Below are 144,179 nucleotides of genomic sequence, written 5' to 3' on the forward strand. Positions count from 1 at the left end.
TTGTTCTGTTCCTCAGGCTGGAGTGCAGTGATGAGATTTAGGTCTGGCTAATTTTTTGTAAAATATATTTAGTAGAGAAGGGGTTTCACCATGTTGGCAAGGCTGGTCTCGAACTCCTTGCCTCAAGTGATCTGCTCACCTCAGCCTCCCAACGTGCTGAGATTGCAGGTGTAAACCACCATGCTCAGCCTATTATTAAATTTTAATCACTTGTCTCAAGTCAGTCTTTCTGTTCTTAATCATTTGTCAGCAATTCTTCCTTTAGTGGCTTACAAATCGGTTTCCAAAAGTATTGACTTCTATAAAGGCCTTTTATTTTTCTCAGCTTTCCTGAGTTTGGCCATCTCATTTCTCATCTGTTTCTACTATTTTATCATTTATATCTCAAGCCCTTATAGGTCTGTTTTGAGTTCATTCTCTGCTTAATCTCTTGGAACAGTTGACTAAGTGTGTATAGTTACTAATGCCTTGTTCCCTTGAGGCAACCTTCTCATGGATCACACTGCTTGAGAACGCCTACCACAAGATGCAGTTGTCTTGATTTCCCACTCAGGGAATGGGGAGTTGGCAGGATTTGAATAGAAATAACATGCTCAATGACACAATCATGCCTGTCATTGGCCAAGATATGTACTAGAGCCTTCCTGAATGGGTACACCTAGACCAGCAGCATCAACACTACCTGAGAGTTGTTAGAAATGCAGATTCCCAGGTTTAACCCCCACCACGCCCCCACCCCGCCCAGACCCACAATATCCAAGTCTGCATTTTAACAAGATCGACAGGTGATTTAGGTGCACATTAAGGTCTGTGAAACCCTGTCCTAGGACACTACCACAGCAAAGATATTGCTTTAGAGATCATTCACTCCTTTCCTAATGTCCTTAAAAAAGGGTTTTTACCTACAGTCTGTGAAGAATGTCTTAGAAAGACAGCTCTCAGCTGAAAGAGAAGGCTCGTGACTGTATTTGAAGCTCCAGAGTTTGTTGGTATTTTTCAAAGTGTGAACACTTGTCAGCTGAGATTTACTGCCTATTTGAAGGGGAAAAGGTCTGCCTGAGTGAAGATGCTGATCAATAATTCAAATTAAGAAATCCCATTTTTAACACTCACACCACACCAAAATGATGGCAGGGCCCATGTTGTAATTATTACAAACTTCAGCTATTAGAGATTCCACTCTGATTCCTGTAGCCAAGAAAAGTGAAAGATGAGAAAAACCACTCTGCTTCTCTTAAGAGATTGTGCTACTTTAAGACATGACCAATGGTTGGTATTATCCCTGCAGAAATCTTTCACTGTGGGCTGCATCATATTTTTAAAAAGTATGTACTGGGTCTCCTTTAATGAAGATGGAGGCACTGGGTTGAGAGTAGAATATGAAGCTCACAAACACAAGGGACTGTTTCCTGAAGATCCAAATATATCTAACATCCTAAATGTGGTTTTGAGGTGCTCAACTCTCTTGGGCTGTGATTTGTCTTCTGAAAGGGGAGTTCAAGAGAACATGGTTTTGCAGGGCACCATGAGAAATGTGAGTTATATAGAAGAAAGCGCTTCCTCACAGCCTAAGGCAGAAATCAATGAGAGGTTTGTCTATGAGCGCCTCAGCTTCAGGAATGTCTTTATACACCTAATGGATGGCTAGGTGCATCAGAAGGATATTCTCACTGGAGGCTGAAGGATACAGTTGATGACCTTCAGAGGTATTTACCGATTTTTCTGAATTGTAGCTATGTGACAAAACCAAAATATTTTCTGATTTTAAGAAAACATAAATCTGTGGTTCAATGCTTGTAACACAAAATTCAGAATGTTGATTCCACTGACTTCAGTACCCTTTTCAGAGGAAGTGGAGAAATTGTCCATGAAAACAGAGTGTCCTGTTGGTATCTTACAGTTCACTGCTTCCCAACCTTCAATCCAATTTCTCTTTCTTGATTCACACTAGATCCTCATACTAGATTAGGGTCCAAGTAGTGCCCACATTCTTAAAAGTGAGATGATATAAAAGTGGGAACATTATATAACTGAGGACCTAGTATGCTTCAATACAATTAAAATGAAATTAGACCATCCTCTAGGATGGTTCTCTGATCAATTAAAAATAAATGGGATTGAAGGTTGGGAAGCATACTAGATCCTCAATTATACAATGTTCCCATTTTTATATCACCTCACTTTTAAAAATGTAGGCACTGCTTGGATGAAAACCTTTAATTCTCTTAAAGGACTTGGATGCAGATACTATTATTATCGTGTTTTATAGATAAGATAAATGAGGCTCAGAGAAACTAAGTCACTTCATCAAGTTAATTTGCCTCAACTTCTAAAAGTCAGAATTTGAACCCAAGTAATTTAACTCCAGATTCAGAGCTTTCAGTCGCTATATGAAGCTGCCCCTCAGCTAACAGTATTGAGTACAAGGCACTGTCCTATGTTTTTACATAGATAAGAACAGAATATACAGGTGCTGAGAAGGTCTAGAGTGGAGCTGGAGGAAATGTCTTGAGAGTAGCCCTTGAAGAAAGTTAGGAGCCCAGATAGGCATAAAAGGTAGAAAGCACCATTATCCAATATCCTGTCATAGTAGTAGTTAGATGGAGTTAGATACTACACATACGCTGGCCATATTCATGTTCTGTATATCATGAGGAATGCTTTCGTCTGCAAATAACAGAACACTTGATTCCAGAGGTGCACACAGATGAAGATTTAGTGTTTCCTTGTTGCATAAAGTCCAGTAGTAGGTAGTATCGAGTATTAGTCTAATATAATGGTTCTCAACCAGGGATAACCACCTCATCCCTATGGAACATTTGGCAATGCCTGCATGCATTTTTGGTTATCACAACTGGGGGATACATGTTTTGCTTGTTGCTAAATGCTACTGGCATCTAGTGGGTAAATTTCAGGGATGCTACTAAACATTCCACAAGGAACAGGAATGCTCTCCAGAAGAAGAATCATCTGGCCTAAATCTCAATAGTGCTAAGGCTGAGAAATCTGGATCCAGTAGTAAATATCATCAAGGCCCATCCCTCTGCATTTCTCTTGGCCTTTGCCTCATGGCCTCAGATGGGCTGCTGAATCACATCCTCATTCCAGAACAGAAGATAGCGGATGGGAGAAAAGGTGCCTACCATGTCTTTGTCTTTTCCATTTTTCAGAAAAAAAGTGCCGTCTCAGAACCCTGAGAAGACTCCACTTCTAAATGATGGCCAAAACTCTGCCCCCCCGCCCCACGACCCACCATAGAGAATTTGGGATGGGCAATGTCCTGGACAGGATCTTGCTGTCCCAAACAAACTCAAGGTCTCTTAGCAAGGAGGAAGAGTCCTGAGCATCCCACAATTAGTGTGTGCCATATCAGGCCAATGTGTTAACTGCTATTCTTCATGAATGCAGGTGGTTCTTTTTCTGATCATTCCTGCAGAAGCCACACAAAGTGCAGTGACCACACCCACTTTAATGGTGTCAAAGCAGGCTCCTAAGTCTGCCAGCACCTCTTTACCCACATCCCCACAAAGAAAATGTTTTTAAAGTGTCTTTTCCCATTGATAAATCATCTGAGCAGAGACAGATTTAATTATTTATCTGGACTCTGAAAATTAGGATGGTTTATTCTCAATGCGGCTGCGGTCCAATTTTAGAAAATGTATTTGTGGAGCAATAAATAACAATATTACTCCCAGCCTCCTTTTATTGCTGTTTAAGTCATTCATTCAACAAATAAGTAGTGGGCTCTGATCATGAGCACTAGGCTTGAGTACAAATTATAGATATGGTAAAACTTCTAGAGTATAAGCTTTTTGAGAGTAGGAATTGTATTATCCTAATATCCATCATGATATCCCCATAGCCTAGCATACCAAATGGCTCATGGTCACATTGAAATATATTTATTAAATGAATGCATGCATGCAGCATTATCTTCATGAGGATTATATTCTAGTTAAGTTGGTGGTGCATACAGAAAGTATATATTACAACAAAGTACTTCTTTTTTTTTTTTTTTTTTTTTTTTTTTTTTTTTTTTTTTTCAGACGGAGTCTTGCTCTGTCACCAGGCTAAAGTGCGGTGGTGTGATCTCGGCTCACTGCAACCTCTGCCTCCTGGGTTCAAGCGATTCTCCTGCCTCAGCCTCCCAAGCAGCTGAGACTACAGGTTTGCACCACCACACCCAGCTAATTTATGTGTTTTTAGTAGAGATGGGGTTTCACCATGTTGGCCCGGATGGTCTCCATCTCCTGACCTCGCGATCCACCCACCTTGGCCTCCCAAAGTGTTGTGTTTACAGGCGTGAGCCACGGCACCCGCCCATATTGCATCAATATTTTAAGAACATATGTATAATTTCATTTAAAAAGATAAACAGTTCACTGTAAGATTTTCACATTTCCTCCAAGTTCTACCAACTTGTGAGCCTAAGATTTGGGTTCATTATCTCTGACTTGAATAAATATCAAGATATGCTTTTTTTGGAGGTTTCACCACATACCAGAGACAGAGGAGAAAAGAAATGGTCGATATTCAGACTGCCCTCAGAGTATTTTACAGAGGTTACCTCTGTGGGTAGATCAGAGGAGCTTCTTGCTGCCAGCAAATGTGCTTCCATTTCTTCTACTTCCTGCCCTCCCACCTCACCCTTTTCGGCCTCCACATTCTGGCATGGCATTATCCAGGAAGCTGTAACCTTCTCACTGACAGCTGAAGGTGGGAGACCGCCTGAATTTCTCACACAAAGCTTTCCCCTGGGGATGCTTTTATGACGTCCTTGGTTGGGGCAGCTTCTGTGGAGGAGGGAACCATAATTCTCTCCAGATTAAGAAGCAACATGCAGGTGTGAGGAAGGCTCCATTGCCAGGGATGAATTCACCAAGTGAATGACTCATGACTTAGATCCAGCCTGGTCACTTCACGAAATTCTTTGTGGACCACATGGCCTAGAGAAGAACTGCTGTCACTCCCCACCCCTGTATATGCTTCTGTCAGCACACTGATGAGACTGTGGTGCTGGGGTTTATCAGGTCCATCTCTTGCTGTTATTTGTGAGCTCTTTTGTTCATGTGTTCATTCAGCCCATATTTATTGAGCATCTACAATTTGTTTGGTGTGCACGAGGTGGAACGAGACAAACACAGGAGTCCCTGTCCTGATGAGTGTTATATGCAGGAAGGAAAGACAGTGAATGAAATACTAGATTGTACTAAAGGGCAACTGGAAACACAGTTGCACACTTGGATGACAATGTGCTCTGGGGACACTTAACAATAGGTCTGGCTTACGGACCAACTCAGGGTAGGCTCCACAAGAAATCTGTGAGCCAAGGACAGAGAAATCATGACAAAGGCTGTCTTATTATCTGTCTTGTGTCTCTATAGCCTAGTAGGATACCTGGAACAAAAAAATAGGTGAGTGTTAACAGGACTAAATAAATGACTCTCCCGCCGAGGTGTCTTCTGGATCCTGCTCCAGAAAGTGGAGCTGAGACCTTCACCATTCCCTTTTCTACATCTAGAGGCCTCCTCACTCACCTTGTCATGCACACCATTCCCCACCCTCTGCAGTGATGATATTTTGCAATCACAAAGTGAATCTTGTCACCCCTGCGCAAATCTCCCTGTGCTTCCCCATGGCAGGTAGGGAAAGCCACCTCTGTTGAGCTCTCTATTTCCATAACACAGGTATTCTTCTGGATTCCTGAATTCGTCACACATTCTTTCTATTGCAACTTTGAACATGCTGTTCTCTTTGCCCTATGCCCTTTCCATTTTTCTTCATCCAGTGAACACTCTTGCATTCTTTCAGAGCCCAAACACAGAAATCCTTTTGGTTATGCTTTTCCCAACTCATCTCATCATAGGTAGGCTCCCTGAGGACCGCATCATGACTGTTTCTGAACCTTGCATTTCCACTAGACTCTGGGAGCCTTCTTCGAGAATGCAGGCATTATTTTAACAACTTTTGTTTCCCCAGCACTCTGTCTAAAACGCCAGAGGGACTCAATGCATATTTCTAAAATAAATTGGGCATTTTTCACTGCCTTCCAGGAATATTCACTGTAAGACACAAAATAGTAACCTTTTCGTTTTCTAAAAGTGATAGCTACCATTACAAGCAAATCTTACTGTTATTTATGAAATGTAGAAAATGCTTTTTATGAGCAGCATTTGGCTTTTGTTTATACTTTATATGCTTTACTTCAAAATGAATAATCATCGTGGCAGTGCCCATATCAAGGCTTCCTGCCTAGAGAAGATCTTCCAGGTGTCTTTGGGGATCACCAAGGCAAACAAACACATTTCAAGAGCACCTTATAGACAGTTACCCTTCGCATCCCAAGGAAGTTCTTGCCAAAGGCTTTATTCTCCAACATTCTGCTAGAAAACTGAAGTAGGAGCAATTGGATTGCCCCTCTGAATGACTTTCTCAAGAAGATAAGTCCATAGTAATAAGCAAGCCCCAACCTCACTACTGAACTAGTTTGAGACAGCCCTAGAGAAAAGATCCCCAGAGAATGCATCAATTAATTTGGATATTTTCTTTATTGGTTATCAAGAAATGATATGCAGTGTATATGTACTGTACTGCATATCACTGTGATCACTTTGCAAGGCCGATTTATCATTGCCATTTGCACCTTCAGTGGAAGGATGCTGTCACTGCCGAGCCCAAAGTTCTAATGAACTTAAACTTTACAATAGCTACAGGAAATTAAGCAGTGTCATTTCAGAATACGCTATCCCATTCATCAAGTTAATACCAGGGTTCCATGGACAGGATGTTCAGGGATTGATACATCTTTTGAAGCATGTAGTGACTAAACAAAAATAACTTTGATAATTTATATAACTGACCATGTATGACACGTATTTGGCTGAAGTTTCCAGCAAGGTAGCAAAGAAGTTGTTTTTGTTTCTGATTTTAAAGCCACTCCAGCTTCATCAGACAGTTATTTGCAAACAGAACTGTTGCCTATTTCAAGTGGCAATTCAGAATGTTTTCAAAATGTTTTCCAATGAAATTGGAAAGAAAGAATTATTATTTGATGCTAAGATCACTTTTTTTTCTTAGGTTTAGACAAGAGCCTTAAGAAAACTTAAGAAGATAGGTGAATTGGGATTAGGAGAATGAGAGACTCTCTCTCACTAGTGTTATTGTGTCTTAGTCATTTTTAATGCCCCAGATCTCAGGATCATCATCCATAAAATGAAAAGATCAGATTGGAAGGTCTTAGAGTCTCACTTCAACTCTATCTGATTATATTTCAAATGAGGGTAGTGACAAGATAAAAAGTTACAAGTTGAATAACATAACTTCCATCCACACCATGCTTTCATCCCTTGTGAGGAAGGGTGGATAAAAGTCGAGCCTGGTTAACTCAACATAGGACTCCCACTACTATAAGAAAGAGTGACAAATGTCTATCCGGCTCTTTTGTCCATTTTTTTATTGGATAATTACATTTTTTTCCTATAGAGTTGTTTGAGCTCCTTATATATTCTGGTTATTAATCCCTTGTCAGATGAGCAGTTTGCAAATATTTTTTCCGATTCTGTGGGCTATCTCTTAATTTTGTTGGTTGTTTGCTTTGAAGGGATGGATACCCGATTCTCCATGATGTGTTTGTTTCACATTGCATGCCTGTGTCAAAACACCTCATGTACCCCATAAATATATATATACCTACTATGTACCTATACACATTTAAAAAAATTAAAACAAAAAAGAGCTTGTAAAAAATGAGTGAGAGGTGCAGGAGATGAAGAGGGAGAAGAGCTGTCTCTAGTTTGAAAGCACTAGGCTGGAGCTAGAAGGCTTGAATTTGAGTTTTGAGGTCCCCTTAACTCTTTCTATCAGCTTTGGTTGCTTCATCCATCAAAAGGGGATCTATCACCTCCATCCTCCTTGTCTTGAAATGGAGGCGGTGCTATGAGCATTAAATGATGTAACAGACCCGAGAGAGTTAAACCAAAAATGATAATCAATTGTACACATGTTAAGCATTATCACATTTATTAAGCTACAAGCTCCACTGACTATTTATGCCAGAGTTTACCACGGTGGGGTTTTTTTTTTTTTTGGTAGATATTTGCTGAATGAAATAATAAGCATATTTATTCCAAAATCCTATCACTATTTGGTGAAGAAGACTATTGGTTGTGATTTGGGGATGAGTTCCTCTGAGGATGGTGAGAAAAAAAACTGCACGTAAGAGTCAACCCTCATGCAGGGGTGGCACCCCATGGTGATTTGGGGAGTATAGTCTTTCAATCCTCCAGAAAGGTGATTCTTCCCAAGCTACCCCCAATAAACATGCTAGCTATGTAAAACCAGTGTGCTTGTTATGCAAGCACTGCTTCTTGGTTTTTCTATGCTTCTACAATAATAGCTATATGAGCCCCGAGTTGCTCCTGCAAAATTCTGAAGCTGCCAGTCCTCAAAGGGTAGTAGTCCCCTTCCTATTACTCAGTGATGGATCAAGGAGCCTGCCATGAAATCTTCCTGGTATTCTTTCAAGAAAGTAGAGATGGGGGTATATAGTGGAGGCCCCCTAGGATCTGAACTGAAGAAGCTCTGTGATAAGAAACAGAAGGGTGAGGAACTCCTCATTCACCTATAAGGTTGAAGTCAAAACTCTAGGGGCATTCTCTTGACTTAAACAGTACTTCCGCCTTATGCTGGGCAGCCTGTAGCATTCTTTTTGTGGCTATTGTCCTAGATAGCGGGGAGGAATTATTTTGAGTGTAAGGAAGGAGGTGGCATCACACAGATACCACCAGACCAGAACTCCTATTTCATAAAAGGCTTGGGCGTTCCCTGAGGGAGCTCCCTCTGGACTGTGATCTTGTGTGAGGAGAGACCTCACTTCCTCATCATGGTAAAGACCCAAGAGCAAAGCCAAAGAAGAGGAAATGACTGTGGGTCATATTCAGAGTGGAGTACAAAAAAACAAGCTGCCCTTACCCAAAATGCTACACATTCCAAAGACAAACACTGTGTTGTACCTTTTTAGAACTTTAGTTTAAAACCGCACTTGTTTTGCTGTTGAAAGACTAATTACATGGTGACCAGAAGGCATTTCTGTGCCTACTTCTTTGAGACTTGGTCCAATCCAGCTAAGAAATGAAATAATATTTGTCACCGTCGTGTTCACAAGAGAATACCTCCTTTGAGTGCTTGGTGCAAGCCAGGCCGTTATAGGTACTTTACTGGCATTGTCAATGAGCCTTGCAACAATCCTGAAAAGTAGATATCACTATATCGTTTTACAGATGAGAAAACTGAGGCTTATTTTGAAACACGGTTTCTCAGCCTTAGCATGACTAATATTCTAGGCTGGTTAATTCTTCCTGTTGGAGGCTGTGTTCATTGTAGGATGTTTAGCAGCATTCCTGGCCTCCATCCAAGACTCTGGGAATGAATTTCTACTTTTGCTGTTGATGTAAACACCAACCATTTTGTATAAAAATTACAGTTTAATAAAGATATTAAACAAAGAAGCAAACAAACAAACAAAAAGTCACTAACCAGGTAGCACTCTTGATCTTTGACAGACAAAGAGGGTTGCATCTAAATTGTGTTGAAAAAATGTAGCAATCAGCATTACATAATTAACCCACTGACCAGTTTTTTTTTGTAAATTTTGAGCCAAATTTTGCCTTATTATGTTAGTCTCTTGCTGAGATTTATATACTTAAACACTTAAAGAGAATCTCAAATACTACAGTGATCATTTTCATCAAATTCTAAGAATTCGTCCAGTCTGATTCTGCTGTGATAATGTTAACAGTATATCTTTTAAGAGTTCCAAGCATGAATTATTTGCAACAGAAGTTTGATGGTAATAGCACACATTATACATTAGTTCTTAAAGCTGAATAATGCAAGGCTTGTACACTACGGGTCGATAGAATTTGGATTTCTTCAAATCATTTTCCCTTTGCTCTCCCACTAAGCAGACGGGCCTTCTGTGAGGTCAGTCCACTGCTGTGACAGCAGGTTAGTGCCCTTACCTTCAGCAATGCAAAAGAAACAGTGATACACCCTTATTTCAAGATCATGCCTTCTGTGTTCCAGGCACCACCCCCAGAGCTCCAGAGAATAGTTAGCAATTAATTGATGAGAGTTGGTTTTCCAGACACGTTAGAACATGTGTTCCTATTGCTGCATGGGTAGGAAGAGTTGAAGTGGAAAAGAGGATGTCAGATAACACTCTCTTTGCCTAAAGAAAAGAAAAGCAAAAATATACCAGGGCAGTAAGGCTGAGAGGGTGATAGTCACTTCTGGAGTTCCCCCAAATGATCATGACTTTCCCGCCCTTTAATTTTTACGTATTTTCCCTCCTTCTCTGTCCACCTCTGCATCATCTTACTCTCCATCTACATTAACAGACTTTTCCCTTGGGCTTCCAACAGGTTTTTTTCACTGCTAAATGCCTAGCACCTGGAATAGTACCCAATATATAGTAAGTGCTCAGTAAATACTTTGGAATGACCTGAATGTATATATCTTAGATATGATGAAAGGTCTGTAAGTTGATACAACATGTCTCCACTTCTGCATTAGAAGAATGATGACATCCATTTCCCCAAAGAAGGATTGGAGTGGTTCAGTTGGATATTGCTTTCTCCTCTGGACCAAGCCCTATACCAGGTCATCCCATATGCCACTGGCTTGTCCATAGCTTGGGCACCTTGGGATGAGGGGCTCTGCCCTTGTGTAATAATCTGTGTTCTAATGGGTGAGATGCAGGCCATCAAATGGCACCTTCTGCATAAGGACCAACCTTGGGGCATTGTTATATGGACATGACAAGCATTCAGATATTCTGGACACTTCTTTAGAACTCCAACAAATATGTATAAATCATCTATTTTGTGCTCAGCACTGTGCTAGTTGCTACATATGTCATTAGAATAGAAAGAGGGATTTAAAAATGTTTCCTAGCCTGGGTGCAGTGGCTCACGCCTGTAATCCCAGCACTTTGGGAGGCCAAGGTGGGTGGATCATGAGGTCAAGAGATCAAGACCATCCTAGCCAACATGGTGAAACCCCGTCTCTACTAAAAATACAAAAATTAACTGGGTGTGGTGGCACGCACTTGTAGTCCCAGCTACTCAGGAGGCTGAGGCAGGAGAATCGCTTGAACCCGGGAGGCAGAGGTTGCAGTGAGCCAAAAGCACACCACTGCACTCCAGCCTGGGAGACAGAGAGAGAGTCTTTAAAAAAAGTAATAAATAAATAACAAAAAATGTCTCCTAGGCAAGAAGGGAGGATCAGAAAGGAACACAAGGAAACTTTTGGGAGTGACAGATATGTTCATGGTCTTAATTTTGGTCACGGTTCCATGGGTGTATTCAAAAGTCCACACATAAAAGTTGTACCCTTTAAATATATTCAGTTTATTGTACATTAATTACATATTAATTCAGCTGTTAAAAAATGAAATAAAAAAGATGCCTTCCAAAATGGTGAGACCATTGTTTGTTGGGATGAATGCTTTCATACCTCTCCCATTCCATAGTGTTTGTTTGGATGTTGGATGAGAACAACCTTGGTCTGAATTATAACTGGTGGGAAGAATGGGCCAAGTCAAACAGATGCTCTTTAATAAGGAACAATGTGAAACTTCTTTTATTTGTGACTGAAAAGCTAATGACACAAGTATGGGATTGGAGAAAAATGTCTAAATACAGAAAAATACATAGAAGAGAGGGAGAATGTTTAATTGACAGTAAATTCAACAGTGCACTCTGATTGCGAGAAAAGAAAAAAAAAGTCAGAATTTCGGATGCATTACCTAGAAGAAGGAAGGAGATCATTTTGTTCTCTTGGGTTCTGTATTCAGCTGCAAGATTGTTTGTTTCTGGTGGATCACAGATTAATAGGGACATTTGGGTAGAATTTTTAGAGGAGACGAACCAGGATGGTAAAAATGAAAAGATTTAAGATAATGTAGCATGAGGAACAGTGGAAGGAGCTAAGAATGTCTAAACCAGAGAGTGCCTTCAAGGATCTGCCAACTCCTGGGGGAAGAATACTTGGCAGGTGCCAGGTACTCTGTGAACCATACATCACATGGCTTAAATCATTAACCCTGCAAAACAAGCCTGTGAGGGAAAGTGGACTCAGTGTAGTCATCAAATATTTCTGGCTCTTCACCTTCTGCGTCATGTTAGGATTGCAGTTTAAAATCAGGCATAGCTGAGTAACTTTCTTTGGCCAGGAAATGTGAGTGCACAATTTCTGGGTGAAGTGCTATCAATACAGAGTCACCATTACCGAGATGGCTAAGTGAAGGTAACAGAGGTCAGGGCCTCACCCTAGCCAAACTAATTTAAGACTTTTCTTCTTCGTCACTTTGCAAGCCAGGGATCCCTTGACAGTAATCCTCCACCTAGGCCTCACTCAGCTAGTGCTGGCATGTCCCCAATTGCCTGTGTTATAACTTGTACCCACCTTCAGTGGTTCCTGTGCTCTTGTACCACACCCAAGAAGAATGAGGATAAGCTGGACATTGAAAGGTGAGGAAGGCACAGAAGAATTTTATTGAACAACAAAAAGAGCTTTTGGTGGAGAGGGGACATGTTGGGGCTGGCCCCCCTACCCGAAGATGGGAAAGTTCCCCTGTGTGGCTAGATCCAGAGCCTTTCATGGACTCAGAATGGGGGGGGCATGCTGACCGGTTTGTGAATATGCAGAAAAGGTTAAAGCAAAGACCACTCAAAGGTGGGCATGACAGTATAGAAAACCAATTAGAAAAGGTTAGATGTATATGAAATAGGTGAATGGTGGGCTCCAATCAGAGAAAAGCACATCAGACAGGAAGACAAGTTCTCAATCCAGTCCAAGGATTTAAGTTGGAGCTTGGCTTTCAGGCTGTAAACTGTCTTTGGCTTGGAGATGGAGTTTCACGGGGAAGCTGCCCCTATCTGCCTAGGCATTTGGCTGCCTCCTATCGCTATCAAAACTACAAAGATCAGGTGTTATTTAAATTGGTCATTTAAGAGCTACTAACAGTTGCGATTGTCTGTTACTGCAGCAGAACAAAGCCCACCATGATTGACAACTGATTGTAACTTATATCTTCATATTTTGAGTGAGTAAGTAACTTGCCTAAAACCTGACATTTGTTATTCCGCATTTGTTAACCCTGGGTGGGATTGATTGGTTGGCAGGTGACACTATAATGACCACAACCAAGTAGGATTTAACAAGTGTATTCTATTACTTGCAAAAAGTTTAGAGGACACTGTGAACGTTCCCAAAGCAGCACCTCCCCCAGCAAAGGTGAAAACAGGGCTTTTATTCAGCAGGTTAACTGAGTCATTGTATGCAGAGATAGGGTAAAGGCAGCATGCATGCTGTTGTAGATCATGCTTCTACACACATTGCATGAATAGAAAATGGTGAATAAGCTCTTCTCTGAGCAGGGTTTTTAGTGTGGCAGTGAGAAGAGTTGGCCAAAATTCATCTCCACTTCTGGATTCAACCAATTTTTGTTTTTTCCAAGGCTAAGCTTCTTCTTGGAAGTTTCTAAAACAACAACAACAACTCAGGGTGTAACAGTTACAAGTAGATACTTTTGCACAGTGCATTCCCAAAAACTCAGAGACCCTGGGTTACACATTCAGTCTGTGATGAGAATTCCCATGAATCAAGCTCCAAACTGCATGCACTTCATCGAAGGCTTCATTTAATCAGTAGTCCTGAGTGTAGAAGAAGGAGCAAAACCAGAAGTTAGAAGAGGCCCAATTTTTGGTTCAATGTTAAGAGATCACTTTCTTAACAACTGCAGTTATCTGAAACAGAAAAGGCTGATTGGAAGGTCTGTATCTTTCCATCCCTGGATGTGTTGAAGAAGCTTTCTAGCTTCTTTTCTGCGATGTGGTGGTGAAAATCGAAGCATTGATAAGGTTTTTGGGCTGAAAGCCTTTTTAGTTTCCTTCCAGCCCTGATGTCCTAGAAGACTGTACCTCTTAAATGGGAGAGATTCCCAGAGGGCATTTCATAAACAGGTGCTGACTGCAATAAAACATTCCAACTAGAGAGGAGAGAAAGGCAGCTCTCTGCAGCATCTAAGTAACTGGTAAATTGAATCAATGCTGATTTCCCATACACCCTACATAAGTTCAGCAGAACCCAGCTGAGTCCTCAAATATTAATTGTCAGGAATGACTTGTCTGCTCTAAGTGGTGATGCATAGCTTTGGGTCCATCTTTATTCCGTAAGATCTCCCACAAGCAAAGTACATTTGTTTCTTTTTTTTTCCCCTGACCCCCCCCCCACCCCGCCCCTGCCTCACACACACACTACCCCTCCTCATGCCAGTTTAATAAATGTCAATTTTTTTTGTGACAGGCAATTCTCTCTGCATTTTAGATTCCATATTCTTTTGGTGGGATACTAAGACCCATGCTCCCCCAGACTAAAACTCTTAGCTACATAAATCATAGAGCAAGGGGATTTTTATGCAAAATAAAGCACTTTCCATGCTTTTTCCCTTGCAATGGTTATATGATTTTCCCCTGAAACCGAACAATGTATGTTTCATAAACAGATCTCTCTCTCTGTAAGCAAACCTTGGAAATGGATTGTTTGGTTTGCATTTTGTTTCCCAGTGTTGCAGCAACCAGAAGCCAGTTCTCATAGACACACCACAAAGAGGAGGAATGAGAAGTGCTGCAAGTCATCAAAGAGCCCATCCTTTACTTAGGGACTTGCTGTCTCTGAATGGCATATTGCTTATTATAACTCGGATCATAAGACAGTCAGAGAGTATTGAAAAGGGTCCATTTCTAATCCTGGGGTGGGGGGTAGTTCTCAAATTATTGGTGAGAAAAATAGCAGGAAAAATGTGTATTTTAACATCTGAAAGTTCATAGCATTTCTAAGCAGATGTTTATTTTTAATAACCTCACGTCATTTTTGAGAAAAACTAAGGAAGTTTGACATTTGAGAGGTATTACCAATCTCTGCAGAAGGTACCAAACTATAAGAAGTCTGTGGCATTCTTCACATAGTAGCACGTGTTAGATACACAGTCTGTTGAACAAAAAAGACAATGGGTATCCCTTTGAAAGAAATGATACATTTAATACCACGGTTGCAGGTGGTGTTCAATAGCAAAATACTTCTAAAAGGTATTTATCCTCCATTTCAGAGAACACCTGTGGTGCAGAAGTCCCCTCCCACTGTCAGAGATGGAGATGTAGATTACATCTCCTGGCTGTCTGACTTAGCACGGCCAACGGCCATGTGAGAGCCAGGGCTCCATGCCCAACTTCTGTAAAGAGACTAAGTCATTTGATTCCCAGGACAAAGGAGCTCCAACAGAGTGGACACAGCCCAGCAGGGAAATCCTGACATCACACAAAACAGAGACAACCTCATTATTCTGGAATGTGAGGGGTTTAAAGGATAGCAGAGTTGAAATATGCCTTTGTACTTTACCTAAATCTGAACTAAGCCTATGAGTTTTCAAGTATCACTGAGAATATGGTAAATAATCTCATCGCCTGCAGTATGTGAAACATTTTATGTGAATCACAGGTTGGTTCATTTGAAAGGATCCTCTACGTCTCAGGAAGGTAAAATAGCCCCTTGGCTTCAGACCCTGGAGCTCTGAATGTCAGACCTCTTGAACTCAAATTGCACTTCTCCTACATGTTACCTACAAGATAACTTTACAACAAAATGCTTCCCTGAACCTCAGTTAATTCATCTGTAAAATAGAATAAGAATGGATGATTGTCAGAATGTACACAATTCTTATCTGATAGTATACATATTATCGTCATACCATCAACACTCTCATCAGTGCAAAAATAGATTTCCTAAATATTTTGACTGGCCATCCTTTGCTATTGCAGTGACACTAAGTTGAGAACTCATACACATTCAAAATTACAAAATTTTAGACGTGGGAATAAAAAGCATCCAGGGTTTAAAGCCTGAGTTCTAGAGTGCTCTACATGCAAATGCATTAGAATGTGTTTTGACACGGATGTTAATTTTAATGCCTGTAATTGAGTAAAAGACCAAAAAGCAGGGCAACCAATGTATATGGCAAGTCCAATCCCTGGCACACAGCATGGTTAGCATGGCTTTGCCTTTCCATCAACTCAAAGCCAAGTGCCTGTGCTTGACAAGCCTTTGAGAATGTAGGGAGGGATTCCAGGACCAAGACATGCTGTCCGGTTGTTCTTGATAAAGGGTCTCTTGGAATGGGGTGTAACTCTAGCATCTGCTATCTGAACCCTCCTCATTCCTTGTGCCATGCTTCAGCTACATCTGGCCATAACATTCAGGCTACTTTCCCTTCACTTCCTGGACTACAAGCTTTTAGTTGCAGCTGAAGGGTCTAGGCATCTTTCTCATCCCCGGTGTACAGAACACGAGCAATATATGGGCGTGAGTGTCAATCGTTAGGTGCGTAATGGATGAATGAATAATGAAACATTGCCTTTCCCTATTGTTGAACACAGCAAGCCATATTACCTGTGTTGACTTAATTATGTCTTTTTAGGCAGCACCTATATGCTGGTTTTACTTGGTGTCATATCCTCAGGCTGAACACAGTGCCTGGCCCATGCTGGATGCTTAATAAACGTTCCTGTTGTGAATGAATGAAGGAGTGAATAAATGAGTAAACCATGGACTGGCTCAACAAATATTTAATGTTCTAGGCTAAATAAAACATTTGCCATCTGATGACTTGGGTAACTTTGCGTATATGCATCAGCTCATTAAGTATATGGCAAAGAATCAGTCATTAAGCTTGTCTTGTTATAAAATATGATTTGAGGGCTGCAATAAACCCAGAATTATGCATGCATGAAATAAAACTTTGGTTGCAGGCTTTCTGTAGCAATTCCATTCATCTAAGTTCCATCCTGACTTGAATGTCCTTCTTTCAAAGCCTGTTTTGATTGTTTGTTTGTTTGTTTGTTTTGTTTTTTCCATTCCCCATCTCAGGGGCAGACCTGTAAATGCCAGTATGCGTTTTTCGTAAACTCTTTCTCACAAAAATATAAAAATAAAGGATGATTGGGTGTGTGATTCTTTTCAAAGACACAATTCATGCTTTATTTTATAAAGCAGAGAATGTACAAAGGGCTTATCAAACACAAATGTCAGGACATCCCAAGTGTTGGCAAAGATGTGAGAAGAACCGTCATACATTACTGCTAAGAATATAAAACGGTAAAACTACCTTAGAAATCTGTTTGTAGTTTCTATTAAAACGAACCTTACAACTGCACTATAACCCGGCAATTCTATTCATAGGAATACACGCCCACATATTTGCATAAGTCCAAAAATACATACATAAGAATGGTTTATAAATGACTTATTTATCTTGGCCAAAACATAAATAGATGCAGTGTCTCCAGTCAATGGAATATCATATAGCAATTAAAAAGAACAAACTACTGGTACAACAGTATTGTCCATGTATAACTTAGTCTGGAAGAATCCCACAGATATTTTGTTGAGTTAAAGATGGCGTGAACCCGGGAGGCGGAGCTTACAGTGGGCCGAGATTGTGCCACTGCACTACAGCCTGGGCGACACAGCGAGACTCCGTCTCAAAAAAAAAAAAAAGAAAGCAGACAAAAAGAGTGTGTGTGTATGTGCGTGTGTCTCTGTATATATATATATACACACATATATACTTACATATATATGTGTGTATATATATATACATATATACACTTAAATATATATGTGTATATATACACACATATATATATACTTATATATACACATATATATGTAAGTATATATATATACTTATATATACACATATATATGTAAGTATATATATATATATATACACTCTGTTTTATATATATACACACATATAAAACATTCAAAGACAGGCAAAACAAATCGATGATGATGGACATTTGAATAGTGGTAGAGGGAAGAGTACAGTGGTGGAGGGAGGCACATGGTAGCCCTCTAGAGAGTGGAAATGTTTTCTATCTTGCTCTCAGGGGTATGTACATGGGTAACCTGTCTCATTAAGCTGTATACTTCAGATTAGCACAGTTTATGTACACCTGGCTACAGGTATATTACTCCTCATTTAAAAAACTAAATACATAATGGCACCTGGACCAGTGGCTCACACCTGAAACCCCAGCACTTTGGGAAGCTGATGCAGGTGAACTGCTTGAGGTCAGGAGTTCAAGATCAGCCTGGCCAACATGGCAAAACCCCATCTCTACTAAAAATATGAAAATTAGCTGGATGTGATGGTGCGCGCCTGTGATCCCAGCTACTCCAAAGGCTGGGGCAGGAGAATCCCTTGAACCTGGGAGGTAGAGGTTGCAGTGAGCCGAGATCACACCACTGCACTCCAGCCTGGGTGAATAAATAAATAAATAATGGCAACAAATGTCAGGATACTCTCGCTATACCAAAATTCCTTAATTTCTTCATTCATAACTTCAATCTTCTTCTTGGTTCAATTTAAATAACAACAAATGGACTTGGTTAGATTTCCTAGGTGTTACGTTAACAAAATCAGTTCAGCTACCCTTCGGAGTAGCTGGGATCACAGGTGCGCACAATCACATCCAGCTAATTTTCATATTTTTAGTAGAGATGGGGTTTTGCCATGTTGGCCAGGCTGATCCTGAACTCCTGACCTCAAGCAGTTCACCTGCATCAGCTTCCCAAAGTGCTGGGGTTACAGGTGTGAGCCACTGGTCCAGGTGGCATTATGTATTTAGTTTTTTAAACGAGGAGTAATATACCTATAGCCAGGTGTACATAAATCTGAATTAGCATAGGCGTATGCTAATCTGAAGTATACAGCTTAACGACACAGGTTACCCATGTACATACCCCTGAGAGCAAGATAGAAAACATTTCCACTCTCTAGAGGGCTACCATGTGCCTCCCTCCACCACTGTACTCTTCCCTCTACCAGGTAACATGGACCTGTTACTGCAAAGGACAGTTTTCATATGCTGCATGTAGCTTCGACCCAGTAGCCATGTGAGCTGGGTTGGTATTCTGGCTTTGCTGTATACTATCTACAGGACCTTGGGCATGTCACCTTACCCCATTCAACTCTCAGTCCATTTATCTAGGAAGTGAGAGTAATATCAGTATAATCTCATAGGGATGAAATGAGAAAATATATGTGAAAGTGGTTAGCTCAGTGCTTGGCACAGAATAAAGGTTGCCTAGCCATGGTATCGAGAGAATTAATACCAGTGTTTGTGTTAGCATAAAGAGCAATTGCAAAGGTAGTAACAGAATTACTAGAGTCACATTGACCTGTGCAGACCATAACCTAGATAGCTGTGTTTTGAGCTACAGAGATCACAGTGAGGGAAATATAAGTGCTGGTAGTTCTAATGATATTGTGGCCATATCACGTCAGAATGGAAACCTCCATTCTGGCTGGGAAAAAGGGGAATGTGGCCTGTAAGATATTTGCTCCTGGATCTGGAACGGCCTATACTTAAGGTAGGGCATTTATCCATGTTCCTGGTGTCACCAAACCCCAAAATAAAGCCAGATGTGCCGTGCTCCTGCCTGCACCCCTGCCTGTGGTTCAGTGGGCAGACGGATCACATAATTCTCCACAATGATTTTCCCCTAGTGGCTGCCACAGGACAGTGTGTGATTGCTGTGTAGAAAAGGAAACCAGGGGTTAAACCTTAGTGGAACCCATGTCTGGTTAGATCATTTACGTTCGTAATTACTTTCCGTCACCACAATGGAGTGTGTCTGGTTGTTCATTATGGGAAAAGTGATTTGCTGTGGTGTCCACATGGAGAAGGCTGTATGACTCATAGGTTGGGGCCCAGATCAGGGAAAGCCAAGTCCTGGATAGGGCTGATTCAGCCTGAGATGTTGCCACTTTTCCTGACAAAGCTTTAACACTCAGAGGTAAGAAAGGTGTGCACTCAATTAGCATGTAGAAGATAGCTGGATGATTCTCCCAGCAAGTCGTACCCTTACCAATAGCAATGGAAGCTGCCTTTTGTGTAGTACTCACTATATGACAAGCACTTATGTGCAGTGTGGCATGATGACCTCACATGGTCATCTATTCTGTCTGTCTAGGCACAATTCATCCCCACTTTAAAGATGATGAATGGAGGATTATAGGAATGAAGTCAAGCTTGCAGGCAACAGAGCCAGATGTTAAACTCTGTCATGCGGGATTCTCAAGTAGGGGCTTTCCAAGAGGACCTGGCTGACTCTTTGAGAGTCTAAACTTTCACTGGCTCTGACTAGGCTCTATACTGAGGCTCTCCTTAAGGATGATCATATTGCTTTACTCAAAGGAACTTTGTCTGTATTGGGCCAGTTATCCTTGTCCTATATATCAGCTCTCAATCTCCAAATGAAATATTACATTTATTCATGAAGGGTTGTAAGTTCATGGCGGCCTCTGGATTTTTCCAAGAAAGTTGACCACACAAAGATAAATCTTTAGGAAAATGCAGACTCAGAATAACTCAGCTTTTACAGGTGAAATCTAACACACACATTTATAGATTCCTGGAAGATCCTAAGATGAAAAGAAGAGATACGAAACCCTACCTTGGCACCACTGAAACACAAGCTCACATCTCAATGCACTAAAGTACCATAATGGTTTGACACTAAGACAGTATCCAAAAGCTTTGACAATAGAGCCCAATAAATAAAAGTAGTTACAATTGGCTCTGATGCCTAGTATACAAGAAGTGTTCAGTGAAGTATAGTAATTGTTTGTCATTCTGTAAAAGATAGATAGGTATTAGCTTTTATCTTCTGCAGGTGAGCCAAGAGCCTTCTTAAAATAATTCAGCTTCCAAACAAGACTCTAATCCCCAAGAGAGTACCACACACCATTTTGCCTGGAGGGTAGATTCCACCTTTGCCCACAGGCATCAAGTTCTCCTGGACCAAGCTGAAACCCATTTCTTCTACAGAATCATGGGAGCAATGTGTCTTCCAACCAGAGGATAGAATCAAGCTCTTGGTAATGATATGGAAGACTGGAGGAAAAAAACAAATGCACAAGCATTTGGATGAGAGAAACTTATGCCTAACCTGCAATGGAATTTATTTATTCCCATCCACTCTGGGGCTTCTAGGAGCCACAGTGGCTGGCTGGTGTAGGGATATTCTCCACCAAGCCATCTCCAGGGACCTCAGACATGCACTCACAGAAACAAGTTGCATGTACACAGAGGGTGCTATGGTGGCCTGAGATTGTAGCAACTGTGCATTGAGAGACACTAGAAGTCGAAAAAATGGCAGGCAGGGGTGTGTTGCAGTCACATGTCCCAGATTCACATCTGCTTAGAATATTTTTAGCTCAACACATTTCTTGTCACTTAAACTGGGCATGAGCTGTCACATACATTTCAGATAGGGCCAGACTTGACTCTGTTTCCTATTTTTCAGCAGCTAAAGGCCCATACTTCAGAACTCATTTGGGTGATTATAGGAACGATGAAGTCATGACAATTTCATCATCGGGAAGGCCTGCCATGTCTTGTAAGTGATTTGATATTTACATAGATCGGGCTTGGAAAATAATAAACTCTCAGGAAAGATATGGACACACCTCCCTAAGGCACAGAGAAGAAAATGCTAATTGCAAGTAAGAAACCAAAGTAATGTGTCCCCAAAGTTGCTCTGTGGAAGCCCAAATGTAGCTACCTTTCGTGAAAAGATAATGGATGCCTATCATAGCATCTTTTTAGAGATCCTCAAACTACATCCGCAAACAAAAGGCTCTGAGGTCCAGGAGTTACAAAACCTTCATGGCAGGATTTCCTACAAGCCTTTGCTCATGAAAACATTTTTTTGTCCAAAGAACACCTATTACCTGGAATGACTTCTAGGAAATGCTGGCCGAGAAAATGGCTTGTGTTGTTGCAGATGTTGAGAAAAACATTTTCTCCTAATTTGCAAGTCCTTAGAGATGCCTCCCAAACAAAAGTCCTGCTGAATAGATTCTATCTGGCAATAATTAGTTCACACTGATTTTCAGAGAAAGAACCAAGAGGCTGGAGTTAAATCACACTCAAAAATAAAAGAGATCCCACTTCTGGGTATATCCCAAAGGAATTGAAATCAGTATATCAAAGAGATAGCTGCACATTAATGTTCATTGCAGCATTATTCACATTAGCTGAGACATGGAATCAACCTAAGTGCCCATCAACAAATAAATGGATAAAAGATATGTGGTCTATATAAACAAAGGAATACTATCAGCCTTTTAGAAACAACAAATTCTGTAATTTGCAATAACATGGATGAACTTGGAGGATATTATGCTAAGTGAAATAAGCTAGGTAAAGAAAGACAAATACTGCATAATCCCACTTGTATGTGGAATCTAAGAAAATTGAGTCCAAAGAAGCAGAAAGTAGAATGTTGGTGACCAGAGACTGGGGAGGGGTGTGGGTGGGGAAAAGGGAGATATTGATCAATGGGTACAAAGTTTCAGTTAGACAAGAGGAATAAGCTTTAGTGATCTATTGCACAGAATGGTGACTATTATTTTTAAAAATGCATTGTATGTTTCAAAATTGCTAAAAGGATAGATTTTCAATGTTTTACCAAACAAAAAAATACATATGTGAGGTGCCAGACTTGGTAATGAGACTCATTTAATTATTTCACAAGGTAGCCATATCAAAATATCATATCATACCTTATACATACATACAATTAGCATTTGTAAATTAAATTTTAAAAATAAATGAATGCTTAAAATATGAAAGAGAAGTTCTGAACTTTATTGTGATTGCCATTCAAGTTGCTATCTCAGAAAGGAAGTCAAAACTCCAGGTAGAAGGCCAGCTGCGACCTTCAGAAAGTTCTAAGCAGGACCTTGGTCATTGATCGTGGTTCAAAAGTTGGAACAATAAGTTTCAAAGTCCTTTTTCCTTTCTTAACTTCTGTGTAACCTCTAACAACTTCCTTAACCTCCTCAGCCCCCCCCATCCTGACCTTTAAAATGAGAAAAATACAGTAATACCAGCAGCGCCTACTTGTTTGATTCTTATGTGGTTAAAAGGACGCAACAGATGGAGAGCCCTGAGCCTGTTGTTAGCATCCATCCAATCCATGGTAGCTATTAGGACAATTGGCCATTTGTGTTACTCTCCAGTGTTCCCATAGCAAGCTGCACTGAAACCCTTTAAATGGTGAAACTCCATTATTTTTTTGCAGGGCAATGAAGAAGGTGGCAGCCAGACTGAAGGGGAGAGGGGCTGCAAGACATGGAGTTGCTGGTGGCGACCCTGGAGAGGAAAGGAACATGGCCAAGAGGTTGGGATTTGTACTAGATCAAGAAGGAAGAACCCAGAAGCAGCCCCAAGGCTTCACAGCTACATAAGAAAAAAAAAGGGGGCCAGGCACGATGCCTCATGCCTGTAATCCAGAACTTTGGGAGGCTGAAGCGGGTGGATCACGAGGTCAGGAGTTCAAGAGCAGCATGACCAACACAGTGAAACCCTGTCTCCACTGAGAATACAAAAATTGGCCAGGCATGGTGGTGCACGCCTGTAATCCCAGCTACTCGGGAGGCTGAGGCAGGAGAATCCAGGAGGCGGAGGTTGCAGTGGGCAGAGATCATGCCACTTTACTCCATTCTGCGTGACAGAGTGAGACTCCAACTCAAAAAAAAAAAAAAAAAACGTGACTGTTGCCAAAACCAACTTGTAAAACATCACCATGAAATGTCACCAAGCTACCTACGAGATGCTGGGCATACCTTCGGGGGAAGGAAGAAACAGCTATACAACTTTGGTTTGCTTCATTTTTGTCTTGCATTTCTAGTTCAGGTTTGGTTTTGGTTTTCTGTTATTGTTGTTTTGCATTCCAAAAAAAATAAAAAAATAAAAAAAATTGCTATCATCTGGGCCTACAGGTTTTTCAAGAATATGTAGCCTGCTCATTACTTACATTACATGGGGCCTGGGCATGCAAGCCTGAATGAAAGGAGTACTCACCCCTGCTCAGAGTCCCCGGGCGGTGCTCAGATGGGCACTTGGGGGGTAGGTCAGGGCTTCACTTGTGTGTGAGTTTTCCAGGCTGCTGTAACAAATGATGAGAAACTGGGTGCCTTTAAACAAGAGATGGAACCAAAGTGTCAAGACTCTGTGCTCCCACTGAAGCCTCCAGGGGAGAATCCACCCTGGCCTCCTTCAGCTTCTGGTGCTTCTGGCCTCCTTCACCTTCAGGCAGCACCACTCAAGAACACTATGAAAATAGTACTATGAGACCCATTTTACAAATAAGGAAATTAGAGTCCATACTGATTGAGCAATTTGTAAAAAATGTGCATAGATGTTTAATGGTGAGAGTGGAATTTGAATCCACGCCTGAGTGGCTTTAAAGTTCGTACCCTTAAGCACTAACTAGTTCAGCTGTTCTCAAACATAAATATGCATAATAATAGCTTACGGGAATTGATTCAACATAGGTTTCCAGCCTGAGGATTTGGAATCACTGGTATGGACTGGAGCCTGAGAATGTTCATTTTAGCAAGGAAGGTGATCTTGGCGTGATTCTTAAGAATTACACTCTGTACAGAAAGTTACACTCCATGCTAAGCTCACGCCCAAAGTATGGCGACCAGCTGTCTTAGTTTGCACACAGAAAGTCTCTCATGCCAGGGAAACTTGGATAGCTGTTCACCCCACAGGCCTCACTCAAGCCTACACAAACCACTTTTAGCACAATGCCTGGCACATGGTGGACGCTTGAAAAATATTTGGGGAATGAATTAAGGAAGGAAGGAATATAGCTCCCAGTGGAAGCCTAGCGTTGACTGGCTTGGCTTCCCTGCAGCAAGAGATTTGAGGAAAACTTCAAAGGCTAACTCAGAGGGACAGCTTCGCCTGCTGCCCTGAGGAGCTGGTCACAGCCCTGGAAAAAGTGGTACCTCATCATGTTCCCATTTGTGCTGACGTGTGCAGGCGACACTTGTCCTTAATGCAAAAAGAAAGGAGAAGAAGGCCAGAGTAAATCTCTTCTGTCATGATTACTCTTCCTGCCTTTTCACTGTGCTTTCTCTAAACCCTCAACGCCCCCCTTCCCCTTCTGCAGAGAGACCTGTCTACTGAGGAGTGGGAGGTGAGGGAGTGACCCTGGCGTTGGGAGACCGAATTCCGTTCACGCTCTGCCTCTGACCCATTGGTGCTTCTTCTTGGCAAATCAGTGAACTTGTTGGGACCTGAGAAATGGCACTGAAAAGCTATGGGGACTGAGCTCCTGTGGTATGTGCATGTGGACAGGACTATGCTAAACCAGCAAGGCTCAGATAATAAAATGCAGTTCTCTTAAACATCCATTCATTCATCATTCTCCTATGCAATGGGTGGCTTGAAGGCCCTATTCAGAGCTAAGGCCAGCACTAGGCTTTTGGAATCTTACTAATTCAGAACTTTTGATCCTCGAGGAAGACTAGCATGTAACAGATAATCACATAGACCAGGTTACATAATTATAATCATTACATCATGACATGACGTGTGCTACAAAAAAAAAAAAAAAAAAAAAAAAGAGTTTCATCAGACCACATAATATGGGGACCTGACCCAGTCTTGTGGCTTATGGAAGATTTCCCTGAGGAAATAACATTAAGGTGAGGTCACACGTTGAGTTGGAGTTCACCAGGTGAAGAAAGGGTGGAATGGCATTCTAAGATAAGGGAACAGCAGGCGCAAACATGTTGTTACAAGGGATAGCAAAGTTTTTCAATCCATCCATTTTTTTCTCTTTCCCCTCTTGCTCCCTCTCTCCCTCCTTGTCTTTTTCTCTCCTTCTCCTCCATATCATTCTAACATCTTTCTCATTTTACTTCTAATGTAATCAATATACATTCATCTGCTTGCTGTTGGTGTTGTTAAATAGATGTTACTGCTGGATCCCCAATTGGCATAAATGCTGTGGTGGACTTCCCTTCCAAATTTCCATCTCTAAGCAATCCCCAAGATAAACACTGGCATTCAGTGGTGTGAAAGAAAATACGAGGCCACAAAAAAAACTCCTCATTCCATTGAGTTTTGCATTACATTGCAAATCACTCAAAAACACGATTTCTGGTACTGACCTTGCACCAGCTTCCGAGGTGTCTTGGGCTGCTGGTGGATCCTGAGGTCTTCAGGTGGGCAAGGCAGCCACAGTTGAGTTGGTTCAGCTTGCAGATTTGCTAAAGAGCTTGGAAGACATTTCCCCGGGAGTAGAAACAAGTGGCATCCTTCCAGGAGAAACAGAACTCTTTTCACATCGTTCACTCTGATTTGTGCTGCATTAAAATAAACCTTCAGTGTCAGCTTCTGGTGCGAGCCTTAGGACTCTTCTAAATGTATCGTCTTCACAAAGACGTTTTTGGTGTTAATCAACAGAGTGCCATGGATTTGACGCTCTGGTATTGGAGTACAGGTTTTGCAGCTATTTATTTACTGAGAGGGAAACAGAACAGTGGTTTCATTTGCCACTCCTAAATTTATTGTCAGTCCTTCTGTGTGGTGTAAAATTGTTAGTCGTCTTCAACAGCTCTCAGAAATAAGCATTCCAAATATATTCCCCTACTGTACAAAGATGTGCTGATGCCACTCCTTGCAATTCTGCCAGAGAGGATGGGAAATAGTAGATGTAACTGGTAGGAAATGAATCTTGGGAAGAAAACAAAAACCTAGGACTTTTGCAAAGGCTATGAAACAGCAGGAATCGCAAAGGTGCTTCCTGGCTCAGCCTACTTAAAAATGCCCAGGTTAATCACTACAGGCATAAAAGAGAAGAGAAGGAGCGTTCCCATATTAACACAGTGGGAAACGGCAAGAGGATGAACTTTCTGTGTAAGATGGTCCCAACCAATGATCAACCAATGGGCCTACCAGCTCTTCCATCTACATCCACTATCTGGCAACTCATACATTTCTCTCTTCTCTGCCAAAAGAAAGAAAAATGGTCTGATATTGTCCAGAGAATTAGAATTGTGTAAACTCAAGCAATCTGGAAGTCCCCAAACCTTTCTGCCTGAGGGAGAAACTTCCCCAAAACAAACAGGAAGTGGAACAGGGATTTGCAACTATTTTACCACCCAAGTCAAAGGTGTGCTGGAGCACGAGTGCCCCAGGTCACGGGAGCTGATTGGAAAGATCTCTTCCCAACTCAGCATTCAGTAACCTCTTCATGGCAGCGTGAAATCAGCCATGATTACCAATCAGGACTAAGCTAATTTATCAGCACACTTCTGCCTAACATCTACAGTTACCCACTTCCTACCCCTAGATTGTATATCTATTTATTCATTCATTTAATTCATATATATTGAGCCCTTATTATATGCCAGCCCTCTGGAATAGGAAATCCAGTCCCCATTTTATACATGTAAAAGCTGAAGTTCAGAGAAGTGAGTTGACTTGTCCAGAAACAGTTAGTGCCAGCCCTCTCCCGGGCACTAGGAATACAGGATGAAAAAGACAGATTAGATCGCTGCCTACATGGAGTTTAGATACCGTCCCCTTTAAAATCTGTATTTATTATATAATTATTCATTTATTTTTCATTTTTAAGAAATGGCATGAAGGCATGTAAAAACTGTCCAGGGGAACTTCCGATCAGTTGAAAGACGCAATGTGGTCACAATGAACTAAAGTTCTGTCACAAAAAGTAAAGGCATTTTTTATGACTTTGTAGGTGTTGAAGATGTCTAAGTGTGTGTCTGATTTTCGTTCATATTGCCAGTCACCAAAAAGAGTCATAGATAAGTCCTCGGGGTAGAATTCCCAGTTCCCACTTTATACGTGTGAAATGGGAGCGGTTACACCTTTAAGAAGTGGGAAGCGCCAATATCACATCTTTAGGAAGTGGAATAGGAATAGTGATCGACACCAGAGACCCCCAAAATGAGGCTACATATTCCCAGGTGCTTTGTAAATAAAAGAGTGCTTTAAATTGTCACCACCGATTGCCATAATTATTAGCGGCTGGCATTGTTATTACTACCACCTACAAGCATAAGGTCTTCTAATACCAAACCTGATCCTGAGCTTAGCTTTCTAGAAGAAAGAACCAATGTTAAATTTTTAGGTGTTGTTGCCTCCATAGCAGCCCTCCATAGAATTTCCTGGAGTGGTAGGGAGGGGATGGGGGAGAAGGGGGGTTAGACAGCCAGGATTTTCTAAGGGCCAATGCTCTGCAGTGTCTGAGATGATAAGCAGACGGAGATTCCATTAGCTCCACTGATTCAACATTGGGCTTTAGCCAACAGCAGACCCATCACGAGACCCCGGGCCAAAGATGAGCAACAGCTGCTAGAAACCGACGCTTCTCTCCCCATCCACACAGTAAACCACTCTTCCTAGTGAAACAAAATGTTCTCATTTAAAATTATTTATTTATTTTTTTAAAGAAAGCCATGAGAGGCATTAAAGTTGTGCTGAAGCTGGTTGTGTTCAAAACTCCACAAATGATAACAAATGTTTTTATTTTGTTTCATTTTATTTTCCAAACCATACGGATGTGCCAGCTCAATGCATCACCGTTTGTTTATGCCAGAGCAGCTGTCGGCACCCTGATAATGCTATATAGCATCACTCAAGTGCAAATTGCCAAAGCAATGGAAATCATCTCACAAATTGAAAAAAAATACAAATGAAAATAAAACTCCACTTCAAATAAGATTCCAACTGTAAACTTCTGCAAGAAAGAGGGTCGGATGGGGGGAGGGGTGTGGAATCCTATAAGTAGTCTTAAAATTCAGTATTGTTTTAACCAGGATAAAGTGTGACTCGTCTGGTTAATCACAACTAGTATTTGACCTTTAGAAAGGTACAATTTATGTTTCATGGCCAAGTGCAATTTCGTGTTTTCTTGTTTTAATTATAACACTATGATTCAGAAGTCAGCCACAAGAACAGAGTTTGGAAACTTGATTCCCTATAGGTTTTAGGCACTTTTTATGTATTTATTTGTTTTGACCATGAAAAAGTAACCACTCATGACAGGGGTAAACAGCCAAAGACACACATCTCCGCCTGGTGTCCTAGAATCACCCGAAACCTTTATTAAAGTCAGTTCACATGCCCAGCCCCTACGTCCTACATAGATGGGAGTAAGTTAAGCAGAGGATTACACTACAAAGAAAAGTCCTCCAGCTGGAAGGAAGCGAGCTCTGAAAGAACACATAGAACGTTGTGCTTCTGTTTGGCCTCTGTGAGCCAGAATTCTACCTGCTGGAACTTCTTTTATTGTCAATATTTCATGCTTTCACGCTGCAAACAGCTAGAAAGAAAGAGGAAGATAAGTCATAGGCACAGCCCTCCAACGCAGGAAGCACTATGCATGATCTCAGTCCATCCCTGACTTCAGCAAGGTAGGCAAGATTATGCCCATTTTACAGATGCAGGAATGGAGGCCTGGAGTGGAGAAGTCACTTGTCCAGGGTTGTTGTGAGTTGAACTGTGTCACTCAAAATATGTGTTGAAGTCCTAATCACTAATACCTGTGAATGTGAACTTATTTGGAAATAGGGTCTTCGCAGATATAATTATGACCCTAGTTAAGATAAGATTGTACTGGAATAACGTGGGCCCTCAACCCAACGTGGCTGGTGTCCTTATAAGAAAAGGAGAAGAGACACACACACAGAGGCAAATGTCATGAGAGATACGGACACGTACAGAAAGAAGAAGACAGAAGGACACATGTGAACACCATGTGACAATAGAGGCAGAGGTTGGAGCAATGTGTCTAGAAGCCAAGGAAAGCCAAAGATTGTTAGCAACCACCAGAAGCTAAGAGAAAGGCAGGAATCAGACCCTCCTCTAGAGTCCTCAGTGAGACTGAGGCCCTGCCGGCACCTTGATTTCAGACTTCTGGCCTCTAAGCTGTGAGAGAATAAATTCCTGCTGTTTTAAGCCACCTCATTGGTGGTAATTTGTTATGGCAGCCCTAGGAGATTAATACAAAGGTTAATATGGTTCAGACATCTTACAATGGCCGGATATCTTTTACTCAAAATGAGACAGAGAAACACACTCGGCTAGGAGCAGTGGCTCACACCTGTGATCTTAACACTTTAGTAGGCCGAGGCAGGAGAACCGCTTGAGCCCAGGAGTTCAAGACCAGTCTGGGCAGCATAGTGAGACCCAGCCTCTACAATTTTTTTTAATCAGCTGGACATGGTGGTACACTACTATAGTCCCAGCTACTCAGGAGGCTGAGGCAGAAGGACACTTTGAGCTTAGAAGTTTGAGGCTGCTGTGAGCCATGATCCAACCGCTGCACTCCAGCCTGAACGACAGAGTGTGACCCTGTCTCGAATAAATAAATAAATAAATAAATAAATAAATAAAGAGAGAGAAGCAATTTCTATGCAGAAATTTTGGTGTATTTCAAAGAATTTCAAAGATAAAGGAGAAATATATGACAGGGAATGGGAGAATTAGGGAGCATTCTCCATAGCTGTATTCATGACTCAGTATTGAATGCCTTCTCCATGCCACATGTCTCACCAGGTGTTGAAGATTCAGAGCTGAGTCCATGGGCCCTGCCTTGGAGAGCTTAGCATTCGGTCTATAAGGCTGGGTAGTACTGGAAATGCCAGTGATGGATTTTATAATGCAGCGAGGCACTCGAGGCATTCTCACTAGAGAACTCACCTTTGCATTAGACTTAAAAGGATGAACAAGATAGTGCATGATGGAGAAGGCATAGAAAATTGCCAAGCAGATGGAGCTCTTTGAGCAAAGGCCTAAAAAGCAGAAGTTTGCCGGGTTAGTAACAAAAGAAAACCAAATTACAGAATTCCGAGCTAAGTTTGAATTTCAGATAAATAATGAGTTTTTTTTTTAGTATAAATATTTGTTATGCAATAGTTGGGACATGACTTATACTAAAACAGTATTCATTGTTTATCTGAAGTTCAAATTTAATTTGGCATGCTATATTTTCTCTGGCAATCTGATTGAAGCATGAACAGGAGAATTGTGCCCAGAGAACCATTAAGGCTTCCATATAACAGGGGCAAAGAACAAAATTGAGCAAAGGGCTGGCAGGAAAATAATCTGAAACAGCAGGGGGAGACCAGGTCTTGAAAGGGTTTCCATGCCATGCTATGGTAGTGGAGAGACAACATTGTGGTTAAGAACCCGAACTCTGGTGCCAGAATGCTTGGGTTTGAACATCGCCTTCACTGTTTACTCATGATATAAGTTGGATCCTCAGTTTACCCATCTGAAAATGAGTGATAAAATAGCATCCAATCCACAGCACTGCTGTGGCAAGTAAATGAGTGGGTACATAGTAAGCATTCGGCCATGTTAAACTGCTTTTGTTGACACTGGACACACGCTCATGTATAAAAGCAAGAAAGAAATGCTACTATCCAAATCCAGTTGTTATCAGAAGTTGATAGACAAATATTGAGAGCATATACTGTGTACTTGGGATACAAATGTTTATGATGAATTCTTTGTTCTCCAGAGGTATGCATGTGTTTGGATACAAATTACCTAGAATATCAACAATGACAGTAGGTTCAACTATTTTTAAAGTACTTGTTGCCAGCTATTATTTGTTGGGCACTTCCTACATACCATCTCCACAGTCAAATGCAGTGGAGTCTATCGACTCTGACAAGCTCTTTACAAAATTATCTGGTTTAATTCTCATAAAAATCCAGTGATGTTGGCATCATTATCCCAAATTTATGGATGAGCTATCTGAGAATAGAGATGGAATCATAACAATAGGAGTTTGGATGCCAAACGTCAGTGCAGGCAGGAGCTGAAGACATCTTCTTCTTAATAGAATGGGGGATGTTTAAGGCAGTATTTGATGGATATGTGGAATTAGATTAGGTGATAGGAAGGGTGGTGATTGAGGAACAACTGCAAGTAAAGATCCCTGGCAGTGATTCACGCACTGGGGTGGTGAGACAGCACTGAGGAGGAAAGTGAATTGATGCAGAAGCCATGTATTAGCAAAGAGAAGCCTGACATCTTCACAGGAGGGCCTGCATTGGCAGGGTGAGTGGTTTTCTGTGGCTCTGGTGATCTGCTGCAGGTTTTACAGAAAGGACAGACAGACAGGATGCCTGAGCTAGTTCTAAATGACAATCTGGAAGGAGGGTGGGAGCCAGAAAAGTCAACCTCTTGCCCAGACTCATCCCTGGCCAACGGCTTGCTCAGGTTGATTTATTTCTCTGGAACCAGTCTAGCCAGTGTGGGAGCTCTGGATGCCCTAGCAGTGAGCCAAACCTGTGGGTGCCCAAGGCCTGATATATCTACTTGCCCTCCTCTCAAGGGACGTGACATCATCCAAGCACCAGAATGGGTCATTTTGATAATGCGCTACCTGGCCTCATTTGGCAAGAAAAATCCTACCAAGGAGAAACTGCACCCCAGTCCGGGGACCTCTGAGTAGTGGGTTTAAGGCATGAAGAACCATTTTGCTCCCATGAGAAATATGTGCGTCTCTTCAAAGGCAAAATGCTTTTAGAGGAGGAGAGTGTTCTTTGAAATCTTAACATTTACTTAGCAAACAAGGTTTACTCCTCATTGCATGTTGCAGTTCAGATTTTTTCCTGGGTTTAAGACTTAAACCAATTACTGTGAACACATAAATCTCCATATTTTTCAACATGTTTACTGAGTGTCTATTTTGTGTTAGTTTATTGAGTATCAATTTTATGTCAGGCACTATGTTCGACTTTCACATACTCTTTCAACATTAGTACATTCTCGCTTAATCCTAATGGCACCAAGTGTTACCCCTATTTTATAGATAAGAAAACTAAGATTCAGAGAAGTTAAGGGACTCATCCATGATTAACTAGCCTGTAAGTGACAGAGCACAGACCTTGAATACAGGTCTCTTGACCCTAACCCTTACCTTTTTATCCACTTTTTATCTTTCCAAAAGATTAAAAGACAAATAACATTCTTTATTTTCTAGATGATGAAAGGAGAGAACCACAGCCTGATTTTTTATTGACTCAGAGAGAAAGAACACCCTCTCAGAACATCCTGCTCTTCTGAACTCTATCAGCTTAGAGCTTCTTCCTGAAATATTCCTATTGCCAAACACACAACACACATACACAAACACACACACACACACACACACAACTGAAGCTATAAAAACATCTTTACTCTTCAAAGGGGTCCCGGAAACAGCTTGAAATCAAAGATGCCAATCTTTTAACACTTTGTCCTAAGAAAATGTCATGGGTAAAAATCATGGCAATGGGTTTCGGGTAGTGAAGTTAACAGGTATCTCTTACTCTACATAGTAATTTCTTTGCTAGAAGTTACATGTAAATTGATTCTTGCTTAATTCAGTGTGATTTAAAATTCACTTGCAAAACTTCAATTGAAATTAGTTCTACAGCATCTTGGTTTATAACATGAATAGTCCTTTTGTAATCTGTGCATTTACAAACTGTGATTCCTTTAAATTGTGTTATAGGAAGGCTGTGACTATCTATCTGCTAGAGAGGTTGATCATTTCTTTATTTTTTCCTCTTCTTGGAAACAACTCTAACTTCAGATTGGTCAATCTCAAAACATTAAGAGATGTAAGTCTTCTAAGTCTCCATGAGGCACTTAATATAAACTCTTTTAAAAAATTCACTGCAGTTAGGTATAGACATTCCAACTTCTTGGGTCTCAGTGTTCCCATCTAAAAAATTAGATTAAATACTCTTTTCATTAACTTATATTTCTGTCAAATGCTCTCACATCTCCCAGGCTCTCTAAGTCAGAGTTTCTGGAAACAGAAGTATAGCATAGCCTAGAAACGATGAAGAGACTCCTTTTCACACACACGAAAAATGATAAATTCTAACTAGGAAAGAGAAATGATAATAAACAGATTACTGGAGCCACTTGGTTTGCAGAACTTTCATTTTTCAGACAAGAATGTCAAGCTATATAGAATTTACTCATTAGAGTCCTTACTGAAGACTTAAGCTGCACCCAGAGAGGGCCAAAGAGTCCACGAAAATAGCAGCCATTCAAAGATTATCTCCTTTCATGACAAAAGCTCTCACCAAATCAGGTGCAACAGCAATGTATGTCGACATAATAAAGGCCATATATGACAAGCCACACCTAGCATCACGTTCAATGGTGCAAAGCTAGAAGCTTTTCCCCTCTAAGATCAGGACAAGACAAAGATGCCCATGGTCACCACTGCTATTCAGTGTAGTACTGGAGGTCGTAGCCAGAACAGTTACACAGGAGAAAGAAATAAAAGGCATTCAAATCAGAAAGAAAGTAGTACAATTGTCTCTGTCTGCAAAGGAGCAATAATTTGGGGGTGGTAGTGCTAATGGTGATGATGGTGATAATACTGATGATGGCAATAGTGGTCATGGTGATGGTGATGGTGGTAGTAATAGTAGTCGTGGCAATGATGATGTTAATAGTGGTGGTCGTGGTGATGGTGATGGTGGTAGTAATAGTAGTTATGGCAGTGATGGTGGTGATGATAATGGTGGCGATGATGATGGTGATAGTTGTTATTGTGGTGGTGATGACAGTGGTGATGGTAGTGGTGGAGGAAATGGCATGGAAACTGTTATTTTAATAGCCTTGGAACTAATACATACTCTCATTCACTGCCCTTGATTCAGCTTCCACCCTCCCAACACTCAACATCTAACCAGCATCCTTCTCTTGGAGTCTCCATACAACTACCCAGCTGATATAAGTCTATCTTATCACCTCCTTTTCTCGTTACTCCTCTTTTCAAATCTAATTCTCCAACCAGAGACCTGTCTCCTCTGCTCCCACTGAATCGAAATACTTTATTAGTGCCCCTGTATTTCTATTTCTGCCATGTGCCCTATTTTTTTCTTCTCCTTTTGCTCTTTTGAAATGACTTCATTGATTCTACCATCTTTTATTTACTTTCAGACCTGTCTTCTGTGGATACCATCATATTGGAACAGTCCTCTTCTTTTAAATGGCCTCCAAAATTATTTGGCTATATGGTGTTTCTTTGGAATAAGTCCTAAAATGGTGAAATGTTTTCTCTTTCTGAAACTTAATGTCTGCCATAAAGGCCTTTAGGCACTCCTAAAAGCTCCCCTCTCCAGTTCCAGAAGGCATCTGGACTGGCTTAGTCTACCTGTCCTGATATTGTGCTAAGAAACTATTACTGCATTACACACTCTCTTTCATGTTTTCTTTTCTAAACAAATAGCTGAACCAGTTAGAGAATCCTAGCTTCTCCAGTACATGCAAAATGCCCTTTCTACTCTCTTCTATTAACTGAAGTTTCTTTGGCCTTGGGTCTTCTCTTATGTCATGAGTTTATACCAATACTCTGTGAATCTAGGTTTAGCATATACAGTTGTTGTCTATGCTGCACTGTGATCTTGCATATATTAGATTCTCCTCATCTAAAAATCACTTTTAAGGATGCCTGTTGGAATAAGAAGTCAATGGGTGACTGAATGAGCAAACACTGATTCAGTGCTGTAGACCTAGCACAATGGTCAGCATCTATTGGGCACTCAGTATTTGCTGACAGACTGACTGATTGACTGAATGAATGAATGAAAATGAGGAACTCAGAAAGAATGAGAAGACATATTCCAACGATTCTCCTTGAGATGATCAGAAAAATAGTTACAAAGGAGGTGAGACGATTTGCTTTTGGTGGCTGGAATTTGGATTGACAAAGAAGAAATGGATAAGGTGATAGAGTCCCTAGGAAGAATAGGATATAAGGGTGGAGGTAAGAAGCAAGTCTCATCTCTTCCCATGAGAATATTTCCAAATACAATCTCCTTCTCCTCCTGCTCTTTCTTCTTCTTCTTGGATAATGGCTCTTTTCACTTCGTTTTTTTTTTTTTTTTTTTGCCTTTTATGTATTTATTTATGATTGTTTTAACTTTTATTTTAGGTTTAGGTGTTTATGTGCAGGTTTGTTATATAGGTAAACTGCTGGTGGTTGGGTTTGGTGTACATATTATGTTGTCACTCAGGTGATAAGCATAGCACCCAATAGGCAGCTTTTTAATCCTCACCCTCCTCCCCCTTCCACCCTCAAGTAGGGACTGGTGTCTGTTGTTCCCTTCTTAGGTCCATGTGTACTCATTGTCTAGCACCCACTTTTAAGTGAGAATGTGAAGAATTTGGTTTTCTGTTCCTGTGTTAGTTTGTTTAGAATAATGGTCTCCAGCTCCATCCATGTTACCACAAAGGACATAATCTTGTTCTTTTTTTATGGTTGCGTAGTATTTCATGGGATATATGTGCCACATTTTCTTTATCCTGTAATCAAATCATGCCAAGGCCACTGACTCCTAGGAGGTGCCTGAAGTGAGTGAGGTGGCTCTAGCCATTTTCCCATGGTTTCTCACAATCCACCAGGACTCAGCCCTCACTTGCCCAGCCACATGCACAGTGGTTTTCAGTGGCCACTGTCAGTGTTTTATATTCCCACAGCCTCTGGCCCCATTAGAATGGTGACAAAACCTCCACTGCTAGTTCCAGGTGGTGACCCCTTTTTGGTTTCTATCACATTGCTAAGCTCCTGAAGAACACGGAACCCCTGACAGAGAACTCTTCTCTTCACAGGCTAAGGGAGCAGAAGTTGGGGAGCAGATTAGCTCATCACTCAGCAAGGCGACAAGGAAAGAGCTTTGCTGTCTGTTCAGACCAAACGCACCCAACTCATACTGTCACATTGCAAGTTTATCTCCCCAGCTAGTTGTACATTCCTTAGAAGCAAGGACTGTGTTTCATTCAACTCTGTACTCCCTCAATGCCTAACACATGGTTTGAAAACAGTAAATATTTATAAGAACAAATTGGTGAAAGCTTATCCCTTAAGCCGTCCTGAAATGAGTCATCATCAATGGTGCTTAGGATGATATGGTATTTGAGACTACAAGCTTTGGACCCAGAGGGACCAGGGGTTATGTCCTGATTCTGATCCCGTTGAATGACCTTGACCTTGACAAGTGATTACAATTTTAAGTGTCACCTCCCTCATCCATGCAGTAAACACACAAGAACCTACCTCACAGGGTCAGATGAGGATTAGAGAAGACGATATACTTAAAACGCCAGATAGCACCTAACATATATCAAATGTTTAGTAAATATGGCCCACAGTTATTCCTTATGTTATGGCTTAAATATGTAGAGTATAATCCAGAAATACCCATAATAAGGCCATTCCCCTGTTCAACTTCACAAAGATGCTCAAGATCAAGGCGATTTAAGACGACAGACCCAGCAGAAATGGAGGTCCCAAATTATGATCTTGAGACCTCTCAGACAAGCAGAGGTGCAGGGAAAGGTAAAGTACATGGAGATGAGATCTGAAAAAATAAGAAAATTAGGCCCCTCTTAAATTACCTTTACCCAGCATTAATCGCAATGGATGCAGCACAAAGTCTATTTTTACACCAACACTAGAGGTCATTGCCAGTGGACATTTTAGACTTTTTTTCTCTACTTCTCAAATTACGCAGGACTCAAAGTGGAAAAGACGACTTGTTGGTTTGCTGACGGGATATTTCAGGCAAAGTCATGGGGCACTGACTTTTCTCTCCTCAGGACAAAGTAAAGTGATGCTTTGTCAACCACCTGGTCAATTTTGTTGCTGTCGACAGTGGATCCTAATAACATGGTTGGCAAAGTAGGCTGGGGGCTCCTGTGTGATCTATTTTAGCTCCTGGATTCCCTATATAAGCTGTCTCCATTGATCAGATATAATCGAGTAATGGCTGAAATTCTGCATCTCCATGGGCCCTATAGGCCATTTCTTTATGACATGACCAAATTGGCCACAGAGCATTCAATTTGCTTTAATGGCCAACACAGAGGCAATTAAGCGGATTGACTGTGCAGCGATCCAAATTATCCATTAAGAAGGTGGCCGAAATAACTGGACCAAAAGCATGTACCCCCCATCCACTTATTTTGGGATGCCTAGACTTAGCCGCACCTTTAATTTTCTTAAAACCCCTCTTAACTAGCTCTGGTTAATATTGATGCTACAGTGTTTTTGAGAATGAAATGAAGCAGGTTTGAAAAAACAAAAAGATATTTTTAGGATTATTCTAAACCTTCTGATCTGAGTGAAGTAATAGGAAGTAAGCACCTCATTCGAGCTCTGAAGATTTACAAGGATATGAGAAATTAAATGCATTGGTGCAGATTGCTACTAACACTCGTTTTATGAGGAGGGATTTATCTTCTCACATTAGCAGCCCCCAAGGTTGTGATCTGTCTCTATAATATGTACCTCCATTTGAACAATTGACAATTGACTTCATCTGTTCCTAGTTTGCTAATTCAATCTGTGAAGAATAACCTCTCTTGCAGGAATTTTAAAGATGAAAAACACATCCATTATATTATTGAATACAATTGATCTTTGAGTACCTGCGTATGGTTAGATATATGCATTTGATTCCTTTGTACAACTATCAGACAGTTCATATAGGCAGTCTCATTTATTAGGTACAGGTAGAATGTGTCTGCTAAGATATTTTCAACTAGATATTTAGCAGTACAGGACCAGTTATTGCTAACAGAAATAGGCAAAAAAATGAATAAAATCAATCTGATGTATCTTGAACTTTCATGTTTAAAGTCTCTATTTTCCATTTCAATGAGCATTTTTCTTTTATATATGTGTCATCAATAGTCATGCGCAAAATCAAAAAAGAGACGCATCAAAATAGAGTAACTAGCAAATAAATAAATGCATCTCAGCTGCCTTCCAAGCAATATATTTCTCCCATCATTTGCTATAACTACTAGTATCTTAGATCAATACTGTGTTTTTTGACTTTGAAAATACATTTTCACTACAATCTCATTTTATTCTCCAGGACTTCTTCTAAGTCAGGCGTGGCTATCCCCATTTGGCTGATGAGGGAAGCACAGCAAAACTGAGTGACTTACCAAGGTTACATGGTAATTAGTGGCAAATGGAGGAACTAGGGCTGCTGCCTCAGAGCCTTGGTCCCCCTCCTGAGAAGGCAAGCAATGGTCTGCAGTCACACTGACTATCTAGGCCCAATTATCTTACAGACTAGGAGGAGGATGGCTCATCTCAACCATACCATCCCCAGTGTCTCAATTCTCTTGATCCCAAGCACTTTTCTCAGAGGCAATACGGTGTCATGGTTAAAAGTGAAGTATTTGGATTTGAATCTTATCTTCATTTTTCTTGGGCATAAACTAAAGATAACAAAAGCACCTACCTCATAGTGTTGTTCTATACTATCTCCTGACTGGGTTTGTGAGTTCTCTCCTGTTGACCAGTCCATACTGATTGGGCCACTATGAATACCTAGCATTCAGTAAATATTTGTTGAATGATGAGAAATAAACAGGATGAAAACGTCAACTGCCTGTCATATAGTCATAAATACTCTATAAATGTTCACTATTACTACTAAAAGTCTTTGTAATAGATTATATCAGAAAGACGGAGGCTTAGTTTCTATATCTCTAAAATGGACTAAATAATATTGCTCTTTTAAGGTTGTCAGAACTATTTTAGAAAGATCAATACGGGGTGCCTGATATGGTATTTAGTCTTAGTGCTGCTGAGCTGTTATTATTATTGTTGGTGCTGGTGGTATTTGAAAACTTTGGGACCCCCTCTAAGACTTTACAGATGTAAAGAAAGTGGAGGTGGAAAAGAAGCAGTTGAAAAGGGCTATTAGTCATTGGGCAAAATCAAAAGAGAGAGGCATCAAAACAGAGTAGCTACCAAATAAATAAATATATCTCAACTGCCTTCCAAGCAATATATTTCTCCCACCATCTGCTAAAATTATTAGTATCTTAAATTGATACTCTATTTTTTTTTTGACTTTCAAAATACATTTTCACTGCAGTCTCATTTTATTCTCCAGGACTTCTAAGTGTTCACCATATACCAGATATTTTATGTACAACACAATAACTAGCTTGTGTGGAAAATATCTGTTTTGCAGGTTATAGAAGCTGAGGCTGAGCCCTGTGCAAGGTCATGGCTGATGGAACTTGGGTGCCATTGTGCTTTTCTCCAAAATCTTTGATTTTTTTGAACTATATGTCCCTCGACTAGTGATCCTGCCCTTCCCCACACTGAAGCATATTCTTCTCTAGGAATTTAATGCAGAGGCAAACTCTGAGAGCAGAGGCCATGTGAGGCTATTGTAGCTGCTCCCCCATTGGTTTGCAGGTAAGGCAAGGACTAGCATCAAATATCTGACATACAGCAGAGGCACAGTAAATACCTGCTGGATGATTAATAAATTCCTCCTTATCTGGGGAGAAGATCAGAGGGGTAGAAGTCTCAGGGCCTCCTCATCTGCCTTGGGTCTCAGGCAAACCCCAGAGGCTCCATGAGAACTCAATACCACAGTGGATCTCTGTCATGCTATTGCTACTGCAAACACTTTTCAGGATATATCTCATATTTTCTCTCAATTTAGAAAGAGAGATTTGTTTAGTAGCCCTACATTAATACCTTCGCTTCTGCTCTGCCCCACAGCTCCTGTGTTCATCAGGCCCCCAGTAGACCCCATTTGTAACACACGGAAAATTTAATGATACTTACAAAACATGAACCACCTCCTCAACTCTTCTATTTTTTTTATGGTGACACAATTAGCCAGATGACGAAGCTCTTTAAAATGAAAGGAAACACTAAAAAAAATTGATTTTTCTACAGAGCCATAATATTAAATGTATCATTCCAAACTGAAGTGGGGACTAATTTAGAAGCGATGCATAAATCTAAAACTATCTGAGTATGGTGACAATTTTTTTAAAAAGCCTAACAAAAAAATTATATATATGGAAACTTGTCTATCATTAAATTACTTGGTTTGGATTTCCACTAATAAAATATAAGGACTTGTTACTGTATTAGGCAAGTCACTCCCATTATTAATTTGTTAGATAAATGGCTCCTCTATCTTGGAACTTTAAATGAAATGGAATTCACTAATCCTAATTGCTTTGCCTTCTAGTGGAATTTTTTCCCATTAGTTCAGCATGTTTTTTTTCTTCTTCTCTTTTCCACTTGAAGAGGGGAGCCTTTTCAACTTAAAGCCTTAGGGTATACTTTATGGGTTTATTAATTATAAGGTATTCATTCAAAGGGGTTAATTAAGCAATAACTTTCTATTGACTGCAGTATACAAAGAATTAAAGGCTTGAATTCACCTGCTGATTAAACACCTAGTGACCGTGCCTTCATGTTCCCCCCTGTGGTTGGGTGAAATAAAAATCTTTGACCAGTTCTGGCATGGGTTGCAAGGCCACTCAGGAGGACAGTTAAAACCAGTTTGTATTTACAACTCAAGCTACCTTGAGATTGCCCAGAAAGAGAAAGGACTTCTGCTTCTCAGGGTTTCCGAGGAGAAATTTAGTCCCTAGCATCTTTGCTAAGCATCACCATTTTTTTTCTGCAGCATGCTTTTCGGCAAAAGAAGGTGAAGGATGATTTCCTTCCCTGTATCTGAGGAGTTTTATAAAATTAAAACAAGTCAACATAATGACCCCACAGGGGTGATAGTAGTTTACACACCAATCTTGGAATTTTTTGAGATCATTTCATGTTCAAGGTACATCTAAGCTTCATACCCAGTCGTTGCAATTCTCCAAATCAAACTAGTCACAGAGGCATATCATACTTTCAAGGAAGATGGGCTCTTTGAAGGCCGACCAACAACTCATCAAACAAGGGAAGAAGGAGATGAGTGCTCACTCAGAAGATTCCACAAATTCAGGTTTTAGGAGAGTATAAAATAAAGCAGCTTTAAAGTCATGGTCTTGGGATGTGCTAGGATGTTCTTCTGAGAAGAGAAAATAAAAGGACAGTTCGTGAAAAACCCATTCAACAGATGCTTCTGATTCATGGCCAACCCTACCCCAAAATTATGTGGTGATAGGAAAAAACAGAAAACTGAAACCTTGGGTCCCCAGTATCATCCTTTCCTACTCCTTCCTTTTCCAGAATAACTCAAATGAGATGGTACTTTATTCAGGAGGACATACAGCACACAGTAGGGTGTTCACAAAGATGGATATGGAACGATTTGCACTTGGATTTGAGCCACAGTTCTCCCATTTATTAACTGAGTGGCCTTGGGCTGTTTATTAAGTTATCTGAGACTCACACACATACGATCCCATTCATTCCACATAAAAATTTCGTAAGGTAGATATTTCTCTAGTTTCCATAAAATTGATGAGGAAATGGAAGAACAGAGCAGTTAAGTGGATGATCCAAAGCCACTCAGCTATCTCAAAAGTTGATATAAGATCAAATAAGATGCATGTAAAATCTTTGGCACAGGACTGGTCCTACTAAGCACCTGATAAACGTCAGAGTTTGCTATTATTATTACATCACTCTTGTCAACTTAGCCAGCATTTTCTTAGCTAAATATACTCTAAAATAAATAGGTACATACAGTGTAACCATACCTTTTTTTTCTAAAAATGTAACAGAAATAAATCTGTTAAGTTTTTGCATGTAATTTTGACCTCAGTACACACATACATACACACACACACACACACACACAAACGATCACATACCCATGCAACTAATCTTGCTTATAACTCTGTATTTTATAAAATTTGCAAAGCATTGCTTTTAATGGCAAAAAACTGCAATTACTTTTGCACCAACCCAATATCAAAACACATAGATAATCCATTCTCTGTATAGGGAGACATACATATATAAGACCACATAAAACTATTGCAATACACACCCTCGAGAAATGACACCATGGTACTCACAGTGGAGAACAAAAATTCATATGCTATAGTGACTTTCTTCCAAAAAGTACAGTATAGAAAGTAGGGGAGAAGAGTTACTGTATGGTGGGAAAACCTGGCAAACAATACTTCAGCCAGGTAATCAAGGTAATCAAGGTCAATGGCAACAATTCCAAATCATGTTGATAGTATGTGCCCTTGATGTGGTGTGATGAGAAGCGCACTTTACCTCTGGAGTCTTTCTCCCAAGATCCCTTAAATGCAGTCCAATCATGAGAAAGTCATCAGAAAAAATTCCACGGTGGGATATTTAGAAAGTAACTGGCCAGTATTTCTCAAAACTGTCAATGTTATCAAAACCAAGGAAAGTCTGAGAACCTGTCCCAGCTCATATTTGTTAGGCAACAGGGGTACCTTAATGGTGCCGGTTCCGGGTTCTTCTCCCCTCCTTGACCTGGCACTGTCTGAACCCGCCAAAGGAGGGCCAATCAGAAAGAAGCATCTCCCGCCTTCCCTTGGGCCCGCCCCACGTAGGCCCAAGGGATATGAAACCCAGCACACCAGCAGCTCTCTCTCTTCTCTTCTCTTCCTTCTCTGCTCGATACCTCCAATAAAGATCTCTTGACTGCGACTGGTGTACTCTGATCCTTGCCCAGCCCCTTTCATTGGTGCCGTGACTCGGATCGGGAACACCCCACCCTTCCATGGGATCCCGATCCCTCTTCGGGCTCGGTCCAGACCCTGGCCGGTCTTCGCCCATTTTCCTGTTCACCGACCTCTCCACCCAACACCGGCCTCATCTCGGTAAGTCTCCCCTCCTGGTGTCCAACACCAGCTGACCAACTCCCGTCTCAGCCGCCCGCTCTCGGCTGCCGTAAATCTTACTCTAGACTCAGCCTGCAGGGAATGGCGTTTTCTCCCTCTCCTCCTCGCGACTCCACCCTGGGCCCCTCTCCTTCTCTCGTTAAAATCCTGGTACCAGGTGACCCACGGCCTCCCGCCTCTAAAGAGGCTCCTCAGTCCTTCCGTTTCGGTGACGATCGATCCGGAGGCTCTGACTCGCTCCACGGCAAGCAGCTAGCAGGGAACGCCCTGCCTAGCTCGTCACCGTCTATTCCTTCCTCTCATTATGGGAGGCTCCGCATCCCTGCTGGCCGACTCCCCCCTACAATGTCTTTTAAATAATTTGTCGGCCCTTGGCCTCGCCTCAGACATCAAACCAAAACACCTAATTAAATTTTTGCACTCAAAACTGGCCCACCTATCCCCTAGACAACCAAAACAAATGGCCTCCTTATGGCTCTCTCGATCCTGATCTTCGGGATCTCTACAACTATTGCGTGCGAACAAGAAAATGGGTAAAGATCCCATACCTTCATGGCTTCTTCCTCTTATGGGACAGACCGGACCTTTGCCTCCCTTGCAAGCCCCAACAACTTCTTGCCACCCTTAAACTGTCAATCCCTCCCTCTGCCCCCGACCTTGATCCCGCCAATGAACCTCCACCATACCACCACCCCCCACCCCCCACCCCGCCTTCTGGCCGCCACCCAACCCCAACACCCAAAAGCTTCCCCTCCTCCCATTTCCTCCTCATCCTCCTGACCGCCCGCCCTCTCCTCGTCATTCAGCCCTCCCACTACTTGCTCAAAATCTTCCCACGCTGTTCTCGCCCCCCCAGAGAAGTGGCCGGGGCAGAGGGCATCATTCGCATCCACATCCCTTTCTCCATAGCTGACCTATTTCAAATCGAAAAATGTTTAGGTTCTTACAACTCTAACTCTTCTTCATACATCAAAGAATTTCAGTACCTTTGCCAAGCTTATAGCCTCACCTTCCATGACATCTACACAGTCCTTTCTAACACCCTTCTTCCTGAAGAGTGTAGGCGAGTTTGGGAACATGCTCGCGCTCATGCAGGTGAGGTCCACCAAACAGCCCCAGCCCTGCCACTGGGGGCACAGGCGGTGCCAGAACAGGAGCCCAACTGGGACTATAACACACAAAACGGCACAGCAGCCCAAGACCATTTTGCCACTTGCCTAATAGCTGGACTGCATAAAGCAGCTCAGAAGGCAGTCAATTTTGAAAAACTTCATGAGGTAATACAGGACAAACATGAAAATCCCTCCACTTTCCTTGACCACCTTACAAAGGCACTTCAACAATATAACGCTATAGATCCCGAAACCCCCGACGGTAGCTGAAACAAATTTAAAAAGCTAGACAGAGGCCCCTTCACTCCCCAATCCAAGATACTAACCAATGGCGTTCAAGGTCTATCATAACCGGGACGAGAAGGCAAGAAAACAAAAATACCAATTATTAGCACAGGCCCTCCAGGCCCCTTCTCAGCCCATAATAAAATCACACAGCCACAAGGCGTCGTCTGGCCATCGGCCCATACACGAGTCCCCTGGGCCCTGCTTTAACTGTGGAAAGGAGGGACATTGGGCCCGGCAGTGCCCAAATCCAAAGCCCCCCAACAACCCGTGCCCCAAATGCCACCTGTCTGGCCACTGGGCCGTAGACTGCCCCGGCCCCCAAAGGGGAGCCGGGCCAGTCTCAAGCTCTACACTCGACCTCCTAGGTCTGGCCACCGAAGATTGATGGGGCCTTGGGACTTCTCTCCCGACACAGATCATCACCGCTCAGGGGCCCAGGGTCTCGTTAATAGTACACGGACGCTCTATCACATTTCTCCTTGACACCGGAGCTACCTTCTCGGTTTTAAGGGAATTCTGGGGTGCCACTTCCCCTTTTGGATCTCCTACAGTCGGGGTTGGAGGCCAAACCATACGTTTGGCCTCCCCTCTCCTGCACCTTCTCCGGTCACATGATCTCTCATTGGTTCCTAGTCATGCCCCAGTGCCCTCTCCCCCTATTAGGAAAGGACATCCTCTTGAAATTCAAAACCTCTATCACCTTTAATCCAGCCACCGCCCCAAATCCACCTCACTCATTGCCCTAGTTGCTGATTCCATATACCAGGCTCCTGCTCCTCCTCCACCTTCGCTCCCAACAGGCATCAATCCTGCAGTTTGGGATACTACCACCCCTTCGTTAGCACTATGCACCCCCATACAAATCTCCCTCAAAAATCCACATCACTTTCCCAGCCAACCCCAATATCCTCTCCCCACCTCTAGTCTGAGGGGATTACAACCAGTTATCTCTGATCTCCTCAGGAAGGCGTTCCTTAGACCAACCCACTCGCCATTCAACACCCCCATTCTTGCAGTAAAAAAATCCAGTGGCCCATTCCGCCTCGTTCAGGACCTCAGGCTCATTAATGAAGCCGTTAAACCCATTCACCCCCTAGTCCCCAACCCCTATACTCTCTTGTCCTCAATTCCTCCAAGCGCCACACACTTCTCAGTAGTCGACCTCAACGATGCTTTCTTCACCATTCCTCTCTCCCCCCAATCACAAGATCTCTTTGCTTTCACCTGGACTGACCCAGACACCAAACAGTCACAACAACTGACATGGAACGTTCTTCCCCAAGGGTTCAGAGATAGCCCTTACAATTTTGGCCAAACCCTAGCTTCAGACCTAAAAACACTGAGACTTCCCCATTCCGTCCTCTTGCAATATGTAGATGATCTCCTTTTGTGCAGCCCTTCTCTAGCCGTCTCCCAGGCCAACACTACTTCCCTTCTCAATTTCCTCGCAGACAAACGCTACCGAGTATCCCCTCAAAAGGTCCAACTCTCATCAACACAAGTCACCTATCTCAAAGGCCATCTTCTCTCCCATAACTCAAAGGCCATCACCCTAGACCGAAAGTGCTTCATTAGGGGTCTTCCCATCCCTAAAACAAAACAAGAAGTACTCTCACTCTTAGGACTTGCCGGATATTTTAGAACCTGGATCCCCAATTATTCCCTATTAGCAAAGCCTCTTTATGACCTCTCCCAAGGAGCTCTGTCTGAGCCTTTAGATGCCACAGTAAAACGGCCCTTCCTACTACTTCAGCAGGCCCTCATAAAAGCTCCAGCTCTACATCTCCCAGACCTACAAAAACTCTTTATTATATATGTACATGAACACAATGGCTTAGCCCTAGGAGTCTTGGGTCAAATGCAAGGTCCCACTTTTGCTGCAGTCGCATACTTGTCCAAACAGCTCGATCCCACCATACAGGGATGGGCCCCTTGCCTTTGGGCCCTGGCAGCAGCTTATTTACTCCTTCTAGAGTCAAAGAAGCTCACATTAGAGGCATCTGTCATCATCACGTCCCCTCAACTTAAAGACCTCCTCACATACAAAAGTCTCCAAACTCTCCCTCCTTGCCATATACTCTCTCTCTTAGTCTCCTTCTTACATGACCCTACTGTATCCTTCCAGACATATGCACCCCTCAATCCCACTACCCTTTTGCCTCTCTCTCAACACTCCCCTTCACACAATTGTATTGAAATTCTAGAGTCCCTCCTGCCCTGCCCAACCCACATCACTGAAGGCCCCTTAGACCGTCCCGAACATACATGGTTCACAGATGGCAGTTGTTTTACATACAATGGACAGCGCCTCGCAGGATACGCTATAGTGTCCCTCACCAAAACCATTGAAGCAAAGCCTTTGCCGCCAAACACCACAAATCAACAAGCTGAACTCAGTGTGGCCACTCGGGCATTCGAATTAGCGGCAGACACCTCACTCACATAATATACAGACTCCAAATACCTTTTCCACATCCTTCTCTCTCATTCAGCAATTTGGAAAGAAAGGGGGCTCCTAACGACAAAAGGAACATCTATCACTAATGCCACCCTCATCACTCGCCTCCTTCAAGCCTCCCTACTTCCCTCTAAAATAGGCATCACACACTGTAAGTCACACCAAATTGACTCGCCCCCACTAATGCAAGGCAACAACAAAGCAGATCAAGAAGCCAGGCAGGCAGCTTTGTCAACCTTAACCCCCGCTATAATGTTAGCCCTACACCAACCATCCAACCCAACACGACTCACACAATCATCACTAACAAAATCGCCAAATCTCTCCAAACATGCCCTCTTCTCATACCTTCATTCTATCTTCCATACATATCCTCTGACATTAAAAACCTTCCTTGACTCCTTCACTCTGGACTCCTCTGACTTGCAATTCCTTGAACAGCTCACATCCACCTGCTTCATCTGTCAACGAAACAATCCCCAAACTCCACTAAAGCCAGGACCCTTCCTAACCCATCAGGCCAGAGGAAACATTCCAGGCGGTAATTGGCAGCTTGACTTTACCCACATGCCCTCTGTAAAAAAATTTAAACACCTCTTAGTCCTACTTGACACCTTCTCTGGATGGGTCGAAGCCTTCCCAACCACCAATAAAAAGGCAAGTACCACTGCCTCAACCCTTCTGTCAGAAATCATCTCAAGATTCGGGGTCCCCACGTCCCTCCAGACTGATAATGGCCCTGAATTCACATCCCAGATCTCCCAAAACGTTGCAGCCACCCTCAATATCCCATGGCATTTCCACATTCCCTATCACCCACAATCTTCCGGAAAGGTCGAGCGGACCAACCGCACACTCAAAGAGACCCTCACCAAGCTATCCTTAGAACTGCATCTAGACCGGGTGAAATTACTCCCCACAGCCTTATTCAGGCTTCGAGTTCTCCCAAAGAAACCCACCCTCATGTCTCCTTTTGAAGTCATGTATGGTCGTCCAGCACTTCCTCCTGGCATTAATCCCACCTCCCCACTGATCCCATCACACATTAATTATCCCCTCTTGTCCTTCACCCATTGCGAGCTTTGGAAAAGGCAGGAAGGCCTCCAACCAGACACTAATAACATACAGACTACCTTCCCCCTCATGCCCGGTGGCTGGGTATTTTATTCACCACCTGGGCACACTGATTCAATAACTCTGGCCCCAAAATGGAAAGGGCCCCTCCAAATCGTACTATGCACCCCCACTGCTGCTAGACTCCAGGAATCTCGAGGACAACTAACCCCCTGGCTTCATATTTCCAGGTTAAAGCCAGCCACCAATCCGGATCAGACAAGAAGCCCACCGGCCCCACACCATCCTACAAAATATATTTGCACACCAGTGCCAAACAGCCCACTCAAAATCCGCATCTCTAAAACACCTTCTCTTTCCCCCATTCCAGAAACATAGACTCTCCCCACAAACCTACTACCTGTTCACCATCAAAGAAACCTACACTACAAACAGGAGAACACACAAACCCCCTTCATATACTACACCACCAAAAACAATGCCTCGTCCCAGACCATTCACATCTCCAACCCATCCAGTTCCATTTGGGGCCAGTCAGCCAAAGGAGGTTTATACCCAAGCAATGCCTGGTCCTACCCAGTGCAAACCCTAACCATCACCCACACACTCAACACCATCTCCATACACTACTTCTCCACTTCTATGTGCAAACCTTAACAGACCTCCTCTTACCGCCTCCCACATCTTTTCACCTTCCTCCGCCAGCGAACCCCCTTCACAGCCCTATTACCTTTTCACAGTCAAAGCCCCCCCTTGCTGCCATCCCCTTATCCGAGTCAATGCCTGCCAATAACTCCTCTGCCCCCACTACTAACTTCATCATTTCCATCTCTAACCAAACATTTAACCAGCTTCTCCTCAGAAATTACCAACTTTTAGCAACCTGTGAAGACGCAGAGGACTCCAGAGACGGCCTCACACCCTTCTAATACATCAACGACCAATAGGCCAGTCAGCCGACACCAGTCAGATAAGATCTACCATAACAACCCCTCATCCAACATCCCTCATCCAGCCATTTCCAGGGTTGAGTCTGCCAAACACCCTAAGTAACTATCATTCTCTTTTCCTTCTGGGCTAAACCTAGGTCCAACACCCAATGTCTTGGTTCCACCAGTTCCTAGACGACCTCCACAAGGACAGCTGGCTCATCACAGACCCCTCCCTGCCCCTTGGCTGGCTCACGGCTTTGGACGACCTATACCTACAAGGAACATTCATAGACTTCACACCCGAGGAGGTGTTCATATATAGCACCCTACTACTTGGCCTTATACTCCTACTGTGCCCTGTCCACAACCCTCACAGTCCTCCCATCCCCCTCCCCCACAACGCCCCTGTTCGGCAGGAAGTAGCCAAACTACAACGCCCATTTCCCCACTTCTTAAAAAACAAAAAAGGGAGGAATGTTAGGCAACAGGGGTACCTTAATGGCGCCGGTTCCGGGTTCTTCTCCCCTCCTTGACCGGGCACTGTCTGAACCAGCCAAAGGAGGGCCAATCAGAAAGAAGCATCTCCTGCCTTCCCTTGGGCCCACCCCATCTAGGCCCAAGGGATATGAAACCCAGCACACCAGCAGCATTCTCTTCTCTTCTCTTCTCTTCTCTTCTCTTCCTTCTCTGCTCGATACCTCCAATAAAGATCTCTTGACCGTGACCCCTGTAGTCTGATCCTTGCCCGGCCCCTTTCAATAGTAGTCTAAGGAGACACAGCAACTAACTGGAATGTAGAATCTTGGATTGGATCCTGGAATAGAGAAAGGATATTAGGGGAAAAAACATGGAAATCTGAATAAATTAGGGACTTTAGTTAATAATAATGTATTGATATTAGTTTGCTGATTGTAACAGATGCGCCCCACTAATATATTAATAATGAAAACTGCATGCAGGGGGCGGGAAAGAGGTAATATGAGAACTCACTACTATCTGCCCAATTTTTCTGTAAATGTAAAACTGTTCTTAGTTTATTAATAAAAAATATAAAAATAAATTCTTAATAAACTTTAAGAATGTGTATAGCAAACAGAGGCCTGCCTTACTGCCCACATGCCAAGCTCTCACTACCATGACCAGGTTAAAGGGGGACCCCAGCCAGGCAAATGTTCAGGAGGAGAGTTCTTTTGCATGTTCACTTCCTGAGACTGGAGCCCATCTGGCCAGTAGAAGCATCCATAACCTAAATGTACCTTTGATACTGGAAGTCCCCAGAGCAAATCTTGGTACCTTCTGAAGAAGGGGGTCCTTTAAGGACAATGCTGGGGACATAGTGAATCCATGACTTCCAAAATCAGGTCTGCGTCCTTTGGTCAAACCTCCCTTCTCCACTTCTAAGTAGGTTGGAGAGGCTGAGAAAAGAGGCAACACTCACGTATGCATTGAAGCATGCTAAAAATATGTATTAAGTGGTAACCCTGTGTCAGGCTCTGATCAGAGCAAGTGTCTGGCTTCAGGAAGCTTAAAGTCTCCTGAAAAAGAACAGTGAGGTGGCCCTACTACAAGGTAACACCAAAGCTCTCCCTTATAAAAGGCCCCAAGACAATGATCTGTGAAGGGCAGGATGGGGATTATAAATCCCCATGTGCTCTACGGGGAAGGGTCTAGAAAGTCACTGTTTAGATATGAGGTCGCAGTGGTGCACAGACCTGGAGTCTCTCCCGTGAGCTTGCAGCCCTCTTTCTATTTGCCTTGTCCCATCCTTCTGGGATAAAGGCAAGCCTAAATTCAACATTTAAGAGAACAAAAGAGAATCAGTGTGACCCAGAGACTACAGACGTTTTTCTTAAGCAACCACAAGGGACAGGCTGTTTGGTGAGCACACTCACCAGAAGGCTGGGGCTCATCAGCTGCTTCCAATCAAATCTTGCACCACTGAGTTGGTGCATCCCACACAGTCAGCAAAATTCTGCTGAAGTTGGGGGGGAAAACATCCTATTTTCTCCATACCTAGAAAGTGTGCTCTTGGGGTTTGCAGGGCAGAATCCAAAACTAACAAGAAAGTATCAGGAGAAGGCAAAAGGAAACTGAAGACAGCACCCTATTCTGGGCCATGTGTTTTGTTTTAAGTTTATGACTTTGGAGTAAAGGCAAGGAGAGAAACTGGTTCTTCAAGTCTGTGTGGGCAGAGAGAGGCAGGAAAGGGCTGGAAGAGGAGATGGAGGGAGCTCGCTGGGAAGAGATGAATGAGAAAGAGGGAACAAGAAAGAAATAAGAACATCTAAAGATAATTTGCAAAGATCACAAGGTGCAGAAGCTCAATTTACGACGATTAATATTATTTTGTAAATTAGATCTTCTTTACTTAATTTCAGAAATGGAGAAAATCAAAGGCTGAATTTATTCATTTATATATAAATATGAATGTTGTACATATGGATATATATTCATATGTGTGCATATAAATATGCACACATACACGTATACACACACATATATATAAAATAGGAATTCTGGAAAATGCACCTTAGTGGAAATTTTAAAATATATATTCAATACCCTACCTCCTTAAATACTGGAATGTTTCGTTTTAAAGAAATGACTGTTAGAACAAATGTTCTTCCATGAAGGGGTTTCAGTGAGGAATGAGATGCAATTCTAATCATCGAATATGATGATGTTTGACTTTTAGCACCTCCCTGTCCATGCATCCACAATAAAATATAGCTCCCGAGTTTAACCTATAACCTAGATAGCACATTGGGCTTTGGACCACAGAACTCCAACAAAGATCCCAGTAGAAACAAGTGGGCATTAGAAATGCTGCCTCCAACAGACCCTCCCTCTCAATCTGTCTCCTTCTCAATCTGAATGATGAGTTTTTCAGCTTTTTCCTAGAAACAGAGCATCTTTTCGGGCACTGGAACGATGCTTGCTGAATTGGACACCCCTACATAGTTCATAGGCTCCAAAACACAGGGAATTGCAAAAATACCCAGGTTTGCTGAGGACATTCAGTGTCATGTAGGTATGCACACCTTGCCATGTCCTGGGGCCACTAGGCTTGTTCATACCTGCTTATCATTCCAAGATGCAGAGCAGGCAGATCTGTCCCTATGAGACACTTACATAAAAGAAAACGCCAGACTCTACCTGTAACAGAACACATGCCTCATCCCAAGCTATTCCAGACAGCAGGGATGGAAGAGGCCTTATTGGAGTTCAATAAAAGGCTTAGTTTTTGCCTTGTTCTCCTTTCCCTCCACTAAATCACGGGAATATAAAAATTAAGCCCAGCAATCTCTTACAAATGCAAATAAAAATTATCACTTAGATTATATACCTCCTGCTATCCAATGCTTCTTCCAAGCCCAGTATAAAAGCACCACCAGACAGGATTTGAGCATTGGACATGCTAAGGTTTAAAGTGTCTTAGTATGGCCAGGCACAGTGACTCACACCAGTAATTCCAACACTTTGGGAGGCCGAGGCGGGCGGATGACCCGAGGTCAGGAGTTCGAGACCAGCTTCGTCAACATGGTGAAACTCCAACTCTACTAAAAATACAAAAATTAGCCAGGTGTGGTGGCAGGCTCCTGGTAATCCCAGCTACTCGGGAGGCTGAGGCCCAAGAATCGCTTGAACCCAGGAGGAGGAGGTTGCACTGAGCAGAGATGGCATCACTGCACTCTAGCCTGGACAACAAGAGCAAAACTCCATCTCGAAAAAAAAAGTTGTGTTAGTGTGAACTGGACACTTACATGTATGAACTGGAATATGAAACCTCTCAGGGAAAAAAGAAGAGTGGAAAAGAAGGGAGGAAGAAAAGCGCTGCTCTTTCCTTTACTCAGGATGGAATACTGCCTTCCAAATTGGTCAACTTCTCTCTGCCCAGGGGTGGCTGGAATCTGTGTACTTTTACCGCCTATGGTTTGATGGTTAGAAATCTGTCCCAAAGACTTGATCAGTAAGCTATAATTTTCCCTCTCCAAGATTGCTCCATTGTGTAGAGATTTTGCTTGTTTGTTTGTTTGTTTATTTGTTTTAATTCTGATGAGATGCTAAAAATATCATGGGACTCATTGTTGACAAGGGTTGCTAAGTGTTTCTAAATCAAGATTTCAATGGATTTTGCTGCCATTATATGTGAGCTTTCTCTGAGAAAGAAGAAGTATGATGAAAAGGGCCAGATGCAAATATACTATCCTGTTTGTTTTATTTTAATTCGGTCAAGACTCTCCTCAGTCATTTAAGCCAGCCAAAAGCATTTTAAACATTACAAGATCCCAGGTATCTATATTATTATTCATCATTGGGTTACTAGCCCTTCACTAAAGTGATTCATCGTATATAATAGACGACCAATAAATATAGACTTGGAGGATAAAGGGGTAACTGCGTAAGAGGATGACGGAATTAATGGTAAGTGGTTTCAAGGTTCTGGCTAGTTTTTTCTCTCTTCAATTCATCACTCAAAACTCTATTTCCTAGAAAAATGCACAAATTATGCCAGGTGAGCCTGATTGTAGGCAATCTCTAGGCTGTCTCTGGCTTCTCTCCCACAAACTTTTCTTAAATAACCTGTCAGAGTGCTTGCTCCTGGTTTGTACAGAGCATGTAAGTTGCAGGAGTGTTTTCAAACTCCTCTGATCAGAACCATCACCTGGGATGCTTACTAAACACACAGCTTCCCAAGTTTCTCCTATGGATTGCAACTTCGGTTGCACATTAGATTCAACTGGGGAGCTTTTAACACTCCTGATGACCAAGCTGTCTTTCAGACCAACTCCATCAGAAATTCAGGGTGTGGGTATCAAACATCAGGAGTTTTAATGCTCCCCAGGTGATTCCCGTGTGCAGCCCAGTGTGAGTACCACCGTACAGACTGTGAATCAGCAGATCTGCTTTGAGACCTCGGAGAATGTGCAACAAACCCCAGGTAATATTTGCCAGTTTCACCTAGAACCAAATGGTTTAATCAACGAAGCCATTTGGTAATAATTGTTTTATTTTTTTATTTTTTCTGAAACACCAAGCAAATCATTAGACTGTATTTTGGCTAGACTAAGATTTTTCGTCCACATCAAATAAACTTTAAATTGGTCCGCAATGTCAAAGGGAAGTAACACATCATCACCATAAAGCCTCAAAAAACTTGAGACAAAAGTGAATTCAGAGCAATTAATGACCCAAAGTTAGCTTAATGATGACCATAATAGTTAACTTCTGTTTGGTAGGACGAGACTCATTTCTTTAATTTATATTGTCATTAAAATGGGCTACCATGGTGCCATGATAATTTGAACGGTTTAATATTGTTATTTAGGAATGAAGAATAACAGAGTTTACATCTTGGCTAATCCATTAACAAGTTGAGGGACCCTATGCAAGTTACTCCATGACTTTGTGCCTCACTTTCCTCATCTGTTAAGTGGAAATAATGCTGCCTACGTTCTCTCAATATTATCCACAAGATTCTCTTAAATGAGATGATATAGACAAAACAGGAGCAAACGGCAACCACTAATACATACTGGTAACCTTCCCTTGTGACCCCATATGGTTATTTATTAAGTCAATAACCTCTCTTCGCAGGAACTGATTACGTAATGTTTTATGGTATTTTTCTGTTCATACAGAAAAGCAAGAAAGAGACCTGGGTCAGAGGCAAAGTGCATTCTAACCTACATATCACTACCACCTAGCTGTGTAACCTGTAGTAACTTAGCCTATTTCTCAGCGCCTCAGTTTCCCTCAACACCAAATAAAGTGCTCCAAAATATGGAGATGGTTTCAAAGCCATGTCAGAGTCCCTTACAACTGCCACAGAGTGTGATTATCTTTGTTAGTAAACTAAGTGTCAGGGAAACACTCAGGCTTTCTTCTCATTTATTTCAGACTTTCACGCCATTGGTGATTTACTGATCATTTCATCTCTTAACTAAGAGAATTAGATCAACACAATCCAGAGAATAAAACTAGGCCTATCTTTACTAGAAAAGAAGATTCAGATTTCAGGGTAACACAGATGCAAGAATATGTGGCTTTTCTGCCAGGCCCAATGGAAGTGTATTCAAGGTTTGTTTCCTCCAGGGACAGCCAGCATCACACCAACCTCACTCACAGTCCAGTGTTTACAGGCACTCCAAAACCTCCTAAGAGTGTATTTCATAAAAGCAGAGCCTGTCCAAAGCCCCTGTAATGGGATAGGATAGAGTCCTATCCAAAGGGAAAGGATAGAGTCAATAATCAGGGTTGTATCTGTGTGTTGTAAATGCCCCAAACCTCTATTCCCTCTCTGAGTTCTCACACGCACGTGTGCATGCACACACACACATAAACACAGCCATAAATATATACACTCCCATTTAATAGACTGGGGATTCAAATTACAGTTATAGTGTCATAAAACTGACTATCTGCAGGGTGTGTGCAGAAGTCTAAGTGTGTGTTGTGATGTGGGTTGGGGCGGCCAGCTTACAACCTTCCTCCGTTCCTTGAGGTCCTACATTCTCAAAACGTGAGATTCCTCTGGGACATTTAAATAAGCTGTATTCACAGGGGCGGCTACATAATTTGCAGGCCCAGTGCAAAATGAAAACACGCGGCCTCTTCTTCAAATCGTATTAATAATTTCAAAACAGCAACAGCAGAGCAGTAAACCAAGTGTAAGACCTTCAAAGTACAGAATGTGCGCATTTGGGCTGGTCACACACCCACAAAGCAAGCTGAGGCTTGAGGATAACACATAGAGAGTCTGGATTCGATTTTTGCAATATGCACCATTTCTTTAGGAAAGTTCCAACTTTCCCCCCGAAGGCTCTAATCTGAGTCTGCTGAATGAATTGACAAGAAATTAACAGGAGAAAAGCCATAACAAATCTATTTAATCATAGTTTCATGTGACATGGGAGCCCTCAAAATGAAGACCCAAAGTCCCAGATAAAAATAGATACCCTGGGTATCTATTTTTACCCGGGCTTAAGTTTGATGAAGCATGGATACCCAGGTAGAAATAGGGTTGGACAAAGAAGAGTCTGATCTAACAGCAAGAGACTGACTGACGCAGAAAACCCAGGACGGCCTGTCTGTTCAAATTTTTCTTAGCTTCTCTCTGTAGCACGTCTTCCTCTCCAGTACGGGGCAGGAACTACAACCAACAAGGTAGGTCAGAGAACTTCTTTATGGCCAGTTCTGAAAAGTGCTTGCAGAGGTGCCTGGCATCATGAAACCAGCGTCTTGGGAATCAGACTGGCTTGGGTTTGAATCCTGTCGAACCATGTACGAACAGAATTTCTCTGACACTTCCACTCACCATTTTGAACTTCAACTTTCCATCTATTAAATGGAGACAGGGCAACCCACTCTCCGAATTACAATTAATTAGAGGATTAAATGCAGTAAGGCATAGAAAGCAAACAAAAATCGAGGTCAAAGCTCGGTGCATAATAAGTGTTTCAAACTGCCCTTCCTTTTGGGCACAAATCTTGCAGATCAGTTCAAACAGAAACACACTATATATTAAAAGTGAAGCTATTGTAATTGAAGACCAAGACAGATTCGGAAACCTGACAAATTGTTTTCAACCTGTCGGTTCTTTTACCTCTAACGAGACTTCCCCCTTGGGTGGGAAGAGATGACCTTCTGAAAAGGCCCTCCGTCGGCGTCAGAATTTGGCGACTAAAGCATGCATCAGCTGGGAATGGTGACAAGTTGCAAAGGGAAAGGGGGAGCGTAGGCAGGGTAAGAAAGAAAACTTAGGGCTGGGGGGTGAAGGATCTCCTGGTTTGTTTTCCTGGCTGGGACAGCGAACGTTTCCGCAGCCAAGTTTCTGGAGCGAGGCCGGCCGCTTCGCGGCTCCCATTGGTCCGGCCGCGGCTGTTGCTGGGCGGATGGACCAATGGCGCGCGAGGGACGTCTGGGCTCCTCCTCTTCTGGGCCGCGGCTGGAGCCCGGGAAGCGGCGGCTTCCGCTCTTCTTCCCGCGGCTTTTTCTGTTCTTCTTCTTCTTCCTTTTTTTTTTTTTTTTTTTTAAGGCAGCGCGGGGCTAGGGGCGCAGAGCCCCGGAGCTCGGGCCAGTGGAAGGTTCACCTGCTAGGCTCGTCCCACCTGTCTCGCGCTCCCATCGTCCTCCAGCGTTGCGCAGCCTGGAGGGACAGGACGGACACGCGGGTTTTTGTTTTTTTCCCCCGATGCAAATGTGTATTTTGTGTTTTAATAACTTTATCAACTCGGTGAACTCTCGCGAGAGCACTCGGGGCGTGTCTTGCCTCTGTCGTCCTTCCCAGTCTCTAACCGGCCTCTGGGCCGCCTCACACAGTTGGGCCCCCAGACCCTGAACACACACACACCAGCACACGCACACACATTGAGCTACCGCCAGTGCTTCAGCCCCCAGCCCTTACACACCCATACGCGTGCACAAACACACACACACACGCTGAACCACCTTCAACACTTGAGCCCCCATCCCCTGGACACACACACACACACAGACACACACACACACACGTTGGACCACCTGCAACACTTAAGCCCCCAGCCCGTGCACACACACACACACACACACACACACACACACACACTGGGCCCCCTCCAACACGTGAGCCTGTTGCCCCCACACACACACAGACACACACACACACACACACACACACACACGCTGGTGCGGGAGCATTTAGCACAGTTTCCTTGCTGAAAAAGCAGGACCTCGGTGTAGAAAATGGAAATTGCCCAGGAGGAAAAGAGAACTGAGATATGTGCAGCCCCAGGTACTTCGGGTTAGTAATGATATTGTTAATAATACTATCGTTTCTGAGGGCTTTCTACCAGATACTGTGTTGAGTAGTTGCCATGCTTCATCCTATTTAGAGCTTGGTGTGCCCATGGGTAAGCAGAGGCTCTGAGCAGGGGAGGCAGAAGCAGGACTGGAAACCGTCTGTGTAACATTGGAGCTCTTGCTTCTACCCACTTACTGGTGTGGTTGCATGGCTATACAACTGCCCATGTGGTTATGGCCGCCATCTGGGGATAGGTCTCAGTAGAACCTACGTCGCCAGGGCTATGCCAGCCCCATGCAGTCCTATGCATAACTACCAGTTCTCAGAATGAGCATGTTTGTCACCCTTGGCCCATCCTGCCCCATTACTGTATTTAACACTTGCATCTTAGGTGGATCTTCCTCAAGAATCCAGGAATGAGTAGAAAAAACACATGTTCTGTGTGTTTGGGGAACATCTCATCTTCATCCTGCAGCACACATCCACCTCTGCAGCTTCCCCTCAACTAATGTGGGAACTACAACTCAGAGAGGAAAGTGACTGGATCAAGGCTACTCTCATCAAAGGTGGTCACTTCCCACATCTGTGAGACGGTAGAGCCAGTTCTCTGCCTGGTGAAGGCAGTCTGTAAAAACATTTCTCTAACAAGTGACTGCAGACTTCACGTAAACTCACCTGCATACTGGAAGTCACTGTGATTCTAATTTTATGAAGAATTATCAAGCTGAGCATATTTAACAAACTGTGTGAGGTTTTTTTTCTTATACAGTTTCCTTTTTTCTGTTTTTCAAGGTGCCTCCTTCTAATTCATCTTGTATGGCTTCACCATTGTGGTTGTCAATATGGCATGCAGAATTATCCCTCTTTCCAGGTGAGGACGCGGAGACATGGAGACACATGTAGCCCAGTCACATAACAACACAGTAGGCAGGCCCAGTCCTGGAGCACAGATTCCCCCTCCCCCTCCCCACACCTTAGCTAGCTTCTCTGCTCTCCCTGAGTGCCTGTGGCTTACAAGTTATCCATTTACAGCAAGAGGTTGTTTATTCAGAATGTAGGGACTGGGAATGCAGAAGCCAAAAAAAAAAAAATGAAGTGAGCAATGAAATCTTTTTTTTTGTTTGGAAACTGCCTGGGAAGTGGCCTGCCAGCTAGGAGCAGGGTTGGCCGGTGAAGAAGCCCCTGCTGGCATGACATTTTTCTGCTTAGCAGATGCCTGTGTGCCGCCCTCGCCCTTGCTCTGAGCCTGGCACTCGAGGGAAACGTGTCTGTACTCACTGCGCTGTTGTCTAACAGGCTCAGCAGAAAGGCCCCAGCTAGCTTCCTTCTTCCCTTCGCAGCAGGAGAAGACCTAGGCATGCCCACCTCCTACCCTAACAGACAGCACCTAAGAGATGGTTCTTTTGATAACTCAAAGGAGATGTTTTTGAACGTCAACACAAGACAGTATTGCCCAGTCAGTGAGAGGTTTTCTGCTCCACCCATCCCCAGAGGCTCACTTGGTCTCAGAGAGATAGTACTGTCTCCTTTCCTTAAATCCCCCTAGCTTAAAACGCCTAGCCAGAACCCTGCTTATAATCTTTCGCCATAAAGTTTATCTTCTAACTTTTCTTTAAAACCTATGGAAAATAAAAATTGGGATTGGAGCAAAGCAGATTATTCTGTTTGCAGAGGCTGATATAATTGCTGGCTGTTTTCCCTGGGATCCCACTGTAACTCTTTAGGCAGCCCTGAATTTTAAAGGATGTTTGCAAAGCAGCTTTCTTCCTGAACACTGTCCTAAATCCCTCCTGTTGTAACCCTCCACTCCCTCTGTTTGCCCGGCTTTGCCCGGTGCAGTGAGACACCTATCCACACAATGTTTGTCTCTCCTGCTTTCAGTTTTCTTTTCAGCCAACAGCCTCCAAGCATTCTCCCTTCTGCAAGTATTCCTGTGGCATCTGTTCTGCCTCTCTGCTAGATGCTGGGATATAGGGAGCCAACACAGACAGGGCTTACAGTCAAGTGGGAGAAATAATATTACCCAAACCTTCACAAATCCAAACTTAACACCACTACAAAGATGTATGTTCATGACACAGTGACAACGTACGCTAAAGGGACTTAAACCCGATTAGAGCAATCAAGACAGGCTTCATAGAGGAACAGACCTGTGACGTCTCACAGGTAGACAGAGGGTAGAAGTTGGAGATGAGAGTGGATAGAAGTAGAGCTAGCACAGGCGAATGCCCTCTGCTGGGCTTGGCATCTGCCCTGAGAACAGTTAACAGAGCCTGTTCAGGCCAATCCACTTTCCATGGATGAGAAATTACTTTTTACGGAGACTGGTAAAAATTAGCTTCTCTAAGAACACCGGTCTTTCCCTTGAGACAAGAAATTGGGACCATATGTTTAGGCCTGGTCTTGCTAGGTGGGTGTACAGCTCACCAAAAGGATAAAATCAACACATTTTTCACTGCTTCCATAATCAGGGAGTGGGAACGTTGGAGTCCTACTTATTTTTGCCTTGGCTCAGGGTAGCTTATATTATTGAGAAAGGCTAAACTTTCAGTGCCCCAGTATTGAAAGAGTTCAGATTCAAATTTAACCGAGATTTATTAAGTGCTGACTAGGAACCTGGTATTTCCTAAGTATTACCCCTTGGAAGCCTTACAACAATTCTAGGAGATAGAATTTTTCAACCCCTTTTCACAGACGAGAAAACCAAGGACTAGAAGAACCCCTGGATCCTCATCCCAAGTATTTGTCATGGATGCATAAGAGGATAAAGTCTTCTTTGACAGCTCACCAAATGAATGTTTTATGTCACAGGCTCACAAAATGTCAGGTTCAGACAGCATTTCATACAAACATTTTTTTTCAATTATTTGCCAGTGTTTGATCTTTAACATCCTTGACACGTCCAGCCTCAAGTTGAATCTCTCTTCTCTTAGGAAATTCACTGCCCTTTTGATGAAGCCAGTTTGACTTTCAGATCTTTGATTGTTCAAAAAAGCTTTTAGCCTTCAGACTTCCAACTGGCTTAAATAGGAAACATAACCATTTTAGGAATGATGTGGATGTAATGTTAAAGCAAAGGTAATGGGCATAAACAGAATCAGGGTACTAACAGCAAAGCTCATTACTTGGTGATTATGCCAATTCTGCAAATAAAGGAAGAACTCAGAGTAGCTTCATAAACACCATAATCTAAGTGTTTAAGAATCCCTGAGGGCTAGGCTCATCTCCTCTTGACCCTACAACCTCTCCTGCGTTCTTGGGATTCTAAATTGCAATATTAAGTCGTTGAACTGACCGTTTTTCTCAATGGCCTAACAATGGAAATCCTTCTAGTCCTAATACCACCAAATTGCTGCTCTGAGGTTTACCTTTCTACACTTCTATGCCGGGGTTGGAGCACAAAGGGCCATGAAGTTGACATATTCGCAGCCAATGATGAGCCAAACCTAGAGTCAGTTTCCTAACTCCAGCGGCAACCTATGTTCTGCTTCATGTTGCTTCGCCAGTTGGCTGCTCCCTTGATAGACACCAAATGGATTGCACCTGTCTTAAGTATCAATCACAGCAGTCCCCTCCACCACTACCAAATAGAACCTCTCTTAATTCATCCATCCATCCAACAAATATTTACTGAGCTCCCACTATGTGCAACAGTGAGGGGGTGAAGTGAAAAAGCAGCCCTGTCTCCACTTTCATGACATGTGCAGTTTCGTGGAGGAAAAAAAAGATAATATTTGAAGGGCCAGTAATGAAATGCCACAGTCCAATATTATGCATAATCACATTTTCCCTTCAAAAATTTATCTTTGATTCCTAAGAATGGAATGGAAGACAGAGAAGCAGACTTTAATCTCAGTCCATTGCTAACAACATTGACATTTTATGACCTTTACTAATTTTTTTCAAGTACCTATCAGGCTGTGAGCTTATTGTGTCTGTTGGCTTGTTTACCAGTTGACGATCTTCCTTTACTCCATTAGAATGAAAGTTCCATGAAACGAGGAACTTTCTCTAGCTTACTCACCTCGTAACCTCTAGCCCCTATCAGAATTTCTGGAACCAAGTGAGAACATCATCAGATTTTTTGAGCTAACACATGATTTTCTCCTTAAAGCTGTCTGAGGCAGGAGTGCTAGAAGCAGCTCAACATCCAGGTGAGCAGGAGTTTCAGCAGGCAGCTTTCCCAGCCCGTACCTATCTGGAGCTTCCTGCTGCCATTTTGTATTATTGTCATTCCAAGAGCTCTAGTTTACTCTTTAGCAATTGCTTGGGGATTTGGAGAGAAGGCTACTTTTGTTTTAATAATTTAATTACCGGTTAATTATTACATCGAAGTTCAGAGATAACTTCTTGAGTTTGCAACTGACAACCTTTTTTTTTCTACTTTCTCTCCCTGACCATCCACCCATCTCTTCCCAGAAATAGGTGCCTAACATAAAACCCATGTACTTGGCATCTGGTCATGGAAGCATGTGAACCTTATCGCATCCTAATCAAGGAAGGGAGAAATGAAAAACTTGATCCCCAGGTGGCTTCATAGGAACCAAAAAAAAAAAAAAAAAAATAGAGGGGATGCTGGCATTGTCCAGTGCTGATAACATTTTCCTTTTTTAAAACAATCATTATGTTTGTGCTTGCAGCGTGCTTTGTAATCACTTCTGATCACCATTCTTTACATCAGCACAGCATTTTATCCATTTTGAGGAAGCCGCAGTTGAGGTCAAGAGTGGATGAGGGCCTTCTCCTTGAGACAGGACAAACAGCTCTAACCCTGGAACAGATCCACATCCACAAAAGTCTCTGCTGTCCCTGCTACCATTTCCTCCAAGGGTTAAATCTCCCACATGATCAAGTGTAAAGGGGAACATCCACTTTCTGAGTAGGATTTGCACATGAAGGAAAAAGCAGCATCTCCAGGAAGTTGTTGTCAGGGCTGGAAGCGGGGGCTATGCTCAGAGCCCAACATCCACCCCGTCTCTGTAGTGTGGCACTGGCAATTAGGGATGTTGTCTGTCATCCCCAAATCCCAGACTAGGAGCGGGGCAGTTGGATGTCACTGGAGCAGACAGAAGATGGATGGTCCTGGGAGGTTCCTCTGTCCTATCGATGCAGACACACCCGTCTCTCTGTCTCATTGCTTACATCACATTCAATTTGACCAGATGGACATCATGGGAGGATTTTCGTCTGGATCAGGATTCTTAAAACACTAGCAAAAAGAGCTGGCTCTTGGGAGAAATGAGGATGGGGCCATTAGAAGTTGGGAGCTGGGGCCATTAGGAAGCAGCCAGGCTGTGTGGAGGCACAAGGGGATTTCTGCTCAATAATGGGAAATGTGAACACAGGGTAGTGCTGTGATTACAGCATCCTGGAGGGGGGCCCTGAGAGGCCAGGAATAGATTATGACTCACTCAAGCAAAACGTAGGGGAAGGGACTAAGGTTGCCCCTCCAGACTCTGGGAAAGGCACCCCTGTGGAAAGAGATATTCCACTCCAGGGTGTGGATGGGAAGGGTCATTTCAGAGCATCACACTGGGAAGTGGAACATAAGTATTTGTGGATCTGAGAGAACTAGACCAGATTGGATCAGTTCAATGAAAGCCCAAAACAGAACTCTTTAGAGGGCTTGTAAAAGCATCTGCTAGCCCCGGAGTGGCAAGATCACTGAATTGTGGAGTTTTCACCCTGTTTCTGGGGGGTAATTTGGCAACATACATCAAGACCCTGGGGGAACAGACTCAAAAACACAGATTTATTCCAAGAAAATGTTTAGATATACACATAAAGATTTATATGTAAGAAAGTACATCCATGGGATATTTATGTGGGTGAAAAAATGAGAAATAATCTAAATGTCCCACAACAGAGGAAATGACTTAATCAATTTCAGTGCCTTCCTACAATGGTACTTAGCAAACCTTTAAATATAAAATGATGTTTTCAAAGCAATGTTAATGACATGGAAGAATGATTATGACATGCTAAGTAAAAAATGCAGCTTACCTTATGAAAGCGAATGGGACATAATCCCAATTTAATATAGAGAAAAAAAACCCAAAAGGAAATAGGCCAAACTGTTAACAGTGGTTATCTGTATGTAGCAGAATTAGCGGTAATATTTTTAAACGGTGTTCAATGTTTTCCAAAGTATCTGCATATTCATATGGATTGATACGTATGTGTGTATAACTAATATATATATTACATACACATTAGTTTTTCTCTCCTCCTTATCTTTCTTGCCCTGCTTATTCCTCTCCACACCAATGTTCACCACTTGACATAGTATGTATTTAGTGGTTTATTTGCTATATTTTGCTGTTTGCTGTTTTTGTCATCATAAAAATTAAATATTCTTAAAATATTTTAGAAGAATAATTATAATTGCAGAAAGGCTAAGCTTTCCCCATTTTTATAACCATGACAAGTCAAGACCAGGATACAGGATATATTAAGCTTATCCTTTGTCATGGGGGCTGGTCAATGACAGCCATTAGTTTCAGTCCCAAATGGGAAAGTAGAGTAAGGGGCTACCCCAGCAGTAGAAAGATAGCATCAATGACCCCAGAGTAGAGGCTCTGAACCCTGTGATTCCACTAGGAAAAAGACTAAGTCCTTAGGATATAAATTCCCAATGGAAGCCCAGAGGGTACCAAGGGCTGACTGCGGCAATGTGAATTTAGTCAATTCATCCATAATGTCCAAGTTCTCCCCTGAATCACTGTTGCTCCAATCACAATCGACCCGTGACACATTTTGGTTGAAGACAGGAGTTTAGATGTTGCGTGGTATACTGAAAAGGGTCAAATATATATGTTGATTTAGAATCCTGATTTCAGTACTTCTTAGCCATGTGACCTCATTGAAGGTATTTAAACTGCTGTCCTAGTCCTTAGTTCCCTCACCTGCAAAGTAACACTAATCTCCCTAAGTTATTTTAAGTATGAAATGAGACTATAGATAAAAGTTCTTGCACAGGGCTGGGTATAGGGTCTGCCTCAAATTCACCCTGGCCACTGTTCTGAAAGTCTAGTTTTCTAAGAACAAACCCAATCAGTAATAGCTTCATACAACACATATCAATCTCCACATTGGCTTAATCATGATTTAATGATTCTATAATCTCATTGCAGACTGTAATCGGGACATAAAGGGGTCTTTGAGCAGGGAATTCGTCTATTTCAGTATGGTGTGCAGACCCCCAACATCCCAACTCCAAGCAGGGCTTGTTAAAATAGGGCACAGGTTAACAGTGAGGAGTTCCTGGCCTCACTGGACATCTGAGTCACAAGGTCTAGGGGTGAAACCAGAGAATCTAGACTTTTGGAGGGTCACCAGGTCATTCTTTTGCACCGTAGAATTTGAGATCCACTGCAACTAATGTTTCCAAGAATCAGTAGAGGTGCTCGTGACCTTTTTTAGGTCAAGGCCCAAACTGCATCCTTTCTCCTCTTCCAACCCATAATTCTTTTTGTTAGGGTGATGTCTAAGAGAGTGGCCTTGCAGAAAGAATAAGTCATTTTCCATGTAGTGTTTGCGATCCTTCCGAAGATTCATGTTCAGTGGCAAAACTGTGACATGCTGAGCCTGGCCTTGCAGGGCTGTGGTTAGCCACACAGTAGTCCTGAAAGTCCAGGGTTCAACATGGATTCATACAGTCTGTGCTTTGGTTTCAAGATTTGTACAAATGATCTCTTTGAAATCAGAATCAAAGAAAGAAAAGATTTATCTTCATTTTCATAGCTCCCCGCAAACTAATCGTTTTCCCTGTTTCACCATATTTCTTCCTTGCAGGCCTTGAATACTTAAGTTTTATAAATTCATAATCATTACACTGATACTCTTCTGAGATACGGGTCTTTTAATTTCATGATCAATATTCTTTCCACTTTCCCTTTTCTGGTGTTCCTCCCACGCTATAGAATTTCCTTGTAATAATTAATTCTTAACCTTTATGAGATTTTGCAGTTCTCACAGCATTTTTATGCCCATTATCTTATTAGCAGAATAATTTATTTAGATAGCTTTGTTCCTTCTCATGAAAAGTATCTCAACAGAGACTCACCCAGCAAAGTGCTTAGAAGCATGAGCTCTGGAACCACAGACCCAAGTTTAATTCCTGCCGTTTAATAACTGAGTGAATTCAGATAAGTAATGTAGCCTCCCAGAACCTGTTTCTCTTGTCTCTACCATATAGGTAGATAATCACAGTACCCACCCAAAGTGTAGGACGAAACGAGATAATCACTTGTAAAATGCTTAGCATGATGCCCAGCATAGAGTAAGGGTTCCATTAATGTCAATAATTATTGTCATTATCATTGTTATTAAAATATTAGATAAAGACTTTTAATGACTGTAGGAAGTAAGAGGAAACTAACTTCATTTGATCGGATCTCACCCCCAAATCTAGCTTACACCAATCCAGTTTTCAGCCCAGAGTTCAGGAAAGAGAGGACAACATTTTAGGCAATGCCCATCACTGATTGTTTGTCTAATGGAGAGATTATGATTCCATATTGTAGAAGTAACAGCTTCACCTGGAACAGAGAGATAACTTTTGAGTTTTTACACCAGACTTGGATATAGCTGGTTAAAATTAAATCCAAATTTTTCATAGCTTAGAAATGTTTGAAACCTGCTTTTCATAGTTTTCACATGGTCTTTTTAGACTGGGTATGAGAATGAGGAGAGGGGATTCTTATTGCCAAGTTTCTCATGGGGAAGCATGTTCTTGCAGGCCCCAGCAAACTTGCTTGGTTCCAGGAGTTCAGGCCCAGGTAAGCCTTGGACAAACACCTGAGGCTCTTGGAGGCTTAATTGAGATGAGCCTGAACTTAAATGTTTTATGAGGTACGCCCATTGCTAATTTTCTTGGCCAAGTTTGAGTCTGTCTCACTCCTGCTAGCACCTGACAAACTCAAGTCTTCACCATGAAGCCTTGATTGATTTCACCTTACTGTTTCTTTGAGCAGAGTAGACTGGGTGTGTGTGTGTCCTGGGCACCCAGCGCTGAGACCTGCAGCCTCCTATCCTTTCAACCTGGGAGTCATTACTGCCTTTGTGCAACTTGTCTGGAAGTTCCAGAAAAGCCAGGCCTCACGTCTTCTGTAGCAAAGTCCTCAAGGACAAGACCAAATTCTCTCTGAAATATAACAAGTCTGGTGAACAAGGGAACATGAAATCCAAGCATGTTACCAAGCTTCCATGTGACTTGGGAGCAAAACAGCCTGTTTCATGAAAGGAGAAAGAAATACCCCATCTGGATAAAGCCCGTGGGGTGATCTGAGAGAGAAGCCAATTACTCTACTGAGATTTGCCATCCCTTTTTGGTTTCAACAAGCTTATCCCCACCAAAGTTCAGAATCATCTGGAAAACTTTTTCTCAGCTACCTCCAACCTTCAGACTGTATATCCCTCAGTTGATATATTTTTTGTTTATATCAAGAATCACTCGTACGTATGCCGACAATATTATCAGAAAACTCACACCCAGAAAGCTTGAGTGGAACAATACCTATGGGTCCATGCAATTTTCAGAATGTTTTTCAGGCTGACAGGAAACAAACTGAAAGGCACCCGCCAATTAGATAACAGCACACTGACATTTCACTGTGCATGTATATTGCCATTTGGAATGTTCTGGATGTTCTAGATTAGTAGTGTTCCAGCCAGAAGAAGAATCAAAGCCTAGGAGCTCAATAGCAAACATTCAGTATGGGAAACCATATCATAAGGTACAAAGACATTAAAGGGTATGAGGAAGCAACCCACGGATTTGCAGCAGCTAGATTCTCCTAGGGCTGGGGAGACAAAAGGATGTGGCTTTCTCAAAACTCAAAAGCTGGAGCTGTGTGGCAGAAGCTTGGATGATAGAGGCTTTCTGGGTGGAGCTGGAATTCTGGAGGAGAGACAAGCATTTGCTGGAGATGCTGATCAGAGCATAACAAGAAAAGGAAAAATATCCTGGCTACTCTCTTTCTCTTGCATTCCCACTCCAACCAGTGGTTCCCATTGGCTAAAGCCAATCAGGAGCCAGTTCCTAAAGGAATGGGGGAAATACAGTTTTCCGGATTCAGTTTTCCCAAGGAATAGGTCTAAAAATAGTCAGTATACAGCCAGCACATGGATAAGACTAATGTCATTGTATGTAATTTTTGTACTTGTTACCTAAAATCAAAGTTACCGAAGAGCAAAGTATATTTTTTTTCTTTTTTAAGATGGAGTCTCATTCTGTCACCCAGGCTGGAGTGCAGTGGCGCGATCTCAGCTCGCTGCAACCTCCGCCTCCCAGGTTCAAGCAATTCTCCTGCCTCAGCCCCCTGAGTAGCTAGAATTACAGGTGCCCACTACCACGCCTGGGCAATTTCTGTATTTTTATTAGAGATGTGGTTTCACTATTTTGGCCAGGCTGGTCTTGAACTCCTGATCTCGTGATCCACCCACCTTGGCCTCCCAAAGTGCTGGGATTACAGGCGTGAGCCACTGTGCCCAGCTAAGCAAAGTACATTTTCAAGTGCATTAGTATGTGCTGTCTCTATGTTACTATCTTCACATGTTGTGGTAGATACTTTATTCTCATATTGTCAATACCTGGTGCATACAGTAAAGTCTCCATCAATGTTTCTGATTGAAGAAAGAACACCAAGTCTATGAAGAGCACATTTTTAACTCTAAGGAGAGACAGCAGGAATGTAGGTGGTGACTGGACTCCTGGGCTGACGGAAGGATTCTGTGAGGTGTTAGATTTGTATATGCCTCATAAGTGTAAGGCCCAGACAAATACACACATTGTCAGTTCTCTTTGCACTGTGTGTGCCAGTAAAACAATCCAACATCTTCTTTTTTTCAGGGTGATGTTGGCACATGTCAAAAACATTAACATTCCTATTGAAATGACTCATTTACAGGGAACAGTCAGCTCAGAAAGATAGGAGGGGAAGAGTGAGAAAAGCATTTTACAATTGTTCAAGATTTTGTGAGCAGCACGTCTTTTGTTTTTTGTTTTAAAGGCAGCAATCATGGTATTACTGTTATATCATTATTTTACATCATCACAGTGGTTGTTGCTGTAATTTGTATGTTGCATTAACTGCACCAACTTAGAAGTCCAAAGGAGGTCACTGAGCTAGAGACTGGACGTGAATGACAACACCTCGTGTGCCAGGCTGCTCTAGCTCTCCACGCTTGCCAGGTTCTCTCTCTTCCTTAGTGTGTCGAGAGTGGCGGTGCCCTAAACCTTCTGTGGCATCTATGTGGCTCCTGCCCTGTCCTCCTTTCTCCCGCACTCTGCTGAGACCTCTGCTCACCCTCCTCAGGTGGGTGCTCATCCCATGAGGCTGAACTCTGGGGTCAGGTTTTGGGGAGCTGCCCTCCCTTCCCTTCAGAGCCTCCTCTGCATAAAGTTAGAACTTTGCTGTTGATGTTGCTTGGTTGAGTTGCGTTTTGTTTTTAGGAATATTTGAATGTATCTGAGGCTGTAAATGAAAGGAAACAAGAACCTATCCATTTTTGCAACTAATGGTGAGCCTGTTTAGAATACCCCCACCCTAGGCTTAGACACTTCCTCATGAGGTCTTCACAGAGATGCCTCGCTATGTGCTTTCTAAACTTCTCCATGCAGGGAGAGCAGGTTCTCTCTATAGGCAATAATCTCAAGCATGTCTTAGTCCCAGAGTCCATGCCTACTCACCATGGGATGCAGAGGGAGGGAACTGTGCTTGCTGCATCAGGTTTAAAACCAGCTTTCTATCTCTGTCCTAGTACTGACCTCCATCCTGGATGATAGACAATGGGGATTTCCATTGTCTTCAAGAAAACACATCTCCTCCCCCATGGTCCACACCTGCCACCCACACATACACACATAACACTAAATAGGTGATCACAATGCAGTTGTCTGACATCCAGGCAGTTCTCCAAGCCTGAGCCATTAAATGTTCAAGAACTCTGCCCACAGGTTATCAACACAATGGTTTAGGGTGGTCTTTGCCCGGGATAGTCTACTTTCTGTTTTTCACCATGCCTTTTCAAGATGACAGGAGCATTTACCAGCCATCTTCTGCCTTATACATTGTAACAGAAACACACTAATACCACTAAGGACAAGCCCTGGTTCACAGGCACAGTGCAAATGGAATCTCAATGGAAAAAAAAAATTCCACTTCTGTTCCACCACAGAATATTGTTAATGAAAACAGAGCTATGGCTCAGCCAAACATTCCATTTTAAGTTACCAAACTTCTTCTAAAAATATGTATTCAATTTCATGGCTCCTTACAGTTTTTCCCCAAGGACCCTGGACAATGCTAGTTTTTTCTCTGCACCACCAAAGGGCCTATCCAGGTAATTTTTCTCAGACGAGAAAATAGGGTACTATGTCCCTAAAGGGGTAGTCATGTTTTTGGCAGAAAACTGCTTGCAGATCTGAAATGATAGAGCTTCCAGCTTTGATAAGACCTAGGTAAGGACTTGAAAGGCAGTTTTAGTCCTGACACATATACACCACTTTTGCTCAAGTCTGGCTGCTTCAAGAAGTGATTACCCTGCTCGGTAGTGACCCACTGTGGCCATTGGGCCTGTCTTCATTTGATTTACCGATCACATGGTTCCCCACCTCCCCCTCATATGTACACGCCGTTGCAAGGCCTCTGCACATGTGATCTAATTTAGACCAGCTGCCTTCCCTGTGTTAGTCCAGATAAACATACCCCAGGAAAGTGCTCCATCAACTTGCCCGTGTGAGAAGTCCAACTGCAAATCAACCTCTCAAGCCTGGAACATACTCTCTTGTGACATTTGATATGGCTTTCCTGCTTGAATGCTTTGTGTTTTTTGATGTTATTGGCAATGATTTTCTGTATATAGCATCTTTAGTATCTGTGTCATCTCTCCTACCAAGGAGGATCTTCGCTTGAACTTCAGTTTCAGCTACTTGGAGAATAACTGCCTATTTCTTAGAAATCTTTGTAACCCCTACACTGAAATCTATATGTGCCATAAAGCTTACAGTGGAAGGAAACCTACTGCAAAGAAATCCTGAAAATTTTTTGATATCGTTTGACTGTCTTTACATGATGCAACAATAGACAGGGCTTTTAAAAAATGGATTTGTGGTAGAAAGCAAAAGGAGAGGGTGTTTTTAGAAACTGAGACTCGCCTTGAGAAACTCTTCTTCCATGCAGCCAACTCTGTTTTGCTACCGTCTTGTTTCACAGGGATTGCAGGGTAGGATTCCCTGATTTCAAAGCCTCATCTCTTTTCACATTACCACACTGCCTACCATTTAGTTGAGCAGTCGTTTGACAGCCATGTCTTAGTTCTGTGATGCATCACTCAAATCAAAGTTTTGAATTCTGCAGTCAGTTTACCCAGAAAAACAGCCAGGAACAAACAGCCTCAAACTACCCTCCCTCCCTCCTTCCCTCCCTTCCTTCCTTCCTTCCTTCCTTCCTTCCTTCCTCCCTTTCTTCCTCCCTCTCTCCCCAACTCCTTCCCTTCCTTCCTTCCTTCCTTCTTTCCTTCCTCCCTTTCTTCCTCCCTCTCTCCCCAACTCCTTCCCTTCCTCCCTTTCTTCCTCCCTGTCTCCCCACCTCCTTCCCTTCCTGCCTTCCTGCCTTCATTTCTTTTTTCCTTATTTTCTTACTCCCTTCTTCCTTCTTTCTTTTATCTTTTTTTCTTTATTTTATCAGTTTTGGTAATTTACCTGGGTATCTTTTAACTCCGATCAAAAGTTAATTTGCTATCATCTTTTATCTAAGCACATGAAAATTAATCTTCTCACAGAAGTGGAGACATCTGCGATTCATTTCCTGAGCTTCTCCAGCTGCTGTCAAATTGCTTTCACTTCATCTCTGTACCTACCAGCCTGAGCCCAGTCTGGGAGAAACCTTCTAAATCACCTCCACAAACCTTTTCTCTCCTTTTTCCTGTGAACCCAGAATATCAAAGGCCTTTCTAGAGAGAATGGCCATTTTCCCCAGTGTATGCCTGTTGTCCTTAAATGATTATTTCAAACGTGCCCTTTAACTCTCATAAGTGTCCTGATTTTCTGACAAATTATGCGGCCACTCAATTAGTAAGAGATCTTCCAACTTGGCTTAGACCCCAATTTCATGGCTTGGGGCAAGCAAGCTGAAGCCCTCCCTGGGATTTCCCAGAAATCCGTGCGTTCCTGAGGTTCACTCCCGCTTGCTTCTTTGTGCCTCCCTGAATTTTCTTTTTCTCTCCTACCAACCTGGATAGAAACTTCAGCTTTCATTGCATGACTCAAAATCTCCACTAATGTAAATCTTATAAGCCTTTTGATATACTTTATTTAAATTTTGAGAGAGCGCTGGGAATAGCCACATTGTGGTTTATAAGCCCCTCCCAGTTGATCTTTCTGGTCCTCTCCCACTTCCTGGGCCTCAACCTCCCTGACTCTCCTCCTCAGCTCAGGAGCAATAAACACATTCCTGTCTGCCCCCTACAGAGCCTTGCTGTTCATATCAAGCCCCTAGAGGCCTCAGCTCATATCCTAAGTACTTGCCAAGAAAGTTTTCTAAATAACTTGTTCTTCCTGAAAACCTGGTGAATTCATTTTTCATCATGTAATTAAATCTAACTACCTAAATACATTTGATTTCATTGTACTTATCTTGGTTGTCACTGGCATGTGGACAAGAGTAAACTTTGGCAGAAAATATGGGAGAAAAGAAAAAGTGATTAAAGCTTAACAGAAAAAATAAGTATGGGCCAGGAAAAAGAAGAGCAGAGGGAAAGAAAGAGGGAGGAAAGGAAGGAGAAAAGGAGGGAGGGAGAGAAGGAGAGAAGGAGGGAAGGAGGGAAAAAAGGAGGAAGAGACCCTTGGTTCCACAGTTTAAGATGTTATCCTCCTTAACAGTGATTTAAAAACTTTTCTGTGAGTAGGTGTTCCTGGGAGTGTTTGTTAAAAGTTTAGATTTACAGAGTCTCATGCTCAAAGACCTCGACCTGGTAAGGCTGACAAAAACCATGCTTTGAAAACTCATCTGGAACACACCTAACCTTAAGGGAGATGGCAAGATTATATGAAACTAAACACAGCTAAATAGGAGAGGATCACAATTATTTTTTCTTTCACCAATTTATTTGAACTCTACAGAGATCATCCTGTCAGTCTTGATACATCCTTTTAGCCTTAGAATATGAAGTCATCTTGTGTAACAAAAGTATAGAACACAAGCATTAAAATATCAAGGTCCTTTTCAAATCTGACCTTAGTTTAACCAATATACATATTAGCCTTATCCAGTATCTTTGTAAACAGACACAAAGCCAGATCACCCAGGAGAGCATTAGCCAAATTACTGGGTTGTTTGCTGAGCTTCTTTGAAAGAGCGTGTCAGGGAAATATTAAATAGTACATGGAAAGTACCTAGTATTTTGCCTGAAATCAAGTATTATTATATTGGAAAGGACAATGATTTTTCTGATGGAGACACCAAATGACAAGCTTCTCAGCACATTATGTCCAATGTATTTAAACGATGTCCTGATTATGAGGAGTGTCCCTAGTCCAAGTGGGTGACACTGACAAAGCTGATGTTAGCTGGTTTTGAAGGGGCCATCACAAAGGCTATATGTGACCCTTGCTCTACTTTCATTCCTTCTGCAGTTGTCATCCAAGCAATTGTCCCCTGCTCCTTCATGCCCATGCTATCCCTGGCTCCCTCCCTCCTTCATTGCAGAGCTGCAATGGGGCAGACAACACAGGTGATCAGAGCTCACCAGTCACATACTGGGAATAGAAGACCATACCCATAAAACTCAAAGATCTATCAGAATAGGACTGAGAAAAGAAACCCCACAGTAAAGAGGCTGTATGAAATTAGTCCAGTGCACATTGTGAACGTCTTGGAAAACCTTCTTGAAATGGACACTTCCTGGTCTGCCATCTTGCTATCTGATTCTGACCATACCCCCAATTCCATGTCTAGCTCATAAACTCTGCTTTCTTGGTTTTCCCATCTTGGCTTTCTACTTAGAGCTGGCTTCTGTGCTACATTCTTCTATATATCTGCCCATAAAGGGGGAAAATGTGTACCTCTCAGCCAGAGAACTAAATTCTCTTTTCAGGAAAATCCAAAGACCCCCAATAGCATTGTGGTAAGTCTTCTGTTGTGTTTTTGTCTCCACACCTCCCTCAGGGCTCCTACAGGTTGGTTAGCTGCATTCTCCAGGAAGTAGAGCGCCTCGTAAGACCTCCCTGGGGTCCTTAAGCAGATCCCCTCTGTCAGTTCTCACAACTGTGAGAGATCACCAACTCTCATCATTTTAAGATAATAAACTCAGGTGGTGTTCTTCATGCAAAAGAGAAGTTGAACATCTTATCTGGGGCCAACCAGTGACTTTGTGCAAGATCAGATCTGGATGAACAACAGTTCTATAAAGGACCCGTACAAAGGTCAGCTCTCCCTGTATTCACTCCTAGTCTCGTGGTACTAAAAACAAGCTTGAGCAGGATCTATTTCACAGGACCTTGCTCACTTAGAGGCCACTGGGCAGATGACTTCATCATCTTCCATGTAGATATTAAATTTCAAAATCCCTAAGCAATCATATGGGAATACTTATTTTGAGTCTCATAATTCATTGCACATACATTCATAATTGCAAAGAGAAATTTAAAAAACCACTTTTTGGTATGAGCTGAGCTTGGTGTGTTTTGAGCACTATCTGATTCACAAGAGTTACTTAAAATAGATGAATGCAAAATGATGTACCCTCCAGAGGGATTTTCATACTGGCTTGCTATATAGCTGTTTGATAAATGTCACTTGCTTTAGCATTTTTGGGGTCAGATTGACAGGGCTCAGAATATACCTATCCTCATGACATGGGCCCTCCCCTTGACCAGTAGTGTGAAAAAATGCACCCACAGCCTCTATCACAAGTTTAACTTGCCTTGGGATCCTTCCCTTAATACTGGGGATAGTCTAACGTGACATATCTGCAATTAAAGGGTGATGTCAGTTGACACCATGCCACAGAGACCAGTTAAACATTGTTCCTTAGAAAATAAGAGCAGGATTCAATCCTAAAAAACTTTGGTAGTAGTCCAGAGACTGAGTCATTTGGCGCACTCGCAGCGTCTCAGCTAGCTGGAACACGTCGAGAAGCACAAGCTCCCTTCACACCATGGAAGCAGGAAAGCAAGAAGTAGGAAAATGCAATTTCAAAATAACATATTGTTCTAGGCATCTACTATTTCCCTCACAATTCAGGTCTAATCCTTTCATGGGTATTAACCCTGGTACTGCAGTTCACCACCTCTGCTGGGTGGAAAAAGTGAAGAGCTGTACTTCTGTATTCTTTCCATATTCAACACAATGTTAGGTGCTTGCATTTTTTTTCTCTTCTTTGCTTCTTGCAAAAGAGCTGGGAATTGAAAGATTAAATCTACTCTGATTTATGGGCACCTCCCATTTTGATGGGAATACTTGGAATGTACTATATACTTGTAAAATAAATGACTTAATGGAAACTTAAAAGTGTACCCAAGTGACTCTGTGCTCATGTTTGCTGGATTGAAATTTCATGCAAAAATAAAGATATCTAGTGTGGAAGAGAGATACTATGGCTACCCCTCTAGGGGGAGAATGCAGTTAACTTTCTACAGGAGTTTTTTTATGGCTGATATAGCAAATTACCAAAAACTTGGTGTCTTCAAACAACAGATTTATCATCTTACAGTTCTGAAGGTCAGAATTTTAACATGGGTCTCACTAAAATCAAAGTGTCAGCAGGACTGCATTCCTTAGAAGGCTCTCAGGAGAACCCATTTCTTTCCTTTTGCAGCTTCTGGAGTCTACCTGGATTCCTGGGTTCATGGCCCCTTCCTCCATCTTCAAACCAGCAGTGGTGAGTTGAGTCTTTTTCACATCACATCTCTCTGTGATCATCTTCTGCCCTCTCCTCCACTTTTAAAAACCTTTGTCATTAGATTGGACCTGCCTGGATAATCCAGGATAATCTTCCTATTTTAAATTGAGTTGATTAACAACCTTAATTTCATCTGCCATCTTAATTCTTTGCCAAGGAAAGTAACATAGTCACAGGTTCTGAAGACTAGGGCATAGACATCTTGGAAAAAGGGCACCATTCTGCCTACTGCGATTTCTAACTTATCCTATGAAGTAAATCATGCCATGTAAATTCCAAATGCAAAGGAGTTCTTTTCCATCTGTTTTTCTACAAAGAAAAACAACTGAAATTGGCTTCATACAACAATTACATGAGTAAACTTCCAGTTATAAATTTATAGTAGAAAGAGAAAGGTGTTTTCTGATAATGCATTGTGGTTAAGAGCCAAAGAGTCCTCACTAAAAATTTGCTGAAAATACTGCTATAAACAATGACTATGAAAGTTAAATAGTCATCAAGTTAAGTAAAATTCAATTTAACTTAAATATTTATTAGGAGTGAAAGCCAACATAAATGTTGAAAACTCAAATCCTTATTTCTCAACTGTCTCCTCATTTTTCCACAATGTATTTCTGGCTGTTCAGAGGTAATTTCCTAGGTTTTATTAACCTGTAACAGAAGGAGTTTACAGCTGAATTTATGCCAGAGAAAAACTCATTTGCAACCCGATGTCGCAGCATTGAGGGCCAAAGGGATTGAAAGAAAAAAAAACCATGAACTCAGAAAACCTTGTTGCCTGGAGGCTGCAACAGGATTAGAAAAAGAGGGTCACCCCAAGAAATGTAGGTAACCTGATCCATTAGCAACATGTCAGCTTTTCTTTGCTAAAAATTTCCAGATAATAGTTTAATTTTTAAAAAAAATTTAAAATTAAATTATTTAAAAAAATAATTTAATTTAAAAAAATTATTAAGTGACTAATCTATGCCTAGCATGGTTTCAACTGCTGAGAATACAGTCATGCTGTGAACAAGGAAGGCCAAGTGTCTCCCTTTGTGGGGTTTACATTCTTGTAGAAGGTGTTAGACAACAGAAATGTAAATGCTGAAAATAATAAAACAATTTAATTGTGAGTCTTAACAGCTGGGTCTCTCTCTGTCTCTCTCTGTCACACACGCACACACACACACACGCGTGTGCACTACTAAACCCATGGCACAAATCGAATCATTAAGGAGAATTTCATACAGGACTATTTATAAAGGTGTGAGTAGGCTCACAGTGGACAAAGGAAGGATGGTGCAGTACCCAAGAGCTAGCAATTGCAGGGGGCTGTTACCAGACGCAGGCTTGAAGGAAAGGACCACCCGATTCAAACCCAACCTTCAGAAGCAGCGTGTCCTTAATCCATGGCAGCCCAGCAGGAAGGGGACTGGGGACATCATTATTCTGATTCATACTCCTATTGCCTGACTACCCTCCCCCAGCTAAATCCAACTGAAAGCCTGAGATTCAGGGAATGAACTACTGCAGTCCATAAGGAATCAGCCTCCCTTGGCACAGAAGGTGGAGACTGTATAGCTAGATGAGCAAACCAAAAACTTACAGCGTGTACTGCTATGTGGAGATGCACTGGAGTAACAAAATGGGGTCTGGTTGGGATGGTGCACTGAGATTATTTAGGCAGAGTTCAAGAAAGATTTCTTTTAGAGGGTGACATTTGAGCTGTTGCCACAAAACAAGAAGAGGCCACCAAGGTACAATAGTATGGGCAAAAAGGACCAACTGCAAGTGCAAAGGACCTAAGGGAGGAATGAACTTGGTGTGTTGGGAAGGGAAAAAAGTCCAGTATGGGTGTAACCTAGTCAGGTAGGAAGCAAATTGTAGAGAAGTTAAAGAGATAGGTGACAGCTATGTAAAAAAAAAAAAAAAAAAAAAAGCCTTGTCTTAGGTTGGGTCTCGCCAGAGGAAAACCACAAGATGAAGGTTTGAGTACAAACAGCTATTTGGGAGGGCACAATAAGGTGAGTGGGAAGTGAGAGAGGGAGGGAAAGATTCCAATTAAGGGTGTGTTATTGACCTGGCTACCATATGGGGCTCAATCCCATGGGGACTGTCCATGGGGCTGTACACAGTACATCGAACACTGCTTCCTCCAGAGACAAGTGGGCTTCTTACTCCTCCACCCATCTTAGGCTCCCTAAGAAGCCTAAGATTAAATTTATTTATACTTCCTGGCTCTTCTGAAGAAGGCACAATCCCCAGGTGAGAGGTTGCAGGTGTTTGCAGTGGGATGCTGCTGGGCAGGTGTGATCAGGAAGGGTAAGTGCTGGATGACAAGGGTTGGGCACCCTCAGAGTCTGCTAAATGTCTGAAAGTCATTTGGACTTTTTCTAAGTGTGATGCAAAGCCATCAGAGGTGATGAATTATTCACATTTGCTCTCTAACTGGGCTGAGTCATTAGAGTATAGGGGTATGAATGGGTTACTTTTCTTATTATTGAGATATAACTCACATACCATAAAATGTACATTTAAAGTGCACAATTCAGTGCATTTTACTATATTCATAGAATCATGTAACCATCATCACTATTTAATTGCACTACGTTTTCATCACCCCCAAAAGGAGCCCCATACCCATTAAGTCATTCTTAAATGGTCGCATGGGGAAGATGGTTAATGATGGTCTCAGTGTCCATAAAGGAAATATTGGGATAGAGAAAAGAGTATTGGCTCCTGAGTCAAACACCCCTAGCTTTGATTACTGTACCTCTTCCCGGCCCTGTATCTATGGCATGTTGCTTCCTTCCCTGACCTCAGTGTTCTTATCTATAAAATGGAGGTAGTAGTGTCTCGGTGTTATAGTTTTTCTGACAATTGCAAGCACTCTTGTGAATAAGAGTGCCTGCCCCATAGTCAGCTCTGATGCATTTTAGATGCTATAATCATCACATGTTATATACGAATGGGGGTTGGGGATGTTTGCTTCAGATAGGAAAGACAGTCCCGTGAGAGTGTAAAGTCCTGTGTTTGGGAAGAATGCAAGACTTAGAAACAAAAGAGTAATAATAAGTTAGAAGGGAAGTTTTGATGAGTTGAGGCAGGAAGCAAAGCTTCCTGAGAAGGGCTGGTTTGGGGTGCTATTTGGAGTGTTGTCTTCCAGTCAAGAAATACAGAGATAGAGTGACAGATAGCAGCAACCCCAGGCAATATGGAACTTGCACACCCGAGACCAGAAGTTGCTGGTGACCCATGGAAAATGACCTAGCTCTGTCACAGACAAGGCGAGCTCAGACAAAGTGCTCTGGCCAGGGTGATGGGGAAATGGACTGATATTAGGAAGAGGTATGAGGTCACTCAGGCAGCCAGGCTGGGGCAGGGCATGACTCAGGAGGGAGCTAAACTCAGTACCTGGGTTGTGTACCTATCACTTATATGCCCGCATGTATCCCCTTCCATGAGTCTAAATACGTGGCTTGGCCAAGGGTGATGTTGCAAGTGAACTGAGGCTGAAGAGGGGGAAGGATACAGAACAATGTGGCAAAAGGGGTGATGTCTTCTCCCCAGCACTTTAAAAGCAAACACCAAACTCTACCCCCAAGTCAAGGAGCAAATACTATCAGTTTTTCTCAGGTGCTCTGAGAATATTGTAATTACATCAAGCTCCCATACCTCTGACTACCACAAATAATCAATGACAATTATTTATAGAGTCTGTACCAACTTTATCATTGTATGGATAGTCCACATTTTGTTTACCCATTCATTGATTGGTAGACATTTGGGATTTTTTCCATTTGTTTGGTATTATGAATAATGCTGCTATGGCATTTGTCTACTAGTGTTATATGGATATATGTTTTTATTCTTTTGGGTATATATTTAGGTGTGGTGTTGCTTAGTCATATGGTAACCCTGTGTTTAGGTTTTTGAGGAAGTGACAAAATTTTCCATAGTGGCTGCTATATTTTACATTCCTATCAACAATGAATGAGGGCTCCAGTTTATCCACATTCTCACCAGTACTTGTTATATTTCTTTTTTCTTTTTAATTATAGCCATCCTAGGGAATGTATACTGATATTACTTTATAGTTTTCATTTGTATTTCCCTGATGATTGATGATGTTAATCATTTTTTATGTGCATTTTAGCCATCAGTATACTTTCTTTAGAGAAATGTCTGCTCAAATCCAAGTCCATTGCATATATTTTAATTAGATTGTCATTTTATTGCTGAGTTGTAAGTGTCCATCATAGATTCTGGCTTCTAGACCCTTATCAGATATATGGTTTGAAAATATATATATTTCCTTCCATCTGTGGGTTATCTTTTTTACTTTCTTGATACTATCCTTTGATGCACAGAGTTTTTAATTTTGTTAAAGTATGATTTATATATATTTTTCTTTTGTTGTTTGTGCTTTTGGTGTCATACTTAAGAAACCATAACATAATCCAAGGTCATAAAGATTTATATCTATGTCTCCGTCTAAGAATACTATGACTTCAGTTCTTATATTTAAGTCTTTGATCCATTTTCAGGTTCTTTGTATAAGGTGTGAGGTAGAGGGTTCAAATTTATTCTTTTGTCTGTGGATATCAAGTTGTTCCAGTACCATTTGTTGAAAAGACTATTCTTTCCCCATTGAATGGTCTCAGTTACCTTGTTGAAAATCAATTGACCATGGATATTTAGGTTTGTTTCTGTATTCTCATTTCTATTCTGTTGGTCTATATGTCTATCTCTTTGCTAGTACCACAAAGTTTGATTAGTGTAGCTTTGTATTACATGTCAATATTAAAAGTGTGAGTCCTTCAACTTTGTTATTCGTCTGGACTTTGATTAATCAGGGTTCCTTGCATTTCCATATGAATTTTAGGATCAACTAGCCCATTTGTGCAAAAAAAAAAAAGCAGTTATAGTTTTGATAGCAGTTGTACTAAGTCTATAGATTAATTGGGGACTAACGTCATTTTAATAATATTTTCTAGTTTTCCAGTTAACTATTATGAGATGTGTTTCTATTTATTTAGGTCGTCTTTGATTCCTTTCAGAAGTGTGTTGTAGTTCTCAGTGCATAAGTCTTGTACTTTCTTGGTTAAATTTATTACCAAGCATTTTATTCTTTTTGATGGTATTGTAAATGTAATTGTTTTTTAATTTTGTTTTTGTATTGTACATTGCTGGTGTACAGAAGTAGAGCTGATTTTTATATTAATCTTGTATCCTTCAACTTTCCTAAACTTGTTTATTAGGTGTAATAGTATTTTTTACAGATTCTTCAGGATTCTCTACATAAAATCATGTCTTCTGCTAATAGAGATAGTTTTGCTTCTCATTTCAATCTGGATGCTTATTCCTTTTTCTTACCTGACTGCTTTGACTAGAACTTCCAGTATAATATTGAATAGAAGTGGAGAGAACGGACATCCGTATACTGTTTCTTATAAATAAAAAGTCCAGTCTTTCACTGTTAAGTATGACATTAGTTGTGTTTTTTTTTAAATAGAAGCTCTTCATCAGATTGAGGAAGTTCCCTTCTATTCCTAGTTTATTGTGTGCTTTCAACATGAAAGGTGACAGATCGTGTCTGATTCTTTTTCTGCATCTATTGGTATGATCCTGTGGCTTTCTCTCCCTTTATTCTATAAATATAATGTATTACATCAATTGATTTTTAACAAACCTTGCATTCCTTGGATAAACTCCACTTGGTAATGAAGTACAATTCTTTAAATATGCTGATGGAGTTGGTTTGCTAGTATTTGGTTGGGGATTTTTGTGCTAGTGTTCACAGGGGATATTGATCTATAATTTTCTTTTATTGTGATTCTTTGTCTGACTTTGGTATCGAGGTAATACTGGCCTCAGAATAAGTTCAGAAGTGTTCCCTCTTTTTCTATTTTTTGTAAGGTTTGAGAAGAATTGATGTTATATTTTTTAAATGTTTGGTAAAATTTACCATAAACCCACGTGATCCTCAGCTTTTCTTTTTTAGAAATGTTTGTTGGATTGTTAGTTGGTTTTAATTATTGACTCAATATATTTACTTGTTATAGGTCTATTCCGATTTTATATTTCTTCTTTAGTCAGTTTTGATAGTTTGCATGTTTCTAGAAATTTGTTATATCCAAGTTATCTAATTTGTTGGTATACAACTGTTCATAATATTCTCTTTTAATTCTTTTTATTTCTGTAAGGTTGGTAATGATGTCCCCACTTTCATTTATTATTTTAGTCATTTGAATCTTCCCTTATTGCTTGGCTAGTCTAGCTAAAAGTATGCCAATTTTATTGATCTTTTCAAAGAACCACCTTTTTGTGTCATTGATCACGGTTTATTATTGAAGGGAAGTTTTCACTTTATAATATCTGCTTGCACTTTGAGAGAGATTATATTGGTTTCTGCAATCAGAAATGTACTGTTCTCTAAGGTGCAGTGTTTAAAAAGTGATGTCTCTGTATTTGATGAATGGAGTAATACATGTATTGACTTATAGAGAGAATTCTCCCCCTTTTGGCTAAATGATGTTGGCTACATTCTGATGGATGAAGCCTTGAGCAGGTAATAAGGAGAAATTATTGCTAAGGACACTGAAATGTGTTACAGTCATTTTAGTGCTTATATTTTCTGCCGAAAATAAGTTAAACCAAATATAAATCTGCAAATGTAAACAATTCCTTTATGTTGTCATCTTATTCTCAAATTCTTCCTCAATTTTTTATTTTTAATTTTTATTTATTTATTTATTTATTTATTTATTTATTTATTTATTTATTTATTTTGAGATGGAGTCTCGCTCTCTCACCCAGACTGGAGTACAGTGGTGTGATCTCAGCTCACTTCAATCTCCGCCTCCCGGGTTCAAGAGATTCTCCTGCCTCAGCCTCCTGAGTAGCTGGGATTACAGGTGCCCACCACCACACCTGACTAATTTTTGTATTTTTAGTAGAGATGGCGTATCACCATGTTGATCAGACTGGTCTTGAACTCCTGACCTTGTGATCTGCCCTCCTCGGCCTCCCAAAGTGGTGAGATTACAGGTGTGAGCCACCGCGCCTGGCCAATATTTTATTCTCTATGTACAGCACTACCTTTTTTTTTTTTTCTTTTTTTAACAGAAGACCATTTCATGTTATCCCACAAACCCGTAGAAATCTCCCTTTGGGAGGTAAAACCAGAAAAGAAGTCCTGACAAATAGCTACATAGCCTTCCCTTTTCCAGATCCGAAACTTTACACAGCCTGTCTCACTGCCTCATGACCTGATCTATATCTAGCAAATTCCTATCCATTTTCTTACATCTTTCAGAATAGAGAAGGGTCAAGAATGCTGGACTTGTTTTTGCCAGAAGAATCGTTATGAAGAGCATAAAGCAGGTGGACCTTGATCTACTAATTTCAGAAAAGCAAATACATGGTCTTGTGCACGAGGCAGGTCAGTCATGCGTGAGCGATGGTCTGGGCAAAGGGTTAGTGACAGGAAAAGCTGAATTGAGAACAAGACATCACAGGATAGCGCAAGATCTGAATATAAAGTCTAAAATGACCTTCACCTCCCTGCCAGATACACACGCATGGCTGCATGAACACGTGCCATGCACAAGCACACATACAGACCACGAAGACCTTCCTTTCAGTCACACAAAAACATATGACTACCTGTGATCTGAAACCACTTTCTTTTGCATTTGTCTCCAGAGGAAATGGAAATGAAAGCAAAATGTAAGGACGTGAGGTCTTTATCCTTGGAGATCCTGTAGAGTCTCCACAGACATTCCTTGAAGAAATCAGGTATGATGGATGCTAATGCAGAGCCTGGTGTTTAGCAAAAGTGAGTCCTACATTTTGTGAGTTGGATTATGTGTGTGTGTGTTAGATCGTATACATAGACAACCACCAGCAATTCCTCCCATTCCTGTACACTCATGCCACTACATCTATCAAGAAAAGGAGTCTCCTTCCCTTCAATCAAAGCTGTTCCTGTGATTGTTTTGACCAACACAGTGCAACAGAAGTGATACTGTTTCTTAGGAAGCCTGAAAGTTTTCACGTTTGCCTTTTGGAACCCAGCACTTATTGAAAGAAGCTGGATAGACTACTTAAAAAAAAGAGAGAAACAATGTGGAGGAAAAAAACTCATTTGCTTACTTTTATAAGATCTTAGGTGGTTTGACTTCTTAAAAACATGGCTTTCAATTCGAAATAAAAGTACAATAGCTGTGTCTGTTAAGTGCTAGATAGGGGTGCAACTGCACACTGGTCTGTGAAGTCATGTCTGCATAGCCTACACACAACTTCTAGAAATAGGCTTTCAAGACTTGGTTCAAGATGCCCTTAAATATGTCTTTGATTTCAGAATGATGAATGTAATGTTTCTTAGAGAAGCAGAAAGTCAAGGCTTGGTCACATGTTCATCTCTTCTAGTCTTGAATACTTCTTTGTATGGGGAGCTCATCAGCTTCCAAGGCAGAAGTTCTACATAGAGACTACTCAAATGGAGAGTGAAGTTCCAACAGAATTCCAACAGAGCCACAAAATCAATCCATGTCTCATGCACATTCCATTCTCTGTTCACACTAATCACTCCAAAGGAAAATTAAGGGACTAGGCAAAACTCATTAACTTTCTCAGGTCCCCTGGGTAAATGTCAAATGACTGTGAAAATGGGACTCTAGTGAAGGAGAGAATGGGGCTTTCCAGAGTCTGACTCGTTCCAGCTAAGAAGGTTGGGACTTTTAAGGAGGATCCAGGTTCCTTGACTTATTTACCCAGATTTATTCCATTCTTACTCATCCATTTCCTCATTGCATAAACATATATCTATTATTGATCAAGTGCATGCTTTGGGAAGTATCTTTAAATACATTAATGCTCATCTTCAAAACACTCTACAGAATAAGTATTTTTATCCCTTTTACAGTAGATTCAGAGAAGGACTTTGCAATAGTCACACATTTAGCCATGGCCAGAGTCAAAAATCTTACAAGGTCTTTGTATTTCAAAGCTCATGTTGACTCTGTTACCCTTGTGTTACCCAAACTGACATAAGATTGAAACATCTAGTTTCACCAAATTATAGTTGGCTTATTTAAAAAAAAATTTACTTACTGTTTATAAATAAATTTATTTTAAGAAACTCTGCATGGTTAGCAAGAGAAAAATCATACATTGTTTTAAATGTCATAGCAATATTACTGGCCACAAATGGAAAGGAGCAATGAAAATGAAGCCGAATTGTCGGGTTTTGGTTAGATAAGAGGCATTTTCAAGGGCTTGAGCCTAAAGTTTGTTCTCACTGTTATAAAGGGAAACTAGCAAGCGATACCCAGAGGTATTAGAAACATATTGACACACAGCTGAGACTTTTCCCCCCTATTATTTAAATGAGGAAAAATAAAAGAGAATTCAAAGGGCAATGAGTTCTCAACAGGCATTAGCGACCTTCCTTTTGTGCACCTTCTAAAACCACCCCCATATCACTGTCAAGGAACTGCGGCTGTGTACGGTGTTTCTTCTCTCAAGAGTGCCTTGAAAGATCTTGAAGAGACAGACAAAACCCAGACAAATGCCATGCAGTATGAAAAGTATAATGTTATCATGCTCTCCAAACTTTTTGATCATGAACGCTTGTAATAAATTTTTGAACCTATACTCTCTACTTACATTTATAGTCCCACTTTTAAAATGAATATATGTGCAATGGCATGCCAGTATTTTATGTATCTTGTAAAGCGAACAAAAGTATATTTTTTTAAAAATAAATATTTTTTTTTCCAAATTACTCAAAAGAAGGCCATGAGTTGTCCCATCTGGGAGACTACGGGTTAAGGTGGAAAGTGCAGGGAGCACAAACAGAAGGCAACCAGCTCACCCAAAAAGATGAAATGGAGGCTCAGACAAGGCTTTCTGGAGGGGGGTTCACATGAAAGGATCCTGGTGTCAGCAAGGTAGACAATTCAGAATAGAAGGGGCCAACCCAAGTGGGCATCCATACACATATACACAGGCCGCAAATGAGGGAGTAGGGAAATGAAATGGGAGAAAATGGGGAGGAAAGAAACCAGAATCAGTTCCTGAAGAGCTTTGCAAACTTAGCTGAGCCAAGAGGCAATGGGGAACCATTGAAGGGTTTCAGCAGGGAGCAATCCAAGCTCCAGAATATCCTTCCTCCATTCTCAAAAACTCACACATGGGGGCACAAATCCACCCTCACACTTACACAAACAAGGAAAGGAACTGCCTGCCTACCAAATGATTCAATTCACAGCAGTCATTTGTGCAGTCATTCAACACACATTTATTAAGTGCCTACTATGTGCTGTTTGTAATGGGTAGTCAGAAGTGAACAAAACATCATACAGCTTTCAGTCATGTGAGGAAGATAGACTAAAAGCAAGTAAATAATCAAAATCATTCATAATCGAATTGCAGAAAGAACTAATGTGACTATGAGAGAATCGGAATAGCAATTGGCAATTGAAAAAGCAGTATCCTGAGGTGGGCTTCTCAAGCAAGGCCTCTGGGTAGGAGACGGGTAAGCCAAGATATGAGTGAATTAAAATAACCAGTCTGTAAAGGGGTTGGGGAGGAGTTGTCCAGGCTCTAGGAATGTTTTAGATGAAGAGACCATGAGTATACAAAATCTTTGCATAGATGGGGAAACAAAGAAGCCTGGAAAGCTGAATTAGAGTGAGGGAGGATGAGAACACAGATGGTTTTATAAGATGGGCAGAGACTTGATACCCAGGAAGCAATGGGAAGACAATGAAGGTGATTGACAGGGAGGAGTGAGCCTCACATTACATTTTGACTTTAAAAAATGTTTTTAAAGAGATGGGGTCTTGCTATGTTGCCCAGGCTGGCCTTGAACTTCTGAGATCAAGGGATTGTCCTGCCTTAACCTCCCTAGTAACTGGGACAACAGGTGGGCACCAACACTGTGCCCAGCTTACATCACATTTTGAATAGCTCTGTCTGGCTGCTGGGAGGCCTGGTGATTTTTGTTGTTGGTTTCCTTCAGGGGAGCTTGCTTGGCAAAAGGTGGTAGTCATAAATGAAGAGACAAGTAGACATTTGAGTAATAATATGGACAGCACTTGGTGATTGTAAGAGTGAAAAGAGTAGAATTTGGGAAAAGATGCAAAACTCAAGCACATGATGTCCAGGAGCCCAACTGCATAAAACAAGGAGAGCATCAGCCTCCAGACAGCATGGGGGCAGGACTGTCTCATGTCACAGCAACAGGGCACCTCAGTGCTTCTGTAAGGAGACAAATCTCTCAGAGGATCCGGGGTGTCCTCAAGTCCAAACTCAAAGGGTGGCTGGTTACATTTTTCTTTGTCTCCAAAACTTTATGCATGTTTGATGCTGCTTTTCAAACCAACATTGAAGAATTAAAAATTATAATGAAATCTGGAAATGTGGTACTGATCAGGGGCGTTTTCTTCCTTCATCACTGGGCTCTGGAGTGACTCAGAGAGAGCTCAATGCAGGCATGAATTATCTTTTCCATCAACACCATCGCCCATAGGAAGCCACATCTGCAGCACCACTCACCAACCAGTTTTGGGGACCACCTGGGAAAGGGTTTGGGGGGACTCCAGTTGATTACTCAGGACAGACCACCCTTTGGTAGGAACTGCCCCCAGGAAGCTGATCTTCAGCCTGATCTAGCCCCCCGTGTTTGCTTTTCCCTTTGTTTTCTTCTTCTTACTTCTTCCATTGTTCCTAAGTGAATAGCAGTGCTTTGAGCTCTCTCGGAGAAAAGGGAACTGGCATATTTTAAGCAAGAAAGCACTTGCTACAACCAAGTCCCTGAGTTAGTGGCTTTACATGGCTTATCTGATCAGAGGTTCACAGCAAAGCTTCGATGTGGGAAGTATTACCCCTGTGTCACCAACAAGAAAAATGAAGTTCGGAGATGTCAAGAGAGGTATCCAAGGGTCTTGCAGCTAACAAGTGGTAAGGCCAACAAGACCACAGATAATAAAATCAACAATGTCCATTTTGATAGCTTTACCATGGGCTAAACAAGGGTGTAAGTGGTTTACACACATCTACCTAAATCATCCTCATCCTCATTCTTCAGGAGGAGGCAATAAGAAGGAAAGACCCCTATGAGGAAAGTGTTCCTATTATCCCCATCACCCGAGGTCATCCAGATAATAAGAACTGGGATTTGATCTCAGCCATTCTGGGTCTACTCTCTGCCCTAGATTTGCTCAAATTTGTACCCTTTTCATTATACAACTTTGCACACAGAATCACTTAGAAGACAGTAATTCTAAACCCATTATGAAGACCTCGGTGGGAGTCAGGAATGAGAGATAATTAAAGAAACACTTTCTATAATGAATGTCACATGGGCCCACTGCCTGGGTTTGCATGTGTTTGCATATGTCAGCCACATGGGTACATTTCAAGGGACAGATAGCGTGAAGTCTTGGAGGCTTTTCATGTTCTTATGTGTGAGCTAGAACACATGGTTGAAGCTTTCTCTCCTCAGTTCCCTCACTGTTAAAATGAGGCTAATTTCTTCTACATGAGATATATCCACGGAAGTGTTTTATAACATCTATCACATAGAGGCATAGACACACAGATGTCAGTCCCTTTCCCACTTCTAAGGAATTAGTGTGTCAAGAAAAGAAAAATAGAGGAGAAAGAAATGGACACACAGGTTTTCTTTGGGTTCAAAATTGAAACACTTACTGAAGACACAGTGCCTACAAGGGAATTCAAAATGGAGATATAAGAGAACCTAGAGGAATCAGGCAATGAGTGTGATAAGAACAACTAGAATAGCAGAAGAAATATTATAGTGAAAGAATCTCTTATTAGTCAGATAGTAGGGAAACAAAGGGTCTGGCCTGCCAGTTTTTTTTCTTTTTTACAGTCTGCATATGCCTCACCCAGACACACTGTAGGCCACCCACAACAAGTATAATAGGCTGTCAGGCTAAAGAGAATCCCTTCTGGGGGGATGAGTTGGACACCCAGACGTTTGCATATTGACTTATTCAGAGTAGAGATAAACAGGGACGTAGAAAGAGAATGTCCCCAGCCTCCACTGGGGAAAACTGGCCACTGAGCAGCATAGACAAGAGGAAGGAGTAAAATCCAAGTATAACATGGGAAAGAAGGTATTGCAGAACAAGAAACCAGGAGGGGAGACTGTGGAGGGAAAAGACTCAGAGATGTGAGGGAAATGAGTGAGGTGTGCAGGATTCAGGGTGGGTTTGGGAGGGTATGAGTTTTGCGGAAAAAAGATGTAAAGGAGTTTCTGAAAAAAAAATGGGATAGAATCGTAAATTCTCAAGAGTTGTCCCTTTGAGGCAAAATGAAGTGGTGGGGAGCAGGGCATTTTGTGATACCCGTGATTACTGCTCAGTGTAGGATGGCCTCAGGGTAAGGACTTTGTTTCATTTGACTCATGGCCCCTGCTATGCAGCAGGATGTGGACACAGAGTTGGCGCTCAGTTAGTGCTGAATGAATCAGCACCTATGGTAGGAGAGGAGTCATCTTGATCCATGGCCCCTGCTATCCTACACCATGAATGCAGGGAGCCCAGAATCCCAGCCGCAAGGTGAGGGTGGAGGTGGTTGGGTGGGGGAGACAGAAACCCCCCACTAGCCAGTGCTGTGTGCTGGAAGGAGAAGCCCTTCGTCTCTTTGCACTGCCCACAGGCACCCCCCACCCCGCTCCAATCAGCTGAGGGGCGAAGCTGTGTGCTCTGCACTAGGGCAGGAGAAAGGAGGAGAGGTAGCAGTGGTGGGATGTTCTCTCTCCAGGGGGGCTGAACCTGCCCAGACCTCTCTCAGTCTCATGCCGAACCAGACTATGTGGCTTTCCATCCTCTCTCCCTCCAAATATATCCTTTTGTTTGCCTTTCTTTTAGTTTTCTCAGAGTCAACTTGGACTCCCAGTGGTCAGTATGGGCTCACCAAGATGTTAGTCTAACACTATCACAGACTAGAATCAGGGCAAAGACTAAGGACCAGTACTGAGTTTTCATTATGTACGAGACACAGTGCTAAGTGTTGTACATGTCTTCTCCAGTCTTCATAATAACCAGGAAAGATGTTGTCCAAGTCCATGACGAATTGCATGAAGATCAGAGTAGATTCACAGCTTGCTCAAGATAACCTCGCTAATAAATTTGGTCTTTCTGGCTCTAAATCTCCTCCTATAAAGCCACGTGGGCATTCAGCCATTTTGATATTAGTTTTCAGGATGGTGATGGGGTGATAATGGTAGGGATGAGGAAGGTGACAATAATCATTTCTATTATTTTATCATGATAATACTGACATAATTATAGATGAGAAAACTGAGACTCAGAGAAGTTAAATCACTTGCCCAAGATCACAGAATTGGTAGATGAATCCTTAAAATACACCAGAAAACTATTTAGAATGTGCCACATTGCTGATACACAGACATAAATAAAGACTGAAGAGTGGAGGGTGATGGGTTGAGGTTTAAAGCATACATTTTCCTCCTACACCCAACATGTTGCCTTCAGACAAATTAGTTGTTTTTATGCTAACCAGTAGATGTGTTAGGTATGCTGTATGGCCTTACTGCAGCCATTTTTGGGGACTGTTTCCACGTCTATTTATCTTTTTCCACCGCCTTGGGATCTCACCATAGAGGGTTGGAAGGGAATGAACAAGTCTGACCAGAGATCCAGCTTGGAGAAGAACCCTTGGTAGCAGAAAGTAAATCTCAGCCATTTAATATCAATTTTCATTTCTTATTGATCCATTTTATTTTCCTTTTATAGAAGAGGAGCGCCCCTGCAGTCTAGCTCATCAGTGGACCTTTAAATGTTTCCTATTGATCTGTGAAACTATTGTCTCGGTCTGCATTATCCCTTTCGGAGACGCCCTTTGCTTTTGGGTCATGTTCTATATTTAGCTGGCCTTCCCAACATGACTTCTTTTCTGGGAGCAAAGAGTAGACATCTTGTGCTCAAGCTTACAGATTGATCTGATGTGGTAATGCTGCTGACACCTGTTTTGGGGCTCCAGGACGTCTTCAATTCTGAAAAGCAATGGGCAACGTTGGTAGAGGGGTGAGGGTGTAGTAAGGACCCAATGGCCTCATTCCAAAGGAGTAAAGTAAGGTTAAAAACAAGAACTGCCCTTTAGTGGGCACTTTCTCCTTGCTTCACCCTCACAACAACCATGGGAAGAAAAGTTATACAGATGTAGAAACTGAGGCTGAGACATATGTAGTTGTTTGTGCAGACATACTCAGCTTTGAATCGTTTTACTAGAGCTTGTCTATGAAATCCTTGTCTCCAAGATGAGAATCATGATAGAACGTTCTAGGGGCATTCTAAGGTTCCCATTAGGTGATATACCTGAGGCCCTTTATAGAGTGTCCAGCACAGAGGGCGTACCCCGTAGATACCTGATGAATGAAAAGATTCCTCTTTCAACCCATCTGCTTATAAAATTCATTTGTCTCCTCTACTCCCGTCATTAGAGGGAAATCCATTATTCTTTCTAAAACTAACACTTCCCATGAAGCGTAGCTTCCAGATTATTTTTTTAAAAAAGTATTTGAAAATAGCTAGTTTAGTGCCTGGCATACAGTAGGTGCTCAATACATGTTGGTTATTTCATTTATTCTTCCACCCATGGCTCCTAAGAAACTGTATGACTCCTGTCTCCATCATCCTCAAATTTCCTTATCCTTTACCTTCAGACACAATCTTCCTAACATTCTTTTTTTTCTTTCCAACTTTTATTTTAGGTTTGAGGGATACAAGCACAGGTTTGTTACATGGGTAAATGGCATGTTGCAGGGGTTTGGCATATAAATTATTTTGTCACCCATGTAATGAGCATGGTACTCAATAGTTTTCTGATCCTCATCCTTCTCCTGCCCTCCACCCTCAAGTGGGCCCTGGTATCCATTGTTCCCTTCTTTGTGTCCACGTGTACTCAATGTTTAGCTCCCACTTATAAGTGAGAACATGTGGTATTCAATTTCTGTTCCAGCTTTAATACAAAAACACTATTAACCTCTCTCCAATATTTTTTTTCAGCCATACTCCTTGAGCCTTCATCAGCACAAGCTTTCTTCCTCACGGCTCACTCTTTTCTTCTCAGCTCCTAGGAATTGCCTCTGACTTCTCCTAAGCTCCTAGCTCTTCAATGTTCTATTGACCTATTAGTTTCTTGACATTCATACTTGTCTTTCTCAGCCTCTCTCTTGCTTTTTATAATGTTCATTACCCCCTCTTACTTGACAAAGTGCTCTCCTCTCTTGGCTCCTGGGTCATTTCATTAGTTCATTCATTTATTCACTCACTCCACCATTTCCGTGTGCCTTTGTGTGCTATAAGAGGCACCAGAATTAAACATAGCAACTATTCAAGGAGCATTGAGATACGATGGTGTACTCTGGACTTTCTTCTCTCTTCTGCCCTTCTGTCTTCTGTCCAATCCTGAAAGATCCTTTCAGCCTGCCTACAGATGTCATCTCTGCAAAGACATCCTGATCATCCTTAGACTGGGACCATTGTTTCTTTTTGTTTTCACTGTTTCTATTCGTTCAGCTTACTTCAATCATTGCCTATATCCCTTGGATGGAAATTCTCTAGTTTTGCTCCCAACTCACACTGTGCATTCCTTAGAGGTATGGAATAGGCAAGGCTTAATAAGTATCTACTGAGTTCAATGGAATATTGCCAGTAACTCCTTCACTTTCTCCCTTGCTTACTCTTTTTCATTCCGTTCCATAAACGGATACATGTCTTGAGAAGTTCAATCTTTGTCTCTTCATGCTCTTTAGGTGGTTTATTATAAAACAAGCTGGAAAAAACATACTCTGTTTATTCCATTAGGGTCTTCAGCTATTATCTTGTCCACAACCATACAAATAGAAACTTGCCATTCTTTCTCACCTTGGCCCTCATTTTCCAGGGCAGCACTCATACATCCTTTAACCAGGAATCTTCTTCACCCCAGGCAGTTGTCTCTTGCATTCATTACTCAAGGCTACTATAACAAATTTTCACAAATTGGGTGGTTTAGAACAACAGAAGTTTATTCTCCTGTAGCTCTAGAGGCTGAAAGTCTGAAATCAAGGTGTTGGCAGGGCCGTGCTCCATCCAAAGGTTCTAGGAAATCATCTGTTCCATGCAACTCTCCAAGCAGCTAGTGGTGGCCAGAAATCCTTGGCATTCCTTGGCCTGTAGCCATATCATTCTGATATCTGCCCTTCTTACCTCTGTCTGTGTCTTTACAAGGACACTAGTCACTGGATTTATGGATTTATTACCCACCCTAAATCATTATGACTTAATCTTAATTTCATTATATCTGCAAAGACCCTATTTACACATAATCTCACATTCTGAGTTTCTGGGAGGACATGAATTTTGGGAGGACACTACTCACTCTCCACTCTTCAATCTGTCTTGCTACCAAAATCACATTACCCACTCACTGCATGGTCATATCCTTCCAGGCCTCAAAAAGCTAAAAACAACTTTACACGTTCCCACTTTCTTAACCACCATAAGCTGCCTAAGCAGTCTGTTTTCCAATCATAGTGCACATTAATTTTAAGTACTTAAAAGAATTATGACCCTGATAAACTGTAAACTCTAAGGGAATAGAAATCTAGTCTGCCTTTTTTATTCCCATTTGCAAGCATGCTGCACAGGTTGTGTGTAGGTGTTCAACTGCTGTCTCTTGAAAGAAGACGCGGTGAGTTGAGCCTCAGTTTCGAGTCCTCTACCTGACTTTGAAGAGTCCTCTATTACCTGTCACTGCACCATCTGCTCCCGTCAGCATTTGCTGAGCAAAAATTAGGTGCTCTCAATAAATACTTGCTGGTTGATTGATCAATCCATCAACCAGGTTTCCTGCTCTGAAGCGTTTTTAATCTGGGTCTCCAGAGGGGTGAGGTAAGGGGCATAAGAGGGGTTAAAGATGGACAGTAGAGACATTTGATCAGCATTACCACCTTAGAACTTCTGGGACTTGCCCAAAGTTTCAATTTGCCTGAGAATCCACTTCTAGTCCTTCAAGGAGAAATAAAAACAATGACCTTTGGAGCCGTGGAATGTGGAGACCAGTACATGGACATGAAGATTCATATGAAGAATATGGTATGAATTAAGATTCACGTTTCTCTGCAGAGAATGTTGGAGAAAGGCAGGGTGCTGACTTCAGTTGGAGAGATGCCAATAACCTGTATTCTCACCTAGATCACCAATAGGTCTGTGCCAGTAAAGAAAGTTTGTGAAAGTTACACTGGATGGCCACACATCTTCTAATACACACCACCTTGGCGTGACTTGCACCTGGGTCTTTAAAAAATGATGTTCTAATACTCTGGATAAGATTGCCCCTAGAATGAAGCCGAGACTACTGGAAGCAGCTGTTTCTGATGTAGCTAATCTTTCTGTCAGTTGGCTTCTGCAGAAAATGTTAATGTCTACCTGGGATGATTACAAAAAAACAAAAAGAGCAGAGGAGAGATTGGGGTACCAATCACTTTACTGTGGAATTTGGTCATAGGCCATCACAATTGTTAGCCACACCTGAGTCAACTCCCCTCCCCAAGCTGATGTGCCCTGAAGCAATGAAGTTCAGACATCTAGTAAGTCAAAAGACACATGCATTTACTGTTTTATTTTTCCGTGTTGGTTTTTCTTTTCTAAGTGTCCTAAGTCACCCATCCTCTTAGCACTTATTTTTTTCGGGGATTACAAACTAAAGCTGGCTTTATTTTGTTTCGGTTCCCTTGTATCCATTTCAATAGAATCACTAATACCACTCATTTTCAGATTTTGTGTGCTTAATAGATTGGGAATATGAGGTCATGTGTCCAAAAAGATAATTATCATTCTGGGCAATGATTGAATGGTTTCATTGTCCTCAAAATATACTGCAGGCAAAAACGACTTTTGTTATGGCATTACCTGATGTGTGTGTGATTCCCAAAACTTCACATGACTCAATTTGCCATTCTAGAATAACAAAAAGTTAACTTTGCTACAAGGAAAGTGGAATTTTAATAGCAGATACATCTATATTATCAGGAAATGCAAGCTATGCAAAAATTGTATTAACTACTAGTCTATCAGATCCTGGTGAGTGAGAGTTTATCACATGTATCTATAAGTTACTGAATTTATTTATTTCCAAAATTCTCCTCACTTGGAGCTGCAGGGATGAGCAGCACGTCCCCTGGCTTTCTGTAGTAAGAACATTAGTTAACAACACTTCTTCCACAGTCTCTTTTACTTCCTGGAGGCAGAGAGGGCCCCAGCTTTGTGCTCTCCCGGTGGAATGTCGATGTGAACTGAGGTCACCATTACCACAACTCTTTGAATCCCAAAAGGACTGACATAAAGGATTCTTGGAAAGAATGTCCAGCTTCAGCGCAAAGCAGGAAATAGGAAATGCCAAGGAGTAGGTGCATAGATTAAATGATGACGAGCAACCTAGAACTTTCCTTTTCAGTATTTCAACTCATCACGTTGCTGCTGAGCTCAACATGGACGTGCCAAGAGTGGCCCCACTTAGAGGTCTGCCTCATCGTGTGGCTGTGTAGCTTCCATATGGCTCCAGACTTCCCACCGCTCCTGACCTAACCACAGCAGCACCCAAGACAACAGGGCACCATGGACAGGGTTTATGTTGCCATGTCTGGCCAAGCATGTTTCATTCTCTATTTGCTTTCTATCTCTTCAACATTCCCCTCATCTCTCATCGTCAATCTGCGTCAATGTAGCATTAATCTTCAATAATAATCAAAGATGAGACCAATCAGTCAAAAGACTGGATGTAGAAACTGAAACTTTCGGGTATGAGTCTCACTGCATCGCCTACTAGGTGAGTGAACCTACGTAAGTGACTGAACACCTCCCCGCACTACCAAGCCTAAATGTCCTCCAATAGAAAACAGGTAATAATACCCACCTGACACAAGCTGAGATTCAAAATGTATTGGCATTTGCAAGCCTGCTTTTACCTAACTGGAAACTAGGATCTTTAGCTCCATAAGTTTGAATCCTGGAGAGACCAGAGTATTGCCACTTCCATTTTCCATGGGAGGAAACAGAGTCACTGCTTAGGCCTAAGGCAGTTTAGCTATTAAATGGCAAGGTCAAAATTCAACCGAGTTTCTATCTAATTCTGTCTCTGGATGCTCATTCAGACCTCTTTCAACCTCTCAGTGACAGAAACAGTCTGATGAGAATAAGATAAATACTGGGCTCAAGTACCCAAGTAAATATCCCAGTCTCCATTGAGGGGACTCAAAAGGAAGAAAAGACCTTATACCCACCTACCCTTAGATCACAAGTGTCCTCTCTCAGGCCACCCCTTAGAGGAAGGGCTAGTGGAGCCATCTCTTTTGTAAAAGAAACTTCCTTGAGCTCCTTTAAACTGCAGAAAGCACCCCGCCATGTTAACGGGAACGCCCTTTCCAAATGCAGCCAGAATCAGACTTTAGAAACTCTCTGGGCTTCTCTGAGTTAATAACTGTTCATCTTGCACCTGGCTGGCCTGCACGCCTCTGAGCCCTGAACTCTGGCCAGCAACTATATCTGAGCTGGGGCCCACCTGCTCCTTGGAGAGCTGAAGCCTCCAGAATGAGCATGCATTAATGTGATTTCCTTGTGGTTAGGATGCTGAAAAGGCCTAGTGTGGCTCTAGGAGAAAATCATGGCATCAGGCATGCAGACCTGGCAGAGAATGTCCTGGAAAACCTGGCTGTGTGACAAACTTTTAGAGAAGGGAAGAACTTGCATCAATAAAATTTATTGCATTTTTAAATGTTTTTACGTGTTTGTTATTAAATTTTTGGGAAAGATAGTACAGTTTAGTGAAGGGGGTGAAAAACACTGTGCCCCATCTTGAGTATAGCATAGGAATTTTTTTCTATATTTCTGTATAAATGCGTATACACATTTTTTATTGTGAAAGTGTACATCCTGTTTACTCAAAGTGGGGTCCATGGACAGGTAGCCCTGGAATCACTCAAGAATGCATTGGAAATGCGTAATCTTGGGCTGACCCCAGATTTACCAAATAAGAATTTTAGCAAGCTCTCCAGGTGGTAGAAGGGCACATAGACTATAAAGCTGAACAGTGTCCAATGGTGTGAATGTGCCATGAATAATTTCATTAATCTCCTTTTAGCTCAAAAAATTATGCTTTGTCTAAATTTTCATGGTCACATGCTACAATACAGTGAAAAATGCTACAAAATAGCCTTTTCCATTCAACTTTGTACAAACAATAATGATGGTGATCACCATTATTACTATGATTTATTGAGTGCTAATTACTTGCTAGGCCCTGTGATGAAAGCTTTATAAGAATTATCTCTTCTCATCCTTATCATGGCCTCCTACAAAAGGGGCTATCTCTCATTTAGAAGTGATGTTACAGAGGCATATTTTAAATAAAGTATTTCAAATAATTATGATATTTTAAATATTGATATTACTATGACCGATGATAACGGTGATAGTATGCATTGTTCACATGCTACAGAGACTGTAGTAACTGCTTTATGTTCATTTTCTAAATCTGAACTTCAAAGGCTGAAGAGGCAAGTGTTATTATTAACCTCTCAAAATCAAGGTAAAGAAGCTCAGAGGTTAAAAATCCTGTCCAACGTCACATCTCAAGATCACAGTAGAATCCCAATCTGGACGTGGGCTTGCCAGGTTCCTCCACGCTCAGTCATCATGGTGCAAGAAGAGGAACGTGCTAATTTGCTTTCAGTTCTTCACTGCATCCTTGGGGCCTCACCTCTCTGTCACTGTTGAGCTCCTACGCAGGCCATTCTTCTCCCCAGTCCTTTGTGTGTGAATAGAGAAGGGGATTCACCGCACTGCCTCCTGGGGGGATGGGCTTAGAGAACAGAGGATTTGTTCCTAATCACACATCTCCACAGCAGAGCTGCAGGCATCGGAATCCTCAGACATTCAGACTGGCCAGCCGTGTGGCAAATATCCCAGGACTTTGCTGGGAACAATGGGCACTGAACTGCAGGTGACCCGACCTGCTAATCACTGCCTGATTACCAGCTAATCAGTGCCTTGTTTGGGACACTGAATCCCAATTCCCTTTGGACTGGGCTGGGCCTTGGCAGACAGTCACCTGGTTAATGTGGCAGGGGCGAGGCAGAGGGTCATGTGCTCCAGTGCACAGAGTGGCCAAAGGCCGCCTTTGGGGAAATGGTCACGGGGTCTGTCTCTCCCTCTGATCCTGGGCAACTATAACATTTGTCAACAGCATGGAAGTGAATCGAGGTGGAGAAGTAAAGGCCAGTGCCTCTTTCCTGAAGCCTATGGAAAAAACAAGTGAATCGACCTTTAAAGGCACAGAGAAAACAGAAGTGTTCTTGTTTCAGAATTTCTCAAAAGAAGATATCATCTAGGAGGGTGAATTAACCACTGTCAAGAACCCCATAGCTACCACCTCCATAATCAATGTAATCACCACCTCATCACTCTTATCACTTCTGTCATGGTAACCATCACCCCACCCCCATCCTCACCACCACCACCTCCACCACTACCACCACCCCTACCAACACCAATACCATTATCACCACCAGCAACAACGCTTCTATTTCCACCACCACCCCACCGCCACCCTCACCACCACCACCACCACCACCGCACCACTACCAGAACAGTTGCCACCCTCTCTCCTACCATGGCCTCCACCACCACCACCATTACCACCAGCACCATCGCCATCATGATCGTCATCATCCCTCTCCCACCATCACCACCACCACCACCACCACCACCACCACCACCATCATCATCACCACTGCTGTCATCATCACCACTGCCTCCCCACCATCACCACCTCCACCACCATCACCCCACCCCCACCTCCACCATCACCACCACCAACACCATCACACCACTATGAGGACAACCACCTTCACCAATTACTTATCATCATTAATATCACCACCACCAAGAACAATGAAAACAATACCGTCACTGCTGTTCCCACCACCATAACACAACCACGATAGCTGCCACGCCTAACTCACATTGCCATATCCCAAGGAAGCAGTTTATTGTAGTATTTTTAAAACACTGGTTTGAGAGTCAGATCAATTTAGGATCTATTCTAAGAAGTACTAGTTGTTTGAGTTTAAATAATTAGTTAACCTTTGAAACTTAATTCCCTCAAATAAAAAAAAAAACAGAAACAGTAATAGGGCCAGCTCATAGGAATGTGGCTCAGACCGAACATTTATCACAATGTTTGACCCAAAACTCAATGAAAGTTCACTATCTTTATTATCTTTATTTCCGCCCCAACTCGTTTTTAACACACAGCTGCTCCCCTAGCATTTTTGCTAGAAAGTGGGTGAGGAAAGGACAATTTATCCCTTTATTTCTAAATCTCATGGGACCTTCTAGGCTGCCTGACATCCCTTAGAAGCAGGGGTGTGGTCATGGGAATAAGGGCTGAAGAAAGTTCCAGATTTGGACTCAGCTGTCTGGGTTTGAATCCAGATCTGCTTTTAAAAGCTATCTGACCTTCAAAATGTGTCTGTCCTCTCAGAGACTTCCTCTTCTGAAAAATGGGGAAAGATCATCTTTTCCTTGAAGCATTTGGGGAGGATTCTCTGAGATAAGATAGAGAAAAGCCCCAGCAGATGATGGGCAGAGAGTAGGTACTCAATGCATGGAGTAGACTTTGATTTGCTGATATTTCAGTTTTGAATAAATAATTATAAGGAAGTGAAAAACATATGCACTGCTCTAGAGAACCTTCTACTGGGGAATAAAATCAAGTCTTTCTCTCTTCCAGATGGAGCTGAACCCCACACTCTAACCGGTTCTCTGGGCGTACTGCAAAGGTCTAATAAAAGGCACCTTTGCCCAGTTGCTTCAATTCTAGGAAGCTGTTCAATGTTTCACTATATTTCTCCATACTCATTTGAAAACAGTTCATCAGGTTAGTTCAGTTGAATTATTGCTCCTTGGGAGTTTTCCAAACCCTGGATTTCCTTTGGAGAGAGCTAGATTCTGTTCCATTCTTGGAATTCATCTCCTTGCCCCTCTCTGTGACCCCGATCGCAAATGCGGTAAAAATATCCTGCTGCCTCCTGCACTAAGAGAGGACTCCCTGGCCTTCTGCTTAGAGATGGAATCTCATCTCTTGGGATTTTCAGAGCAAGAATGTTAGACAAGCTGTCCGTTTTCCTTCTTCCTTTCTACATTTTGGTCACCGACATTTTGGTAGCAGACATTAGCAATAACGGATACTCTTAAAAGTATATATATGGTAAGAAGAAGAAAGGGAAAAAAAAAAATCATTCTATCCAATCACTTTTGGCTTCTCCATACTCTATATGAAGCGTTACTCAGTAGATTTTGTTAACCACGGTGAAAGAACTTTCAGCACAGTTCTATCCATGGCCACTTATCACAGACTACATATGGGGGAGTCAAGGGAGACAGTGAAGAATTCTGAACCCACATAAACAAATTCCCTAGAATTAATTTGAGCAAATGCAGCAAGTGGCTAGGGCAATTCTCAAATGTCCTAAGGAACACCAGGACAGGTAGACTGTCAGCCAGAGGTGCAGTGTTTCATGTTCTGAGTTTTCTTTCTTGTAAAAGTCTAGACTCCACTACCAAGTGAGAAAGAAAGGATGCAGGAAAGAAAATTTATTAGCAGATAGTCCACAAAGTCTCTTTCGAATCTTTTCAAATTTCACTTCCATCTCTATGGTCTTGAGTCTTTTGTCAGGGTGGACTGACCCCTCTAATTCCCCACCTACCTGTGGATAGGACCTAAAGTCTTCTTTGAGCCAATTGCTACATCAAGGGTTTTATTGCCATTTAATTCTCCAAGCAACCCTGATTGCTTTGCCTTTTCTTATTTTTTCACCCAGTACTGCATTTTTAAAAAACTTCACATACTGCTAATTAGTGATTCCAGATAATTGTTTCCACCTGCTGCATGGTATTCCATAAAGGGCACCTCTTCAATTTACTTTCCCATTTCTGCAGCTAAGGATCCCCCGGTTGCCTCTGTGGCCCAGCAATCACAGGTCTTGGCTGCATGAAATCCTCTTAGATTCCCTCTTCTGGACACAAGTGGGGATTCTTTGGGATATTCTGAAAGGGAACTACTGATCTAATGTACATAGATGCTCAATTTTTGTGAGCTTATTCTTTAGATTGGCCTCGCTTCTATAATCCTAAGAGCTGGACATGAAGAGTCATGTGTTCTCACATCTTAGACTTGGCATTATCCAACTTTCCCATTTTTACCAATCTGAGGAGTATAAACTTATAGCTCATTGGATTTGGTTTGCTTTACCCTGATTTTGAGCTTTGTATTATTATGTGAACCATTTGGATTTTTAAAAACTCTGTGATTTACCTGTCATATTCTTTGCCTCTGTTTATTTTTGCTTGTTTGTTTCTTTTTTTATTTTTATTTTTGAGACAGAGTCTTGTTCTGTTCCCCAGGCTGGAGTGCAGTGGCGCGATCTTGGCTCACTGAAACCTCTGCCTCCCGGGTTCAAGCAGTTCTCCTGCCTCAGCCTCCTGAGCAGCTGGGACTATAGGCACACACCATCGCACCCAGCTAATTTTTGTATTTTTAGTAGAGACGGGCTTTTACCTTGTTGGCCAGGCTGATCTCAAACTCCTGACCTCAGGTGATCCGCCCACCTTGGCCTCCCAAAGTGCTGGGAGTACTGGTGTGAGCCACCATGCCCAGCCCTTTTTCTTCTTCTTTCATTCTTTCTTTCTTTCTTTCTTTCTTTTTGACAGGGTTTTGCTCTGTTGCCCTGGGTGGAGTGCTAGGTGTGATGCTAGTTCACTGTAGCCTTGAACTCCTGGGCTCAAGCGATCCTCGAACCAAGTAGGTTGGACTACAGGTGCACACCACTACACCTGGCTAATCTTTTTATTTTTATTTTTGTAGAGACTGGATCTCACTATGTAGCTCAGGCTGATCTTGACCTCCTGGCCTTAAGTAATCCTCCCACCTTGGCCTCCCGAAGTACTAGGATTGCAGGTACGAACTGCCATACCCAGCCCTTTGCCCCTATTTCTGATGGATTTTATGATCCTTTCTTGTTGACTTACAGGTTACCCTCATATATCCTATACTGGTTGTTAGTCAATTGTAAATGTTGCACACATTGTGCTTCAATTTTTTAATTTTTAACTTCATCTTTACAATCTTTCATTAAAAAGAAATCCTCAACTTTTATGTCATCGAACCCTTCATTTTTTTTCTTTATATTTGGTAATTTTAGGTCTTCTTTAGAAAGTTTCTCCCCACCTCTAAGTTGTAAAAACACTGTTCTAAATTTTCTTTTGTTAACCATAAGCTTCGTCTCATACTGGATATCAGATACATCTGGAGTCCACCTTTGTGTACTACAGAAATATAGATGTTATTGGGCCGGGCGCGGTGGCTCACACCGGTAATCTCAGCACTTTAGGAGGCCGAGGCGGGCAGATCATGAGGTCAGGAGATCGAGACCATCCTGGCTAACACGGTGAAACCCCGTCTCTACTAAAATACAAAAAATTAGCCGGGCATGGTGGCTGGCGCCTGTAGTCCCAGCTACTTGGGAGGCTGAGGCAGGAGAATGGGGTGAACCCGGGAGGCGGAGCTTGCACCGAACGGAGATTTCACCCCTGCACTCCAGCCTGGGCAACAGAGCAAGACTCCATCTCAAAAAAAAAAAAAAAAAAAAGAAAAAAAAAGAAATATAGATGTTATTGTTCTCCATATGGTGAGCCAGTTTCTCAATACCATCTACTAAATAATCTAACCATTCCCAATGATTTTTAAGCCATGTTAAACATATTTCAAGTCCTCATTTATAAAGAGGCCTGTCTTCTAGGCCTCTGTTCTGTTCACTGGTCTCTGTTTTCAAGCCAGAAGGTCATTTCGTAGGATAAGCCCCTCCTCCATATTCCTCTTCTTCACAGTTGGCCTAGCTCTCTGGGGGGACTTTACTCTTCTGTATCCATCTTAGCATTAATTTTTCTGTGTTCCACAACAATAAATTTTAAAAAATACATCCAGCTGCATTGCGTTGCGTTTTCCTTTCATCTTTTAAATAAAACAAGACTTTTTTCTTCAGATGTTTTTCAGGTGTAAGCTGAGTCTTGGAGACGTGCTCTCATTTCACATTGTAAGTCAAGGTGAAGGGTGTAATTCCAGTGAGGGACACTGGCGCTTTTCTCCTGACCAGCACTGTCCCAGGGCACCCAGAGAAGCCTTAACTTTGGTGCTGGGTTGGGATAGTTCTGTTAATGCCTGATCCCTTCTTGAGTGATGACTCTGCTAGGGAAACTGTGCCTCAGGGCTCAGATTTCCCCGCATTTAAGCTTGTGGCTTCTTGGCCTGGAGCTTGTTCCCTTCCCAAAATGTTTGTTAGTGCAGTGGCTTTTTATGGCACTTTATGGAAAAATTAAGGGGTGGGGGTGATGACCGTATTCTGCAAATCAGCCCGTCTTTAACCTTCGTTTACTGGAATTTGAGTCCTCTGCATACCTTGTTAGCAGAAAAAAACTTCAAATATATTTTTTTCCATCCAAGCTCACAATTGGAATGTTCTTTACCTCTTAACTCAGGCCAGGACAAATGTGGCCCAGGTTCTGAAAAACAGCCTCTTATTTAAAAGGCTTGTACAGCAGCCTTTGCACAACATTTACGACTGCAGTTATCTACACGTGGACCAGGAGGGGGCCTGGCCTGTGAGAATCAGTGGACAGAGGCCACTTCATCCTGCAAATTGCTCAGGCAGGCAGTGTTGGTGAACTCAGCCCTCAATCCCCCGAGCCCTTTTCCAGCTTTAAAATCCTTCCTGGGAAACTACTGGATGAGAAAGGAGCCCTTCAGAAGGTGGCAGTTTCTCCACTTCTGGAAAAGGGGGTTAGGAGACTTAAGATACAACCTAGTCTCAGATAAAGGGCGGGAAGTCAGAGATATTGGCCATGGTACTAGCAGAGGAACAAAGGCCAAAACAAGGTCTTCCAGACATGTCATGTTTTTCTTAGAACTAGGGCCTATATTACACACAAATTTGAGATTATCTCCGACATTTATCTAAAATTAACTGTGGTTTTCAAATGAAAAACATTTAGGGGAGGATCAGATAAGAAGGAGGCCTATTTATAATACTTGCCACGGGGAGGGAAAGGGAAGAGAAAAAACAAGAGCGAGAACAAGAGCGAGAGCAAGACAGAGAACGAGAGAGAGACAGAGATCCTTAAAATGATACTGAACATTCTTGCGACACCATAAGCCATAAATCTGACTCTCTTTCCCTGCATTTTATGAATAACAGAAAAGAGAACTTTTATCGTGATCGGCCGTAGTTTCTTAGAGAAAATCCTTCTCCCAAGTAGAATGCTGGATTTCCATCTCATTCTAGATATAGCCCCAATTCGGTTACAATCATTCTGAACCACTGAGTGTGGCACAAGTCAAAATGTTTGTTCCTAGAGATTGAGATATTAGTCAGTGATGTCTGGCTCTGAAATGGTTATTTATAGATTGAAACGACCTGGAGCAGCCAGCAGAGTGCAAATGAGGAAGAGGACAGAATCTAGCTGAAGAAGCTCTGGAAGATACCATTTGAAGTCTGAGTGCTTGAACTCGCAAAGAAAGCACATGAGTACACACTAGCACTTGAGCTCTTCATTTTAAACAGAATAAAGAATGTACTGCTATTATTGTCATTTTACAGATAGGGAAATTGAGACTGAACAGGGCTACCCGGATAGAAAGAAAATGAGCCAGAATTTCAAGCAGGCCTGAGCTTAGAATCTACACCTTTTTTTTTTTTTGACACAGGGTCTTACTTTGTCACCCAGGCTGGAGTTCAGTGGTATTAGGTTGGTACAAAAGTAATTGCGGTCTTTGCCATTTAAAACTAGAGCCCGAAACTGCAATTACTTTTGCACCAACCTAATGCACTTACCAGAGCTCACTTAAGCCTTGACCTCCTGGGCTCAAGTGACTCTCCCACCTCAGCCTCCCAAGTGCCTGGGACTATAGGCATGCACCACCCTGCCCAGCTAGATTTTCTTTACCTTTTTTTTTTTTTGTTTTTTGTGGAGACAGGATTTTGCCATGTTGTCCCGGCTGGTCTTTAATTCCTGAGCTCAAACTATCCTCTTGCCCTGGCCTCCCAAAGTTCTGGGATTACAGGCATGAGCCACTGTGCCCCGCCCAGAACCTATACTCCTAACTGCCACACCAATTGACCCCTATTCAGCCATTTTTATTTCTATAGGATTTGGTATAATTTCACTTTGCACACATATGTGTAGATAATCATTCCAGGGCAAAGACAGAAAGATCTAAGGATGTGTGTGTTGAGGGAGGGATGTATTCAAAGGAGAAACTCCTTGAGGACAGCAGCAACAACCGTTCAAATAAAAGCCACCATCTATGGAGCACACCGTGTGTGACAGCTGCTGCATGCTACTGCATGTAATTGTCATAAGATTATTTACGTTATTGCATGTGTATTACTGCATGTAATCTTCACATGTTATTGCCTCTAACAAGTTATGTATTTGCATGTAGTCTTCATAACTGTGTATAGAAGGCCATTTTAGAGATGGAAAACTGAGGCTCAGAAGTGGTAATTGTCCCACTGGTCAGAGATTTAGCCAGGCATTGGACTGTGGAATGCAGAGGACCACTTACTTTTCACTACACCATAAATGCTCCTCACCACTGAGGCATGTCAAATACCAGATATCTCCAGGAACCTTAGGCTACGTCTCCATTGTTTTTGCTTTTTTCCCCCCTAGACACAGCTTGGCAAAGAACAAATGATCCCAAACACCAAACAGCACAGTTGGAAACGTTTAACCCACATACTTTCAGACTTTCTGGCATGGACCAACCTCTTGTCTTACCTTTGCTCCTAGCCAGAAAGAAACGGCATGAAAAGATGGACAGTTTTTATAACCTCTTTGAGCTCTAAACCATGTTTCCTGTGCACTTAGGAGACCTTAATAGAAACCAAGTACTTCTTTTAGGCATCTATATTCTTAATGCCATTAAGTCAAGTGCACAGGTGGTTAAGACAACTGTACCAGCAGAAACGTTTTTAAAAAATATCCTAACACAACACGAAGTGACCATCGCAAATTCAAAGAAGCAGGCATATTTCTTAAAGGTTGAAAAGAGGTGAGTCTTTCACAAGATTCTAGCTCAAGGCCGTATTTGCACAAGTACAGTCATTCCTCTAGCAAGGTTTTGTTTATCTGGCCATTAAAAAAAATTAAAACAACTTTTACTTTCGGCTGTTTGAACAAGAACTGTTTTTCCAGCTGTGCAGTCTAAGGAGGATACAAGCGGCCTGGTTTGGTTATATTTCTTCCAGAATAGGAGGAAAGTTTCCTACACAATTCTGCTTGGGCTAAACTGCATACAGAGCAGTTTATTTATACTGTTTTATCGCACACCTGTTTGGATATGGGCTATTTTCTGGTATTTAAACATACCATTTCTTGCCAATTGCTTTATCTTCAGAGTCCTATGGTTTGGCTGCAAATGTTTCTTATTAACTCAGAAAGAAACACCAATTGCTCCATGAACATTATTAGTGAGAACTAAGATAACTTAATTGTTACTTACTTCAAACATGTTATCAATGAAGAACTTTATCCCAGAAATCCATTCAAAATAAGGTAGAGGCCATTTCACTATACTTAAAGGGAAAAAAGGAGTAACAAAGCCTTTTTGGAATACAATCCTTTAATAAAACATTGTTTTTCTAAAAAAAGCCACTTTCTTATTTTGAGCTAGTATGTTGCAATGGAAGGAAAACGTTGCCATTCTAGTCAGTAATGAGCTATTTTACCCACTGAAGAAGCTCTGGGATACACAGATTGCAGCCTGAGAATTTGGGCGAAAGCCCTGACTCCACTCACGTGACCTTCTCTGAATCACTTAAACTCTAGGAACTTCTCTTATTATATCAGTAAAATGTGGGTCATAATAGCTATCCAGTAATTAGGTCCTTTAAATCAACCCATCGATATTAAATAGCCATGATGGGATAAAGTTTGGTCTAGGCCTTGGGGTATAGAGATGAATGAGACAAAGTCTTTATATCTAGAAATTCACATTTCATAATCCTGCACATAGTAGGCCTCTCTTCTATGTTAGGGGAGTCTGAATATTTATGTGTAGATTCATTAGTAGCTAACTATAAAGTCAAAACTGAACCTATAGAGTTGAAATCTAACTGTTTATGTGAAGGGGTTCGTTTTATCTTGCAGCTAAAAAAGCAGACTAAAATACTAACTTAACAAACTCTATTAGTTATCTATAGCTGTGTAACAAACCATCCCCAAAGTATAGTGGTTTAAAAAAATAGGCACTTATTGCTCACAGTTTTTGTAAGTCAGAGCCCTCAGGTGGTTCAGTTGGGTGCTTCTGCCTTAAGGTCTTTCCATATGCTGCAATCTGTTTGCTGGCCAGGGCTGTGGTCTCATCTGAAGGCTCAACTAAATGGAGATCTTCCAAGCACAATCACATAGCTGTTGGCATTATTCAGTCCTTTGTGGAGGCTGCTGTACTGAGCACCTTAGTTCCTGGCTGGCTGGTGACTGGAAGGCATTCCCTCAGTTTCTTGACATGTGTGCCCCTCCATAGGGCAGTACATAAAGAGGTAGCTAGTTTCCCTGAGTAAGAGGGAGTGAGCAAAAAAGAAACCACATTCTCTGCGTAATCTAATTGTAGAAGTGACATTTCATCACTTTTTCGATCATCTGTTTAGCAGAAGAGAGCCAGTAGATCCAGCCCACACTAATGGGGAGTGGATTACACAAAGACAGGACTATCACAAGGCAGTGATATCTGGGGCCATCTTAGCAGCTGCCTACTATACAAATGGAAGCTACAATAGGTAAAGACCCATCGGCAGCCTCAACCCTATCTCAGTATAATGGGGTTGGTTCCATAGAATCTCCACTTTCTGACACAGCAGGGCAGCCCCCTCCACATCTCCATGAGAAACTTCTGTTTCACTTGCAGGGCAAATCTTCTGGGACATAACCACAGTGACCTCCCCTGAAACCATTTCATGGAGGCTTCTCCAAAGAGGAGCCATCTCTACACCTAGCAGCTCCCATCATATCCTGAGATGATGGCATTGGGATAACACAGCCCCAGGCCTGTAGTCATTGGGGTCTTCTTCTTTTCCTCTCCCTTCAGCCTGGATCTCTTTTATCTTTTGAAGCCTCAGTTGTGAAATAGACTGGACAACTCTTACCTCATGGAGTTGTGAGGATTAAATAACATAAGCAGTTAACAGAAGTGCATATTGAGTATTTCAGGTTGCAGGTCCACTATACTCTGAAACTCGCCCCTGCTTTCTGGATTTTAAAATGTTACCAAAAAGAGAAATGATCACTGCTCAATAGCATGATTATGAGACAAATAATCATAAGGCAGAAATATGAGCAGGGATTATATGGGCCAATCAGAATGTATGTTGGCTTCAACCTCAGATCACGGGTCTGGAAGTCCACTATGGTGTCACAGAATAAACTTTTAGTTGCTTGATCTTGGAGTAATGGGGAGTGGGCAAAAGGGAATGATCCAAAGAGGGCCAGTGTGGCCAGGGCTTGGCACTGGGGGCTCAGAGCAGTAATAAATCATCAACAGTTACAAAAGTATTGTCTTCAATGTTTTAACTGGTAAGCATACAGTGAGGGGCACAGTTTTACTGATTGCCATCAGCTCTGAGAATGGGCATGGTAGAAATACAGGGTGAAATGACCTGACTTGTTTAGAGGATTTGAGAAAGCCTTCTCTGACAGAGACTATAACATAAAACAGGAAGATAAGTAGAGGTTATAAAGGTGAAAAGAAGGGGGGAAAGCATTTTATCACGTGGGAACTTCCTGTGCAAAGACCCTGAGACTAGAGAAGGCACGACATATTCCAAGCTCCGTGGACAATATGGGGACACTAGAGTATGGAGGACAAGAGACAGACTGCGGCCACTCTAAGTCACGGGAAGGATTTGGACTTTGATTTTACAGGCTCCAAAGAAAACAAGCCACTGAAGGGATGTAAGCAAAGGCATGATAGTATCAGCTTTTCATTCCAAGGGATCATTCCAGCTAAAGATCCCAGCACATAATCATTATAAGAATTATTATAATTTTTCCCTGTTTCCCATTGCCATTGCAAACACAAAGACACAGTTAGTTAAAGAACACATGGGCTCTGCTGCCTGCCCTCTTGGGGAACACAAACAAAGCCCCTGGACCTTCGGATTCAACCTACCAAAGTCTGGGTCCAAGTCTCCAGAATTAGTCAGGCAGCACAAATAATAGGAACCCTATCCCCAATTCCTGCTGCTCTGGTTTGAGTAATATTTTAAAGATTCTAGCACAAATCCTAATGTTATTTAAAGAATTAAAAACTTGATTGGGCCAGGCATGGTGGCTCACGCCTGTAATCCCAGCACTTTGGGAGGCCAAGGCAGGCGAATCACGAGGTCAGGAGATCGAGACCATCCTGGCCAACATGGTGAAACCCCGTATCTACTAAAAATACAAAAATTAGCTGGGCATGTTGGCACACAGCTGGTGTTCCAGCTACTTGGGAGGCTGAGGCAGGAGAATCACTTGAACCAGGGGAAAGGCAGAGGTTGCAGTGAGCCAGGATCGTGCCACTGCACTCAGGCCTGGCAACAGAGTGAGACTCCATCAAAAAAAGGAAAAAAAAAAAAAAAACTTGATTGTGTGTAATAAATCTTGACATAGCATCAGTGAGGACAGGAGACAGACCTAGCATTCTTGAAGACCAATATGCCAGTCACGATACTTACAATATTTTCTTTCATATCTACAACATCTTCTTGAGGGTAGAGTTATCTTACACACTTCTCAAATGACTAAGAAAATAAAGTTCGGAAACATTGTAAAATGCAAGACACTAAGCTAGTGAATGGATGTTTATTTCAAAGCTCATTTTCCCACTTGTAGTAGAGTTTTTCTCAGATGACGTTGGTGTATAGCCCAGTTTCTCAGCCTCGGTACTATTCACATTGAGGGCTGGATACTTCTTTTTTTGTGGGGAGCTATTCTGCACATTGTGGGATGTTTAGCAGCATCCCTGGCCTCTACTCACTAATGCCAGCAGCATTACCCCCAGATGTGACAACCAAAAAGATCTCCAGATATTGCCAATTGTCCCATGGGAAGAAAAATCAAGCCCTAGTTGAGAACCACTGGTATAGAATTTACTCCTCCAGTAAGGTGTTTAACTAGAGATGGCTAAAAATGGTGCATTTCCCTGTGTTTTTTCATTGGCTAAATCAGGTCACATGGCCAGAACCAACATAAATCGAGTAGGGAAATACACTCTTCCCATAGAGAGGAACTGTAGGTCATATGATAACAGGCAAGGATATATAATCCTCTTACAATACAAATAATTGGAAAAGGCAGTAAAATTACTAATTTCAGGTGTGATTCATACTATAAGAGAGAGTATAGTGTGCTATGCAAATGGTATCAGAGAGAAATAGACTAATCTGGATGGTCAGAGACATCTCTGAAGAAGGGAGTTTTAAACTTAGACCCAGAGGATAAGCCATTGTTAACCAGGCAAAGGACAACTGTGCATAAAGGGAGTGTTTCTGGTAGAGGGACAAGCATGTGTATGGGAAGATGTAAGTACCTATGATGATTTCTCCAAAAAACTTAGTGGTCTCAAACAAAAGCCCTGATTTCCATCAATAAAATATGAAAACAACTATTATTAGTGGTGTTATTTGTTTAATATTAACTGTGTGTCAGGGAGTGTGATATAAATAATATGGAGTCTTGGCCACAAGATGCTCACAGTCTAGTTAGTTGGGCAGTAAACACACCATTAAATTGGCAGCTAGTAAGATATATCAGAGGAATGCACCAGGAAGTGGGTGTGTTGGGAATCTGGAGACTGGCTAGAGACTTGTCGTCTGGGGAAGTAGAGAAAATAGAGCTTTAGTTTAACTTGAAGGTTGATGTATTAGTTCGTTCTCATACTGCTAATAAAGACATACCAGAGACTGCGTAATTTATAAAGGAAAGAGGTTTAATTGACTCACAGTTCAGCGTGGCTGGGAAGGCCTCAGGAAACTTACAATCGTGGTAGAAAAGGAAGCAAGTAAATTCTCCTTGAAGTGGTGGCAGGAAGAAGTGCAGAGTGAAAGGGGAAAAAGCCCCTGATAAAACCATCAGATGTCATGAGAACTCACTCACTATCACGAGAACTGCATAAGACTAAGTGCCTACATGATGAAATTACCTCCCACTGGGTCCCTCCCGTGACACCAGGGGATTATGAGAACTACAATTCAAGATGGGATTTGGGTGGGGACACAGCCAAACCATATCAGTTAAGTAAAGATTAAAAGAATCAAGGGAAAGATGACAACATTTCTTATGTGAAAGGTAGCAAAAGCAAAGGTGGGGGAAATGGGCTGGAAGGAGACCTGTGAAGCAAAGAAAAGAATCTAAGAAGGAGGAGAAAAAAATGCAACGAGAAGACCACTGCCAAGTTTAAGCTGTAAATTCCAGTCTAAGTTTCAGGGTTGAAGCTGATGGGTGACAGCCAGTGGAGAAAAAGGAAGGAGACTTACAAAGTAAAAACGGTGTGTTCTAGGACCTGCCTCTCAAAGTAACATCCACGAACCACCAGCCTCAGCATGTGAGACTGCCAAACCTCAGGTGACCCTGCAGAGCAATGAACAGGGAATCTTATTTTCACAGGACTTCCAGATAATTCTAGTGCTTGTCATAATTTCAGAAACACAGCACTCGAAGATAAATTTGAATAAATTAAAATAAGACAAGATGGCAGACAGGGAAGCAAATGAAGTGTCTTCTGCAGGCTTTTAGCATGAAATTCTAAGGATCTTGTTTGTGATTAACCAGAAACATGAGAAGAGGCAAGTGGTGTGGATGAAGAATCAAAAAGGCATGACACCTACACAGAGTAGATAACGCACAGACAACACAGAGAGTGGGCAACTGGAGGAAGGAGGAAGAAGAATGCTGGAACCATGACAGACGCAGGAAAGTCAAGGATAGGGTGGCATGGAGGGCAGCTGATATTTGGAGAGAGAGTAAGAAATGGCCTTTTGAACACATTGAGTAGAAATTTCCAGGATAGCCTAACCACGGAGTCTTCAAATGATGTCATGGAAGATCCAGTGGAGGGAAGGGCAGCATGCATTCCCCATGAAAGGAGGACCACTCTTTGGGTCTCCACTCTATTTTCAGTTCCTACAGCAGTATTGGGCATAGAACCGGCACTTTTAAAAAAAAAGAAAAAAGTTAATCAAACAGGAAAGGACGGGTAGAGTGACGCACAGACTGCCTGCCTGCAGGTAACCTTGGGAGCTTGTTATAAATGCACCTCCAGGACCCACCCAAGCCCTACTACTTCCCACTCTCTCAGGGTAGACCTTGAAATATGAACTTTTACCAAGCTAAGAGATTCTGAGACTTTCTCAAATTTGAGGCTTTCAATTATAAAGACAAAGAAATCCAAACAAAGGAGGACTCAAGATAACAAATTTGGACGATGCCCACCAATAGGAGAATGAAGCATGTAATGAAGAAAGAGAAGTAAAGTGAAAGCAAAAGTGGCTAAAAATGATCACAATCCATTTGGATCTCCTCAGCATTCAGTATCTTACTTTTTCTGTAATGCATTCATAGTTGTATTGGTCCACTTCTTGGGGGTAATAAGATCCATAAGTTTGCTACCTGGTAGAGAAAGCCTTATTTAATTTTCTTTTGAGCACCAAATGAAATCTACCTTTATGAAATAAGTTTGACATGCAATGATTAAGCTGCTAGTGTGTGCAAATTGCACCGAGGTCAAGGGATATAAAAATTAGTAAGATTCAGTCCCTGCCATGGACACACCCATTGCCTATGTGAGAGACTCACAATAACAGCAGCAACAACAACATCAATAGTCCAAGGGCTAAGAAATGGTCAAAAGGTGGATCGTGTGAGGGCAACCAAAGCATCGCAGAGGAGTGGAGTAAGCCTCTTCAGCAACCCAGGAAGGCTTCTTGGAAGTGGCGGCACACGAAGAATAAGCAGGAATTTGCTAAACAGAGAAGATAGGTACAGAGAGAAGAGTTTGGGAGAGAAAGCTGAGATCTGATCTCTGTGGTCCATATGGGCATTTGCCCATGGTTACCGGGCATGATGAACACGGACAGGCAGATGAGGATGGAGAAGAGGACTTAGGATTGTGGGTGGAGCCCAGCAGACTCCGCCTGTTGAGAGCCATCAAGGTGGTACACTGGTGGGGCTGGGCAGAGGGCTGCCCCTCTCTCCCACACTGCCAGGGCCTCCAGCCCAGTGCCTTGGAAGGCAAAGCCTGGAGAGAGGGAGTGAGAAAAGCAAATCCTGGCACCCCCACCCTGTGACTCACTCTTGGCCTTTTGAGCTCTAGCCTTTGCCGAGAAGCCCGGAGGTGCTCAGGGAAGCTGCTGGGAAGTGAGGCCTAGGCTGGCCAAAGACCTCCTTTTCCGTCCGACACACGGACAGGCAGTAGACAAATGCTCCTGAGGCTCTAAGATGCCATCAATTGCAGGAGAAAGTCAAGGGACATGCATGCCAGCTGAGGCTGAGCGAGGGCTGACAGGTCAACTGTTATAAGATAGGGAAACTGAGTCTTAGTGAAGGAACAGAGTTGCGAAGTCCATACAGTTAGATCTGAGCCAAGTTTGCAATCATTTCCAGGCCTCCCAATGTGTATCCAGTGTCTCAAAGAGCGTCTCCTTTTGTCAAATGAGAATAAATGAGGCTAACGTATGAATTCAGGCTTCAAGCTATTTTGGTTTACTGAAAGGTTTATCCCAGAGGCTGGTAAACTATGTCTTACAGGCCAAATCTAGACATGACCATCTATGCATTGCCCATAGCTGCTTTCATGTTGCAATGCCCAGTTGAGTCTTTGCAACAGAGACTATACTGTCCACAAAACCTAAAGTATTTACCATCTGGCCCATTGGAGAAAAAAAATTTGTCAACCCCTTTTCTAACCCAATGCTTCTCAGATTTTAGCATGCCTGAGAATCTGCTAGGGAACTGATATGAAATAGGTGGTGCATTTAGAGTAGGACCTAGGAATCTGGAGGTAATAAGAGTCTTAGGGATTTTGATGTAGATAACTCAAGACCACTCTTTGGGAAACTTTGGCCTATCCCTGGCTCAGGGGAGGCAGGGCTGACTCTAGGAGCATCCTGGGCTTTGGGGACCAGGTCTGCAGTTCAGGCTACACCAGATGGGATATAAAGGCTTCTTTACAGACATCCAGAGCTCCTCCAGCTTCCACAGAGAAAAGCCCCAGGAGGCCTCTGCAGGGTTGCTCACTTGGAAGGCACAGAGTCCTGGCCACAGAGGAATGAACCTCTCTTATCAGCTATGTGGCTCTTGTGGAGGCATTTTCTTCCTGGGCCTTAGCATTCTCATCTGTAAAATAAACCACTCAAATCCTATTTATTCAGTTGTCTTTCTGTCCTATAGTTGCTAATCTTTTTCTTTCTTTCTTTCTTTCTTTCTTTCTTTCTTTCTTTCTTTCTTTCTTTCTTTCTCTTTCTTTCTTCTTTCTTTCTTTCTTCTTTCCTTCCTTCCTTCATTCTTCTTTCTTTCTTTTCTTTTCTTTCTTCTTTCTTTTTTCTTTCTTCTTTCTTTCTTTTTCTTTCCTTCTTTTTTTTTTTTCCAGAGTCTCACTCTGTCACCTATCCTGGGTTCAAATGGTTCTCCTGCCTCAGCCTTCTGAGTAGCTGGGAGTACAGGTGTGTGCCACCATGCCTGGCTAATTTTTGTATTCTTAGTAGAGATGGGGCTGTCATCATGTTGGCCAGGCTGGTCTCGAACTCCTGATCTCAAGTGACCCATTCGCCTCAGCCTCCCAAAGTACTGGGATTACAGATGTGAGCCACCATGCCCAACCCAGTTGCTGATCTATTATAACGAATGATACACTAATACTAATGTCACTGATATTCCCATAATGTTGGCAGAGTACCAGGAAGCAACGATATGACTCAGCATCTGCTTTCTAATTCCCGGTCTCAGGGGCCAACAGAGCTCATAAAAAGAGACTAAAGGGAAAGTTGGGGAAAAGGGAAAATTGTTGAGAAAAAATGAATAACCTTCACTGCCAAAAAGCATTCATTCACATAACTAACCATTAGACAATCATCTTTTGTTGAGAACATATGATAAACCTTGTGAGTATAAAGAATTAGTATTGGCTCTGCATTGAGGGGCTTATCCTACTGAACAGCCATCATCACTTTGGCATTTATAATACCCATGGCTTTAATTTGGCTCAGTGATTACAGAAAAAGAGAGGAATATTAATGTTTTGTGTTAATTTGAAACACTTAAATGTGTTCAATGATATTTGTATTAGCTACAAAAATTTGTGATAACTTATACACCCAACAATAGAGGACTGGTGTTTAACTAAATGAAAAACTTTCAAACCATAGAACAGAATGCAGCCATCAAAAATAACATCTACTGTGAGATCTCCAACATTGGTGTTTTACTGACACTGGGACCTGGATCATTCTTTGTGGCGGGGGATGCCCTGTGTATCACAGGTTGTTCAGCAGCATCCCTGGTCTTGAACCACTAGATGTCAAAAGCAAAACCCCTACCCACTACCTCAATTAGTTGTCACTAACTGTGACAATTAAAAATGTCTACACACATTGTCAAATGTGCCCTGGGGGATAAAATTGCCCCTTGTAGAGATTTATTGGTCCACAGAAAATTTTGAATCATCCTAGAAATTACATACACTAGCACAGGCAAGAAAAACAAACAAAAAAAAAAGAAAACTAGGCATAGAGTATGATCTTCTCTATAGGAAATAATAGTAGAAGGAGGATGAGGAAAAGAGAAAAGAAAGGGGAAAAAGGATAGAAGAAAATGAAAAAGTGACACAGAAAGGACTGAAAGGAAATAGCCCAAAAGCTTAAAAATAGCTGCTTCCAAGTGGTGAGATGATAATCACTTAGATGTTTCTATAACTGTTCTGAATATGATTTCAATAAACAGGAAGAACATGTAGAGGAAACAAGTTAAAATACTGAGAACTTGCACAAAGATAGACATTATTTCTGATTTACTTAGGTGTTATTTATATTAGCTACAAAAATTTGTAATAACTTATACACATTCAACAATAGAGGGCTGGTGTTTAACTAAATAAAAACTTTTGGCTGAGGCGGGTGGATCACTAGGTCAGGAGTTCAAGACCAGCCTGGCCAATATGGTGAAACCCCGCCTCTACTAAAAATACAAAAAGTAGCCGGGCATGGTGGTGCCTGTAGTCCCAGCTACTTGGGAGGCTGAGGCGGGATAATCACTTGAACCCAGAAGGCGGAGTTTGCAATTAGCTGAGATCCCAGCACTGCACTCCAGCCTGGGCGACAGAGCAAGATTCTATCTCAAAAACAAACAAAGAAACATTTCAAACCATAGAATTATATGTAACTATCAAAAATTACATCTACAGTGAGGTGTCTCAACATTACCGTTTTACTGACTTTTGGAACTAGATAATGCTTTGTGGTGGGGGCGGCCATGTGTACCCAAGTTAAAATACTGAGAACATACACAAAGATACATATTATTTCTGAAGTATTGTTATTTATATTAGCTACAAAAATTTGTAGTAACTTACACATCCAAAAATAAATGTAGACCGAACCACTAAAATCCTATTTATTCAGGTATCTTTGGACTTCACGTTTCTGAAAATTGCATCTTCATTTGGATCTATCTGGCGCTTGCTGTTATGGGCCCGTGTCTACACTGTGGAATCTCACTGGCCGGCAGGACATCTTATGGTTCTACTCACAGGGAAGTTTTAAACTGAGACCCATAGGATAAGCCATTGTTAACCAGGCAAAGGACAACTGTGCATAAACGGAGTATTTCTGGCAGAGGGACAAGCATGTGTGTAGGAAGATGTAAGTACCTTTGATAATTTCTCCAAAAAACTTAGTGGTGTCAACCAAAAGCTCCTATTTCCATCAATAAAATATGAAAACAACTATTATTAGTGGTGTTATTTGTTTAATATTAATTGTGCACCAGGTAGTGTGATAAAAATAATATGCAGTCTTGGCCACAACATACTCACAGTCTAGTTATTCAGGCAGAAAATCCAGCATTAAATTGGCAGCTAGTAAGACGTATCAGAGGAATGCACCAGGAATTGGGTATGTTGGGAATGTGGAGACTGGCTAGAGACTTGTAGCCTTGGGAAGCAGAGGAGATACAGCTTTAGTTTAACTTGAAAGTTGATGTATTAGTTGCACTCACAGGGGAGTTTTCCCTATCCTCAACTTACAGTGGGTTTGAATAAAGTCACATTGACCTTGATATAAACTTTTGCTCTTTCATCTCTATTGAGACCCCAAACCTTTCTAGAATTTGCCCCAGTAATTTCTGAGAGGCTTCAGGGGATGTCCTATGGGATCATCAAGTTGTCCTTGGGACTCTGCCTAAATGCTGTTGATGATCTTTGTCCAGAAAGACATTGGAAGATGGCACCTAACCCACAATATTGTTGCCTCTTCATGCTCATGTCTGCACCAATGCTGCCTCCTCCAGCTGCTCCTGAGGCAGATAGGCACTGAGATGCCACACTACTTTATGTCCCAAAGCTCTCATGCTTCACTGCCTGGACCAGCTGGTAGAAAAAAAAAAACAACAAAAAAGAAACCTCTGATTCTGACTCTACCATCTTCATCCATAATTCTTGAGCTCTACATCAGAAACTGACAAGCTTTTTTTTTACTCTAAAGGGCTAGCTATTTCTGTCTGTGTGCACTACATGGTTTCTGTTTCAATTATTTAACTCTGCCATTGTAGCATGAAAGTTAGCACAGGCAATACATACAAAAATGCACATGAGTGTGTTCCAATAAAACTTGATTTGTAAGCTGGGCACAGTGGCGGATGCCCGTATTCCCAGCTACTCAGGATATTGAAGAGGAAGGATTGCTTGAGCCCAGAAGTTCAAGAACAGCTTGGGCAACATAGTGAGATCCTGTCTCAAAAGAATGAGAAACAAAACAACTTTATTCCCAGACTTTGAAACTTGAATTTCATAGAATCATTTCCTGTCATGAAATTGTATTCTTTTTAAAAATGTCTAATCATTTAAAAATGAAAAAGCAATGATGCACTCACAGGCCAAAGTTTTTAAGTGTTAGGTTTCAGGCTAGATTTGGCCTGAGGGTCATAGCATAGTAGCCCCTGCTCTAATGCAAGGGGATATGCCAGAAGGAAGACCAAAAGGGGAATTTGGACAGGACTTGGTGGGAAGACTGGAGCAGAAAGATAGCATGGTTCATTGGTTCATGTGTCCATTCATGTAATGACAATTATTGAGAACCTACTATATAGGTGTCAGGTACTCAATGAAGTGCTAGGGTCAGAGTAGTGAGAAAGATAGCAAAGGACCCAGTGCTCACCAAGCTTACTATCTACCAGGAAAAACAGACTTTGAATCAACATTTAAAACTGTGCTGGCCGGGTGCAGTGGCTCATGCCTGTAATCCCAGCACCTTGGGAGGCCAAGGCGCATGGATCATGAGGTCAGGAGATTGAGACCATCCTGGGTAACATGGTGAAACCCCGCCACTACTAAAAATACAAAAAATTAGCTGGGCATGGTGGCTGGCTCCTGTAGTCCCAGCTACTCAGGAGGCTGAGGCAGGAGAATGGTGTGAACCTGGGAGGCTTTATTTTGGAGCTTAATTATATCTGCAAAACCTTTCGCCTTTGCCGTATTCTATTGGCCAGAGGCAATGCACAGGTCTCACCCAACTCAAGAAGAGGGGATTACGCAGGATCTGAATACGAGGGCTGGAATCACAGGACCACCCTAAGGTCTGCTCACCACAGGAAGGGAAGATTTTTCATTCGGAGCAGTATTTATTTTTGGACTGATAGATGAATATGATCTAGCTAGGTGAAACCTAGAGGGAACAGAGTTCTGGGAAAAGCAAACAGTGTGCGCAAAGATCCTGTTTTGAGGAGAAATGGCAATTTTGCAGAGCTATAAAAAAACCAGTTTAGTAGAATCACTCTCATTTCTGGCTGTATACATCACCTGAAGAACCTCAAAAATAGTCGTTTTTTAAAAACCATTTTAAACCAATAAAACTGTAAAGTTCTTGGCTTAGGGTTTGGCAACCATCTTTTAAAATTTTCCCTAAAATCTCCCAAATTGTCTCTGGGTTGGACAGGGGTTAGGGGCTGCCCAGATGTTGGGAACAGAGAGATAAGCAACATTTCTGTTGACTCAGACCAAAAATTGCTCAGTAAGATTTCTCAAAGAATGTAAAACAGAACTACCATTCAACCCACTAATCTCATTACTGAGTAGATAGCCAAAAGAAAATAAATTATTCTACCAAAAATACACATGCACATGTATGTTCATCACAACACTATTCAAAATAGCAAAGATGGAATCAACCTAGGTGCCCATCAGTTGTGGACTGGAAAAAGAAAATATAGTATGTAACATATGGAATACTATGTAGCCATAAGAAAGAATGAAATCATGTCCTTTACACCAATATGGTTGCAGTCAGAGGCCATTATCCTAAGCAAATTAATGAAGGAACAGAAAAATAAATATCACATGTTGCCACTTATAGGTGGGGGCTAAACACTGGGTACTCATGGACATAAATACAAGAACGATGGACACTGGGGACCACTAGAGGAGGGAGGAAGAGAGGGGGCATATATATATATATCTCCAATCAAGATGTACTCAGGTTTTACTTAAGTCTGCATTTGATTCAAGAAGCTGTGTTTGAGACAAAAGATTCAAAAGCAGCTTGCAAATGAAACTTTGATTTCAAAGCAGTTAGTATGTATCACTCACTGACTGTGTGTGAAGTACTTCCCTGAGCATCTTTGTGTAGAATAGTGTATTTAACACAAACAATAGCACAACAATAGCACAAAGAAGATATCATTCCTACTTCACAGGCAAAGAAGAGGAGGCTCAAAAAGTAATTTGTGCCAGGCAAGGCAGCAGATGGGAGAGTTCAGGAGTTTTGGAAATAGACAGTGTTGATGTTCTTCAAATCCTGGGCCCCTTTCTCATGGCCTTTGTGAGCTTAGAGAAGCTATTCAGTCCCTTTAGTCAAAAATCTTCGTTTTTTAAATAGACAACAATAATACCAACCTTCTAGCATTGCTGGGAGGATGAACAAGGCAATCTTTACAGTCCTGGGAAGAAAAGGTTAGCTCTGTTTCTTAGTATTCTTCTGACCTACACCTACACCAAGTCATAATAAACAGATCCAAGATGCCTACCCCACCTTCTCAATTCCAAGTCCAGTGGGCTTTGCACTGAGTAAAAGCAGAAGTACATACTCTTTAGCAGTCTTCTAGGAGAAAATTTTCTCACCCAGGTAAAAAGGAAGATGATTATTCAAGTACCTTCTGGAAGTGGAAATATCTTTAATTTTTCTCATCCCTAAACATATTATTTAGAAATCGAGCAATCTCACATATTTAAGGTTAAGAATCAACTATGAATTCTTTTATGAATTCATAGTCTTTTATGAATTCTTCTGTGAGACTCAGATTTTTCACAATGAGTTAAGATAATGATGACTACTGGGTTATTGTTTATTAGTTGCGCAGTCATGGCTCACTACAGCCTCAACCTCCCAGGATCAAGCGATCTTCCTACCTCAGCCTCCCTAGTAGGTCGGACTACAGGTGGTCGCCATCACACCTGGCCATTTTTTTCTTTTCTTTTTTCTTTTTTTTTGGTAGGGACAAAGTCTCACTATGTTGCCCAGGTTGTTTCGAACTCCTGGGCTCAAGTGATCATGATCCACACCCTTGGCTTCTAAAGCTCTAGGATTACAGTCATCAGCCATTGCTCCCACTGATGCCTACTTGTAAATATTTTTGCAGCTCTCTAAAGCCCTATGCTCATGCAGCTCTGACTTAGCTTGCTGTCTGGATCTTTGTAGTTGCTCAATAAAGAGTCTCTGTCAATACAAGGACCAAAGAATAAAGGGTGCATCAAGGAAAGTGGTGAAGGAGATTTTCCCCAAATTATTTACTGAACCGTTCCACTCATTAGTCCTTAAAAAGATGACTATTTTGATTCTCCTTATCTAGCACCCACTGCATGATGTGAAAAGATGTTAAACATAGTAAGACCTTGGATTATATAAATAACACACACTCTAAGGTTTCAGCCCACAGTTTATTTTAGGTCTCATTCTTCACGTACTTGGCATCCAAGGTCAGGCATACTGAAAACCATTGTCCTTTCACCATGAGGCTGGAAGGTGTCACAGAGGAAGGCCTATCACAATCAATATTAAATTGTCTGTTCACTCAAGCCTGGAGTACATTCTGAGGTTATGTTGCATATTGCCAGCCCATGGCCAAAGACAGCCAAGCTCAATCCTCCCTGGCCCCCCCTACCAGACCCAGAAGATTCACAATTTTGCAATTTGAATGGCCCAAGACCTTCGGTCCATTGCATAGACTGAGTTTCCAACCCTGAATTCCTGCTTTTGACTTCAGTGCTATATTGGGAAAGTTATCTTCTAGAAAAGCAAACAAAAAGAAGGCCGCTTGACTCCTAAGGGTCATTTCCGAATGCATGTGTAATGCTCCAAGAGCAATGGAAAACAGCTGTGGAACTCCAGCTGCTGCTTTGAGTAGTAAGAGGGAAACCGCCAGGCTTGTGTGGACTCCCTTTGGTAGCCACGTATCTCAAGTGGCTTTTGTTTCGAATGATAAGATAGTGCATGTGCTTCTTATTTTTTAAAATTCCACGTCATCCGCTGCCCCAGCAGAAGCCCTGGCAATCTAAACTCTAAAGGACAGCTCAGTGCGCCAGAAGTTGAGCCAGTGTTAGGAACATTGCCAAAGGATCTTTGTGGGTTTCTCATAAATATTGGAGTGCACAGATGATGCTGAAATAACAGGAAAACAGATAATCCAAACTACCCATGATAGAAAAACAACAAAAAATATTTTAAGATTCCAGAAAAAAACCCTTAGAATTAGATTTCATTTTTTAAAAGAAATATGAAAGAAAATGTCTTCCTCATTTCTTAGAACAGAAATGATTGCAAGCAAGATATAGAAGAAACTGAAAACATGTTTTGCTTAGTGGGTATGCCAACTGTTGGCGAGAAAGGAAGGAAAGAAAGGAAAGGAAAGGAAAGGAGAGGAGAGGAGAGGAGAGGAGAAGGAAGACAGAGTGAACAAGAAAGAGAAAAAAAGAAGAAATAAAGGAAAAAGAAAAATAAAGAAAAGAAGGAAAGAAAAAAGAAAAAGGTAAGAAGGAAGGAGAAAAAAGAAAGAAAGGAAGAAAGAAAGAGAAAGAAAGAGAGGAGGGAAGGAAGGAAAGAAGGAAGGAAGGGAGGGAGGAAGGAGAAAGAAAGAAAGAGAAAGAAGAAAGAAAAGAAAGAAAGAAAAGAAAGAAGAAAGAAATGAAAGAAAGAGAGAAGGAAGAAAGAAAGAAAGTGGAAAGAAAGACAGAGAGAGGGAGGAAGGAGGGAAGGAAGGAAGGAAGAAAGGAAGGAAGGAAGGAAGGAAGGAAGGAAGGAAGGAAGGAAGGAAGGAAAAAAGGGAGGGAGGCAGGGAGGAAAGAAGAAAAGGAGACAGAGCAAATTAGGAAGAAAGGGAGGAGGAAAGAAGGGAGAGAGGGAAGAAGTGGAGTTACCTTCTCCATTAGGTAGAAGAGGCCCATTATTTAGAGACTATGATACTTTTAGGGGTCCACATCAATGTTTTGACTTTATTTCTCTTTAAAATCAGAAGAAAAAAGTGAATATAATAACAAATATGTACTATTGAAGCTTGCCTATATCATATTTATTCATATACCAATGCAGTCATAAAATGTAGTTTTTAAATTTATTTAATGGAGAAAGTGACCCATAAAGTGCCCAGGGCCTACAAAAGTCATAACAGTCTTAGGCAGGAGGAAAGAGGAGGGGAGGAGAGAGGAGGGAACTGGGGGCAACAAAAGAAGAAAAGCTAGAAGGGAAATACGGTAAGATTGTGAGATTTTGTGCTTGGTAATAATAGTTGCTAATGATTCTTCCAGTGGTAGCTTCTAGATGGTTATCCCGTTAGAAAACCTGGTTTGGAGACTTGGATGCAATTACTGAAAGCTGTATTTTAACTTTCTGGTGATCATTAATGCCCTGGGGAAAGAGTTACAAAGGCAATAAATTACTTTAACTCATCCCATGTTTCCTGCTCTGTATTGTAGCACATTTGTGGCCTTAGATTACCTGAATCCTTTAAGTCACTTTTTTTTTTGAGACGGAGTCTCGCTCTGTCACCCAGGCTGGAGTGCAGTAGCGCGATCTCGGCTCACTGCAAGCTCCGCCTCCCGGGTTCACGCCATTCTCCTGACTCAGCCTCCCGCGTAGCTGGGACTACAGGCGCCCGCCATCACGCCCGGCTAATTTTTTTTGTATTTTTTGTAGAGACGGGGTTTCACCGTGTTAGCCAGGATGGTCTCGATCTCCTGACCTCGTGATCCGCCCGCCTCGGCCTCCCAAAGTGCTGGGATTAAAGGCGTGAGCCACCGCGCCCAGCCATCATATTTATGATCTTTAAACTTTAGGGAAGCTGAGGGCAAAGGAAAATCTTCACCCTCAGAGGAGGAGACTTCCTTTTTCTAATGTTGTAAATTACTGGGTCCAATGCTTCTTTTCCTGAGTAAGGAATGGTTGCAAGTTAAGGAACTTATAAAAGCTCTGGCCTTCCGGGGCATCTCTCATCCTTTGATACTTTTTAAATTTTAATTTTCGAAATCCTTAGTCCAAGTAGTCACCGCCAAGCCTGGCCTCCCCTCTTCCACTTGCAGAGGGGGCCGCATGAATTCTTTGGAAAACTGTTTCTCTGGGGTCCACCTAGACCTTTACAGACTGAATGCAGAAAAGAATTTACTGTAAGAATATGTCCTTCTGAGTTGGACTAGAGTACAAAATATTACCATGAAACTCAGCTGAACCATTTGATTCAATGGCAAATATTTAGGTAAGTTGCTCTGTGCCTCAGCTTCCCCGTTTGAAAATGTGACAAGCAGCACCTTCTATGCAAAATTATTGTCAGGATTAAAATTAAAGTATATGTATGAAGCATTAGGACATGCTTGACAAGTTTTGGATGCCAGTTAAATCATGGCTATTATCTTTACTATTGTTATTTAATTTTCATTTTTCTCAATTATTAAAGAGATGATACCTATTGCACAAAAATTAAAAGTATTGAAAAGTGTAAAAAATCAAATAGAAAATCACCCATAATTACTTCACCTAGAAGCAACTAATTCAACATTTTGGCATATCCCTATTCCACACATATGTTTGACAGCATTTTAGATTGAACTATTGAAACTAATACGAGGGTGCCATACAAAAATCAATTGTGTTCTTATTTATCTGACATCACATAATTACAAAATGTATTTATTAAATCGGGTGTGATTTATAATGGCAACCCAAATATATAGAGAAAAAAACTAACAAAAATGTACACTTTCTGTGAAAAAAAATAGAAAATGTTACCTTACATCATAAAAAAAATCAGTATTGGAAGATATAGATCATAGTTATGGGTGATCAAATTATAAACTGACAGTTCTTCCCAAACGAATCTATATTTAAAATCAAAGTAATTCCTATAAAATTCCAACAAGGAACTTGAGAAGATAATGCTAAAATTTCACATGAGAGATAAAAGAGGCTGTAATAAAGAAAATTTTGAATAAGTAGAAAAAACCAAGGGACTTACCAGGTATCAAGGTAAGTCATCATTATAAGGTGAAAATACAGACCAATGGGATTGAATAGGAAACTCCAACACAGATCCAAGCATTTATGGAAATGTAATGTAGACTATAATGGCCATAGAAATTAGCAAAGGGAAAGTGAACTACATAATCAATACTCCTGGTGCAGCTGGTTTTCCAAAAGAAGATAAATAGAACCAATCACTTTCTCACTCCATGCACAAAAAATTATTCCAAATGGTTATGACCTAAATGTGAAAATCAGAACTAAAAATGTAGTGGAATATGTAGAAAAGTATTATCTTTATGGCTTGTAATAGTAGGTTTCTCAACCATTGCTCAAATGCATTATTATTTCTTTAAAGAAAATTAATGATAAGTTTGCCTTTATTAAAATTTGAAAATTCCATACAACAAAATACTTTAAAACAAAGCCAAAAGGCCTCAGAGAAGGTATTAGCAATGCACTGCCTAAGGGTTGATGTACAGAATATCTTACAATTAATTAAGAAATGCAAAGAAGACAATAATAAAAAGAGCAAAATTTATGAATGGTCAAGTGTTAGAATGGAAAACCCAAAAGACTAACGCGCGAGTGAAAAGATGACCAGTCTAACTAATAATAAAGAAAATCAACACTAAGATACCATTCCACACACATAAGATAGTTTAGAATTGAAAAGTCTAACAATACCAAGTATTGGCAAGAATGCAGAACAAAGCAAATTCTCATACTTTCTTGTTCAGTGTGTAAATTTTTATAATCCTTTGGGAGAGCAGTTTTGCAAAATCTTGCAAAATTGAAGATAGGCATAACTGAGACCCAGCAATTTTACTCCCAGGAATATGCCCTGGAGAAAGATTTGTACATATGTATGATGTGCAGGTACTGGAATGTGTAGTGCTATAACCTAGGATGTTCATAATAGCTGAAAGTGGAAAGCCCTGCAGACATCCATCAATAGGAGAATAGATAAATTAACTGCATATTTATGCGGTGAAATACTCCTCAGCAGATAAAATAAATCAACTAGAAATATATACCTATCAAAATGAATTTATCTCCCAAACATAATATTACATAGAAAAAGAAAACTACAGGAAGTTGTTGGTTACATAAAATTTCAAATATAAAAACAATACTATTATGTTGTTTATGGGTATTTCTATATTTAGTAAAAGTATAAAATTATGAATTAGATTAATAATCAGCAAATTCAGGGTAGTTGCTTCTGAGAAGAGACTGAGAAAAACAGAATGAGGGAAATTCAGTGGATTTCAACTGTCTTTATAATAATGCATCATTAAGGAAAAAAATGAATGTGAATATGGCAGAGAAAAACATTTTAACAAAGTTGGGTGATGAATGCACTGGCTAAGTTATATCATTGTCTGCATTTTTCTATATACTTTAAAGACTTCATAATATGACAAATATTTTTAAGGCTTATGACAAATACCTATTGCAATTGCAGTTAAAGGAATAAAACCCAATTTTTCACAAATATGCCAAATGAAAAGCACATTGGTAAAAAAAAATTAATAATAATAAATAAAGGTCTGGGAGAGGAGTAACTTCCCAGGGAGGGAACTGCTAAATGGAAAAGCTGAGTTTTTCTTCTTGACTGGCTGATATCTTCTGGAATTTTCTTGTGTTAAGTGTCAAGCCATTTGTACTTGGTACCATGATGTGGGGAAACCTGGAGCCACAGGCATCCATGCATTCTGCATTTCCCCCACCACCACCACAACCAAACACAAAACAAAAACATTTGGACCATGACCAGCGAAACCAACATGCACCAGGTTAAGAGGTAAAAATGCAAAATGTACCATGGTGTGACCCATGCTTGCTCAGTGAGATCTGGCTCTGAACTTCCCTGAAGTCAAAACAAAGAGGAAAGCATGGCCAATCCCAAGATTTGCAACATCCAACAGGCAAAATCAAAGGGCTTTTCAGGAGAAGTACAAACATTTCAGGAGATAAGAGCCCTAAAGAAAATTCTCCCTTGTTATGATAAAGATAAATACAAAATGAGAAACAAAGCCATCTACCCAAGAAACAGCTTAAACACTGAGCACTGAATCTGCTCCAACCATACACACAACTTACTGTCCACACTGCATTATCGTGACTTTCCTATGTTGTTGTCTTCATTAATGACTTCACTAGTCAAGGGGACTTTTGTCCAGGCATTCACTGTTCATTACAGGAACTTCCCCAAAGACCTAGCCACTCTTCCCTTGAAAGCATCAACAGACAACTGGGGCCCTGAGAGTCTTTGAATCTTTATTGTTTCCCCAATCCTTTAGGTAGAAAGAGGATACGGAATGGGTGCTGATATCTGTTACTAGGTAGTAAATGTCTTCCACAATTTTAAATTGTATTACTAATATCAACAATTGGCATTCAGTGGGTCCTAAAGATTTTGCATTTATTATCTCATTTAATCATTAAAACATCTCTAAATTCTTGGTACTGATATTTTTCCCATTTTACAGGTAGGAAAACCAAGGCTCAGATAGAGAGATTAAGTAACTGATCCAATGCAGTAACAGAATCAGCACTTGAATTGGATCTGTGTGCCTTCAGTGTCTGAGCTCTATAACCAGTATGCTTTACTGTTTCTATTGGAAAAAAATCAAGTCTATAACACCAACAACTGGTTGATTCTAGACTCCATAAAAGGAAGAGGCATACCCGTTTCTCCATCTTGAAAATTAGCTCCATGAGCTAGCTATTCTGAATCTGACCCTGTAGTTCTCTGCGGTTTGTGACCAGCCAATGCCCCTCTTTAACACAGCCCCCTCTCTCCCACTCCATCCCAAGAAGAAAGCATGGCCTTTGTGATCCGAGCTCCTGGAGTCCCCTCCATGAAAGCAGTGCTGGGTCCATAGACCCAGCCCAGGGACCATTTGGCAGGCTGAGCCATGTGGTCGTGGGCCAAGGTTCACACAGGAGTGCAGAGTGATTTGCAATCAGTTGGGAGTGATTACACATTGTTTCTCATCGATAGGCAGGAGGGAGCCCTGATGGGATAATGAGATGCAGCTGATGGAAAATCACAGCTGACTGTCGCCAGTGAGCGAGTTCGCCCAGCCCTACAGTGCTGCAGTTGAGTCCTCCCCACTGCAAAGACCAGGAGAAAAATCTGTGGAATTTTAATACCAAGCCACCCCACAGTGCCAAGGGAAATTGACTGGAGGGTCCACCAGTTGAGTAGCAGATAACTGGGTAAGAACAGGATACAGGGGATTCCTCTGGACAAACCACAAACCCTGCCAGGATAGGACTTCAAATAGCTTTCCTAAAAAGAGAGAGCAGCAGTGCACAGGCAGCCCCTGGGAAAGGGCTAAAATGCAGGGTACTAAAGCATGGGGCCCCTTTATCTTGCCTGGCCCCAGAAAAACAAAATGAGTTTCTTTGGCTCTGTGCATTACCTGTGCAGGGTTAGAAACTGCCACGGAGTGTTTTCCTCCCTGTGCTCAATGAGAGAATCTGTTTAAGCTATGTTTCCATGGATCAGTTCGCTAAGGGCCAACTTGAGCCCTGTTTACCCTTCTGTAGTCAAGGAAAGACAGCTGTTTGCTTAAATTGAGGTCTCGTTCTTCCATGACAGTCATTACTGCCTCCCCAGTTAGAGATAATAAGCTTGAATTTCCCAAGCAGATGTGAGTTGCTCAAGTCTTGACTATTCTTGTAAAGGCCATCCAGAACCCAGAGTGATGTTCCTGAGGAAGGTACTATAAGACTAAATCTTCATACTTGATTACCATTCCCAATGGACGTGCAAAGAGGTCCCTAATAAATAAACTTGCTGAGTGCACAACTCTGGCCCAGACCTTTAACCCCGTTTCCTCACATAGCATTTCTGTCTCCTACATTTAGGCTGCTTTGCCCCTGAGCAACTCACTGGACTCATTCATAAGAAAGGAGGTGGAATTTGGCCAATCAGTGCTTGGCTAGTGAGTGCCTAAATAAACAAACAGTGCAGTAAGTTGAAATGAGTCAAACCCTTGGTTAACCCATTCAGTTTTGTTTTGTTAACAACTTACAATATTACTTTTTTAAATTAAAGACTTTTTTATTTTGAGAAAACTGTAGATTCACAAGCAGTTGTAAGAAATAATGCAAAGAGATTCCATGTAGACTTTACCTCGTTTTCCCCAATGGTAACATCTTGCAAAATTATAGGGTCAAATCACAACCAGGATATTGACATTGATACAATTCACTGATTCTCAGATATGCCTTGTTTTGCTCATTTGTTTTATGCAATTTTATCTTACAGGTAGGTTCCAGCATCCAGCACCATGGTCAAGGTAGGGAAGAGTTCCATCACCACAAGAATGCCTTGGGTGCCTTTTTTTAACCCTCCTCCCTGACCCATCCCTGACCCCTGGCAACCATTAATCTGTGTTCTATTTCTGTAATTTTCTCACTTTAAGAATTCTACATCAATGGAATTGTAAAATATGTGTTATTTCAGAAATGACTACTTTTTCACTTAGCATCATTATCTGGATTCATCGAAGTCATTGCGTGTATCCATAGCTCATATCTTTTTACTGCTGAGTAGTACTCCATACTGTGGATGTACCACAGTTTGTTTAACCATTTACTTGCTGAAGAACATCTGGGTTACTTCTGGTTTAGGGCTATTTTGAGTAAAGTTCTTTTGAATATTCATGTGTTAGGTTTTTGTGTAAACATATATTTTCATTTTTCTGGGAGAGAATAATGGTGGGGACATATGACAATTGCATAGTTAATTGTATAAGAAATTGCCAAACTGCTTTTCAGAATGGCATGGCCATGTTACATTCCCACCAGAAATGTATCAGTGATCCAGTTTCTCTGCGTGCTCACTACCTTTTGGTGTTGTCACTATTTTTTATCTTAGCTGTTCTGATAGGTGTGTAATGATATTTCACTGTGGTTTTAATTTTTACTTACCTAATGGCTATTGATGTTCAAAATCTTTTCATGTGTTTATTTGCCATCTGTACACCCTCTTCAGCGAAATGTTTCTTCATATATTTTGTGAATTTTGAAATTGGATAGCTTGGCTTCTGTTTTTTTTTTTTTTTTTTGCTGCTGACCCGTCCCACTTTTCCATTTATTGCTAGAGACAGAAACTAAAAACCATGGCTTCAGGCTACTAAAAGCCAAAAACAAAACAAAATAGAACAACAACAACAACAAAATAAGGTGTGTTGGAAAAGCTTGCATGAGTTTACATATGTCCTCTCACTTAATGATCACAATCCTGTGAGTTAATTTCTGTTTCCTTTCTTATGTTACTGTAAGGAAAAAAGCTTGGAGAAATTGTGTGTCCAGGGCCACAGAACAAAAAAGTTGCAGAGATGGAAACCCAGGTATCTTGACACTATAATTTGTCCTCAAATGCCTGTATTATAATGTCTACCTGTGTATTGTTTAAATTATTTGACAACATGAAGTCATGTCTTTTGTAATCACACACAAGAAAATATTGCTGAAAATAACTTAATCTTGTAAGTCTGTAAAAGAAGAGATATGTCTTGTCTTTGACCAGCTTAGCTGCAATGTCAATTTACCATCTGTGGGGTTGAGTCTGTGGTCTATGTACAGCCTATGGGAATGTTCCCTTTAGGACTTTTTGCCCATAAACAAACTTCTAAAATTTCTTGAATATTCTAATGACTTACAGTCTCTAAAAAGAAATCTTTTTTTTTTAAGAATATAATTTTTTTCCTTAAAATGGATTTGGCTGCTTTCTAATAGCTCCTGAGAATTAAATGGTCTCTACAATGTCTCCTCCATATTCCAAATAAACAAGTCAAAGCCCGAAAGCCCTGCAGTGGGACATGACCCAAACACACAAGTCTTTATGGCCTAAAGTCACCTTGCCAGAATGCACTGAAAGACAAAGAGAGAGCATTCTTTAAATATTTCTAGTTTAAGAAGAAAAAAAAAAAAAACCTTATTTCTTTTTTAAAAACTAACAAGCCCCTAGAAAGAAAACAGTAAATAAATGAAAAAGTAAATCATAAATAAAATGTACATTAATTGAAATAAATAAGTATATGCTTGACAAAAAACATCTCCAGTAACCCCAAATCCTGCAAATGAAAGAAGTGGGGGAGTGGGGTCTTGGCATAAATATTCCAGAGCTCTCCCTCAGTCTCTTTATTTCATACTTTTCTGATCTGCTGACACCTCCCCACATACTCAAACCTCTACAAAAAATAAACACTAAAAATTAAAAAAAATAAAAATAATAAAAATAAGTATGATTATTTTTCTAAAGGCTGTTCATTCTACCCTGGAAATCTTTCTTCCATTACTAACACCCTTTCTGTTGTGATGACCACTAACTTAGTTGGGCTCATGTCGCTCGTTTTCTTCTGGATTCTTCTAACAATCTTCTCCTGACTCCAGTTTCTTTCTTCTTCAACCCATCTTACCCAGACTGCCATATTAACTGTCACAAAACACAGCTCAAAGACCTTCAGTGGCTCCCCACCACCTGCTGATGCAAGTATAAACTCTGCAATTTGGAATTCAAGGATATTGAAATAATTACTTCAGTCTAACTTTCCCTACTTTTTCTCCCACCTTCATTCTGTCCAACCTGGGGGGAGAATCATTTCCTAGCTGACCTTGCCATCTCTGTGCCTTTCTTCAAGCTGAGGCTTTAGCCCGGGCTGTCCTCAGGGGACATGTGGCCATTCACTGCCTCCTTCAAAGCCATCAGAGCCCCTCCTCCATAGGATTTTCCTTTTCTCCTATAAGTCAAGACCTGGAACATTAGCTAATGGTAATCCTCAGTTTAGCATAGCTGCCTGCAAAGATAAGCACTCTGAAGGCACTCTTAATCTAATCTTAACAATGATGTAAGTTAGGCAGCGGTGTGCTGGTAAATGTTTAACAACTGGTTCTTGGGGGAAGGAAGGGAGACAGTACATGCATATATTTGCATACATACATTTATTGTAACTGTTGTTGATATAAAGGACACAAAGCCCACTTACAAATAATAATGAAATATTCAATACTCCTTTTTGTAAACTCCATATAGCCCCTTGATTCTTAAAGAATATTTTGTTGTTTTTTGGTCAAATAATTATATCTATAGCCAAACTGTGGCTGTGAAGGACAGGTAAGGATAATTCCAACACAAATATTTGTTGATATTTTTGTTTTCATTAGTGAGTCAGATGAAAGTGAAATGTGAAATGCTGGAACTTCACTTATTTATTAATGACATGAGTGAATTCTTTGCTAGCTTAGATAACAGCAATGAAATACTGAAATAATATTTGCTCAAGTTGTTATTTGAAATATTATATTCTTAATAGTTGCAGCCACTGCACAATTTTATGGTTAATCTGCATCATTAACATCATTTCTAACACTTGCTTAAGTCTAGAGAATCAAAATAACACTTAAGCCCTGATTTGCCTATTTCCATGGTGTAAATATTTCCATCAACACTGATTTCAAGCTACTAACCTGACATTACTGAACATGGAGGCAAGAAAAGATGCACAGCAGCTCCCTATTACATAATATTTCTACTATACAGATATAATAGATGTAAATAAACCAAAGAATATAGGTACATGTAAAATAATTAGAAAGTTTTGAGCCTTGAGGATTTATTACCTTTGTTTTAATGTGATTGATTTGATGATAAACTTGTATAATTTAGTCCTTAATTATGACTGTGCTTAATAATTGGCCTGAACATTTTCAGAAAATTTAATAATCAGCTCCCACATTCCAGCACAAGCCAGCCCCAGCATCTCACTGGAATGAGAGATTATTAATGCCCTTTTTACTGATGAGGAAACAGTTCTCTAGCCCAAACACAAATGTACCAATTGAGTAAATAAATCTATGTGAATCAAAATTATTTCACCAGTGCTCCAGCAACCTGAGATCCTGGTCATATTTATCTTCTTCATCTCTGTATCAGTGGGCCCAGCACGGCAACTGGCTCAGGGGCAGAGCTCAATCAATTCTTGTCAACCTTGCCCTTCCTTCCCTATTCAGCTGTTTATAAAGAAGGCTGACCTACAAACTTATTTTGGTGAGAGCATAGGAAAGATCTTTTCTTGAGCAGTGAAACACAACTAGCTTACCCCACTCCATATCGCAGGTCTGACCTAGCTCTGTGACCTCCACCCGCCACTGCACTCTAAGGCTCAAAATGGAAACCACGTGATACAAACAGAATAAGAGAATAATTACAAAAGGCTTTTTGTAAACTGTAGAGTACTGCATTCTAGGGATTTGTTCTTTTAAAAGAAGAGAACCCATGGTAGAGGTGGGAAGAAAAGTTTTCTCACTTCTCTATAGGTATCCATATCTCTTACTAAAAAATATATTGACTCTGGACAAGATGGGAGAAGCCCTCCCACTATAAGCAACTATAGGAGCAGACAAAAAATATATGAAATAATTATCTCCAAGCACTGTTGCAAGAAGCAGTGCGGGATTCCATTGGCTTTCCACCTGGACATGCTTTTTTGTAATGTAAACTAGGGAGAAGGATCTAGAACAGTACAATCCAGCTCAGCTGGGGAGACTGAGATGAGAGTTTGGGGTCATGATGTTGTTTTTGTAACATGACATTACAAAATTCTATATACATTAGATATTTATTCTGGATTCAAGATAGACCAATGTATTTTAACATGATATAGTATGAAAAGTTTATTGATATGGTTTCAGATTCTGCATTGCAACTAATCTCACTAATTTTTTGATGATATAGCTGCTTTTCATAAAAAACATGTATTTTTTATGTGTAATGGGGTTTATTGTTGCCATTTTAAATAACTTAATAAACATTTACAATTTTCCATTTTAATTTATAGTATTTTAAACATAGATAAATATAATGCATTTGAAGGGCCACAAGACAAAAGTATTTGACAAGGGCTTCCCTAGAGTCAAGGTTATTCTAGACCCCTAATGGAGTTTAAAAGAAGGGTTGAAAGGATTGCACTGATCTGAAAGTAAGTTAGCTGCCCAATAGAACAAAATTCAACACTTTATTAAGATTGTATTAAGAAAGACTAGGAAATTCAGACACTCAAAATTTAGTATCCATACAATCCAATATCCAACCAAAAATTTCTAGACATTTGAAGAACCAGAAATATGTGGTCCATATCTAGGACAAAATTCAGTCTATAGAGAAAATAGTCAAAAGACTGATACTCGGCAAGGCGTAGTGACTCACGCCTGTAATCCCAGCACTTTGGGAGGCCTAGTCGTGTGGATCACCTGAGGTCAGGAGTTCGAGGACAGCCTGGCCAACATGATGAAACTCCATCTCTCCTAAAAATAAGAAAATTAGCTGGGCATGATGGTGGGCACCTGTAATCCCAGCTACTCGGGAGGCTGAGGCAGGAGAATCGCCTAACCCTGGGAGGCGGAGGTTGCAGTGAGCCAAGATGGCGCCACTGCACTCCAGCCTGGGCAACAGAATGAGACACTGTCTGAAAAAAAAAAAAAAAAAAAAAGACTGATACTCAAAATATATAAATGTGTAAACAATCCTTAAACCTCAATATCAGAAAGATAAATGACTCAGCCTTTTTAATGAACAGGAAACTCAAACGGGAACTTAATTTTAAAAATACTCAAATGGTCAAAAGCACACAAAAAAGTGTTCAACATTAGTCATCAGGAAAATATAAATAAAACCATGAGACAGTGTCATGCACTGACTAGAATGGCTGAAACAAAAGAGATTGACAGCACCAGATGTTGCTGTGGACCTGGAAGGAGTGCAAAATGGTAGGATCAGTTGGAAACCAGTCCAGCAGTATCATAAAAGTAAACATACGCCTACACCAGGATCCAGCAATACCACTTTTAATGTGCACCCAAAAGAGATGAAAGCATATGTACATTAAAAGACTCATACAAGAATATTTATAGAAGCTTCACCAACAATAATAAACAACTATACAGAGTTCAGATGTCCATCAAAAGGAAATGAATAAACAATTAGTGACATATACATACAATGCAATACCATATAACAATAACATGTAATAAACTATGAAACATGCCACAACATGAATCCACCTCAAATACTGAACAGAAGAAGCCAGATATGAAGCAGTACTCTGTACAATCCCATTCAAGTGAAGTTTTGAAATAGGCAAAACTAATCTCTGATGAAAAAAATATGGCTTAAGTTGTTTTTCTTCTTAACACCAAGAATGCCAATGTACAACCCTTAAATACACACACACACACACACACACATGCCACAACCTTCTGACAGATGACACCAAATGTGACTTAGACTTCTCCTTCAGTGATATGCAGAAATTTGATTTTTCCCCCTGCTAGTACAGAATCCTATGTACTCAAGAATGCAAACTGTAAATCAATACCTACGACTTAAAGGTGACATTTCAACAACTGTACATCCTGGAGCCTCTCAGGATCTCAGGATCATTTTGTTCCTGTCAAATATCTAACTTTTTAAATAATTTATGAGCATTTAACTCCACATCTTACAATTCCAGGATGAACTTTCTTCATTTTAGAGGTGTGTGTTGTCATTCAAAGAGCCAGTTATTTATTCCTTAAATATTATTGAACATGTACTATGTGCCAGGCACTAATTGTATTGTGCAGTGTGAATATAATAGTGGAAAAGACAGCCACAACCTAGACCTGAAGCTTACATGGGGAGGAAGAGAGAATAAACATCAACTTAGGGGTTGTACCCATAGTCGTTTTTTTTTTTTGTCTTTTTTTCTTTTTTTTTCCCTGAGACAGGGTCTCACTCTGTCACCCAGGTTGTACTGCAGTGGCGTGATCTCTGCTCACTGCAACCTCTGCTTCTTGGGCTCGAGTGATTCTCCAGCCTCAGCCTCCCAGGTAGCTGGGACTACAGGTGTATGCCACCAACGCTCAGCTAATTTTTGTAGAGATAGTGTTTTACCATGTTGCCCAGGCTGGTCTCAAACTCCTTAGCTCAAAGCAATCAGTCCGCCTCAGCCTCGAAAAGTGCTGGGATTACAGGTGTTAGCCTGTGTCGAGCCTAATTGTTAAATTTTAATTGTAATGATTGTTAAAAATAAAAAGAATTGGACAGCATAGGCTTCTTATGTGAACATTTACCAAGAAGGCATGATCTTGTCTTGGATGAATGGATTCAGAATAGAGATCAAGGAGTGCTTCCTGGAGGAAGAAGCTTTTGAGTTGGGCTTTGAAAGGTGAACAAAAATATATTTGGAGGGCGCTAGTATTTAAGATGCCATGAGAAAACTCATCACTGAGGAAAGCAGAGATACAGTCTGATGAAACTAGCAAGGTCTATAATAAGCAGGGCTGTGTTAAGAATTTTGGCTTGATCAATAAATAAGATCAGTGGGGAAGCTATTAAGGAATTTGCACTATAAAGGGATATGACCATCTGGTTACAGTGTGTAGAATAGACTGGAAAGTATGGGTACAGGCAGTGGGGAGACCAGATTGAAGACAATAATAATAAACAAGTGCCCCTATTAATTTCCAAGAAGTGATGTGCTCTGAAGTCCATGGACTATCGAGATAGAGCTAATTTGGGACTTAGATAGCCCTACTTTGAAGAATTAGCAAATATATGGCACTGCTTTGTGGACAAAAAACAGAAATCTAAGAGGTTTAGCAGAAAAAGTGAAAGAAGAGCAAGAAGAAGAGGACTTAAGAATAAACAGAGCCAAGAAGATGGCCTCAGAAGACAAACACCTAGGATAAGCTATGTGCCAGTTTTTCTTTTTAATTTTTATTTAGATTTAGCAATTAATAAGAGCTCATTCTACCTCCAAAGTGCACCAAGGGCTTTATATTTATCACAGAACTGGAAGTTTAGAGAGGTAGAGTAACTTACTCAGGGTTACAAAATCTGTAGGTGGCAGAGACAAAACTTGAACCAAGGGCTTTCTAGTAAGAAATGTTGACTCCTCACGTTACATGATGTTCCTCTTTAATGGTTACCTCCTGCCCTTGGAGTTCTCCATTACTCCAAGCCCATTATATTTGGAACGATTCTGATTTCTTCTATACTTCACCATGGATACATGAACCTTAGCCCTAATGGAGCCTTAGAAATTGGCCAGGGGCGGTGGCTTGTGCCTGTAATCCCAGCACTTTGGGAGGCCGAGGCAGGCGGATCACAAGGTCAGGAGATCGAGGCCATCCTGGCTAAGGCGGTGAAACCCCTTCTCTACTAAAAATACAAAAAATTAGCCAGGCGTGGTGGCGGGCACCTGTAGTCTCAGCTACTCAGGAGGCTGAGGCAGGAGAATGGCGTGAACCCGGGAGGCCGAGCTTGCAGTGAGCCAAGATCCAGCCAACAGAGCAAAACTCCATCTCAAAAAAAAAAAAAAAAAGGAAAGAAATTAAGTAGGTCAATCCTCTAATTTTATAAAAGGATAATGTGAGATTTACGGACAGGCTGGCTTCCACCCAGGGCCCCTCAACAAATATTGGCAAGTGTGGTACAGAATCCGTAGTCTTCCATTAAACCATACTGTTTTTTCAGCTGATCCATCCTCTTTATAGATTTGGGGATTTTGCAAACCCCAAATTATACTGTTTGTAAGTTATACTAAGCCTGGGCTAGCTTGACGGAGAAGGGCAGTTCTTAAGCACTGGTCTGTAAACAGAGTAAACATCAAAATGACTTGGAGAAAAGGAGGTTTAAGTCTAGACAATTATTTAGTTTAGTTCCCTTCTCCAGTGGGAGGAAGTATTGCCATATATATATATATATATATATATATATATATATATATATATATATAATGTTGAACATTTTAGAACTTGTAGCTGTACTCATTGCTTGACTATTCAGATTCCTCGGGGAAAAATACCTTCCACTAATGCAAGAATGGTTATTTGGTTACCTACAACTTCAATTTAGATAGGAAAACTTAATTTCACAAACAGTGAAATAATAACCTCCATTAGGTAGAACACTGCACTAGTTAATATTTCCAAGAGGGAAATTTGCATTATTTATGCTTTAAATTATACATTGGTACCTAAAAGAAAGCACAAACTACCTAGAAGACATCTGATGATCTAGCCTTGTGTAATTAAATGCAATTAATTTGCAATTATGCCACATTCTGGAACTATTCAAATCTCTCGGGAATTCTTGGCAAAGAAGCATCCACACTGATCCCAACTGGGAGAGGTCTTTTCTGGGTAGGAGGGACGTGGATTTGGCAGCAGCAAACTTGAAACTCAAGGGAGACTCTTCATGTTCCCAAAGGAAGTCTTGGGGCACCATGCCTATGGTTAACAAGGGTGCTTGTTCAAAACGCCAAAGTGTGACGATTTTAAGAAGATTCTCCTCTTTCAACAATCTCTGGGTACACTTGGAAAGAAATTTTACCTTCTGTGCTGTAATTGAATGGATTTTATATTTTTAATATAAAGAACACTTAATTTTACAACTCTAAAAGGAAAGTCTACAGGCTGCTTTCTCTAATTCAATCCTAAAGCTCTTCTCTTTGATGAGGAGCAGATACTGTTTAATTTCTGACCCACCAATGTGTCTTCCCAGCCTGTGGAGAGACAGGGGGTGCTCTGTACTTCCTTCCTGTTTACCACCGTAACTTCTTCCCTGACTGCGTTCTCCACTGTGGAAAAACTCAAAGTTGTGACTAGGAAACAAAATTCCTGGGGGTATTTAAAAAAAAAAAAAAAGGGCAGGGTAACGCAATGTGTGGAATTTGGATTAAGCGCTGAAATGTTTTTAATTCCATCTCCACTGTTCACTATTTGTGTGGTATTAATGAAATTAAATAACTTCTCTGAACCTCAGTTTCTCCATTGAGGTAAAATTCTTTCAAGGTTATCATGATGATAAAGTGAGACCCCTACAATGTAATAGGTTTCTAGCATAATCCCTGGCAACAAGTTGAATCCCACGATTATTCCTTCCATTTAAAAAAAAAAAAATTGAACCAACCCCCATGTATCGTTTCGCAAACCCGGAAGAGCCCATCTTATTTTAGATAAGACACTGTGAGAACTTAAAAGGAAAGATAGAGGCGAAGTTTGAGATAGGCTCTGAGCAAAAACAAGAGACAACCAACAATAACAGGGGATTTGCTATAATCATTTCTGGAGATCTTTGCTGCATAATGCGGGTTCTTGTTGCACAACAGCCAAACATGAATTTGACAAATGAAATGACTGTTTTGGTCTGCAGTAGGTCAGAAAACAACAGTAGACCAGAAGGCCGTGAAGGGGATTTAAATTGGGTAAATCTTTCAACCTCTTCTGACAAGTTAAGTATAGTTGGCCTTGATAGAAACTGCCAACAGTAACTTCTCAGTTTCCAATATCCCCCCACACCGGTGGACACCTGGGATGTTCACAGGCATTACTGTGTTTGTTTTGGATGTGGAAATACGTGGAAATAGAATGAGATCTTCCCGAGATTCTTACACATAATCGTTTCTTGAATTTCACTAAATTATGGAGTAACGTTTATTTTGGAGCCTGCAACCCTAGATAATGAGGTCATAGCCCCAATTTAAACCAGAGACCAAAGCCAGACTTTTTTAGCTTAGATGTAACACATTCAGAAAACACACACACACAGAGAGTAGATAATATACATTATGTATTTATTAGAGTCAGTATTTTGCTCTTATTTTCTTCCTTTGGTTTCCACACACACCCTCAGAATGCCTGCTATCAATCACACCCCTTAATAGTGACAGACATAGATGTGATCTTAGGGAGTAGTGCATTTCTATTGTTTGATGATGAGGAATTGGGCTGTCCCCACTCAACTCCATGATAGCAAGATGCCCAAACAGGAGTGAACAGCACCCATAATAAAACTGAAGAGGGAGTACTGCTATTAATAATAGTTAATCATTAATAATAATGATAATGATCATAATAATGACAGCAGTTGGGCTGCTTACTGAGCACATTTGAAGCACCATGGTGAAAGCTTGCAGACATTTTATTGTGTAATTCTTATAATAATCCATTTATTGTCACCATTTTACAGATGAGGATACTGAGGCTGAGAAGGTGGTCACATCACTGGAAAGTAACGGGGAGGGAGTCGGAACTCCTGTCTGTTTATAAAGCCTTTTAACAACCGCATGGGTTTAGGTTAAGGATAAACTGTGAGCTCCACACATAGTCACTTCCTCATTCAAGAGTTATTTATTGTATGTTGACCCCACCGCTGGGACTAGGATAGATGGTAAGAATACAAAGATGAATTAGACTCAGTGGTTTCCCCAGCATTGCAAATGAGGCGCCTTTGAGGAACAGCTGGCAGCTGGTGTGGTGAAGAAGCTTGGAGAGGTTGGGAGCTGTGGCTGAGGCAATTGAAGCAGTGGGCCAGGCTCCATTAGGGAGGATCTTGTGACTGCAGCTATGGAAGTTCACCTGTATCCTCTGCACATGTCAGGGGTTTAAGTCATGTTGAGACAGAATTGGATTCAAATTCTAGAACAGTATCTGACTCTAGATCATGAATTAGTCTGGAAGTGTCCAAAATTGGAGACAGGAAGTCTATTTAGGGAAGCACTGGAATGATCCAGGCAACAGAGAATAAGGGCTTGAGTTGTGGCCACTGTAACTGAGACAGTGAATTCATAAACTGCTTATGAGGCTGAATCAGCAAGACTTGTGAATATTGGGGATTGGTTAGATTTGAAGAGGGAAGGAGAGAAAGGATTGCAGTAACTCTTGTAATATGGCTGTAGGGACATAAGATGGTTCTGATACCATTCCATCGAAGAGCAGAGTTTTTGAAGGGTGGAGAAGTAGAGCCATTAAAACAGAGTATACTGTTCCTCTCTGCTAGCACCTTGATTTCCTGTCCACTCCTGGAGTCCCACTTCATCACTGTTCCCTCAGAAGTCCAGAACTTCATGAATTAAAACAGAGACTTTTCTCTCAACTATTGTGGTTGGTCATAATCCAGCTCCATAGCCAGACATGACCCTCATCCTCGGAGGAACCAGGGTTGTACAGCCGTACTTTGTCTCCTACAGTGCTACCTGTTTTTTTCCAGCTTCCAGGTGCTGTGGTCTCTAGATAGTTGAGTCATAATTTCCCAGGATGGGAGGTTGCACCAAACACCTCCTTTTTAATAAGCTACTTTTAACCTGCCTGTGTTGATATTCTGCCTTGTTATTCATAATAATGTATGAGTTTTATTTGAAGTTTGCTTTACCACTGGACTACCTATAACAGACTAGTTTTTTGGGCTAACTCCTGATTAGCCTAGATAGAAGCCATTTTGGCATGGTATTTTCATGGGAGTTCGGAGATTTAATAGTTCAAACACCTGCTCTCTGTAGACTCTTAAGACCCTCAACATTTCAGTCCATGGAGTCTTTTCTACTTACTCTCATGAATGAGAGCTGGCTTGGTGCACACCTCCAAAACGAATACCAAAACTTCTAATAGAATATCTTTGCCCCCATTCCCTAACCCTGTAGCAACCCAGATAATTTTGTTAGACTTTCTATGTGACCCCTTGTCTTTTGCTTTCCTCCTCCTCCTCAGAGGTGAGTCCAAAGTTTGCACAGAAGAAAAAGCTACTACGTGATGTCCAGCGGCAGAAAATAGACCTTTAACATGAGCTGTGGGGAGCAAGACTTAATGGACTGTACTCACTCAGAACTGCTAGAGCCTGCAGCTACAGAATTTATAGGATCAACACACACACACAGTGAGCTGCATTGTAACACATACAAAGCTATCCAGAAAGAAACTCGGGGAAACTGACAAGTGTGACTACCCAGCTCAGTGGATCCAAAGGATCAGGATTTGCAAACTTCTGCATTCCCCCTCACAGTCTATGTTCTAGCCCCAGTGAACCACTCTAGCTCATACCCTGAGAATGCAAGGATTTCTTTTTCTTCCAAGTATAGGCATGCACTTCTCCCTTTACTAGCTAACCTTTCCCTTTTTCTCATCTAAGTTTAGAAAGAATTTATTGGGAGAAATATTCCCTGATACCTACAAGTTAGATTAGGTGTCCCTGCCCAAGTTCCAAGTATACGTGATATGTTCTGGCTCTGTGTCTCCACCCAAGTCTCATCTTGAATTGTAATCCAAATTGTAATTCCCACATATTAGGTGAGGGACCTCATGGGAAGTGATTAGATCTTGAGGGTGGTTCTCCTATGCTGTTCTCTCTCCTGCTGCCATGTGGAGAAGGATGTGTTTTCTTCCCCTTCCACCATGATAGTAAGTTTCCTGAGGCCTCCCCAGCCACACAGAATTGTGAGTCAATTAAATCTCATTCTTTTATAAATTGCCTAGTCTTGGGTATTTCCTCATAGCAGTGCAAAAACGAACTAATAAAATGTTGTAGTGCTTTCTTTCCCTGTATTCCAATAATCATTTTACCTTTCTGTACGACTAAACTTCAAACTTAAGAGCCACAACTCTCATCTCCGTATCCCCAGCAGTTTGTACGTGTACTGCATACAGTACTTAATAGAGATGAAGATGGTAATGAAGGAATGGGAAGTTGCCTCTGCTCACCATTCCCAGTCAGCATGAAAACAGGAAGAGAAAGTAACCTTCTTTCTGACAGGCCCACTCTGCTAGGTTTTTCTACTAGGGTGACTCCAACCAGGATAGAGAAACAAACCTTATCTAGCACTTCCCCAGCCATGATGGGCTCTTCACTGTGCCCCCAAAAATATGACTCTTCCAGGGCCTAAGAAGACACTGACCTCACAGAGAACAGAAAGCTCAAATTGGGTATCATGAGGTATGCCTCAATGAAGACCCAGGCATTCCTCCTGCAGATGCTAAATGTGCTTTTCAGGCCAACGCTTTGGAAAGAAAGCCTCATCACCACCTTCTATCTCTTCATGTTCTGCACTCAACCCCTGGGACACCATTGCACATTTTACGAGCCAGCACCTGCGTATCTCCCAGGCACCAGCCTGTTGGTGCAATCCTGAAACTCACTGGACTGGCTGCCCCAATCTCCACTAGTGACACAAAGTGTGCCATGTCTTAAAGATGCCCACCGTATGCCAAGTTGAGAAAATGGGGAGCTGCATTCAGATTTTAACCTCCCTGTTTACCCCTTTTCTGGCGCCTCTAAACCAGGATTCACAAATACTGCTTTACATGCAAATTTTCAAAATCACATCTGTCTGTTTCCTTGATTGTGGTGGCGGGAATTCTTTCCCCTCCATTCAGAACTCTCCCAATACTTGCCTCTTTAATTGGAGAACACCATTCAGGTTTCACTGTAGTCACAATACAACATCTTTGATATTAAAGGTCAGTGCAAAAATCATTGCAGTTTTTTACCATTACTTTTAATGGCAAACACTGGAATTACTTTTGCACCAACCTAATATTAGGGTCTGCCTCTTCTCTAAGGCTCTTGAAGGCACAAAACAAGTCTTACTTTTCCTTATCATCTTGACAGGAATCTAGTACCAGAGGCTTATACATATTTGGCAAGTAGTACATATTTATGAAAAGAAATGGAGTGAAATTATCTGGAATGAATGGATTCATTAAATGAGGCATGGTTTGGCACACCACACATCTGCAAAAGAATGCAATATTCAGTAAGCATTTATAGTCTCTTTGATTCTTTTCGATGATTTCGATACTAATGTGCTTTTGATTCAGTGGTAAATGGAAACAGAAGAAATGCAAATGCACATAGAAATTATTGTGAACCATGAGAAAATCACTAGAATGGCTAAAGAGAAAAATAATGACAGCATCAAATGATGGAGAAGATGTGGAGCCACTAGAACTCTCATACATTGTTAGTGAGAGTGTAAAATGGTAAAAATCACCTAGGAAAATTGCTGAGTAGTTTCTCAGTTAAACATATAGCTATCTAATGACCTAGCAATTCCACTCTCGGGTGTTTATCCAAGAGAAATGAAAACATGTAGGTCTACAAAAAAAAAAACTTACGAAAGAATGTTCACAGCAGCTTCTCTCATAACAGGCAAACACTGGAAAGAAGCCAAATGTTCATCAACAGAAAAATAGATAAACAAACTGTGATATATTTATACAATGGAATATTACTCTGCAAAAAAGGAATAAATTATATACATAAAACAACATATGTGAATCTCAGAAATGATATACAGAGTGAAAGAACCAGACAACACAGA

At 41.4% G+C, this 144,179-nt stretch overlaps 2 long non-coding RNA genes across 3 annotated transcripts; one reads left to right on the top strand and one right to left on the bottom strand.

Annotated features, from left to right (window-relative positions):
* Window positions 1–20,375: 20,375 nt before the first annotated feature.
* On the bottom strand, window positions 20,376–57,760 carry LOC116470320 (uncharacterized). Of its 2 annotated transcripts, none has more exons than XR_004248576.2 (4): window positions 57,544–57,760; window positions 23,997–24,236; window positions 23,034–23,285; window positions 20,376–20,548 (listed from the first exon to the last, which is right to left on the bottom strand). It is a non-coding gene; the product is annotated as an uncharacterized LOC116470320 (long non-coding RNA). The 2 variants fall into 2 exon arrangements; XR_004248577.2 differs by lacking the exons at window positions 20,376–20,548; window positions 57,544–57,760 and adding exons at window positions 24,932–24,977; window positions 26,102–26,150 and having other exon boundaries at window positions 22,633–23,285.
* LOC116470319 (uncharacterized) lies at window positions 57,475–100,256 on the top strand. The gene is made up of 6 exons (XR_004248575.1): window positions 57,475–57,624; window positions 59,025–59,103; window positions 70,515–70,577; window positions 76,053–76,115; window positions 83,828–83,918; window positions 99,954–100,256. It is a non-coding gene; the product is annotated as an uncharacterized LOC116470319 (long non-coding RNA).
* Window positions 100,257–144,179: the final 43,923 nt, after the last annotated feature.

This window comes from Hylobates moloch, unplaced genomic scaffold (genome assembly GCF_009828535.3).
Source record: "Hylobates moloch isolate HMO894 unplaced genomic scaffold, HMol_V3 SCAFFOLD_6, whole genome shotgun sequence".
NCBI classification, from domain to species: domain Eukaryota; kingdom Metazoa; phylum Chordata; class Mammalia; order Primates; family Hylobatidae; genus Hylobates; species Hylobates moloch.